General features: G+C 41.7%; 2 protein-coding genes and 1 long non-coding RNA gene across 8 annotated transcripts; 1 reads left to right on the top strand and 2 right to left on the bottom strand.

The window, feature by feature from the left end:
* Positions 1 to 103194: 103194 nt before the first annotated feature.
* Positions 103195 to 111791, bottom strand: si:ch73-60h1.1 (calcium/calmodulin-dependent protein kinase type IV). Of its 4 annotated transcripts, XM_068652140.1 has the most exons (12): positions 110862 to 111791; positions 110114 to 110192; positions 109952 to 110014; positions 109784 to 109866; positions 109559 to 109631; positions 107215 to 107305; positions 107061 to 107135; positions 106874 to 106949; positions 106675 to 106801; positions 106440 to 106592; positions 104897 to 104980; positions 104654 to 104771 (listed from the first exon to the last, which is right to left on the bottom strand). In XM_068652140.1, the coding sequence occupies exons 1-11, from the start codon at positions 110972 to 110974 to the stop codon at positions 104915 to 104917; spliced, it is 999 nt and encodes a 332-aa protein (XP_068508241.1). In that variant the 5' UTR covers positions 110975 to 111791; the 3' UTR covers positions 104654 to 104771; positions 104897 to 104914. The 4 variants fall into 4 exon arrangements, with proteins under 4 accessions (XP_049586917.1, XP_049586945.1, XP_068508241.1 ...); XM_049730960.2 differs by lacking the exons at positions 104654 to 104771; positions 104897 to 104980 and adding an exon at positions 103195 to 104239 and having other exon boundaries at positions 110862 to 111759; XM_049730988.2 differs by lacking the exons at positions 104654 to 104771; positions 104897 to 104980 and adding an exon at positions 104140 to 104281 and having other exon boundaries at positions 110862 to 111759.
* A 174-nt stretch (positions 111792 to 111965) lies between these two features.
* On the top strand, positions 111966 to 113080 carry fam174c (family with sequence similarity 174 member C). Its single transcript, XM_049731727.2, has 2 exons — positions 111966 to 112394; positions 112517 to 113080. The coding sequence occupies exons 1-2, from the start codon at positions 112108 to 112110 to the stop codon at positions 112671 to 112673; spliced, it is 444 nt and encodes a 147-aa protein (XP_049587684.1). The 5' UTR covers positions 111966 to 112107; the 3' UTR covers positions 112674 to 113080.
* Positions 113081 to 116947: 3867 nt separating this feature from the next.
* LOC125975046 (uncharacterized) lies at positions 116948 to 131361 on the bottom strand. 3 transcript variants are annotated; one of them, XR_011087545.1, is made up of 11 exons: positions 126894 to 131361; positions 126532 to 126756; positions 126081 to 126187; positions 125664 to 125832; positions 124933 to 125473; positions 124646 to 124764; positions 124381 to 124503; positions 124073 to 124165; positions 123886 to 123974; positions 123612 to 123717; positions 116948 to 117086 (listed from the first exon to the last, which is right to left on the bottom strand). It is a non-coding gene; the product is annotated as an uncharacterized lncRNA (long non-coding RNA). The 3 variants fall into 3 exon arrangements; XR_011087544.1 differs by having other exon boundaries at positions 116948 to 123717; XR_011087546.1 differs by lacking the exon at positions 126532 to 126756 and having other exon boundaries at positions 116948 to 123717.
* Positions 131362 to 141937: the final 10576 nt, after the last annotated feature.

Below are 141937 nucleotides of genomic sequence, written 5' to 3'. Positions count from 1 at the left end.
CCACAATTCAACCCTTGACCCCCACTTCCAGAGTGGCGGCCATCTTGGATTGACCCTGAAGTGCCCCAATGTACGCGGAATGAACTGGAAGTGCCCCAAATCAAACCGGGATTGACCCCAAATGAACCGGAAGTGACCTCAGGTAAACCGGAAGTGACCCCAAATCAAACCGGAAGTGACCCCAAATCAAACCGGAAGTGCCCTTTTTAAACCCGAAGTGACCTTTTTAAACCGGAAGTGACCTCAAATAAACCGGAAGTGACCTCAGCTAGACCGGAAGTGCCTCTAATCAAACCGGAAGTGACCCAAATCAAACCGGAAATGACCATATTTCAACATTAAGTGCCCTAAATACCTACATTTGCGCTAACTTTTGCAAATTTTGCCCGATTAAACCCATTTCAACATTTTAACCCCAAAAGTGAACCTCCTGAAGCCGTTTTTTTCCTTTTGTTCCAAATTTCAGAAACTTTTGATGCATTTTTTTTTCTTTTAATTCCCATTCATTCTCTATTAGGATTCAAGATTTGACCTAACTTCTACATTTTTTAACCGATTCAACTCGTTCCAACTTTCAACTGTTCCTCTTTTGCCTTCCTATTCCACAACTTCCCACTTACCAAAAATTCTCTACAATTTTGTTTTTCTACTCTAATTTCTACATTTTCAACTTATTCAACCCATTCCACCTTTCAACTGTTCATCATTTTCCTACCTATTCCACAACTTCCCACTTACCCAAAATTCCAAATTTTCAATTTTGAAATTCACACCCAATTTTCCCAAATTTCCTTTTTCCCTTGTAATTTCTACATTTTTCAACCGATTCAACTCTTTTCAACATCATTCTGCAACATTCCCCAAGTATTTATTCAACCTCTTCACCTTCACACGCAATTTCTTCAGGAATTGCAAATTCTAGTTAGTGTGAAGGTGAAGACCTTCACACTATTGTTATTGCTGTCCTTTATTATTAGTGTGAAGGTGAAGACCTTCACACTATTGTTATTGCTGTCCTTTATTATTATTATTATTATTATTAGTGTGAAGGTGAAGACCTTCACACTATTGTTATTGCTGTCCTTTATTATTATTATTATTCTACTTATTCCGCTCACTTTTTTGACGCTTAACTCCTTCCACATACTTCAACCGATTCACTCCGTTCCACTTTTCACTTATTCCAAATATTCATGACACGGCTGCTTACATTTTTTTTGTTCGAAAAATTTTCCGTTTTCGCAAAATTCACGATTTTGTGGCATTTTTTTCCCCATTCATTCTTAATGGCAGATTCAACATTTCACATTTTTGTTGTTCCAGTTTGAAATTCACTTATTTCAACACATTCAAATCACATTGGGGACATTCCCAAACTTGCCAAATTCAAAAATTTCACGTTTTCACTTTTAAAATTTGCACAAAATTTTGCAAAATTTCACAAAATTTAGTTTTTCACTTCTAGTTTCTACATTTTTCCACCGATTCAACTCGTTCCAACTTTCAACTGTTCATCTTTTGCCTACCTATTCCACACCTTCCCACTTAGCAAAATTTCCAAATTTTCAATTTTGAAATTCACACCAAATTATCCCAAAATTTAGTTTTTCCCTTCTAATTTCTACATTTTTCAACCGATTCAACCCATTCCAACTTTATTCACTTTGTTCACCTTATGCTTACCATATTCACCCCCTTCACCCCCACTTCCACAATTCAACCCTTGACCCCCACTTCCAGAGTGGCGGCCATCTTGGATTGACCCTGAAGTGCCCCAATGAACCCGGAATGAACTGGAAGTGCCCCAAATCAAACCGGAATTGACCCCAAATGAACCGGAAGTGACCTCAGGTAAACCGGAAGTGACCCCAAATCAAACCGGAAGTGACCCCAAATCAAACCGGAAGTGACCTTTTTAAACCGGAAGTGACCCCAAATAAACCGGAAGTGACCTCAGCTAGACCGGAAGTGCCTCTAATCAAACCGGAAGTGACCTAAATAGACCGGAAGTGCCTCTAATCAAACCGGAAGTGACCTAAAGAGACCGGAAGTGACCCAAATCAAACCGGAAGTGACCCCAAATGAACCGGAAGTGACCTCAGGTAAACCGGAAGTGACCCCAAATCAAACCGGAAGTGACCTTTTTCAACCGGAAGTGACCTTTTTCAACCGGAAGTGACCCCAAATAAACCGGAAGTGACCTCAGCTGGACCGGAAGTGCCTCTAATCAAACCGGAAGTGACCCAAATCAAACCGGAAATGACCATATTTCAACATTAAGTGCCCTAAATACCTACATTTGCGCTAACTTTTGCAAATTTTGCCCGATTAAACCCATTTCAACATTTTAACCCCAAAAGTGAACCTCCTGAAGCCGTTTCTTTCCTTTTGTTCCAAATTTCAGAAACTTTTGGTGCAATTTTTTTTTCTTTTAATTCCCATTCATTCTCTATTAGGATTCAAGATTTGCTCTAACTTCTACATTTTTTAACCGATTCAACTCGTTCCAACTTTCAACTGTTCCTCTTTTGCCTTCCTATTCCACAACTTCCCACTTACCAAAAATTCTCTACAATTTTGTTTTTCTACTCTAATTTCTACATTTTCAACTTATTCAACCCATTCCACCTTTCAACTGTTCATCATTTTCCTACCTATTCCACAACTTCCCACTTACCCAAAATTCCAAATTTTCAATTTTGAAATTCACACCCAATTTTCCCGAATTTCCTTTTTCCCTTGTAATTTCTACATTTTTCAACCGATTCAACTCTTTTCAACATCATTCTGCAACATTCCCCAAGTATTTATTCAACCTCTTCACCTTCACACGCAATTTCTTCAGGAATTGCAAATTCTAGTTATTATTATTATTCTACTTATTCCGCTCACTTTTTTGACGCTTAACTCCTTCCACATACTTCAACCGATTCACTCCGTTCCACTTTTCACTTATTCCAAATATTCATGACACGGCTGCTTACATTTTTTTTGTTCGAAAAATTTTCCGTTTTCGCAAAATTCACGATTTTGTGGCATTTTTTTCCCCATTCATTCTTAATGGCAGATTCAACATTTCACATTTTTGTTGTTCCAGTTTGAAATTCACTTATTTCAACACATTCAAATCACATTGGGGACATTCCCAAACTTGCCAAATTCAAAAATTTCACGTTTTCACTTTTAAAATTTGCACAAAATTTTGCAAAATTTCACAAAATTTAGTTTTTCACTTCTAGTTTCTACATTTTTCCACCGATTCAACTCGTTCCAACTTTCAACTGTTCATCTTTTGCCTACCTATTCCACACCTTCCCACTTAGCAAAATTTCCAAATTTTCAATTTTGAAATTCACACCAAATTATCCCAAAATTTAGTTTTTCCCTTCTAATTTCTACATTTTTCAACCGATTCAACCCATTCCAACTTTATTCACTTTGTTCACCTTATGCTTACCATATTCACCCCCTTCACCCCCACTTCCACAATTCAACCCTTGACCCCCACTTCCAGAGTGGCGGCCATCTTGGATTGACCCTGAAGTGCCCCAATGAACCCGGAATGAACTGGAAGTGCCCCAAATCAAACCGGAATTGACCCCAAATGAACCGGAAGTGACCTCAGGTAAACCGGAAGTGACCCCAAATCAAACCGGAAGTGACCCCAAATCAAACCGGAAGTGACCTTTTTAAACCGGAAGTGACCCCAAATAAACCGGAAGTGACCTCAGCTAGACCGGAAGTGCCTCTAATCAAACCGGAAGTGACCTAAATAGACCGGAAGTGCCTCTAATCAAACCGGAAGTGACCTAAAGAGACCGGAAGTGACCCAAATCAAACCGGAAGTGACCCCAAATGAACCGGAAGTGACCTCAGGTAAACCGGAAGTGACCCCAAATCAAACCGGAAGTGACCTTTTTCAACCGGAAGTGACCTTTTTCAACCGGAAGTGACCCCAAATAAACCGGAAGTGACCTCAGCTGGACCGGAAGTGCCTCTAATCAAACCGGAAGTGACCCAAATCAAACCGGAAATGACCATATTTCAACATTAAGTGCCCTAAATACCTACATTTGCGCTAACTTTTGCAAATTTTGCCCGATTAAACCCATTTCAACATTTTAACCCCAAAAGTGAACCTCCTGAAGCCGTTTCTTTCCTTTTGTTCCAAATTTCAGAAACTTTTGGTGCAATTTTTTTTTCTTTTAATTCCCATTCATTCTCTATTAGGATTCAAGATTTGCTCTAACTTCTACATTTTTTAACCGATTCAACTCGTTCCAACTTTCAACTGTTCCTCTTTTGCCTTCCTATTCCACAACTTCCCACTTACCAAAAATTCTCTACAATTTTGTTTTTCTACTCTAATTTCTACATTTTCAACTTATTCAACCCATTCCACCTTTCAACTGTTCATCATTTTCCTACCTATTCCACAACTTCCCACTTACCCAAAATTCCAAATTTTCAATTTTGAAATTCACACCCAATTTTCCCGAATTTCCTTTTTCCCTTGTAATTTCTACATTTTTCAACCGATTCAACTCTTTTCAACATCATTCTGCAACATTCCCCAAGTATTTATTCAACCTCTTCACCTTCACACGCAATTTCTTCAGGAATTGCAAATTCTAGTTATTAGTGTGAAGGTGAAGACCTTCACACTATTGTTATTGCTGTCCTTTATTATTATTATTATTATTCTACTTATTCCGCTCACTTTTTTGTCCGTTAACTACTTCCACATACTTCAACCGATTCACTCCATTCCACTTTTCACTGATTCCAAATATTCATGACACGGGTGCTTACATTTTTTTCGTTCAAAAAATTTTCCGTTTTCGCAAAATTCACAAAATTCCGGCAAATTCTTCCCCATTCATTCTTAATGGCAGATTCAACATTTCACATTTACGTTGCTCCAGTTTGAAATTCTTTTAATTCAACACATTCAAATCACATTGGGGACATTCCCAAACTTGCCAAATTAGAAAATTTCACGTTTTCACTTTTAAAATTTGCACAAAATTTTGCAAAATTTCACAAAATTTAGTTTTTCACTTCTAATTTCTAAATTTTTCCACCGATTCAACTCGTTCCAACTTTCAACTGTTCATCTTTTGCCTACCTATTCCACACCTTCCCACTTAGCAAAATTTCCAAATTTTCAATTTTGAAATTCACACCAAATTTTCCAAAAATTTAGTTTTTCCCTTCTAATTTCTATATTTTTCGACCGATTCAACCCATTCCAACTTTATTCACTTTGTTCACCTTATGCTTACCATAGTCACCCCCTTCACCCCCACTTCCACAATTCAACCCTTGACCCCCACTTCCAGAGTGGCGGCCATCTTGGATTGACCCTGAAGTGCCCCAATGTACGCAGAATGAACTGGAAGTGCCCCAAATCAAACCGGAATTGACCCCAAATGAACCGGAAGTGACCTCAGGTAAACCGGAAGTGACCCCAAATCAAACCGGAAGTGACCCCAAATCAAACCGGAAGTGACCTTTTTCAACCGGAAGTGACCTTTTTCAACCGGAAGTGACCCCAAATAAACCGGAAGTGACCTCAGCTAGACCGGAAGTGCCTCTAATCAAACCGGAAGTGACCCAAATCAAACCGGAAATGACCATATTTCAACATTAAGTGCCCTAAATACCTGTATTTGCGCTAACTTTTGCAAATTTTGCCCGATTAAACCCATTTCAACATTTTAACCCCAAAAGTGAACCTCCTGAAGCCGTTTCTTTCCTTTTGTTCCAAATTTCAGAAACTTTTGGTGCAATTTTTTTTTCTTTTAATTCCCATTCATTCTCTATTAGGATTCAAGATTTGCTCTAACTTCTACATTTTTTAACCGATTCAACTCGTTCCAACTTTCAACTGTTCCTCTTTTGCCTTCCTATTCCACAACTTCCCACTTACCAAAAATTCTCTACAATTTTTTTTTCTACTCTAATTTCTACATTTTCAACCTATTCAACCCATTCCACCTTTCAACTGTTCATCATTTTCCTACCTATTCCACAACTTCCCACTTACCCAAAATTCCAAATTTTCAATTTTGAAATTCACACCCAATTTTCCCAAATTTCCTTTTTCCCTTGTAATTTCTACATTTTTCAACCGATTCAACTCTTTTCAACATCATTCTGCAACATTCCCCAAGTATTTATTCAACCTCTTCACCTTCACACGCAATTTCTTCAGGAATTGCAAATTCTAGTTATTATTATTATTATTCTACTTATTCCGCTCACTTTTTTGACGCTTAACTCCTTCCACATACTTCAACCGATTCACTCCGTTCCACTTTTCACTTATTCCAAATATTCATGACACGGCTGCTTACATTTTTTTTGTTCGAAAAATTTTCCGTTTTCACAAAATTCACGATTTTGTGGCATTTTTTTCCCCATTCATTCTTAATGGCAGATTCAACATTTCACATTTTTGTTGTTCCAGTTTGAAATTCACTTATTTCAACACATTCAAATCACATTGGGGACATTCCCAAACTTGCCAAATTCAAAAATTTCACGTTTTCACTTTTAAAATTTGCACAAAATTTTGCAAAATTTCACAAAATTTAGTTTTTCACTTCTAGTTTCTACATTTTTCCACCGATTCAACTCGTTCCAACTTTCAACTGTTCATCTTTTGCCTACCTATTCCACACCTTCCCACTTAGCAAAATTTCCAAATTTTCAATTTTGAAATTCACACCAAATTTTCCCAAAATTTAGTTTTTTCCCTTCTAATTTCTACATTTTTCAACCGATTCAACCCATTCCAACTTTATTCACTTTGTTCACCTTATGCTTACCATATTCACCCCCTTCACCCCCACTTCCACAATTCAACCCTTGACCCCCACTTCCAGAGTGGCGGCCATCTTGGATTGACCCTGAAGTGCCCCAATGAACCCGGAATGAACTGGAAGTGCCCCAAATCAAACCGGAATTGACCCCAAATGAACCGGAAGTGACCTCAGGTAAACCGGAGGTGACCCCAAATCAAACCGGAAGTGACCCCAAATCAAACCGGAAGTGACCTTTTTCAACCGGAAGTGACCCCAAATAAACCGGAAGTGACCTCAGCTAGACCGGAAGTGCCTCTAATCAAACCGGAAGTGACCTAAATAGACCGGAAGTGCCTCTAATCAAACCGGAAGTGACCTAAATAGACCGGAAGTGACCCAAATCAAACCGGAAGTGACCCCAAATGAACCGGAAGTGACCTCAGGTAAACCGGAAGTGACCCCAAATCAAACCGGAAGTGACCTTTTTAAAACGGAAGTGACCTTTTTAAACCGGAAGTGACCCCAAATAAACCGGAAGTGACCTCAACTAGACCGGAAGTGCCTCTAATCAAACCGGAAGTGACCCAAATCAAACCGGAAATGACCATATTTCAACATTAAGTGCCCTAAATACCTACATTTGCGCTAACTTTTGCAAATTTTGCCCGATTAAACCCATTTCAACATTTTAACCCCAAAAGTGAACCTCCTGAAGCCGTTTCTTTCCTTTTGTTCCAAATTTCAGAAACTTTTGGTGCAATTTTTTTTTCTTTTAATTCCCATTCATTGTCTATTAGGATTCAAGATTTGCTCTAACTTCTACATTTTTTAACCGATTCAACTCGTTCCAACTTTCAACTGTTCCTCTTTTGCCTTCCTATTCCACAACTTCCCACTTACCAAAAATTCTCTACAATTTTGTTTTTCTACTCTAATTTCTACATTTTCAACGTATTCAACCCATTCCACCTTTCAACTGTTCATCATTTTCCTACCTATTCCACAACTTCCCACTTACCCAAAATTCCAAATTTTCAATTTCTAAATTCACACCCAATTTTCCCAAATTTCCTTTTTCCCTTGTAATTTCTACATTTTTCAACCGATTCAACCCTTTTCAACATCATTCTGCAACATTCCCCAAGTATTTATTCAACCTCTTCACCTTCACACGCAATTTCTTCAGGAATTGCAAATTCTAGTTAGTGTGAAGGTGAAGACCTTCACACTATTGTTATTGCTGTCCTTTATTATTATTATTATTATTATTCTACTTATTCCGCTCACTTTTTTGACGCTTAACTCCTTCCACATACTTCAACCGATTCACTCCGTTCCACTTTTCACTTATTCCAAATATTCATGACACGGCTGCTTACATTTTTTTTGTTCGAAAAATTTTCCGTTTTCACAAAATTCACGATTTTGTGGCATTTTTTTCCCCATTCATTCTTAATGGCAGATTCAACATTTCACATTTTTGTTGTTCCAGTTTGAAATTCACTTATTTCAACACATTCAAATCACATTGGGGACATTCCCAAACTTGCCAAATTCAAAAATTTCACGTTTTCACTTTTAAAATTTGCACAAAATTTTGCAAAATTTCACAAAATTTAGTTTTTCACTTCTAGTTTCTACATTTTTCCACCGATTCAACTCGTTCCAACTTTCAACTGTTCATCTTTTGCCTACCTATTCCACACCTTCCCACTTAGCAAAATTTCCAAATTTTCAATTTTGAAATTCACACCAAATTTTCCCAAAATTTAGTTTTTCCCTTCTAATTTCTACATTTTTCAACCGATTCAACCCATTCCAACTTTATTCACTTTGTTCACCTTATGCTTACCATATTCACCCCCTTCACCCCCACTTCCACAATTCAACCCTTGACCCCCACTTCCAGAGTGGCGGCCATCTTGGATTGACCCTGAAGTGCCCCAATGAACCCGGAATGAACTGGAAGTGCCCCAAATCAAACCGGAATTGACCCCAAATGAACCGGAAGTGACCTCAGGTAAACCGGAAGTGACCCCAAATCAAACCGGAAGTGACCCCAAATCAAACCGGAAGTGACCTTTTTAAACCGGAAGTGACCCCAAATAAACCGGAAGTGACCTCAGCTAGACCGGAAGTGCCTCTAATCAAACCGGAAGTGACCCAAATAGACCGGAAGTGACCCAAATCAAACCGGAAATGACCATATATCAACATTAAGTGCCCTAAATACCTACATTTGCGCTAACTTTTGCAAATTTTGCCCGATTAAACCCATTTCAACATTTTAACCCCAAAAGTGAACCTCCTGAAGCCGTTTTTTTCCTTTTGTTCCAAATTTCAGAAACTTTTGGTGCAATTTTTTTTTCTTTTAATTCCCATTCATTCTCTATTAGGATTCAAGATTTGCTCTAACTTCTACATTTTTTAACCGATTCAACTCGTTCCAACTTTCAACTGTTCCTCTTTTGCCTTCCTATTCCACAACTTCCCACTTACCAAAAATGCTCTACAATTTTGTTTTTCTACTCTAATTTCTACATTTTCAACTTATTCAACCCATTCCACCTTTCAACTGTTCATCATTTTCCTACCTATTCCACAACTTCCCACTTACCCAAAATTCCAAATTTTCAATTTTGAAATTCACACCCAATTTTCCCAAATTTCCTTTTTCCCTTGTAATTTCTACATTTTTCAACCGATTCAACTCTTTTCAACATCATTCTGCAACATTCCCCAAGTATTTATTCAACCTCTTCACCTTCACACGCAATTTCTTCAGGAATTGCAAATTCTAGTTATTATTATTATTATTCTACTTATTCCGCTCACTTTTTTGACGCTTAACTCCTTCCACATACTTCAACCGATTCACTCCGTTCCACTTTTCACTTATTCCAAATATTCATGACACGGCTGCTTACATTTTTTTTGTTCGAAAAATTTTCCGTTTTCACAAAATTCACGATTTTGTGGCATTTTTTTCCCCATTCATTCTTAATGGCAGATTCAACATTTCACATTTTTGTTGTTCCAGTTTGAAATTCACTTATTTCAACACATTCAAATCACATTGGGGACATTCCCAAACTTGCCAAATTCAAAAATTTCACGTTTTCACTTTTAAAATTTGCACAAAATTTTGCAAAATTTCACAAAATTTAGTTTTTCACTTCTAGTTTCTACATTTTTCCACCGATTCAACTCGTTCCAACTTTCAACTGTTCATCTTTTGCCTACCTATTCCACACCTTCCCACTTAGCAAAATTTCCAAATTTTCAATTTTGAAATTCACACCAAATTTTCCCAAAATTTAGTTTTTCCCTTCTAATTTCTACATTTTTCAACCGATTCAACCCATTCCAACTTTATTCACTTTGTTCACCTTATGCTTACCATATTCACCCCCTTCACCCCCACTTCCACAATTCAACCCTTGACCCCCACTTCCAGAGTGGCGGCCATCTTGGATTGACCCTGAAGTGCCCCAATGAACCCGGAATGAACTGGAAGTGCCCCAAATCAAACCGGAATTGACCCCAAATGACCCGGAAGTGACCTCAGGTAAACCGGAAGTGACCCCAAATCAAACCGGAAGTGACCTTTTTAAACCGGAAGTGACCTTTTTAAACCGGAAGTGACCACAAATAAACCGGAAGTGACCTCAGCTAGACCGGAAGTGCCTCTAATCAAACCGGAAGTGACCCAAATCAAACCGGAAGTGACCATATTTCAACATTAAGTGCCCTAAATACCTACATTTGCGCTAACTTTTGCAAATTTTGCCCGATTAAACCCATTTCAACATTTTAACCCCAAAAGTGAACCTCCTGAAGCCGTTTTTTTACTTTTGTTCCAAATTTCAGAAACTTTTGGTGCAATTTTTTTTTCTTTTAATTCCCATTCATTCTCTATTAGGATTCAAGATTTGCTCTAACTTCTACATTTTTTAACCGATTCAACTCGTTCCAACTTTCAACTGTTCCTCTTTTGCCTTCCTATTCCACAACTTCCCACTTACCAAAAATTCTCTACAATTTTGTTTTTCTACTCTAATTTCTACATTTTCAACTTATTCAACCCATTCCACTGTTTATCATTTTCCTACCTATTCCACAACTTCCCACTTACCCAAAATTCCAAATTTTCAATTTTGAAATTCACACCCAATTTTCCCAAATTTCCTTTTTCCCTTGTAATTTCTACATTTTTCAACCGATTCAACTCTTTTCAACATCATTCTGCAACATTCCCCAAGTATTTATTCAACCTCTTCACCTTCACACGCAATTTCTTCAGGAATTGCAAATTCTAGTTATTATTATTATTCTACTTATTCCGCTCACTTTTTTGTCCGTTAACTACTTCCACATACTTCAACCGATTCACTCCATTCCACTTTTCCCTGATTCCAAATATTCATGACACGGGTGCTTACATTTTTTTCGTTCAAAAAATTTTCCGTTTTCGCAAAATTCACAAAATTCCGGCAAATTCGTCCCCATTCATTCTTAATGGCAGATTCAACATTTCACATTTTTGTTGTTCCAGTTTGAAATTCACTTATTTCAACACATTCAAATCACATTGGGGACATTCCCAAACTTGCCAAATTCAAAAAATTCACGTTTTCACTTTTAAAATTTGCACAAAATTTTGCAAAATTTCACTAAATTTAGTTTTTCACTTCTAATTTCTACATTTTTCCACCGATTCAACTCGTTCCAACTTTCAACTGTTCATCTTTTGCCTACCTATTCCACACCTTCCCACTTAGCAAAATTTCCAAATTTTCAATTTTGAAATTCACACCAAATTTTCCAAAAATTTAGTTTTTCCCTTCTAATTTCTATATTTTTCGACCGATTCAACCCATTCCAACTTTATTCACTTTGTTCACCTTATGCTTACCATATTCACCCCCTTCACCCCCACTTCCACAATTCAACCCTTGACCCCCACTTCCAGAGTGGCGGCCATCTTGGATTGACCCTGAAGTGCCCCAATGTACGCGGAATGAACTGGAAGTGCCCCAAATCAAACCGGGATTGACCCCAAATGAACCGGAAGTGACCTCAGGTAAACCGGAAGTGACCCCAAATCAAACCGGAAGTGACCCCAAATCAAACCGGAAGTGACCTTTTTCAACCGGAAGTGACCTTTTTAAACCGGAAGTGACCCCAAATAAACCGGAAGTGACCTCAGCTAGACCGGAAGTGCCTCTAATCAAACCGGAAGTGACCCAAATCAAACCGGAAATGACCATATTTCAACATTAAGTGCCCTAAATACCTACATTTGCGCTAACTTTTGCAAATTTTGCCCGATTAAACCCATTTCAACATTTTAACCCCAAAAGTGAACCTCCTGAAGCCGTTTTTTTCCTTTTGTTCCAAATTTCAGAAACTTTTGATGCATTTTTTTTTCTTTTAATTCCCATTCATTCTCTATTAGGATTCAAGATTTGACCTAACTTCTACATTTTTTAACCGATTCAACTCGTTCCAACTTTCAACTGTTCCTCTTTTGCCTTCCTATTCCACAACTTCCCACTTACCAAAAATTCTCTACAATTTTGTTTTTCTACTCTAATTTCTACATTTTCAACTTATTCAACCCATTCCACCTTTCAACTGTTCATCATTTTCCTACCCATTCCACAACTTCCCACTTACCCAAAATTCCAAATTTTCAATTTTGAAATTCACACCCAAATTTCCCAAATTTCCTTTTTCCCTTGTAATTTCTACATTTTTTAACCGATTCAACTCTCATCATTCTGCAACATTCCCCAAGTATTTATTCAACCTCTTCACCTTCACACGCAATTTCTTCAGGAATTGCAAATTCTAGTTAGTGTGAAGGTGAAGACCTTCACACTATTGTTATTGCTGTCCTTTATTAGTGTGAAGGTGAAGACCTTCACACTATTGTTATTGCTGTCCTTTATTATTATTGTGTGAAGGCGATGGCCTTCACACATATGTTATTCTACACCATTCTCTATTATTATTGTGTGAAGGCGATGGCCTTCACACATATGTTATTCTACACCATTCTCTATTATTATTATTATTATTATTATATTTTATTCTCCACACTTTTTTGTCCCGCTTCTTCTTCCACATAATTCATCCGATTCACTCCGTTCCACTTTTGACGTGTTCCAAATATTCACGAGATGAGCGCTTCCATTTTTCTCGTTCCGAAAATTTTCCGATTTCGCAAAATTCGCGAACTTACGACAAATTTTTCCCCATTCATTCTTAATGGCAGATTCGACATTTCACATTTACATCATTCCACTTTTTTCTACATTGTTCAACCGATTCAACTCATTCCAACTTTCAACTGTTCATCTTTTGCCTACCTATTCCACAACTTCCCACTTACCAAAAATTCCAAATTTGAAATTCAACCAAATTCTCCAAAATTTCGTTTTTCCACTCTAACTTTTACGTTTTTCAACCGATTCAACCCATTCCAACTTTCAACTGTTCATCTTTTTCTAACTATTCCACAACTTCCAACTTATGAAAAATTCCAAATTTTCAAATTTGGAATTCAACCAAATTCTCAAAAATTTTGTTTTTCTACTCTAATTTCTACATTTTTCAACCGATTCAACTCATTCCAACTTTCAAATGTTCATGTTTTGCCTACCTATTCCACAACTTCCCACTTACCAAAAATTCCATATTTGAAATTCAACCAAATTCTCCAACATTTTGCTTTTCTACTCTAATTTCTACATTTTTTAACCGATTCAACTCATTCCAACTTTCAACTGTTCATGTTTTGCCTACCTATTCCACAACTTCCCGTTTACCAAAAATTCCAAATTTGAAATTCAACCAAATTCTCCAAAATTTCGTTTTTCTAATCTAATTTCTACATTGTTCAACCGATTCAACCCATTCCAACTTTCAACTCTTCATCTTTTGCCTACCTATTCCACAACTTCCCACTTACCAAAAAATTCCATATTTGAAATTCAACCAAATTCTCCAACATTTTGTTTTTCTACTCTAATTTCTACATTGTTCAACCGATTCAACCCATTCCAACTTTCAACTCTTCAACTTTTGCCTACCTATTCCACAACTTCCGACTTACCAAAAATTCCAAATTTGGAATTCAACCAAATTCTCAAAAATGTTGTTTTTCTACTCTAATTTCTACATTTTTTAACCGATTCAACTCATTCCAACTTCCAACTGTTCATGTTTTGCCTACCTATTCCACAACTTCCCGTTTACCAAAAATTCCAAATTTGAAATTCAACCAAATTCTCCAAAATTTCATTTTTCTAATCTAATTTCTACATTGTTCAACCAATTCAACCCATTCCAACTTTCAACTCTTCATCTTTTGCCTACTTATTCCACAACTTCCCACTTACCAAAAATTCCATATTTGAAATTCAACCAAATTCTCCAACATTTTGTTTTTCTACTCTAATTTCTACATTGTTCAACCGATTCAACCCATTCCAACTTTCAACTCTTCATCTTTGGCCTACCTATTCCACAACTTCCGACTTACCAAAAATTCCAAATTTGAAATTCAACCAAAATCTCCAAAATTTCGTTTTTCTACTGTAATTTCTACATTGTTCAACCGATTCAACCCATTCCAACTTTCAACTCTTCATCTTTTGCCTACCTATTCCACAATTTCCCACTTACCAAAAATTAAAAATTAAAAATTTGAAATTCAACCAAATTCTCAAACATTTTGTTTTTCTACTCTAATCTTTACATTGTGCAACCGATTCAATCCATTCCAACTTTCAACTTTTCATCTTTTGCTTACCTATTTCACAACTTCCCACTTACCAAAAATTCCAAATTTGAAATTCAACCAAATTCTGCAAAATTTCGTTTTTCGACTCTAATTTGTACATTTTTCAACCGATTCAACCCATTCCAACTTTCAACTCTTCATCTTTTGCCTACGTATTACACAACTTCCCACTTACCAAAAATCCCAAATTTGAAATTCAACCAAATTCTCCAAAATTTCGTTTTTCTACTCTCATTTCTACATTTCTCTACCGATTCAACCCATTCCAACTTTCAACTCTTCATCTTTTGCTTACCTATTCCACAACTTCCCCTTACAAAAAATTCCAAATTTTGAAATTCAACCAAATTCTCCAAAAATGTGTTTTTCTACTCTAATTTTCACATTGTTCAACCGATTCAACTCATTCCAACTTTCAACTCTTCATCTTTTTCCTACCTATTCCCCAAATTTCCACTTGCCATAAATTCCACATTTTAAGATTTTAAACTCAACCAAATTCTCCAAAATTCTGAAATTCCACCAAATTCTCCAAAATTCCGTTTTTCACCTCTATTTTCTACATTTCTCAAGTAATTCAACTCGTTTCAGCATAATTCGCCAGCATTCGCCAAGAAGTGATTCAAAGTCTTCGCCTTCACACGCAATTTCTCCAGAAATTGCATTTTCTAGTTATTATTATTATTATATTTTATTCTCCACACTTTTTTGTCCCGCTTCTTCTTCCACATAGTTCATCCGATTCACTCCGTTCCACTTTTGACGTGTTCCAAATATTCACGAGATGAGCGCTTCCATTTTTCTCGTTCCGAAAATTTTCCGATTTCGCAAAATTCGCGAACTTACGACAAATTTTTCCCCATTCATTCTTAATGGCAGATTCGACATTTCACATTTACATCATTCCACTTTTTTCTACATTGTTCAACCGATTCAACTCATTCCAACTTTCAACTGTTCATCTTTTGCCTACCTATTCCACAACTTCCCACTTACCAAAAATTCCAAATTTGAAATTCAACCAAATTCTCCAAAATTTCGTTTTTCCACTCTAACTTTTACGTTTTTCAACCGATTCAACCCATTCCAACTTTCAACTGTTCATCTTTTTCTAACTATTCCACAACCTCCAACTTATGAAAAATTCAAAATTTTCAAATTTGGAATTCAACCAAATTCTCAAAAATTTTGTTTTTCTACTCTAATTTCTACATTTTTCAACCGATTCAACTCATTCCAACTTTCAACTGTTCATGTTTTGCCTACCTATTCCACAACTTCCCACTTACCAAAAATTCCATATTTGAAATTCAACCAAATTCTCCAACATTTTGTTTTTCTACTCTAATTTCTACATTTTTTAACCGATTCAACTCATTCCAACTTTCAACTGTTCATGTTTTGCCTACCTATTCCACAACTTCCCGTTTACCAAAAATTCCAAATTTGAAATTCAACCAAATTCTCCAAAATTTCGTTTTTCTAATCTAATTTCTACATTGTTCAACCGATTCAACCCATTCCAACTTTCAACTCTTCATCTTTTGCCTACCTATTCCACAACTTCCGACTTACCAAAAATTCCAAATTTGGAATTCAACCAAATTATCAAAAATTTTGTTTTTCTACTCTAATTTCTACATTTTTTAACCGATTCAACTCATTCCAACTTTCAACTGTTCATGTTTTGCCTACCTATTCCACAACTTCCCGTTTACCAAAAATTCCAAATTTGAAATTCAACCAAATTCTCCAAAATGTCGTTTTTCTAATCTAATTTCTACATTGTTCAACCGATTCAACCCATTCCAACTTTCAACTCTTCATCTTTTGCCTACCTATTCCACAACTTCCCACTTACCAAAAATTAAAAATTAAAAATTTGAAATTCAACCAAATTCTCAAACATTTTGTTTTTCTACTCTAATCTTTACATTGTGAAACCGATTCAATCCATTCCAACTTTCAACTTTTCATCTTTTGCTTACCTATTTCACAACTTCCCACTTACCAAAAATTCCAAATTTGAAATTCAACCAAATTCTGCAAAATTTCGTTTTTCGACTCTAATTTGTACATTTTTCAACCGATTCAACCCATTCCAACTTTCAACTCTTCATCTTTTGCCTACGTATTACACAACTTCCCACTTACCAAAAATCCCAAATTTGAAATTCAACCAAATTCTCCAAAATTTCGTTTTCTACTCTCATTTCTACATTTCTCTACCGATTCAACCCATTCCAACTTTCAACTCTTCATCTTTTGCTTACCTATTCCACAACTTCCCCTTACAAAAAATTCCAAATTTTGAAATTTGAAATTCAACCAAATTCTCCAAAAATGTGTTTTTCTACTCTAATTTTCACATTGTTCAACCGATTCAACCCATTCCAACTTTCAACTCTTCATCTTTTTCCTACCTATTCCCCAAATTTCCACTTGCCATAAATTCCACATTTTAAGATTTTAAACTCAACCAAATTCTCCAAAATTCTGAAATTCCACCAAATTCTCCAAAATTCCGTTTTTCACCTCTATTTTCTACATTTCTCAAGTAATTCAACTCGTTTCAGCATAATTCGCCAGCATTCCCCAAGAAGTGATTCAAAGTCTTCGCCTTCACACGCAATTTCTCCAGAAATTGCATTTTCTAGTTATTATTATTCTACTTATTCCGCTCACTTTTTTGTCCGTTAACTACTTCCACATACTTCAACCGATTCACTCCATTCCACTTTTCCCTGATTCCAAATATTCATGACACGGGTGCTTACATTTTTTTCGTTCAAAAAATTTTCCGTTTTCGCAAAATTCACAAAATTCCGGCAAATTCTTCCCCATTCATTCTTAATGGCAGATTCAACATTTCACATTTTTGTTGTTCCAGTTTGAAATTCACTTATTTCAACACATTCAAATCACATTGGGGACATTCCCAAACTTGCCAAATTAAAAAAATTCACGTTTTCACTTTTAAAATTTGCACAAAATTTTGCAAAATTTCACTAAATTTAGTTTTTCACTTCTAATTTCTACATTTTTCCACCGATTCAACTCGTTCCAACTTTCAACTGTTCATCTTTTGCCTACCTATTCCACCCCTTCCCACTTAGCAAAATTTCCAAATTTTCAATTTTGAAATTCACACCAAATTTTCCAAAAATTTAGTTTTTCCCTTCTAATTTCTATATTTTTCGACCGATTCAACCCATTCCAACTTTATTCACTTTGTTCACCTTATGCTTACCATATTCACCCCCTTCACCCCCACTTCCACAATTCAACCCTTGACCCCCACTTCCAGAGTGGAGGCCATCTTGGATTGACCCTGAAGTGCCCCAATGTACGCGGAATGAACTGGAAGTGCCCCAAATCAAACCGGGATTGACCCCAAATGAACCGGAAGTGACCTCAGGTAAACCGGAAGTGACCCCAAATCAAACCGGAAGTGACCCCAAATCAAACCGGAAGTGACCTTTTTCAACCGGAAGTGACCCCAAATAAACCGGAAGTGACCTCAACTGGACCGGAAGTGCCTCTAATCAAACCGGAAGTGACCCAAATAGACCGGAAGTGACCCAAATCAAACCGGAAGTGACCATATTTCAACATTAAGTGCCCAAAATACCTACATTTGCGCTAACTTTTGCAAATTTTGACCGATTAAACCCGTTTCTACATTTTAACCCCAAAAGTGAACCTCCTGAAGCCGTTTTTTTTCCTTTTGTTCCAAATTTCAAAAGATTTTGGCGCAATTTTTTTTTCTTTTAATTCCCATTCATTCTTTATTAGGATTCAAGATTTGCTCTAACTTCTACATTTTTTAACCGATTCAACTCGTTCCAACTTTCAACTGTTCAATTTTGGTTTTCTACTCTAATTGCTACTTTTTTCAACTTATTCAACCCATTCAACTTATTCAACCCATTCCACCTTTCAACTGTTCATCATTTTCCTACCTATTCCACAACTTCCCACTTACCCAAAATTCCAAATTTTCAATTTTGAAATTCACACCCAATTTTCCCAAATTTCCTTTTTCCCTTGTAATTTCTACATTTTTCAACCGATTCAACTCTTTTCAACATCATTCTGCAACATTCCCCAAGTAGTTATTCAACCTCTTCACCTTCACACGCAATTTCTTCAGGAATTGCAAATTCTAGTTATTATTATTATTATTCTACTTATTCCGCTCACTTTTTTGTCCGTTAACTACTTTCACATACTTCAACCGATTGACTCCGTTCCACTTTTCACTTATTCCAAATATTCATGACATAGGTGCTTACATTTTTTTCGTTCAAAAAATTTTCCGTTTTCACAAAATTCACGATTTTATGGCAATTTTTTCCCCATTCATTCTTAATGGCAGATTCAACATTTCACATTTTTGTTGTTCCAGTTTGAAATTCACTTATTTCAACACATTCAAATCACATTGGGGACATTCCCAAACTTGCCAAATTCAAAAATTTCACGTTTTCACTTTTAAAATTTGCACAAAATTTTGCAAAATTTCGCTAAATTCAGTTTTTCACTTCTAATTTCTACATTTTTCCGCCGATTCAACTCGTTCCAACTTTCAACTGTTCATCTTTTGCCTACCTATTCCACACCTTCCCACTTAGCAAAATTTCCAAATTTTCAATTTTGAAATTGACACCAAATTTTCCAAAAATTTTGTTTTTCCCTTCTAATTTCTACATTTTTCAACCGATTCAACCAATTCCAACTTTATTCACTTTGTTCACCTTATGCTTACCATATTCACCCCCTTCACCCCCACTTCCACAATTCAACCCTTGACCCCCACTTCCAGAGTGGCGGCCATCTTGGATTGACCCTGAAGTGCCCCAATGAACTCGGAATGAACCGGAAGTGCCCCAAATCAAACCGGAATTGACCCCGAATGAACCGGAAGTGACCTCAGGTAAACCGGAAGTGACCCCAAATCAAACCGGAAGTGACCCCAAATCAAACCGGAAGTGACCTTTTAAAACCGAAAGTGACCCCAAATAAACCGGAAGTGACCTCAGCTAGACCGGAAGTGCCTCTAATCAAACCGGAAGTGACCCAAATAGACCGGAAGTGACCCAAATCAAACCGGAAGTGACCATATTTCAACATTAAGTGCCCTAAATACCTACATTTGCGCTAACTTTTGCAAATTTTGCCCGATTAAACCCATTTCAACATTTTAACCCCAAAAGTGAACCTCCTAAAGCTGTTTTTTTTTCCTTTTGTTCCAAATTTCAAAAAATTTTGGTGCAATTTTTTTTCTTTTAATTCCCATTCATTCTCTATTAGGATTCAAGATTTGCTCTAACTTCTACATTTTTTTAACCGATTCAACTTGTTCCAACTTTGAACTGTTCTTCTTTTGCCTTCCTATTCCACAACTACCCACTTACCAAAAATTCTCTACAATTTTGTTTTTCTAATCTAATTTCTACATTTTTCAACTTATTCAACCCATTCGACCTTTCAACTGTTCATCATTTTCCTACCTATTCCACAACTTCCCACTTACCCAAAATTCCAAATTTTCAATTTTGTAACTCACACCCAATTTTCCCAAATTTCCTTTTTCCCTTGTAATTTCTACATTTTTCAACCGATTCAACTCTTTTCAACATCATTCTGCAGCATTCCCCAAGTATTTATTCAACCTCTTCACCTTCACACGCAATTTCTTCAGGAATTGCAATTTCTAGTTATTATTATTATTATTCTACTTATTCCGCTCACTTTTTTGACGCTTAACTCCTTCCACATACTTCAACCGATTCACTCCGTTCCACTTTTCACTTATTCCAAATATTCATGACACGGCTGCTTACATTTTTTTTGTTCGAAAAATTTTCCGTTTTCACAAAATTCACGATTTTGTGGCATTTTTTTCCCCATTCATTCTTAATGGCAGATTCAACATTTCACATTTTTGTTGTTCCAGTTTGAAATTCACTTATTTCAACACATTCAAATCACATTGGGGACATTCCCAAACTTGCCAAATTCAAAAATTTCACGTTTTCACTTTTAAAATTTGCACAAAATTTTGCAAAATTTCACAAAATTTAGTTTTTCACTTCTAGTTTCTACATTTTTCCACCGATTCAACTCGTTCCAACTTTTAACTGTTCATCTTTTGCCTACCTATTCCACACCTTCCCACTAAGTAAAATTTCCAAATTTTCAATTTTGAAATTCACAGCAAATTTTCCCAAAATTTAGTTTTTCCCTTCTAATTTCTACATTTTTCAACCGATTCAACCCATTCCAACTTTATTCACTTTGTTCACCTTATGCTTACCATATTCACCCCCTTCACCCCCACTTCCACAATTCAACCCTTGACCCCCACTTCCAGAGTGGCGGCCATCTTGGATTGACCCTGAAGTGCCCCAATGAACCCGGAATGAACTGGAAGTGCCCCAAATCAAACCGGAATTGACCCCAAATGAACCGGAAGTGACCTCAGGTAAACCGGAAGTGACCCCAAATCAAACCGGAAGTGACCCCAAATCAAACCGGAAGTGACCTTTTTCAACCGGAAGTGACCTTTTTCAACCGGAAGTGACCCCAAATAAACCGGAAGTGACCTCAGCTGGACCGGAAGTGCCTCTAATCAAACCGGAAGTGACCCAAATCAAACCGGAAATGACCATATTTCAACATTAAGTGCCCTAAATACCTACATTTGCGCTAACTTTTGCAAATTTTGCCCGATTAAACCCATTTCAACATTTTAACCCCAAAAGTGAACCTCCTGAAGCCGTTTCTTTCCTTTTGTTCCAAATTTCAGAAACTTTTGGTGCAATTTTTTTTTCTTTTAATTCCCATTCATTCTCTATTAGGATTCAAGATTTGCTGTAACTTCTACATTTTTTAACCGATTCAACTCGTTCCAACTTTCAACTGTTCCTCTTTTGCCTTCCTATTCCACAACTTGCCACTTACCAAAAATTCTCTACAATTTTGTTTTTCTACTCTAATTTCTACATTTTCAACTTATTCAACCCATTCCACCTTTCAACTGTTCATCATTTTCCTACCTATTCCACAACTTCCCACTTACCCAAAATTCCAAATTTTCAATTTTGAAATTCACACTCAATTTTCCCAAATTTCCTTTTTCCCTTGTAATTTCTACATTTTTCAACCGATTCAACTCTTTTCAACATCATTCTGCAACATTCCCCAAGTATTTATTCAACCTCTTCACCTTCACACGCAATTTCTTCAGGAATTGCAAATTCTAGTTATTATTATTATTCTACTTATTCCGCTCACTTTTTTGTCCGTTAACTACTTCCACATACTTCAACCGATTCACTCCATTCCACTTTTCCCTGATTCCAAATATTCATGACACGGGTGCTTACATTTTTTTCGTTCAAAAAATTTTCCGTTTTCGCAAAATTCACAAAATTCCGGCAAATTCTTCCCCATTCATTCTTAATGGCAGATTCAACATTTCACATTTTTGTTGTTCCAGTTTGAAATTCACTTATTTCAACACATTCAAATCACATTGGGGACATTCCCAAACTTGCCAAATTAAAAAAATTCACGTTTTCACTTTTAAAATTTGCACAAAATTTTGCAAAATTTCACTAAATTTAGTTTTTCACTTCTAATTTCTACATTTTTCCACCGATTCAACTCGTTCAAACTTTCAACTGTTCATCTTTTGCCTACCTATTCCACCCCTTCCCACTTAGCAAAATTTCCAAATTTTCAATTTTGAAATTCACACCAAATTTTCCAAAAATTTAGTTTTTCCCTTCTAATTTCTATATTTTTCGACCGATTCAACCCATTCCAACTTTATTCACTTTGTTCACCTTATGCTTACCATATTCACCCCCTTCACCCCCACTTCCACAATTCAACCCTTGACCCCCACTTCCAGAGTGGCGGCCATCTTGGATTGACCCTGAAGTGCCCCAATGTACGCGGAATGAACTGGAAGTGCCCCAAATCAAACCGGGATTGACCCCAAATGAACCGGAAGTGACCTCAGGTAAACCGGAAGTGACCCCAAATCAAACCGGAAGTGACCCCAAATCAAACCGGAAGTGACCCAAAATCAAACCGGAAGTGACCTTTTTAAACCGGAAGTGACCTTTTTAAACCGGAAGTGACCTTTTTAAACCGGAAGTGACCTCAAATAAACCGGAAGTGACCTCAGCTAGACCGGAAGTGCCTCTAATCAAACCGGAAGTGACCCAAATCAAACCGGAAATGACCATATTTCAACATTAAGTGCCCTAAATACCTACATTTGCGCTAACTTTTGCAAATTTTGCCCGATTAAACCCATTTCAACATTTTAACCCCAAAAGTGAACCTCCTGAAGCCGTTTTTTTCCTTTTGTTCCAAATTTCAGAAACTTTTGATGCATTTTTTTTTCTTTTAATTCCCATTCATTCTCTATTAGGATTCAAGATTTGACCTAACTTCTACATTTTTTAACCGATTCAACTCGTTCCAACTTTCAACTGTTCCTCTTTTGCCTTCCTATTCCACAACTTCCCACTTACCAAAAATTCTCTACAATTTTGTTTTTCTACTCTAATTTCTACATTTTCAACTTATTCAACCCATTCCACCTTTCAACTGTTCATCATTTTCCTACCTATTCCACAACTTCCCACTTACCCAAAATTCCAAATTTTCAATTTTGAAATTCACACCCAATTTTCCCAAATTTCCTTTTTCCCTTGTAATTTCTACATTTTTCAACCGATTCAACTCTTTTCAACATCATTCTGCAACATTCCCCAAGTATTTATTCAACCTCTTCACCTTCACACGCAATTTCTTCAGGAATTGCAAATTCTAGTTATTAGTGTGAAGGTGAAGACCTTCACACTATTGTTATTGCTGTCCTTTATTATTATTATTATTATTATTAGTGTGAAGGTGAAGACCTTCACACTATTGTTATTGCTGTCCTTTATTGTGTGAAGGCGATGGCCTTCACACATATGTTATTCTACACCATTCTCTATTATTATTATTATTATTGTGTGAAGGCGATGGCCTTCACACATATGTTATTCTACACCATTCTCTATTATTATTATTATTATTATTGTGTGAAGGCGATGGCCTTCACACATATGTTATTCTACACCATTCTCTATTATTATTATTATTGTGTGAAGGCGATGGCCTTCACACATATGTTATTCTACACCATTCTCTATTATTATTATTATTAGTGTGAAGGTGAAGACCTTCACACTATTGTTATTGCTGTCCTTTATTATTATTATTATTATTCTACTTATTCCGCTCACTTTTTTGTCCGTTAACTACTTCCACATACTTCAACCGATTCACTCCATTCCACTTTTCCCTGATTCCAAATATTCATGACACGGGTGCTTACATTTTTTTCGTTCAAAAAATTTTCCGTTTTCGCAAAATTCACAAAATTCCGGCAAATTCTTCCCCATTCATTCTTAATGGCAGATTCAACATTTCACATTTTTGTTGTTCCAGTTTGAAATTCACTTATTTCAACACATTCAAATCACATTGGGGACATTCCCAAACTTGCCAAATTAAAAAAATTCACGTTTTCACTTTTAAAATTTGCACAAAATTTTGCAAAATTTCACTAAATTTAGTTTTTCACTTCTAATTTCTACATTTTTCCACCGATTCAACTCGTTCCAACTTTCAACTGTTCATCTTTTGCCTACCTATTCCACCCCTTCCCACTTAGCAAAATTTCCAAATTTTCAATTTTGAAATTCACACCAAATTTTCCAAAAATTTAGTTTTTCCCTTCTAATTTCTATATTTTTCGACCGATTCAACCCATTCCAACTTTATTCACTTTGTTCACCTTATGCTTACCATATTCACCCCCTTCACCCCCACTTCCACAATTCAACCCTTGACCCCCACTTCCAGAGTGGCGGCCATCTTGGATTGACCCTGAAGTGCCCCAATGTACGCGGAATGAACTGGAAGTGCCCCAAATCAAACCGGGATTGACCCCAAATGAACCGGAAGTGACCTCAGGTAAACCGGAAGTGACCCCAAATCAAACCGGAAGTGACCCCAAATCAAACCGGAAGTGCCCTTTTTAAACCGGAAGTGACCTTTTTAAACCGGAAGTGACCTCAAATAAACCGGAAGTGACCTCAGCTAGACCGGAAGTGCCTCTAATCAAACCGGAAGTGACCCAAATCAAACCGGAAATGACCATATTTCAACATTAAGTGCCCTAAATACCTACATTTGCGCTAACTTTTGCAAATTTTGCCCGATTAAACCCATTTCAACATTTTAACCCCAAAAGTGAACCTCCTGAAGCCGTTTTTTTCCTTTTGTTCCAAATTTCAGAAACTTTTGATGCATTTTTTTTTCTTTTAATTCCCATTCATTCTCTATTAGGATTCAAGATTTGACCTAACTTCTACATTTTTTAACCGATTCAACTCGTTCCAACTTTCAACTGTTCCTCTTTTGCCTTCCTATTCCACAACTTCCCACTTACCAAAAATTCTCTACAATTTTGTTTTTCTACTCTAATTTCTACATTTTCAACTTATTCAACCCATTCCACCTTTCAACTGTTCATCATTTTCCTACCTATTCCACAACTTCCCACTTACCCAAAATTCCAAATTTTCAATTTTGAAATTCACACCCAATTTTCCCAAATTTCCTTTTTCCCTTGTAATTTCTACATTTTTCAACCGATTCAACTCTTTTCAACATCATTCTGCAACATTCCCCAAGTATTTATTCAACCTCTTCACCTTCACACGCAATTTCTTCAGGAATTGCAAATTCTAGTTATTATTATTATTCTTCTATTTTATTCTCCACACTTTTTTGTCCCGCTTCTTCTTCCACATAGTTCATCCGATTCACTCCGTTCCACTTTTGACGTGTTCCAAATATTCACGAGATGAGCGCTTCCATTTTTCTCGTTCCGAAAATTTTCCGATTTCGCAAAATTCGCGAACTTACGACAAATTTTTCCCCATTCATTCTTAATGGCAGATTCGACATTTCACATTTACATCATTCCACTTTTTTCTACATTGTTCAACCGATTCAACTCATTCCAACTTTCAACTGTTCATCTTTTGCCTACCTATTCCACAACTTCCCACTTACCAAAAATTCCAAATTTGAAATTCAACCAAATTCTCCAAAATTTCGTTTTTCCACTCTAACTTTTACGTTTTTCAACCGATTCAACCCATTTCAACTTTCAACTGTTCATCTTTTTCTAACTATTCCACAACTTCCAACTTATGAAAAATTCCAAATTTTCAAATTTGGAATTCAACCAAATTCTCAAAAAATTTGTTTTTCTACTCTAATTTCTACATTTTTTAACCGATTCAACTCATTCCAACTTTCAACTGTTCATGTTTTGCCTACCTATTCCACAACTTCCCACTTACCAAAAATTCCATATTTGAAATTCAACCAAATTCTCCAACATTTTGTTTTTCTTCTCTAATTTCTACATTTTTTAACCGATTCAACTCATTCCAACTTTCAACTGTTCATGTTTTGCCTACCTATTCCACAACTTCACGTTTACCAAAAATTCCAAATTTGAAATTCAACCAAGTTCTCCAAAATTTCGTTTTTCTAATCTAATTTCTACATTGTTCAACCGATTCAACCCATTCCAACTTTCAACTCTTCATCTTTTGCCTACCTATTCCACAACTTCCCGTTTACCAAAAATTCCAAATTTGAAATTCAACCAAATTCTCCAAAATTTCGTTTTTCTAATCTAATTTCTACATTGTTCAACCGATTCAACCCATTCCAACTTTCAACTCTTCATCTTTTGCCTACCTATTCCACAACTTCCCACTTACCAAAAATTCCATATTTGAAATTCAACCAAATTCTCCAACATTTTGTTTTTCTACTCTAATTTCTACATTGTTCAACCGATTCAACCCATTCCAACTTTCAACTCTTCATCTTTTGCCTACCTATTCCACAACTTCCCACTTACCAAAAATTCCATATTTGAAATTCAACCAAATTCTCCAACATTTTGTTTTTCTACTCTAATTTCTACATTGTTCAACCGATTCAACCCATTCCAACTTTCAACTCTTCATCTTTTGCCTACCTATTCCACAACTTCCCACTTACCAAAAATTCCAAATTTGAAATTCAACCAAAATCTCCAAAATTTCGTTTTTCTACTGTAATTTCTACATTGTTCAACCGATTCAACCCATTCCAACTTTCAACTCTTCATCTTTTGCCTACCTATTCCACAACTTCCCACTTACCAAAAATTAAAAATTAAAAATTTGAAATTCAACCAAATTCTCAAACATTTTTGTTTTTCTACTCTAATCTTTACATTGTGAAACCGATTCAATCCATTCCAACTTTCAACTTTTCATCTTTTGCTTACCTATTTCACAACTTCCCACTTACCAAAAATTCCAAATTTGAAATTCAACCAAATTCTGCAAAATTTCGTTTTTCGACTCTAATTTCTACATTTCTCTACCGATTCAACCCATTCCAACTTTCAACTCTTCATCTTTTGCTTACCTATTCCACAACTTCCCCTTACAAAAAATTCCAAATTTTGAAATTTGAAATTCAACCAAATTCTCCAAAAATGTGTTTTTCTACTCTAATTTTCACATTGTTCAACCGATTCAACCCATTCCAACTTTCAACTCTTCATCTTTTTCCTACCTATTCCCCAAATTTCCACTTGCCATAAATTCCACATTTTAAGATTTTAAACTCAACCAAATTCTCCAAAATTCTGAAATTCCACCAAATTCTCCAAAATTCCGTTTTTCACCTCTATTTTCTACATTTCTCAAGTAATTCAACTCGTTTCAGCATAATTCGCCAGCATTCCCCAAGAAGTGATTCAAAGTCTTCGCCTTCACACGCAATTTCTCCAGAAATTGCATTTTCTAGTTATTATTATTATTCTTCTATTTTATTCTCCACACTTTTTTGTCCCGCTTCTTCTTCCACATAGTTCATCCGATTCACTCCGTTCCACTTTTGACGCGTTCCAAATATTCACGAGATGAGCGCTTCCATTTTTCTCGTTCCGAAAATTTTCCGATTTCGCAAAATTCGCGAACTTACGACAAATTTTTCCCCATTCATTCTTAATGGCAGATTCGACATTTCACATTTACATCATTCCACTTTTTTCTACATTGTTCAACCGATTCAACTCATTCCAACTTTCAACTGTTCATCTTTTGCCTACCTATTCCACAACTTCCCACTTACCAAAAATTCCAAATTTGAAATTCAACCAAATTCTCCAAAATTTCGTTTTTCCACTCTAACTTTTACGTTTTTCAACCGATTCAACCCATTCCAACTTTCAACTGTTCATCTTTTTCTAACTATTCCACAACTTCCAACTTATGAAAAATTCCAAATTTTCAAATTTGGAATTCAACCAAATTCTCAAAAATTTTGTTTTTCTACTCTAATTTCTACATTTTTCAACCGATTCAACTCATTCCAACTTTCAACTGTTCATGTTTTGCCTACCTATTCCACAACTTCCCGTTTACCAAAAATTCCAAATTTGAAATTCAACCAAATCTTTCTAAATTTCGTTTTTCTACTCTAATTTCTACATTGTTCAACCGATTCAACTCATTCCAACTTTCAACTGTTCATCTTTTGCCTATCTATTCCACAACTTCCCACTTACCAAAAATTCCATATTTGAAATTCAACCAAATTCTCCAACATTTTGTTTTTCTACTCTAATTTCTACATTGTTCAACCGATTCAACCCATTCCAACTTTCAACTCTTCATCTTTTGCCTACCTATTCCACAACTTCCGACTTACCAAAAATTCCAAATTTGAAATTCAACCAAAATTTCCAAAATTTCGTTTTTCTACTCTAATTTCTACATTGTTCAACCGATTCAACCCATTCCAACTTTCAACTCTTCATCTTTTGCCTACCTATTCCACAACTTCCGACTTACCAAAAATTCCAAATTTGAAATTCAACCAAAATCTCCAAAATTTCGTTTTTCTACTCTAATTTCTACATTGTTCAACCGATTCAACCCGTTCCAACTTTCAACTCTTCATCTTTTGCCTACCTATTCCACAACTTCCCACTTACCAAAAATTCAAAATTTGAAATTCAACCAAATTCTCAAACATTTTGTTTTTCTTCTCTAATCTTTACATTGTGAAACCGATTCAATCCATTCCAACTTTCAACTTTTCATCTTTTGCTTACCTATTTCACAACTTCCCACTTACAAAAAATTCCAAATTTGGAATTCAACCAAATTCTCAAAAATTTTGTTTTTCTACTCTAATTTCGACATTTTTTAACCGATTTAACTCATTCCAACTTTCAACTGTTCATGTTTTGCCTACCTATTCCACAACTTCCCGTTTACCAAAAATTCCAAATTTGAAATTCAACCAAATTCTCCAAAATTTCGTTTTTCTAATCTAATTTCTACATTGTTCAACCGATTCAACCCATTCCAACTTTCAACTCTTCATCTTTTGCCTACCTATTCGACAACTTCCCACTTACCAAAAATTCCAAATTTGAAATTCAACCAAAATCTCCAAAATTTCGTTTTTCTACTGTAATTTCTACATTGTTCAACCGATTCAACCCATTCCAACTTTCAACTCTTCATCTTTTGCCTACCTATTCCACAACTTCCCATTTACCAAAAATTAAAAATTAAAAATTTGAAATTCAACCAAATTCTCAAACATTTTGTTTTTCTACTCTAATCTTTACATTGTGCAACCGATTCAATCCATTCCAACTTTCAACTTTTCATCTTTTGCTTACCTATTTCACAACTTCCCACTTACCAAAAATTCCAAATTTGAAATTCAACCAAATTCGGAAAAATTTCGTTTTTCGACTCTAATTTGTACATTTTTCAACCGATTCAACCCATTCCAACTTTCAACTCTTCATCTTTTTCCTACCTATTCCCCAAATTTCCACTTGCCATAAATTCCACATTTTAAGATTTTAAACTCAACCAAATTCTCCAAAATTCTGAAATTCCACCAAATTCTCCAAAATTCCGTTTTTCACCTCTATTTTCTACATTTCTCAAGTAATTCAACTCGTTTCAGCATAATTCGCCAGCATTCGCCAAGAAGTGATTCAAAGTCTTCGCCTTCACACGCAATTTCTCCAGAAATTGCATTTTCTAGTTATTATTATTCTTCTATTTTATTCCCGCCACTTTTTTGTCCCGCTTCTTCTTCCACATAATTCATCCGATTCACTCCGTTCCACTTTTGACGTATTCCAAATATTCACGAGATGGGCGCTTCCATTTTTCTCGTTCCGAAAATTTTCCGATTTCGCAAAATTCGCGAATTTACGACAAATTTTTCCCCATTCATTCTCAATGGCAGATTCGACATTTCACATTTACGTCATTCCCCTTTTAAATTCACCTCATTCAGCACATTCAAACCACATTCGGAATGATTCTCGACATTCCCAAAATTCCCAAATTCAAAAATTTCACGTTTTCTCGTTAAAAATTCCGACAAAATTTCACGAAATTTCGTTTTTCACCTCTAATTTCTACATTTTTCGACCGATTCAACCCGTTCCAACTTCCAACTGTTCATCTTTTGCCTACCTATTCCACAACTTCCCACTTACAAAAAAATTCCAAATTTTCAAATTTGAAATTCAACCAAATTCTTCGTAATTTCGTTTTTCTACTCTAACTTCTACATTTTTCAACCGATTCAACCCATTCCAACTTTCAACTGTTCATCTTTTGCCTGCCTATTCCACAACTTCTCACCTACCAAAAATTCCAAAATTTCAAATTTGAAATTCAACCAAATTCTCCACAATTTCGTTTTTCTACTCTAACTTCTACGTTTTTCAACCGATTCAACCCATTCCAACTTTCAACTGTTCATCTTTTGCCTACCTATTCCACACCTTCCCACTTACCAAAATTTCCAAATTTTCAATTTTGAAATTCAACCAAATTCTACAAAATTTGGTTTTTCTACTCTAATTTCTACATTTTTCAACCGATTCAACCCATTCCAACTTTATTCACTTTGCTCACCTCATCCTTACCATATTCACCACCTTCACCCCCACTTCCACTATGCTTACAAAATTCAACCCTTGACCCCCACTTCCAGTGTGGCGGCCATCTTGGATTGACCCTGAAGTGCTCCCAATGAACCTAGAATGAACCGGAAGTGCCCCAAATCGAACCGGAAGTGACCTTAGGTAAACAGGAAGTGACCTCAGGTAAACCGGAAGTGACCCCAAATCAAACCGGAAGTGACCTTTTTAAACCGGAAGTGACCTTTTTAAACCGGAAGTGACCCCAAATTAACCGGAAGTGACCTCAGCTAGACCGGAAGTGCCTCTAGTCAAACCGGAAGTGACCCAAATAGACCGGAAGTGACCCAAATCAAACCGGAAGTGACCCCAAATGAACCGGAAGTGACCTCAAGTAAACCGGAAGTGACCCCAAATCAAACCGGAAGTGACCTTTTTAAACCGGAAGTGACCTTTTTAAACCGGAAGTGACCCCAAATAAACCGGAAGTGACCTCGGCTAGACCGGAAGTGCCTCTACTCAAACCGGAAGTGACCCAAATAGACCGGAAGTGACCCAAATCACCCCGGAAGTGACCTTATTTCAACATTAACTGCCCTAAATAGCTACATTAGTCGCTAACTTTTGCATTTTTTGTCCGATTAAACCCGTTTCAACATTTTAAAGGGAAAAGGGAACCTCCTTAAGCCGTTTTTTGTCCTTTTGTTCCAAATTTCAAAATATTTTGGCGCAATTGCTTTTTCTTTTAATTCCCAGTCATTCTCTATGGGGATTCAAGATTTGCTCTAACTTCTACATTTTTTAACCGTTTCAACCCGTTCCAACTTTCAACTGTTCATCTTTTGCCTACCTATTCCACAACCTCCTACTTACCAAAAATTCCAAAATTCAAATTTGAAATTCAACCACATTCTCCAAAATTTAGTATTACACTTCTATTTTCCACATTTCTCAAGAAATTCAACTCATTTCAACATCATTCCCCAAGAAGTGATTCAAAGTCTTCGCCTTCACACGCAATTTCTCCAGAAATTGCATTTTCTAGTTATTATTATTATTCTTCTATTTTATTCCCGCCACTTTTTTGTCCCGCTTCTTCTTCCACATAATTCATCCGATTCACTCCGTTCCACTTTTGACGTATTCCAAATATTCACGAGATGGGCGCTTCCATTTTTCTCGTTCCGAAAATTTTCCGATTTCGCAAAATTCGCGAATTTACGACAAATTTTTCCCCATTCATTCTCAATGGCAGATTCGACATTTCACATTTACGTCATTCCCCTTTTAAATTCACCTCATTCAGCACATTCAAACCACATTCGGAATGATTCTCGACATTCCCAAAATTCCCAAATTCAAAAATTTCACGTTTTCTCGTTAAAAATTCCGACAAAATTTCACGAAATTTCGTTTTTCACCTCTAATTTCTACATTTTTCGACCGATTCAACCCGTTCCAACTTCCAACTGTTCATCTTTTGCCTACCTATTCCACAACTTCCCACTTACAAAAAAATTCCAAATTTTCAAATTTGAAATTCAACCAAATTCTTCGTAATTTCGTTTTTCTACTCTAACTTCTACATTTTTCAACCGATTCAACCCATTCCAACTTTCAACTGTTCATCTTTTGCCTGCCTATTCCACAACTTCTCACCTACCAAAAATTCCAAAATTTCAAATTTGAAATTCAACCAAATTCTCCACAATTTCGTTTTTCTACTCTAACTTCTACGTTTTTCAACCGATTCAACCCATTCCAACTTTCAACTGTTCATCTTTTGCCTACCTATTCCACACCTTCCCACTTACCAAAATTTCCAAATTTTCAATTTTGAAATTCAACCAAATTCTACAAAATTTGGTTTTTCTACTCTAATTTCTACATTTTTCAACCGATTCAACCCATTCCAACTTTATTCACTTTGCTCACCTCATCCTTACCATATTCACCACCTTCACCCCCACTTCCACTATGCTTACAAAATTCAACCCTTGACCCCCACTTCCAGTGTGGCGGCCATCTTGGATTGACCCTGAAGTGCTCCCAATGAACCTAGAATGAACCGGAAGTGCCCCAAATCGAACCGGAAGTGACCTTAGGTAAACAGGAAGTGACCTCAGGTAAACCGGAAGTGACCCCAAATCAAACCGGAAGTGACCTTTTTAAACCGGAAGTGACCTTTTTAAACCGGAAGTGACCCCAAATTAACCGGAAGTGACCTCAGCTAGACCGGAAGTGCCTCTAGTCAAACCGGAAGTGACCCAAATAGACCGGAAGTGACCCAAATCAAACCGGAAGTGACCCCAAATGAACCGGAAGTGACCTCAAGTAAACCGGAAGTGACCCCAAATCAAACCGGAAGTGACCTTTTTAAACCGGAAGTGACCTTTTTAAACCGGAAGTGACCCCAAATAAACCGGAAGTGACCTCGGCTAGACCGGAAGTGACCCAAATCACCCCGGAAGTGACCTTATTTCAACATTAACTGCCCTAAATAGCTACATTAGTCGCTAACTTTTGCATTTTTTGTCCGATTAAACCCGTTTCAACATTTTAAAGGGAAAAGGGAACCTCCTTAAGCCGTTTTTTGTCCTTTTGTTCCAAATTTCAAAATATTTTGGCGCAATTGCTTTTTCTTTTAATTCCCAGTCATTCTCTATGGGGATTCAAGATTTGCTCTAACTTCTACATTTTTTAACCGTTTCAACCCGTTCCAACTTTCAACTGTTCATCTTTTGCCTACCTCCTACTTACCAAAAATTCCAAAATTCAAATTTGAAATTCAACCACATTCTCCAAAATTTAGTATTACACTTCTATTTTCCACATTTCTCAAGAAATTCAACTCATTTCAACATCATTCCCCAAGAAGTGATTCAAAGTCTTCGCCTTCACACGCAATTTCTCCAGAAATTGCATTTTCTAGTTATTATTATTCTACTTATTCCGCTCACTTTTTTGACGCTTAACTCCTTCCACATACTTCAACCGATTCACTCCGTTCCACTTTTCACTTATTCCAAATATTCATGACACGGCTGCTTACATTTTTTTTGTTCGAAAAATTTTCCGTTTTCACAAAATTCACGATTTTGTGGCATTTTTTTCCCCATTCATTCTTAATGGCAGATTCAACATTTCACATTTTTGTTGTTCCAGTTTGAAATTCACTTATTTCAACACATTCAAATCACATTGGGGACATTCCCAAACTTGCCAAATTCAAAAATTTCACGTTTTCACTTTTAAAATTTGCACAAAATTTTGCAAAATTTCACAAAATTTAGTTTTTCACTTCTAGTTTCTACATTTTTCCACCGATTCAACTCGTTCCAACTTTCAACTGTTCATCTTTTGCCTACCTATTCCACACCTTCCCACTTAGCAAAATTTCCAAATTTTCAATTTTGAAATTCACACCAAATTTTCCCAAAATTTAGTTTTTCCCTTCTAATTTCTACATTTTTCAACCGATTCAACCCATTCCAACTTTATTCACTTTGTTCACCTTATGCTTACCATATTCACCCCCTTCACCCCCACTTCCACAATTCAACCCTTGACCCCCACTTCCAGAGTGGCGGCCATCTTGGATTGACCCTGAAGTGCCCCAATGAACCCGGAATGAACTGGAAGTGCCCCAAATCAAACCGGAATTGACCCCAAATGAACAGGAAGTGACCTCAGGTAAACCGGAAGTGACCCCAAATCAAACCGGAAGTGACCCCAAATCAAACCGGAAGTGACCTTTTTAAACCGGAAGTGACCCCAAATAAACCGGAAGTGACCTCAGCTAGACCGGAAGTGCCTCTAATCAAACCGGAAGTGACCCAAATAGACCGGAAGTGACCAAATCAAACCGGAAGTGACCATATTTCAACATTAAGTGCCCTAAATACCTACATTTGCGCTAACTTTTGCAAATTTTGCCCGATTAAACCCATTTCAACATTTTAACCCCAAAAGTGAACCTCCTGAAGCCGTTTCTTTCCTTTTGTTCCAAATTTCAGAAACTTTTGGTGCAATTTTTTTTTCTTTTAATTCCCATTCATTCTCTATTAGGATTCAAGATTTGCTCTAACTTCTACATTTTTTAACCGATTCAACTCGTTCCAACTTTCAACTGTTCCTCTTTTGCCTTCCTATTCCACAACTTCCCACTTACCAAAAATTCTCTACAATTTTGTTTTTCTACTCTAATTTCTACATTTTAAACTTATTCAACCCATTCCACCTTTCAACTGTTCATCATTTTCCTACCTATTCCACAACTTCCCACTTACCCAAAATTCCAAATTTTCAATTTTGAAATTCACACCCAATTTTCCCAAATTTCCTTTTTCCCTTGTAATTTCTACATTTTTCAACCGATTCAACTCTTTTCAACATCATTCTGCAACATTCCCCAAGTATTTATTCAACCTCTTCACCTTCACACGCAATTTCTTCAGGAATTGCAAATTCTAGTTATTATTATTATTCTACTTATTCCGCTCACTTTTTTGACGCTTAACTCCTTCCACATACTTCAACCGATTCACTCCGTTCCACTTTTCACTTATTCCAAATATTCATGACACGGCTGCTTACATTTTTTTTGTTCGAAAAATTTTCCGTTTTCACAAAATTCACGATTTTGTGGCATTTTTTTCCCCATTCATTCTTAATGGCAGATTCAACATTTCACATTTTTGTTGTTCCAGTTTGAAATTCACTTATTTCAACACATTCAAATCACATTGGGGACATTCCCAAACTTGCCAAATTCAAAAATTTCACGTTTTCACTTTTAAAATTTGCACAAAATTTTGCAAAATTTCACAAAATTTAGTTTTTCACTTCTAGTTTCTACATTTTTCCACCGATTCAACTCGTTCCAACTTTCAACTGTTCATCTTTTGCCTACCTATTCCACACCTTCCCACTTAGCAAAATTTCCAAATTTTCAATTTTGAAATTCACACCAAATTTTCCCAAAATTTAGTTTTTTCCCTTCTAATTTCTACATTTTTCAACCGATTCAACCCATTCCAACTTTATTCACTTTGTTCACCTTATGCTTACCATATTCACCCCCTTCACCCCCACTTCCACAATTCAACCCTTGACCCCCACTTCCAGAGTGGCGGCCATCTTGGATTGACCCTGAAGTGCCCCAATGAACCCGGAATGAACTGGAAGTGCCCCAAATCAAACCGGAATTGACCCCAAATGAACCGGAAGTGACCTCAGGTAAACCGGAGGTGACCCCAAATCAAACCGGAAGTGACCCCAAATCAAACCGGAAGTGACCTTTTTCAACCGGAAGTGACCCCAAATAAACCGGAAGTGACCTCAGCTAGACCGGAAGTGCCTCTAATCAAACCGGAAGTGACCTAAATAGACCGGAAGTGCCTCTAATCAAACCGGAAGTGACCTAAATAGACCGGAAGTGACCCAAATCAAACCGGAAGTGACCCCAAATGAACCGGAAGTGACCTCAGGTAAACCGGAAGTGACCCCAAATCAAACCGGAAGTGACCTTTTTAAAACGGAAGTGACCTTTTTAAACCGGAAGTGACCCCAAATAAACCGGAAGTGACCTCAACTAGACCGGAAGTGCCTCTAATCAAACCGGAAGTGACCCAAATCAAACCGGAAATGACCATATTTCAACATTAAGTGCCCTAAATACCTACATTTGCGCTAACTTTTGCAAATTTTGCCCGATTAAACCCATTTCAACATTTTAACCCCAAAAGTGAACCTCCTGAAGCCGTTTCTTTCCTTTTGTTCCAAATTTCAGAAACTTTTGGTGCAATTTTTTTTTCTTTTAATTCCCATTCATTCTCTATTAGGATTCAAGATTTGCTCTAACTTCTACATTTTTTAACCGATTCAACTCGTTCCAACTTTCAACTGTTCCTCTTTTGCCTTCCTATTCCACAACTTCCCACTTACCAAAAATTCTCTACAATTTTGTTTTTCTACTCTAATTTCTACATTTTCAACTTATTCAACCCATTCCACCTTTCAACTGTTCATCATTTTCCTACCTATTCCACAACTTCCCACTTACCCAAAATTCCAAATTTTCAATTTCTAAATTCACACCCAATTTTCCCAAATTTCCTTTTTCCCTTGTAATTTCTACATTTTTCAACCGATTCAACCCTTTTCAACATCATTCTGCAACATTCCCCAAGTATTTATTCAACCTCTTCACCTTCACACGCAATTTCTTCAGGAATTGCAAATTCTAGTTATTATTATTATTCTACTTATTCCGCTCACTTTTTTGACGCTTAACTCCTTCCACATACTTCAACCGATTCACTCCGTTCCACTTTTCACTTATTCCAAATATTCATGACACGGCTGCTTACATTTTTTTTGTTCGAAAAATTTTCCGTTTTCACAAAATTCACGATTTTGTGGCATTTTTTTCCCCATTCATTCTTAATGGCAGATTCAACATTTCACATTTTTGTTGTTCCAGTTTGAAATTCACTTATTTCAACACATTCAAATCACATTGGGGACATTCCCAAACTTGCCAAATTCAAAAATTTCACGTTTTCACTTTTAAAATTTGCACAAAATTTTGCAAAATTTCACAAAATTTAGTTTTTCACTTATAGTTTCTACATTTTTCCACCGATTCAACTCGTTCCAACTTTCAACTGTTCATCTTTTGCCTACCTATTCCACACCTTCCCACTTAGCAAAATTTCCAAATTTTCAATTTTGAAATTCACACCAAATTTTCCCAAAATTTAGTTTTTCCCTTCTAATTTCTACATTTTTCAACCGATTCAACCCATTCCAACTTTATTCACTTTGTTCACCTTATGCTTACCATATTCACCCCCTTCACCCCCGCTTCCACAATTCAACCCTTGACCCCCACTTCCAGAGTGGCGGCCATCTTGGATTGACCCTGAAGTGCCCCAATGAACCCGGAATGAACTGGAAGTGCCCCAAATCAAACCGGAATTGACCCCAAATGAACCGGAAGTGACCTCAGGTAAACCGGAAGTGACCCCAAATCAAACCGGAAGTGACCCCAAATCAAACCGGAAGTGACCCTTTTCAACCGGATGTGACCTTTTTAAACCGGAAGTGACCCCAAATAAACCGGAAGTGACCTCAGCTAGACCGGAAGTGCCTCTAATCAAACCGGAAGTGACCCAAATCAAACCGGAAATGACCATATTTCAACATTAAGTGCCCTAAATACCTACATTTGCGCTAACTTTTGGAAATTTTGCCCGATTAAACCCATTTCAACATTTTAACCCCAAAAGTGAACCTCCTGAAGCCGTTTTTTCCTTTTGTTCCAAATTTCTGAAACTTTTGGTGCAATTTTTTTTTCTTTTAATTCCCATTCATTCTCTATTAGGATTCAAGATTTGCTCTAACTTCTACATTTTTTAACCGATTCAACTCGTTCCAACTTTCAACTGTTCCTCTTTTGCCTTCCTATTCCACAACTTCCCACTTACCAAAAATTCTCTACAATTTTGTTTTTCTACACTAATTTCTACATTTTCAACTTATTCAACCCATTCTACCTTTCAACTGTTCATCATTTTCCTACCTATTCCACAACTTCCCACTTACCCAAAATTCCAAATTTTCAATTTTGAAATTCACACCCAATTTTCCCAAATTTCCTTTTTCCCTTGTAATTTCTACATTTTTCAACCGATTCAACTCTTTTCAACATCATTCTGCAACATTCCCCAAGTAGTTATTCAACCTCTTCACCTTCACACGCAATTTCTTCAGGAATTGCAAATTCTAGTTATTATTATTATTATTATTATTATTCTACTTATTCCGCTCACTTTTTTGACGCTTAACTCCTTCCACATACTTCAACCGATTCACTCCGTTCCACTTTTCACTTATTCCAAATATTCATGACACGGCTGCTTACATTTTTTTTGTTCGAAAAATTTTCCGTTTTCACAAAATTCACGATTTTGTGGCATTTTTTTCCCCATTCATTCTTAATGGCAGATTCAACATTTCACATTTTTGTTGTTCCAGTTTGAAATTCACTTATTTCAACACATTCAAATCACATTGGGGACATTCCCAAACTTGCCAAATTCAAAAATTTCACGTTTTCACTTTTAAAATTTGCACAAAATTTTGCAAAATTTCACAAAATTTAGTTTTTCACTTCTAGTTTCTACATTTTTCCACCGATTCAACTCGTTCCAACTTTCAACTGTTCATCTTTTGCCTACCTATTCCACACCTTCCCACTTAGCAAAATTTCCAAATTTTCAATTTTGAAATTCACACCAAATTTTCCCAAAATTTAGTTTTTTCCCTTCTAATTTCTACATTTTTCAACCGATTCAACCCATTCCAACTTTATTCACATTGTTCACCTTATGCTTACCCTATTCACCCCCTTCACCCCCACTTCCACAATTCAACCCTTGACCCCCACTTCCAGAGTGGCGGCCATCTTGGATTGACCCTGAAGTGCCCCAATGAACCCGGAATGAACTGGAAGTGCCCCAAATCAAACCGGAATTGACCCCAAATGAACCGGAAGTGACCTCAGGTAAACCGGAAGTGACCCCAAATCAAACCGGAAGTGACCCCAAATCAAACCGGAAGTGACCTTTTTCAACCGGAAGTGACCTTTTTAAACCGGAAGTGACCCCAAATAAACCGGAAGTGACCTCAGCTAGACCGGAAGTGCCTCTAATCAAACCGGAAGTGACCCAAATAGACCGGAAGTGACCCAAATCAAACCGGAAGTGACCCCAAATGAACCGGAAGTGACCTCAAGTAAACCGGAAGTGACCCCAAATCAAACCGGAAGTGACCTTTTTAAACCGGAAGTGACCTTTTTAAACCGGAAGTGACCCCAAATAAACCGGAAGTGACCTCAGCTAGACCGGAAGTGCCTCTATTCAAACCGGAAGTGACTCAAATAGACCGGAAGTGACCCAAATCAAACCGGAAGTGACCCCAAATGAACCGGAAGTGACCCCAGGTAAACCGGAAGTGACCCCAAATCAAACCGGAAGTGACCTTTTTAAACCGGAAGTGACCTTTTTAAACCGGAAGTGACCCCAAATAAACCGGATGTGACCTCGGCTAGACCGGAAGTGCCTCTACTCAAACCGGAAGTGACCCAAATAGACCGGAAGTGACCCAAATCACCCCGGAAGTGACCTTATTTCAACATTAACTGCCCTAAATAGCTACATTAGTCGCTAACTTTTGCATTTTTTTGTCCGATTGAACCCATTTCAACATTTTAACTCCAAAAGTGAACCTCCTGAAGCTATTTATTTTCGTTTTGTTCCAAATTTCAAAATATTTTGGCGCAATTGCTTTTTCTTTTAATTCCCATTCATTCTCTATGGAGATTCAACATTTGCTCTCACGTCTACATTTTTTAACCGATTCAACCCGTTCCAACATTCAACTGTTCATCTTTTGCCTACCTATTCCACAACCTCCCACTTACCACAAATTCCAAACTTCAAATTTGAAATTCAACCAAATTCTCCAAAATTTAGTATTACACTTCTATTTTCCACATTTCTCAAGAAATTCAACTCATTTCAACATCATTCGCCATCATTCCCCAAGAAGTGATTCAAAGTCTTCGCCTTCACACGCAATTTCTCCAGAAATTGCATTTTCTAGTTATTGTGTGAAGGCGATGGCCTTCACACATATGTTATTCTACACCATTCTCTATTATTATTATTATTATTATTATTATTCTATTTTATTCTCCACACTTTTTTGTCCCGCTTCTTCTTCCACATAGTTCATCCGATTCACTCCGTTCCACTTTTGACGCGTTCCAAATATTCACGAGATGAGCGCTTCCATTTTTCTCGTTCCGAAAATTTTCCGATTTCGCAAAATTCGCGAACTTACGACAAATTTTTCCCCATTCATTCTTAATGGCAGATTCGACATTTCACATTTACATCATTCCACTTTTTTCTACATTGTTCAACCGATTCAACTCATTCCAACTTTCAACTGTTCATCTTTTGCCTACCTATTCCACAACTTCCCACTTACCAAAAATTCCAAATTTGAAATTCAACCAAATTCTCCAAAATTTCGTTTTTCCACTCTAACTTTTACGTTTTTCAACCGATTCAACCCATTCCAACTTTCAACTGTTCATCTTTTTCTAACTATTCCACAACTTCCAACTTATGAAAAATTCAAAATTTTCAAATTTGGAATTCAACCAAATTCTCAAAAATTTTGTTTTTCTACTCTAATTTCTACATTTTTCAACCGATTCAACTCATTCCAACTTTCAACTGTTCATGTTTTGCCTACCTATTCCACAACTTCCCACTTACCAAAAATTCCATATTTGAAATTCAACCAAATTCTCCAACATTTTGTTTTTCTACTCTAATTTCTACATTTTTTAACCGATTCAACTCATTCCAACTTTCAACTGTTCATGCTTTGCCTACCTATTCCACAACTTCCCGTTTACCAAAAATTCCAAATTTGAAATTCAACCAAATTCTCCAAAATGTCGTTTTTCTAATCTAATTTCTACATTGTTCAACCGATTCAACCCATTCCAACTTTCAACTCTTCATCTTTTGCCTACCTATTCCACAACTTCCCACTTACCAAAAATTCCATATTTGAAATTCAACCAAATTCTCCAACATTTTGTTTTTCTACTCTAATTTCTACATTGTTCAACCGATTCAACCCATTCCAACTTTCAACTCTTCATCTTTGGCCTACCTATTCCACAACTTCCGACTTACCAAAAATTCCAAATTTGAAATTCAACCAAAATCTCCAAATTTTCGTTTTTCTACTGTAATTTCTACATTGTTCAACCGATTCAACCCATTCCAACTTTCAACTCTTCATCTTTTGCCTACCTATTCCACAATTTCCCACTTACAAAAATTCAAAATTAAAAATTTGAAATTCAACCAAATTCTCAAACATTTTGTTTTTCTACTCTAATCTTTACATTGTGCAACCGATTCAATCCATTCCAACTTTCAACTTTTCATCTTTTGCTTACCTATTTCACAACTTCCCACTTACCAAAAATTCCAAATTTGAAATTCAACCAAATTCTGCAAAATTTCGTTTTTCGACTCTAATTTGTACATTTTTCAACCGATTCAACCCATTCCAACTTTCAACTCTTCATCTTTTGCCTACGTATTACACAACTTCCCACTTACCAAAAATCCCAAATTTGAAATTCAACCAAATTCTCCAAAATTTCGTTTTTCTACTCTCATTTCTACATTTCTCTACCGATTCAACCCATTCCAACTTTCAACTCTTCATCTTTTGCTTACCTATTCCACAACTTCCCCTTACAAAAAATTCCAAATTTTGAAATTTGAAATTCAACCAAATTCTCCAAAAATGTGTTTTTCTACTCTAATTTTCACATTGTTCAACCGATTCAACTCATTCCAACTTTCAACTCTTCATCTTTTTCCTACCTATTCCCCAAATTTCCACTTGCCATAAATTCCACATTTTAAGATTTTAAACTCAACCAAATTCTCCAAAATTCTGAAATTCCACCAAATTCTCCAAAATTCCGTTTTTCACCTCTATTTTCTACATTTCTCAAGTAATTCAACTCGTTTCAGCATAATTCGCCAGCATTCCCCAAGAAGTGATTCAAAGTCTTCGCCTTCACACGCAATTTCTCCAGAAATTGCATTTTCTAGTTGTGTGAAGGCGATGGCCTTCACACATATGTTATTCTACACCATTCTCTATTATTATTATTATTATTGTGTGAAGGCGATGGCCTTCACACATATGTTATTCTACACCATTCTCTATTATTATTATTATTATTGTGTGAAGGCGATGGCCTTCACACATATGTTATTCTACACCATTCTCTATTATTATTATTATTATTCTTCTATTTTATTCCCGCCACTTTTTTGTCCCGCTTCTTCTTCCACATAATTCATCCGATTCACTCCGTTCCACTTTTGACGTATTCCAAATATTCACGAGATGAGTGCTTCCATTTTTCTCGTTCCGAAAATTTTCCGATTTCGCAAAATTCGCGAATTTACGACAAATTTTTCCCCATTCATTCTCAATGGCAGATTCGACATTTCACATTTACGTCATTCCCCTTTTAAATTCACCTCATTCAGCACATTCAAACCACATTCGGAATGATTCTCGACATTCCCAAAATTCCCAAATTCAAAAATTTCACGTTTTCACGTTAAAAATTCCGACAAAATTTCACGAAATTTCGTTTTTCACCTCTAATTTCTACATTTTTCGACCGATTGAACCCGTTCCAACTTCCAACTGTTCATCTTTTGCCTACCTATTCCACAACTTCCCACTTACAAAAAAATTCCAAATTTTCAAATTTGAAATTCAACCAAATTCTTCGTAATTTCGTTTTTCTACTCTAATTTCTACATTTTTCAACCGATTCAACCCATTCCAACTTTCAACTGTTCATCTTTTGCCTGCCTATTCCACAACTTCTCACCTATCAAAAATTCCAAAATTTCAAATTTGAAATTCAACCAAATTCTCCAAAATTTCGTTTTTCTACTCTAACTTCTACGTTTTTCAACCGATTCAACCCATTCCAACTTTCAACTGTTCATCTTTTGCCTACCTATTCCACACCTTCCCACTTACCAAAATTTCCAAATTTTCAATTTTGAAATTCAACCAAATTCTACAAAATTTGGTTTTTCTACTCTAATTTCTACATTTTTCAACCGATTCAACCCATTCCAACTTTATTCACTTTGGTCACCTCATCCTTACCATATTCACCCCCTTCACCCCCACTTCCACTATGCTTACAAAATTCAACCCTTGACCCCCACTTCCAGTGTGGCGGCCATCTTGGATTGACCCTGAAGTGCTCCCAATGAACCTAGAATGAACCGGAAGTGGCCCAAATCAAACCGGAAGTGACCTTAGGTAAACAGGAAGTGACCTCAGGTAAACCGGAAGTGACCCCAAATCAAACCGGAAGTGACCTTTTTAAACCGGAAGTGACCTTTTTAAACCGGAAGTGACCCCAAATAAACCGGAAGTGACCTCAGCTGGACCGGAAGTGCCTCTAATCAGACCGGAAGTGACCCAAATAGACAGGAAGTGACCCAAATCAACCCGGAAGTGAACTTATTTCAACATTAACTGCCATAAATAGCTACATTAGGCGCTAACTTTTGCATTTTTTGTCCGATTGAACCCGTTTCAACATTTTAACCCCAAAAGTGAACCTCCTGAAGCTGTTTTTTTACGTTTTGTTCCAAATTTCAAAATATTTTGGCGCAATTGCTTTTTCTTTTAATTCCCATTCATTCTCTATGGGGATTCAACATTTGCTCTCACTTCTACATTTTTTAACCGATTCAACCCGTTCCAACATTCAACTGTTCATCCTTTGCCTGCCTATTCCACAACTTTCCACTTACCAAAAATTCCAAAAATCAAATTTGAAATTCAACCATATTCTCAAAAATTTAGTATTACACTTCTATTTTCCACATTTCTCAAGAAATTCAACTCATTTCAACATCATTCGGCATCATTCCCCAAGAAGTGATTCAAAGTCTTCGCCTTCACACGCAATTTCTCCAGAAATTGCATTTTCTAGTTATTATTATTATTCTTCTATTTTATTCCCGCCACTTTTTTGTCCCGCTTCTTCTTCCACATAATTCATCCGATTCACTCCGTTCCACTTTTGACGTATTCCAAATATTCACGAGATGAGCGCTTCCATTTTTCTCGTTCCGAAAATTTTCCGATTTCGCAAAATTCGCGAATTTACGACAAATTTTTCCCCATTCATTCTCAATGGCAGATTCGACATTTCACATTTACGTCATTCCCCTTTTAAATTCACCTCATTCAGCACATTCAAACCACATTCGGAATGATTCTCGACATTCCCAAAATTCCCAAATTCAAAAATTTCACGTTTTCTCGTTAAAAATTCCGACAAAATTTCACGAAATTTCGTTTTTCACCTCTAATTTCTACATTTTTCGACCGATTCAACCCGTTCCAACTTCCAACTGTTCATCTTTTGCCTACCTATTCCACAACTTCCCACTTACAAAAAAATTCCAAATTTTCAAATTTGAAATTCAACCAAATTCTTCGTAATTTCGTTTTTCTACTCTAACTTCTACATTTTTCAACCGATTCAACCCATTCCAACTTTCAACTGTTCATCTTTTGCCTGCCTATTCCACAACTTCTCACCTACCAAAAATTCAAAAATTTCAAATTTGAAATTCAACCAAATTCTCCAAAATTTCGTTTTTCTACTCTAACTTCTACGTTTTTCAACCGATTCAACCCATTCCAACTTTCAACTGTTCATCTTTTGCCTACCTATTCCACACCTTCCCACTTACCAAAATTTCCAAATTTTCAATTTTGAAATTCAACCAAATTCTACAAAATTTGGTTTTTCTACTCTAATTTCTACATTTTTCAACCGATTCAACCCATTCCAACTTTATTCACTTTGGTCACCTCATCCTTACCATATTCACCACCTTCACCCCCACTTCCACTATGCTTACAAAATTCAACCCTTGACCCCCACTTCCAGTGTGGCGGCCATCTTGGATTGACCCTGAAGTGCTCCCAATGAACCTAGAATGAACCGGAAGTGCCCCAAATCGAACCGGAAGTGACCTTAGGTAAACAGGAAGTGACCTCAGGTAAACCGGAAGTGACCCCAAATCAAACCGGAAGTGACCTTTTTAAACCGGAAGTGACCTTTTTAAACCGGAAGTGACCCCAAATTAACCGGAAGTGACCTCAGCTAGACCGGAAGTGCCTCTAGTCAAACCGGAAGTGACCCAAATAGACCGGAAGTGACCCAAATCAAACCGGAAGTGACCATATTTCAACATTAAGTGCCCTAAATACCTACATTTGCGCTAACTTTTGCAAATTTTGCCCGATTAAACACATTTCAACATTTTAACCCCAAAAGTGAACCTCCTGAAGCTGTTTTTTTACGTTTTGTTCCAAATTTCAAAATATTTTGGCGCAATTGCTTTTTCTTTTAATTCCCATTCATTCTCTATGGGGATTCAACATTTGCTCTCACTTCTACATTTTTTAACCGATTCAACCCGTTCCAACATTCAACTGTTCATCCTTTGCCTGCCTATTCCACAACTTTCCACTTACCAAAAATTCCAAAAATCAAATTTGAAATTCAACCATATTCTCAAAAATTTAGTATTACACTTCTATTTTCCACATTTCTCAAGAAATTCAACTCATTTCAACATCATTCGGCATCATTCCCCAAGAAGTGATTCAAAGTCTTCGCCTTCACACGCAATTTCTCCAGAAATTGCATTTTCTAGTTATTATTATTATTATTATATTTTATTCTCCACACTTTTTTGTCCCGCTTCTTCTTCCACATAATTCATCCGATTCACTCCGTTCCACTTTTGACGTATTCCAAATATTCACGAGATGAGCGCTTCCATTTTTCTCGTTCCGAAAATTTTCCGATTTCGCAAAATTCGCGAATTTACGACAAATTTTTCCCCATTCATTCTCAATGGCAGATTCTACATTTCACATTTACGTCATTCCCCTTTTAAATTCACCTCATTCAGCACATTCAAACCACATTCGGAATGATTCTCGACATTCCCAAAATTCCCAAATTCAAAAATTTCACGTTTTCACGTTAAAAATTCCGACAAAATTTCACGAAATTTCGTTTTTCACCTCTAGTTTCTACATTTTTCAACCGATTCAACCCATTCCAATTTTCAACTGTTCATCTTTTGCCTGCCTATTCCACAACTTCTCACCTACCAAAAATTCCAAAATTTCAAATTTGAAATTCAACCAAATTCTCCAAAATTTCGTTTTTCTACTCTAACTTCTACGTTTTTCAACCGATTCAACCCATTCCAACTTTCAACTGTTCATCTTTTGCCTACCTATTCCACACCTTCCCACTTACCAAAATTTCAAAATTTTCAATTTTGAAATTCAACCAAATTCTACAAAATTTGGTTTTTCTACTCTAATTTCTACATTTTTCAACCGATTCAACCCATTCCAACTTTATTCACTTTGGTCACCTCATCCTTACCATATTCACCCCCTTCACCCCCACTTCCACTATGCTTACACAATTCAACCCTTGACCCCCACTTCCAGTGTGGCGGCCATCTTGGATTGGCCCTGAAGTGCTCCCAATGACCCTAGAATGAACCGGAAGTGCCCCAAATCGAACCGGAAGTGACCTTAGGTAAACAGGAAGTGACCTTAGGTAAACCGGAAGTGACCCCAAATCAAACCGGAAGTGACCTTTTTAAACCGGAAGTGACCTTATTAAACCGGAAGTGACCCCAAATAAACAGGAAGTGACCTCAGCTAGACCGGAAGTGCCTCTATTCAAACCGGAAGTGACCCCAATAGACCGGAAGTGACCCAAATCAACCCGGAAGTGAACTTATTTCAACATTAACTGCCCTAAATAGCTACATTAGGCGCTAACATTTGCTTTTTTTGTCCGATTGAACCCGTTTCAACATTTTAACCCCAAAAGTGAACCTCCTGAAGCTGTTTTTTTACGTTTTGTTTCAAATTTCAAAATATTTTGGCGCAATTGCTTTTTCTTTTAATTCCCATTCATTCTCTATGGGGATTCAACATTTGCTCTCACTTCTACATTTTTTAACCGATTCAACCCGTTCCAACATTCAACTGTTCATCCTTTGCCTGCCTATTCCACAACTTTCCACTTACCAAAAATTCTCTACAATTTCGTTTTTCTACTCTTTTTTCCACATTTTTCAACCGATTCAACCCATTCCAACTTTATTCACTTTGTTTACCTTATGCTTACCATATTCACCTGCTTCACCCACACTTCCAGTGTGGCGGCCATCTTGGATTGACCCGGACGTGCCCCCAATGAACCCAGAATGTACCGGAAGTGCCCCATATCAAACCGCAAGTGACCTTAGGTAAACAGGAAGTGACCTTAGGTAAACCGGAAGTGACCCCAAATCAAACCGGAAGTGACCTTTTTAAACCGGAAGTGACCTTTTTAAACCGGAAGTGACCCCAAATAAACCGGAAGTGACCTCAGCTGGACCGGAAGTGCCTCTAATCAGACCGGAAGGGACCCAAATAGACCGGAAGTGACCCAAATCAAACCGGAAGTGACCCCAAATGAACCGGAAGTGACCTCAAGTAAACCGGAAGTGACCCCAAATCAAACCGGAAGTGACCTTTTTAAACCGGAAGTGACCTTTTTAAACCGGAAGTGACCCCAAATAAACCGGAAGTGACCTCAGCTAGACCGGAAGTGCCTCTATTCAAACCGGAAGTGACCCAAATAGACCGGAAGTGACCCAAATCACCCCAGAAGTGACCTTATTTCAACATTAACTGCCTTAAATAGCTACAATAGTAGCTAACTTTTGCATTTTTTGTCCGATTGAACCCGTTTCATCATTTTAACCCCAAAAGTGAACCTCCTGAAGCTGTTTTTTTTCGTTTTGTTCCAAATTTCTAAATATTTTGGCGCAATTGCTTTTTCTTTTAATTCCCATTCATTCTCTATGGGGATTCAACATTTGCTCTAACTTCTACATTTTTTAACCAATTATACCCGCTCCAACATTCAACTGTTCATCTTTTGCCTACCTATTCCACAACCTCCCACTTACCAAATATTCCAAACTTCAAATTTGAAATTCAACCGAATTCTCCAAAATTTAGTATTACACTTCTATTTTCCACATTTCTCAAGAAATTTAACTCATTTCAACATCATTCGGCATCATTCCCCAAGAAGTGATTCAAAGTCTTCGCCTTCACACGCAATTTCTCCAGAAATTGCATTTTCTAGTTATTATTATTCTTCTATTTTATTCCCGCCACTTTTTTGTCCCGCTTCTTCTTCCACATAATTCATCCGATTCACTCCGTTCCACTTTTGACGTATTCCAAATATTCACGAGATGAGCGCTTCCATTTTTCTCGTTCCGAAAATTTTCCGATTTCGCAAAATTCGCGAATTTACGACAAATTTTTCCCCATTCATTCTCAATGGCAGATTCGACATTTCACATTTACGTCATTCCCCTTTTAAATTCACCTAATTCAGCACATTCAAACCACATTCGGAATGATTCTCGACATTCCCAAAATTCCCAAATTCAAAAATTTCACGTTTTCTCGTTAAAAATTCCGACAAAATTTCACGAAATTTCGTTTTTCACCTCTAATTTCTACATTTTTCGACCGATTCAACCCGTTCCAACTTCCAACTGTTCATCTTTTGCCTACCTATTCCACAACTTCCCACTTACAAAAAAATTCCAAGTTTTCAAATTTGAAATTCAACCAAATTCTTCGTAATTTCGTTTTTCTACTCTAACTTCTACATTTTTCAACCGATTCAACCCATTCCAACTTTCAACTGTTCATCTTTTGCCTGCCTATTCCACAACTTCTCACCTACCAAAAATTCCAAAATTTCAAATTTGAAATTCAACCAAATTCTCCAAAATTTCGTTTTTCTACTCTAACTTCTACGTTTTTCAACCGATTCAACCCATTCCAACTTTCAACTGTTCATCTTTTGCCTACCTATTCCACACCTTCCCACTTACCAAAATTTCCAAATTTTCAATTTTGAAATTCAACCAAATTCTACAAAATTTGGTTTTTCTACTCTAATTTCTACATTTTTCAACCGATTCAACCCATTCCAACTTTATTCACTTTGGTCACCTCATCCTTACCATATTCACCACCTTCACCCCCACTTCCACTATGCTTACAAAATTCAACCCTTGACCCCCACTTCCAGTGTGGCGGCCATCTTGGATTGACCCTGAAGTGCTCCCAATGAACCTAGAATGAACCGGAAGTGCCCCAAATCGAACCGGAAGTGACCTTAGGTAAACAGGAAGTGACCTCAGGTAAACCGGAAGTGACCCCAAATCAAACCGGAAGTGACCTTTTTAAACCGGAAGTGACCTTTTTAAACCGGAAGTGACCCCAAATAAACCGGAAGTGACCTCAGCTGGACCGGAAGTGCCTCTAATCAGACCGGAAGTGACCCAAATGGACCGGAAGTGACCCAAATCAACCCGGAAGTGAACTTATTTCAACATTAACTGCCATAAATAGCTACATTAGGCGCTAACTTTTGCATTTTTTGTCCGATTGAACCCGTTTCAACATTTTAACCCCAAAAGTGAACCTCCTGAAGCTGTTTTTTTTTGTTTTGTTCCAAATTTCAAAATATTTTGGCGCAATTGCTTTTTCTTTTAATTCCCATTCATTCTCTATGGGGATTCAACATTTGCTCTCACTTCTACATTTTTTAACCGAATCAACCCGTTCCAACATTCAACTGTTCATCCTTTGCCTGCCTATTCCACAACTTTCCACTTACCAAAAATTCCAAAAATCAAATTTGAAATTCAACCATATTCTCAAAAATTTAGTATTACACTTCTATTTTCCACATTTCTCAAGAAATTCAACTCATTTCAACATCATTCGGCATCATTCCCCAAGAAGTGATTCAAAGTCTTCGCCTTCACACGCAATTTCTCCAGAAATTGCATTTTCTAGTTAATAAAGTTATTGCACAGAATGCAACAATATAGTTATATACTAGATCTGTGGAATAAAGACAAGGCTGACGTCAGGGCGCACGCACGGCGATGTTGACAAAGGACGAGGAATTTGATCGATGGATTTAATGGATTTAAAGTGCACGGATGGTTTGATAATATTATTGGCTTATATTAGTTATTGGAAATATAGTTTATCTATCGTTATATGAGCCTGCGAAATATTTTGAAGTACAAGCGCCCTGAGCCGCGCGCACCCATTGTTGACAAAGAACGATCGATGGATTTAATGAATTGGAGTGACACCGATGGTTTTATAAACATGTTATTCATGTAATAGTTGTCCTTAATCACTCTATATGTTACGTCAGGCCCGTTCTCAGCTCTTTGTTTGTGTTTGTCACGTTAGGATACCTATCATTTAGCCTGTTGTTGCTATTTAATGAATTGGAGTGACACCGATGGTTTTATAAACATGTTATTCATGCAATAGTTGTCCTTAATCACTCTATATGTTACGTTAGGCCCGTTCTCAGCTCTTTGTTTGTGTTTGTCACGTTAGCATACCTAGCGTTTAGCCTGTTGTTGCTATTTAATGAATTGGAGTGACACCGATGGTTTTATAAACATGTTATTCATCTAATAGTTGTCCTTAATCACTCTATATGTTACGTCAGGCCCGTTCTCAGCTCTTTGTTTGTGTTTGTCACGTTAGCATACCTATCGTTTAGCCTGTTGTTGCTATCGTTTAGCCTTTTGTTGCTCGTTCATGACTGTTTTTGGTGTGGGATTTTGTCGAATAAATTGCCCCAAAATGCGACTTATACTCCGGAGCGACTTATATATGTTTTTTTCACTTTTTGGGGCATTTTATGGCTGCTGCGACTTATACTCCGGAGCGACTTATAGTCCGGAAAATACGGTAGTATAAATATGATACGTGTGTGTGTGTGTGTGTGCGTGCGTGCGTGAGACATGTACATGAAGCTAAAGTATACATACTGTAAATATGTTTTTAGAACTCTTTTAATATTATAACAACTTTTTTTATAAAAAGGTACATTGAGGAATTATGGCATTATTCCTCAATTTGGAAGGTTTATTTTGAATTTGTGAATTTTTCTTTTGGGGAGGAAAAAAATCTGCGATGTACTGAAGCCGCAATAATTGAACAGCGATGTAGCAAAGGATTACTGTAATGACATTTTGTTTTGTTTTGTTATGTTTTGTTTGGTTTCATTTCGTTTCATTTCATTTTTGAATAATGTTATTTTGGTCTTACCGGTGCCACATTTTCTGAAGTTCTGGCGGTGCGAGGTCGGCCGGTTGATTTTCGTTTCAATGCTGATCCACTGGCTCTGAAGTTAGTAACCCATAACAAGATCGTGTTTCGAGCAGGTACGGGATCCTGTCTACCAAGTCTGAAGCGCAAACGAAACGCTCCTTGTGTTGCAGTTACAGATTCGTTCTTGATAAATGTTTCTACAATGAAAGCGCGATCCTCACCGGTCATGTTAGCAACTGAAACGAAACAAAATAAAATAATTCTAAAATGAAACGAAACGAAAATGAAATGAAATGGAACAAAACAAAATGACATTATATGTACTTTTCGCAAATAAAAAAAAAACTTTTATTTAAATTAAATAAATAAATTTATTTCATTTATTAAACCTACATATGTGTCAGATCATTTTGCCGGACCCTGTACATAATTTTTTTAACTTAAAAAAAAAAAACAATAATGAATTCATGATAATAATGAATATATATATATATATATATATATATATATATATATATATATATACACACACACACACACACATATTGTTTTTAAAAAAAAAAATATATATATATATATATATATATAAAAATTATATATATATATATATATGTATTTTATAAAATATACTATATTTTTTTTAATTAAAAAAATATATATATACCGTATGTTTCTGACTATAAGTCGCGGTTTTTGTCATAGTTTGGGTGGGGGGGCGATATATAATCCGGAGCAATTTATATGTGAAATTATTCACTGACAATGAGTTCCATTCACTGACTTCCGGAGTCAGGAGATTTAATGATTTGGAGTGACTCAGATGGTTCGATAAACTACTTATTCATGTTATAGTTATTTGATATATAGTTTATTTAGAGTAGCAACGTCTATGTTGTTAGACTTCAGTAGTTTCCAATTGTCTAGCGAGGCCGTGAAGGCAGCAGTGGGGGGGACGGGAAGAGCGATCCAGGGCGCTTGCTTCAAGTACACACTCATATGTTGAGCTCTTGTTTTGTAAAATAAAGAGCCGGCTACCAAACCCAAGTCTTGCCTGGTACTTTGGTCACGCTACAATATAGTTACATATAACTATATTGTACTTCCCGGAGTCCCAGCCGTAATCGGCAGCATGCGGGTAGTCCGCGCAGCAATCGGCGGCATTCGGGGAGTCCGCGGTGTAATCGGCGGCATTCGGGGAGTTTGCACCGCAATCGACGGCATTCAGGGAGTCTGCGCCGCAATCGACGGCTATCTGGGAGTCCGCGCCGCAATCGGCGGAATCCCGGGAGTCTGCGCCACAATCGGCAGCATTCGGGGAGTCCTCGCCGCAATCGGCGGCATATGGGGTTTCCCAGCCGCAATTGGCAGCATATGGGGAGTTGGCACCGCAATCGACAGCATTCGGGGAGTCCGCGCCGCAATCAACGGCTATCTGGGAGTCCGCGCCGCAATCGGCGGAATCCCGGGAGTCTGCGCCACAATCGGCAGCATTGCGCTGGAGTTTGTGTGATTGAGTGTGTGACTGGTAGGATAAATTGACTAAAAAGCAGTTCTAGCGTTGATCCACGGCAATAAAACAGGCTAGTAATCTGTTGAAAGGTCAATTTAAACCTGCATTGAGGATCCTCAAAGAAAAAAAAAAATTGAAAAAAAAAATTGTAAAACCTTAAACTACTAAAATTAAGATGGGAAATGAGAACGGTAAATCTCTTGGTCTGCTCTTCTTTGAGATGAGAAGTTCATGGCAAGTAGATTTTTTAATTGTATGCAATATATGCCGAAGTGGAAGAAAAAGTATGGAGTAGAAGGGAAGTTGAGAGTTGAAGTGTGGAAGATAGGAGTTGATGTTTTAGAAGAGAGTGTGGATAGAAAGAAAAATGGACTGAAAAATAAAAGAGAGAGAATTGGATTGTGCTAAAATGTTGTCACGGTCGGGTGGAGCATGGAGCAGGACGACCAAGTGCAGCTTGGACCAGGGTTTATTGAAGCAACTCAAAAGGCAAACTGACATGACTTAACAAACAATAACTTGACTGACTGACCGGGACGTGAAACAAGAAGACAGCAGGACATGACGGCATCAAGACAGTACGACAACCCCGAACGACAGCAACCAATGATCCGACAGGGAGTGAGGGGCAGACAGGACTTTTATACACGACAGGTAACGAGAGGCAGGTGGGAACAATCACACTGATCATGGGCACACAGGAGGGGAGGGGCGAGCACACAGACAGAAACCAAGACAACAGACACATAGTGGAGCAGTTGGGGACGAGACCTGACAAATGTGGTTGAAAGCTTCACAAGAAAGAAGAGAACAAATCCAAAAGACAAAAGATAGAAAGTTGAAAAGTGATGAGGCCGCCATTCAATTGAGATTTGAAAAAGAATTCTGGGTACATAGTGGCATCCCATTCAATGATGCAGATGAGAGTGCTTATCAGCAACATCTTAAAATTGCACTCCTCACTGGTTTCCCCCCTGACTTAGGCAATTGGGCGAGGAAACACTTGGTGGAAGCGGACACTGCTTGGTTTACAAAAAACTTGCAGTGGCCCAGAGACGCTGACAAAGGGATTGAGAAAGGCAGAAGTTCTGATGTATTTCATCTAGATGATGATAATGATCTAAATGAAGATAAAACGATCTTCTACCAAAGTTCCCAAAGGGGCAGAGGAAGAGTTAGATACCAACAACGTCGCAAGCCACCATTCAAATCAAAACCCCCATCAGATTCAGCCAACTGTTGGAACTGTGGGAGACGAGGACACTTTGCACGAGAGTGTCGTTTTGCAAAACAATACCAATCAAAGGGTGGAGGAAGGAGCAGAGGAAAAGCCAAATTTTTAGCATGACAAGCTTCCTCCTCTTTGACCGCTTATGCTCATACAGAGAAAGAAAGAATAGATGCCCATATGACAGCAGCAAAACATGTCATTGTCAGATTATTAGATTTTTTTTTTAGATTATTAGAAGTCCTGTCCATCCAAGAAGTATGACAATGCTGTTTGTATGCCCAAATTACAAATGACTAGAGCTTAAATTGTGTTACACTAAAGTTAAAATATGCAAATCAAGTGGTAAAGAAATGCAACTTGCTTCTAGAAGATAAATAAATAAAATTAGAATGTGCTGTCCTCATGTGCATGGGAGGGACCAGCTCATGATCGACCACAGGAAATGGCCAGCCTGTGACGAATCATTGGTGCTGGGACCTACCTTCCGCACGCGAGAGCTGTGCATGTGTGTGCGTATGTGTTAAAGTTAAAGTCCCAAATTGATGAAGATTGGCTAAACTTTTAGTATAAAGAAATTTGCCAGACTGTTGTCTATTCAATTTACACCGCAGAACAGAAACAATTTGACAGAAAAAAAATGAGAGGAAAAGAGAGAAGTCTGTTTGCGAGCAGAAACTAATCCACACTAGTGCATGTTAAGTGTCGAGCCCACATGAGAAATTCGAAGAAAAAAAACGACAGAACATGCTTTCAGGAATTGGAAGAAGCTAAATTGTGAATTTAAGATTTTGCAATGCTACATTTAATAGGAATAATTAATTGATTGTGTTATAAGATTATACAAAATTCTAATAGCAAGCTAAATCTGAGAGATTGAGTTCTTCAAATTTAAAAACAAAGAAAAAATTCAGATTAATTTGCCAATTGTTTGTTTCAGTTAAGTTTTTTTTGAATTGGTGGATTGTTCTACCAGGAAACCTGAGTTGAAAATGATATATGAATGTTGTGTGGTGAGCTTGGATGAATTGGGACTAATGTGATAGGAAGACTCCTTTTTGGAGACTGTGTGAGATGCATATGATGAGCATTGATGAATGATTGCCTGAATGAAAGGTTGAATGGTTGAAGTCGGCGACTACTATGGAAAATTAGTAGAGCGACTTTGATGAAAGAGTGATTTTGAGCAGGTTGAATGTTAGAAAGAAACACGTAGCTTTTGGATTGATAATTAACAGTAACACATGTAGAAGAAGTGTGAACTGAGAAATTGAGAAGCGTTTTGGAAAGAAAGTCAAATTAAATGATGATGGAATCGTATGTAGTAAAGAACGGATTCTCCCAAAAGGTTTGTCAAGGTGTGAGGCATGGGCGTTGCCAAGCCTCAAAAGGAGGGAGTGAGTAGGACAGATAGTGGAAGATAGTAACAATACAACACTTTATGACAGTGAATTTTCCAATACATTTGGTGTTATACTGTGGTCAATTTTTTGTTCTGGTGTAGATAGGTTAGCAACACGAGAGATTTAGAGGTTCAAAAGAAAGACAGTTAAAAGAAAACATTTTTGATTTGGACAATTGCAGGCTAACAGGAACATGAGAACGATAAGAACTACGAGGTGGGATCCAATTTCATTGGGGAGATTGAGAATTCACAGCACCATACTCTAAGTCACATTTTTGAGCAAGCATGACAATAACGTGAGAGGTCAAGACATACAGATCAGGGCTTGATGTGGAACGCAGACCTCAATGAGTTGATTTTCAATAATGATACTGAAGACAACATACTGTTCGATTAAATTGGAACTATAGATAAAATGTAGCTCAAAAATAGGATGAGTTGCAGGATTTACGATATAAAAACGAGACCGCTGTTATTAGAAGAATTTGAAGTTTGGTAAACAAATGTTACCAGCAAATTGATGGAAGCAGCTACATTTGGAGATAGTCTTACAAGTTTGATGTCCCAGCCTGTCATTCTCAGTGTCAGGGTCCCTGAAACCCAATCCGAGACTTCGCCTGCAGCCGTGAACAACCACAAAATGGTGCTTGGCTCTGAAGCACCTTTGACCTTTGGCGAAGGACAAGAAAAGACTGCTGTTGTGCTTGGAGGGGGACAAGTACACTCCGGAGGAAATACAACATCCTCGGGGACGGAAAAGACAGTGAAAAGCAGAGGAACTCACAATGATGAAAATTGACTCATTTGAACAATGGACTCATTCAAGAGTGATGGATGGGGTCGCTCTGAAGCAACAACAAAAGAACACCAACTTGAGAGGGTGAAGTGCAGCAAAAAGATATGGACTTGGAGTGTCCGACAACCAAATCGCACTCCTTGCTACGGCGTTCCCAAATTTGGTGGAGTTTGGTTCAAAGTGGAAGGGAGGTTCATTGTGCACTGAGTTTGACAGAACTGAGGAGATTTGATTAAAAAAAAAAAAAAAAAAAAAAAAAAAAATTTGAAAAATACGTAGGGCTACAGAGAAAAGCATTATAATCAGAGATTGAACGGATTTGGATAAAACAAATAGGCTAAAACGGTAGGAAACAAGAGCAAGATCTGATATTTTGGCTCATCAAGCTTAAGACGTAGAGGTCAAGTTATATAAATTTTAGAACAGGACATTTGGCAGTCAGGAGGAAGCTAGGTTGCTCAATGTACCTACTCAATACAATAGTAAGGTTTTTTGTACCACAGTGGAGTTTGGATGGTCAGAAAGTTAGGTACGTTCAATTTTTGACATTCACACAATCATGCATAGGAGTCACAAGGCGACGGTTAACAAGACAATGACTGCAATAGGGGCCACCTACGACTGCACCGACATGAAAAAGTAGAAGTGAGAGAGCAGAGTATGGGATTATATGCTAAAACGTCTGCTATACAGTTACCAATACGAGATTCTATCAAAAGAAGCTACATGAGAGATGGATTAGAATCCCTTTGTCTGTGTGTTCTGTGTTTGTGCGTCATCTCTGTAAAATTGTGACAGTCTGTTGTCGTTCGTCTGAACTTTGTATGCCGTTTTGTGTATGTGTGCGTGCAGATGTGTGGGGGTGTGTGTGTGTGTGCGCACACCCTGTGTGGGTGCGAGCGTGTGAGGAGAAAGAAGGCATGGATAAGACAATCTCTTTTACACCAGGAGGCAATAAATGGGAACGCCCCTGTCATAAATAGTCTTTGTTTAAAGGGAATCATTAGGAAGTGTTCAAACTCTTCCCGCAAACACTCCTATTTGCCAGGTAAATGGGCACTACAATTGACTACGAGAGTTGCAAGCAACAGATGAAGAGCAGTCCTTGGCAGATTATATGATCAGGACGCTCAAACTGTGTCAAAGACAAATTTACTGCCGCCTGATCTTTCCTCCTCACAGGTCGACAACCCCATCAATCCAGGAGACTGGGTCTACATCAAGGTCATCAAAAGAAGGAACTGGGCCAGCCACGACGGGAGGGACCATTCCAAGTCTTGCTGACTACACATGTTGCATCCAAGGTTGCAGGACCCACAAATGCATTAACGACGACTGCTCTCCAGGAGGAAACTGGATGGGGGCTTTGGACATCACCGCTGTGTGCCAGGATGAGAGAGCCGTTTTCAAGGTGTAAGGGCTCTACTACCGACATGGCTGCACCATCGGACGGGACCTACTTCATCCAGAGTTTCAGAAGCACTGCCTCACCTGCATCCTATGAGTGCACGTGCCTGTTCAGAATGGATCGTGGTTTTGTGGTCACCAGAGTTGTCCGATGCTGCCTGCCAACTGGACACGAGTGTGTGCGCCAGTGTGTGTGACAGAACACACCTACAGACTAGAACATCATCAGCTGACGAAAACACGAGCACATATACAACTTCTTAGATGTGACAGATGTGATAATGATAATGAGACGTGGATTGCGTAGATGCTGTTCTGTTGAGCATGTTTTACAGAAACTTGATGATTTAACCATCGAAAATGCTTCGCAAGTGATGGATACAATGATGTACTGTTTCTGTGTTTTTCTTTTTGTGTTTTATTGATAGCATTCTGGTCGCCTAAGGCAGAGGGGCCGTGTAAGAATTTTCCTGCTAATAACATCTGGCCGGCAGGTTTTTCGCTTACACAGTAAGTTTGATCTAGGGTGTTGAGGTAATGCCTCATCTTCACTGGAAAGTGTTGCTATCATTGTTTGTTGTTTTTATTTTTGCTGTTCTTCTTTCTTTATTATACATATATATATATATATATATATATATATATATGTTTTTTCTTACTTGTCTTTGTTGTTTGGGGTGACATAATCATATGATAAAACAGGAGGGAGATGTTAGGGTTTTCCAGGTTATCTTTATCGTAGGATTATGTTGGAATGTAGACTATAATGTTTAACCAATCTTTTCTTGCTCTCACAATGCAGTAAAATGAAGTGGTTGCTTCCTCTGCTTGAGTGACCAGCTGCAGAGGAAGCAATCAAAGTTGTTCTGTTTCCCACAACAGTGTAAAACACCCCCTGCTCTGATCTTATCAGAGGCCCGGGGTTCACCAAACCTGTCCACTCTCACCCCGACTCTGTTCCTCCTAATAAATATGCCCTTGCAGGAAGGAGACTTTCAGATTTCATTCCTTGAGGGAGTGAACTCTCCACCTGCAGGTGTCTAAAAGGACTTGCTTGTCTCTCGTGTGGTTCTTGCAAAATAAGTTGGAGTGAGCAAATCTCTAACATTTCCGATGGATTTATTGATTTGGATTGACACGGATAGTTCAATAATTGTTGTTTATATTATTGTTATTTGATATATATTTTATATATTGTTATATGGGCCTGTGGAATAATTTGAACTGCAACTGACGACGAGTCCGACGTCAGCGGCACGCCGCACACGCGGCATTGTTTACAGAAAGGATGAAGGATTCGATCAATGGATTTATTGATTTGGAGTGACACAAATGGTTTGATAATCGTGTTATTTATGTTATAGTTATTTGAATAACTTAATGTTACGTCAGGCCCATTCTCAGCTCCTCGTTTGTGTTTATGTCACGTTAGTATACCGCATCGTTTAGCCCAGTGGTTCTCAAATGGGGGTACACGTACCCCTGGGGGTACGTGGAGGTACTCCAGGGGGTACGTGAGATTTTACAAAAATATATACCGGTATTTAAAAAAAACAAGAAAAATAACAGTAAGCTAGATTGTCTTGAGAATTAGTTATAAAAAGTTTGATGAAATACAAATGTATGTTTTATATTCAGTATTCAATTTTAATCTGTAATAAACGGACTCTCCACAAACCAATAGCAGTCACCTGCGGATGCTTTGATGATGCAATGTAACATGGAGATGTGGCTAAAGTATAGCAGCGATGCTGCTGTTGAAAACACGGAGAAACAACTAAAAATGAAGGCAAAACCAGAGCCGACGAAGTACCGACAGTACATGGAAGACTATTGTTTGATGGGATTTACGTCCACAAGTTCTAACCCACCCAAAGTGCTGTGCTTTTTTTGCGGGGAGAAATTAGCCAACGGAAGCATGAAGCCGGCACATCTCCAGCGGCATCTCACCACAAAACATGCCATGTTGGTAAGCCACCGGAGTTCTTCAGGAGGAAACTTTCTGACTTCAAGTCATCCCAAGACACAATGCGAAAAGCGTCCATTACATGAGCCAAAGCCCTGAAGGCTTCTTATGCGGTTTCTTTGCTCGTAGCTAAAGCCCAAAAAACATTCACCATAGCTGAAGAGCTGCTGCTCCCCACCGCTGTTGTATTGGCCGAAACTATGCTAGACAAAAAAATTTGCGGATACATTAAAAACTGTGCCTTTGTCTAATGACACCGTTTGCCGCAGAATAGACAGAATGGGTGCAGACATTGTCGAACAAGTTGTGAGAAAACTTGGCAACTCTTTTTCACTCCAGCTGGATGAATCCACAGATGTCAGTGGAAATGCACAGCTTGTTGCTTTTGTGAGATACATTGAGACTGATGACATTTGTGAACACATTGTTAGATAAATTGTATATATATGTTATCATGCGTTCCCTAATGAGTACTTATTAATAAAGTTATTGCACAGAATGCTTGCTGTTTCGCCTTGCAGACATCACCCAGTCCACAACAAGTCAAACGATGCTGTCTGGAGCTTCCTGACCTTCTACACCTCTGGGAATCCAAGAAAGTTGTTGATGTCTGCACATGTCATTTTGTCTTTGCACTCTTTTCACATGACTACTTTGTTTCACATAGCATTTTGTCCTTGCACACTTTTCGTTTCTCATGGGAGCCTGTCTGCGACTTCTAGTTTCACATAGAATCTCGTTTCTTCTCTCATGAGACAAAGCCCACGCTTCCCCCCCCACCTATCAGGGGCTAGTCTCACATTGTAGGTAGGGCATTCCTGAATAAAAAGAGAGGGGTGTAAACAGACCTTTAGTGTAGTCGGATTGATGTAAGTCTGGATGCACTCCTCGCGAGAAAAGACTCAACATTCTGCCTCACTGGTTTTGTCTGCTGATCCTTTTGCTGATTCTGAACCTAACAGATTTTTGGGGGCTCGTCCGGGATCTCAATAGACCTATTTCGGGATTCCAGCTGACTTTTCGACCCAGGACAAGTCCTTGGCCAAGGCATATAGAGGAAACCCTTTTCACGGTGCTGACTCGATCAGTCAGCAGGACACCGGAGTGGTTGACGAGATCATCCGAGGAGAAGGCCCAGCAGACTGTGAGTACGAATCTTGATTCTGTTGAAAGTAATGAAAGTGCAGTGACAAGAGGTCACTTAAAACCTTGACAATTCTAGACCCTATCAAGTGCAATTAGAAACAGTAAATTCCGCTGGGATGATGGAGTCCCCTGACTGATAAGTCAGTTAAATTCCATGGGAGAGCGGACCCATCTGTTTTCTAAAGAAGTACAGGTAATTTGGAGCAGTTAAATTCCGCTGAGGTGTCGTGGGCCTCCTAATTAACCTTCCTAATGTGTTAGCTGTCTGCTGCCATCTGTGGTGTTTTCTTAACTCTTGTTTAGCTGGTTTGGCTTCTTTATCCGTGAAAAGAATAGGGTTTTTCTTACACAATAGGAAGGTTAAAGAGTTTAGATTTTGTTAAAATCCACGGGAGGGCGGGCTCCCCTGCTTGCCTGTGAGACGATAAGAATGCGCATCGTGTGTGTGTGTGTGTGTGTATGGTTTGACTGAGAGTGATCTCATTTGAGCTCTCCTTTATGTAAACAGTGGTTTTGTGAGAGCAGAGGAAAGGAGACTTACCACTCATTGAATATTTTACCACTGTCCTGTGAATTAAGTTGGCTTTAGGACACTGTAGGTGCCATTCGAATTGCCAACTCCGAAATTTAGAGAAATAAACCATGGGAAAATCAAATAGCAAACAAAAGCCGCTACCCCGACATGAATTGAAATGCAAGGGGTCGGCACCGACAATATAAAATATCTTGACAAATGCATATTTTGGACAGAGCGGGTTGCATTATGTGACGTGGCGGTGGCGAGGCTCTCCGCACTTCAGTTGCTCCCCCCACCCTTGTTATCAGCTGGGAAGATTGTCATGTCTATGTTGTGGGCCCGTGTGTTCGTTTCTGTGTATATTTGTCTTTGTGTATCAGTTCGTTATAAAGGTTGGAATTGCGTTGAATTAGTGCACGAAAACGGTGTGCTAGACAATGGTTTATCAGATTTGCATTGTTAAATGTAAAAATTTGAAATTATAGAAAAATATGACGGTTGTGGGCAGAAACTCGTCCAACGAGGAGAGTGCCCAGCCCTCATAAAAATGTGAGAGTAAGAGAGAACATAGATTGTAGAATTGGATAAGATTAAATTATGATTGCAGATTTTAAATTTAGGAGGAATTATTGATTGGTTATGACATAAGACTATACAAGGACACATGTAAGGACAAGTCAAAGATTTGAATCACTTAGAGTTAAAAACAACATTGCAAGGGGGGCACTTTTTATCAAAAGAACACCAAGTAGTGGGCATTCGTGATTGGGATTGAATTAAGGATAAAATTAGGTCAATGATTAGAAATCAATGGTGCTCTACACAAAAAGGCTTAAATTTTAATGGGGAAATATTTGGAGTACTGTGTTGGTCTACATAGGTCATGGGCCTAGTTTATTTGGTTTTGATTGTGGTTTGGGTTTATTTTGTTTATTGTTAAGGTGTTCCTCGTTATTCTCTTATCCCCTGCATTGCAAATGTCTTCTTGATGCAGATAGGTTAACAGGCTGGGACTTTAGTGAGGAGATAATTTGTCGATTGATGGGGGTTAGTAATTGTCCAAATTCTAGTCACATGTTTTGAGGGACCACAGCAACAACATTATATTTAATTTCCAGGCCATTATTTGGTATGATATGACAGTGTCTAGCTGTTCTATCAACAAAATGTGAGAGTGAAGGAGGAGGGTTGATTTGTAATCTGACATTTGGGTCCCATTTTGAAGAGTCTCGCGCAGGAGCATAGATTGTTTTTGTTTGTTTATTTTTAAAGATATATTTAACAGTTTATCTCGGTGCAGTAAGGATATAGCAATTTTGCAAGACTTAAAATTAAAAATTAAAAAGCAAAATTACATTCTCATTTTCCCAGATGAGAGGAAAATCGAAAGATAAGGAAGACGAAGAAAAGATAAAAAAGAACTTGCTGTTGCACAGACAGGAAGATGATGACAGTGTCAGCACGAGCTCGCTTAAAAACCGCAGCTGAGAATGTGATGAGTGAAGATGAGAAAAATGATCAAATTACAAAGACAGATGTTGTGGCACGGCAAAGCGAACCATCCTTTCCGTCTTTGTACCCCAAATTAAACAACTCATTGCTTCCTATAATTTGAGAGGTGATGAAGTACAACAGGTTTTCATGGCATCCTTAACCAAACATTGGGCAAGCGTTAAAGGCACCTGGAGTCCTTTCGATCTCCAGGGCCGTCCATTGGAATATAACGGGGTGCCATTACAAATACAAATTGACCAACTATTGCAGGATAGAAATAATATTTCAACGTAGAGCAAATTACACAGACATTGGCCGGACTAAACAAAAACAAGATAAGTTGTTTGAAGACTTTAGGCACAGACCAGAAAGAGTGTTCAACTGATGTCTATGATCAACAACTCAAAAATGCTCTACATGCAAATTTGCGACCAGTATTATGTCAACGAATAAATTCGACAAATTTTTTCCCTATAAAATGGTGCCGTTTGGGTTTGAAGTACATAGTCGCTTCAAAGGAGGAAAAGCATGATTTCAGATACGCGATTGATCTATGAGACGGCTATCCCTTGTGCCAGGGGTGTCAAACTCATTTGTTCGCGGGCCGCGGTTTAGTCATGGCTTCTTTTGGAGGGCCGGTATGACTGTCATGCCTGAATAGATGTGTGAGCGCCTCATATTGTGGGAGCTGCAGAACAAGCTGACGAGTACCTCGCTTTCAAATCAGACAAGTAAAAACTGGTCTAATATTTGAAATTTAACATATTACTAAAAGTGAAGATAATTTGCGATTCGAGTGATGGCACATGAATATGAAGCACAATTTGACACCTGTGCCTTATACAAAGGTAAAGTTGGATTGGGATGAAACGGATATGGACATCCGCATATTCCATTAGAGTTTAAATTGCTTGCGATGTAATTACAAATTAGTTAACACCTGTGTGATTGATTGATTGATTATTGATTGATTGATTGAGTGAGTGAGTGAGTGAGTGAGTGAGTGAGTGAGTGAGTGAGTGAGTGAGTGAGTGAGTGAGTGAGTGAGTGAGTGAGTGACTTTTCTGTCGCCTGCGCGTCATCTTTCTTGCATGGCTACGTTGCTGTCTCAGCCGCATCTGACCATTGAAAGATGCACGACACTCAATCCTGCCACTCTCATTCCCCTTCCTGACGACGGGGAATTCCATGATTGTGTCGATGCCGCCCAACAAATTCCAAAGGCTCGGCCTGATTTGGAAGATACGCCTCTGCCGGATGGTCATGTGGTTTTGTTGATGGGTCTTCTAAGAAAAATGAATCTGGTGTGACCCTTACTGGGTTTGCCATTGTTACTGCCGACGTGGTTTTGGAGGCTGCTAAACTGCCATCCAATATGTCTGCACAGGCCGCTGAGCTCATTGCTTTGACTGGGGCCTGCAAATTGTGTGCAAACAAATCCGTCACTATCTGGACTGATAGTCGGTTTGCTTTTGCTACAGTGCACGTTTTTGCTCAGCAGTGGAGCAACTTCTACGGGGAGGCCCGTCACCCATTCCACACTTCTAGCTCAGCTTTTGGATGCTGTCCAGCTACCTTTAAAGGTAGCGGTTTGCAAATGTGCTGCTCACACTGCGAGCTCTGATCCCGTTTCTCTCGGTAATGCTTTTGCTGACAAATCCGCTAAGGCCGCTGCAGAGGGCCTGCTCCATGTCCTCTCGTCTCTCACAGCTCATGATTCGATGTCACACATCTCCCCTGATGTGTTGCTTGACATGCAGTCTCAGAGCCCCTCCCAGGAACGGCTCTCTTGGGAAAAACGGGGTGCAACTAAAAACACTGTAGGTCTTTTTGTGTGACCTTTGGGCAAACCTGTCTTGCCTCGTAATTTGTTCAAATGGGCTGCTATTTCGAGTCATGGGGTCACCCATGTCTCGACGGGGGGTATGGTGAAACAAGTTGAAGCTATTTATACAACATACGGCTTTGCAGCTTTTTCACAACAATTTTGCAGAGCGTGTTTGATCTGTGCTAAACATAACCCACAAGGCAATTTAAGACCTCAGAGAGGGAAATTCCCGACTCCGTTGTATCCGTTTCAGACAATACATATGGATTATATCCAATTACATAAATGTGAAGGGAAAGAATATTGTTTGGTCATAATAGACGCATTTTCTAAATGGGTAGAAACATTTCCTACCAAACATGCTGATGCACTCACGGTGGCAAAGGCCTTATGCAAAGACATCATTCCACGATACGGTATTCCAGAAAAAATTGACAGCGACAATGGTCCATATTTTGTAAATCAGATAACATTGGGAGAATGTTCCACATAAATCTAAAGAACCATTGTTCCTATCGTTCACAATCAGTTGTTGAGAGATCTAACGCGACTATAAAAAACAGATTAAAGAAATGTATGGAAGAAACCAAATGACCATGGACTCAGTGCTTACACCTGGTCAAAATGTACATAAATATTACAAGTACAACAGGGCTAACTCCCTATGAAACTATGTTTGGAAGACCTTACAGGCTTCCTGAGTTCAAGAACACATGGGAGATCCCCGAGGAAGCCACGTTAGCTGATTACATGAGAAAAATGTTGGAACGTCAAAAGAATCTAACCAATAACACTGATGGTGAACCCATTTCTCGGCAGGAAGACCCCAAAGTGGTACCGGGAGACTGGGTTTTGATCAAGAGTATCAAGAGGAAGAATTGGCATTCACCTAAGTGGGAAGGTCCCTTTTTGGTACTACTCACGACACCTAATGCTTTGAAAATAGCCGAACGCAACACGTGGATTCATTTATCTCATTGTAAAAAGGTGATCTCTGCAGACCCAACCTAAGTACGGAAGGTGAGCAAAGTCTGGTAATAGTGCCTGATCCTGGTGCCAAGATCCAGGGTTGACACGAAAGCTAGCAGAAGCCAATTTCCAAGACACCAAAACATGAGCATTAGAGAGTCATTTGGTGAGTGCTTTAATCGGGCTGTAGCCTGCGCAAAGTCTACCATGTGCTTTTGGTTGCTTTTGCTGGTTTGTGTTACCATTATATTTTTTTCGGGGGTGATTTTATTTGTATGGATAGAGTACCATGAGCCTCGAACATTATTCTCTCAGGCAGCTACCAACGCTAATTCTAATCGATATGGCTCATGGGGAAAAAATTGCTAGACATAAACGCGACACTAAATCCCCTTTTGGTCAGGTTGTTTGTATTCCAGAAACCGTCCGCGTTCCAACTTGCGTACCATGGCTTTTGTCTTGGACTTACAATAACTCATTAATGTTTACTGTGGCTCCTAATACATCTTCTTCTATTATTTTACCTATGAAAAGTTTGAAAGGTTTTGAAATGGTCACCCCGCTCTCTGGTTCCAGTGAAGAGGCTGTGTTCTTTGCTAAACGAGTAACTTTGAAGAATCAGGGCGCAAGCCTCCTTTTGACTTTTACACTCCCTGATGGTCAAATTCGTCCTCCAAATGCCACCTTGTTTAACACTTCTTGTTGGAGTTTTCAACTGTGGGCTTGGTCCTCTGGAATTGATCCTCGCTTTCCTATTGCTATTTGCCTTAATAAAACAATGTCGGTCGCAGACCGTCCCGTTACAAATAATTACACCCTGTCAGCAGGAGCAAAAATCACAAGTATGCTCCTCACTGATGTAGACAGCTATTTTGTAGCCTCCACAGGAATAAGCGGTCAAACCAACAACTGGCTTCTTATGGCTGAGCAGGCCGCGAAGATGGCTAACACCAGTTGCATTGCATGCATGGGTCCAAGACCTCTTTTTGAAAATCATACCTGCAAATATAGTTCCTAAGTGTGCTGTTGTTTTAATGTTAAACTCATCCATTTCACCCACTCATGATTGTTTTAAATGGGATAAGGTTTACCCTGTTGCCTCTATGACAAAATCTAAACCCCTTTTTTCGTCCGATGTAGCTAAGGGTAATTTTACATGCATTAGATTACCTGGTACCGGTGAGAAGCTCGGCGCCCTACCTACTCCATGGTGTGGGTCCATGACCAAGGTCACTGCCCCTTTTTTGCCCATTGCTCGTAGTGATATTTAGTTTTGGTGTAATAGTAACAAACTTTATGATAGGTTGCCTTTAAACAGCTCTGGAATTTGCGCTTTGGTACCCTATTGCTACCTGTTCATTTGACACCAATGTCCTCTTATGATCTGACATCTTTTGCTAAATCCGTAGTGCCCGTATTCTGGCCGAGAACGAAACGAAACGCCGAATGGCGGGGCGCAGCTAATCCAATTTACATAGACGCCATTGGTGTTCCTAGAGGAGTACCGGATGAGTATAAGCTGGTGAATCAGATAGCAGCTGGTTTTGAATCCGCCCTGTGTTGGTGGTGTACTACTAACAAAAATGTTGACGGGATTAACTACGTCCATTACAACGTGCAGAGGCTTGGAAACTGGTCCGAGGCGGGTTTCAAGGCGGTCCACTCCCAACTGGCCGCTACTTCCCTCATGGCTTTCCAGAATCGAATGGTCCTTGACATGCTACTCTCAAAGGAGGGCGGTGTCTGCGCCATGTTCGGTGAGCAATGTTGCACGTTTATTCCGAATAATACTGCAGCCGGCGGAAGCCTGTCCCAGGCCCTTGAGGGCCTGCGGACCTTGAACGGGAGGATGAAGGAACACAGTGGGGTGAACACAGAGGTTTGGACCGACTGGTTGAACGTGTTCGGAAAGTACCGCACCCTGGTTTCCTCTGCCCTGGTCTCCATTGCCGTTTTCTCTGCCATTTTGACCTTGTGTGGATGTTGTTGCATCCCTTGTCTCCGATCCCTAATTAACAGGCTAATTACGACTGCTATCTCTCCACCAGCTGAGACTTTCCTGTTGCTTCAAAGGGATGACCTTTCGATCGACGCGGGTTCCTTCTCTAGTGACGACCCGGTCGGCGACTCTATTGTGGTAAACCTGTCCGGTTTGTTTCCTGAACCTAGCTTTGCCGATTATGACTCGGTTTCCTCCTGAGTGTAAGTTAGTTCTTGCGAAATGTGATCCCTTGGCTGAAAATCTTTTTGAAGTGGCCATATGGGTGATGAGTTGTTCTCCGGGAACTTATGATAAAACAGGGGGGAATTGTTAGATAAATTGTATATATATGTTATCATGCGTACCCTAATGAGTACTTATTAATAAAGTTATTGCACAGAATGCTTGCTGTTTCGCCTTGCAGACATCACCCAGTCCACAACAAGTCAAACGATGCTGTCTGGAGCTTCCTGACCTTCTACACCTCTGGGAATCCAAGAAAGTTGTTGACGTCTGCACATGTCATTTTGTCTTTGCACTCTTTTGTTTCACATAGCATTTTGTCCTTGCACACTTTTCGTTTCTCATGGGATCCTGTCTGCGACTTCTAGTTTCACATAGAATCTCGTTTCTTCTCTCATGAGACAAAGCCCACGCTTCCCCCCCGCCCCCCCCCCACCTATCAGGGGCTAGTCTCACATTGTAGGTAGGGCATTCCTGAATAAAAAGAGAGGGGTGTAAACAGACCTTTAGTGTAGTCGGATTGATGTAAGTCTGGATACACTCCTCGCGAGAAAAGACTCAACATTCTGCCTCACTGGTTTTGTCTGCTGATCCTTTTGCTGATTCTGAACCTAACACACATACTTTTCTGCAAAAGTCTGGAGGAGAGAACAACCGGAGAGGACATTTTTAATGTTGTTAACATTTTTCTCTGAAAATGGTATCAGCTGGAAATCCTGCAGCAGCGTCTGTACAGATGCGGCTGCATCAAAGACGTGCAATGCGAAAGGGCTCATTGAGCGGATTAAAAAGGAAAGTCCCGACATTAAGTGGACTGACTGTGTGATTCACAGGGAAGCGTTAGCGTCCAAGAAAATGAGCCCCATGTTGCATGATGTTTTGAACGACAGCATCAAAGTGATCAACTTCATCAAGTCAAGGCCACTTAATGCACGTTTGTTCCGCCGCCTCTGTGAAAACATGGGAGCTGAACACACGCAACTCATCCTGCATACAAAAGTGCGCAGGCTCTCTCGAGGGAAGATACTCAACAGGCATTTGGAGTTACGAGCTGAAGTGCACACCTTTCTGACAGAGCATGGATCTCCCCATGGCACCTTGTTCGAGAACACGGACTGGCTTGCAAAGCTTTGCTGTCTGGCAGATATATTCAGCAAACTGAACGAACTGAATGTGTCTCTGCAGGGCAAAGACACCAGCATCCTGAATCTGTATGACAAGGTGGGTGGTTTCCTGAAGAAAACAGAGCTGTGGAAAAAGGCATGTGGTCAGGAGGATTTTACCTGCTTTCCTCAGGTGGACTCTTTTCTCTCCAATGAAGATGTGGAGACAGCTCCAGTGAAGTTAGTCATAGTGGGGCATTTGGCTAACTTGATAAAGGGCTTTCATTGCGACTTTGCTTACATGGAGGAGAAATCTGCACAGCTGGATTGGGTGAGAAACCCATTTTTCTTATCTGAAGCAAAGAGTCACTCACCAGGAAAAACTGATGGAAGTGGCATCTGACCGTGGCCTGCAGATGACGTTTGGTGCATCCACTCTCACACAGTTTTGGGTGTGTGTGAGGCAGGAGCACCCTGAGCTGGGACAGAAAGCTTTGGAGCAGCTGCTGCCCTTTGCCTCCACATATTTATGTGAGACCTCCTTCTCTGCAATGACTGTGATCAAAACAAAGCAAAGAAACAGACTGAGCCTGGAGAAGAACTTGATCACAGCAGTTGCCTCCCTGCCACCAAGGATGACAAAGTGAGGTACAAGCCCATGTTTCTCACTAAAATGTAGTATGAGTGCAAAAGACTCATTCAAGCTTCAAGACTGTTCAATGCTTGTTCAATGCTTGTCAAATCAAAATCAAATGTTAAATGCAACAATTCAATTTTAAGAGAAAAAAAGTTTCTTTTTTTATCCCAAAAGAGGTAGTTGATTATTTTTTATGAGCAAATCATTATTTATTACTAAGTTATCAATTTATTTTGTAAACAAGATATTATTTATTTATAATTAAGTTAATTTATTTTTGTAAACACATTTTTAGTTATGTATATTTGTATTTCCTTGCAAGAGATTATTACAAGAAAGATTCATATAAATTAGCAGTGTTCTGCATACAGTATTTGAGTTTTGAAAGGGTTTATGCATTCTTGGTGGTCACTGTTTACTGTTTATCGTTTTTGTTTCTATATGCAATGTTTGAAACATAAATGTGTCTGTCAGGTACATTGCTACAAGTTGTTTAACTTTAATAAATCAAACACTGATGGGACAATCCTGTACCTCTTTTTTTTCGACCAGAAATGTGTTGCGCTGGTCAGGGGGTACTTGGCTGAAAAAATATTTCAAAGGGGGAACATCACTGAAAAAAGTTTGAGAACCACTGGTTTAGCCTGTTGTTGCTGATTCATATCTGTTCTTGGTGTTGGATTTTGTCAAATATATATATACAGTGCCGTGAAAAAGTTTGTGAACCCTTAGGATTTTACAATATATTTGCATTTTTTTAAAGAAATAACGGAGACAAGTTCACAATAGTGTTACAGAATGGTGACACATTGCCATTATGGCTGAATACAAATTAATAGGACTATATTTTAACTATAAACACACAAGAATAACAAAATAATGAAAACGCAGTTGTGAATAAGTTTGTGAACCCTTGCCAACAGTCAGAGTTAATAGCTTGTTGCACCTCCTTTAGCAGCAATGACTTCTTGCAATCTTTTCTTGTAAGTACTGACGAGTCTCTCACATCGAGCTGGGGAGATTTTGGGCCACTCCTCCCTGCAGAACTGCTTCAGTTGTCCAAGGTTTGATGGTTTTCTTTGGTGCACTGCTTTTTTCAGGTCCGACCACAACATTTCTATCGGATTTAAGTCTGGACTTTGACTGGGCCACTCCAGAACATTGAATTTTTTCTTTTTGAGCCATTCCGATGTTGATTTACTTGCATGCTTTGGATCATTGTCCTGTTGCAGCATCCAGTTTCTTCCTAACTTGAGCTTCTTTACAGACGGTTTAACGTTTTCTTCCAGAATATTTTGGTAAACCTCGGAATTCATGATTCCTTCTATGATGGTAAGTTGCCCTGGTCCTGCTGCTGCAAAGCAGCCCCATACGAGTACTCGTCCTCCTCCATGTTTTACAGTAGGGATGAGGTGCTTTTGTTGATAAGCTGTGTTTGGTCGTCTCCAAACAAATCTGTTTTGATTTTGGCCAAAAAGTTCTATTTTAGATTCATCAGTCCATAAAATGTTGTTCCAAAATTCTTGAGGCTTTCCTATGTGCTCTTGAGCAAATTTTAACCGAGCTGCAATATTCTTTTTTGATAGTAATGGCTTCTTCCTTGCTACCCTTCCATGAAGGTTATTCTGAGCCAGTCTTTTTCTGATGGTGCTGTCATGAACTTCAATTCCTTTGCTTGAGAGAGATTTCTGAAGGTCTCTAGAGGTAAGTCTGGGGTTATCAGTGACTTCTCTCACCATCTCTCTTTCTGCTCTGCCTGTTATCTTCCTTGGACGACCAGATCTTCGAAGTGAAGTAGTTACTCCATGTTCTTGGTACTTGTAAATCACTTGTCTTACAGTTGAAACATGTAGCTGCAGATCTTTGGCTATGGTTTTGTAACCTTTTCCAGATTTGTGAGCTGCAATTATTGCTCCTCTGTGGTCTGGAGACAGCTCTTTAGATCTTCCCATTGCTAGATTTGTAATGTTTGTGTCCACGCAGGTATAGCTCTACTAAATGACAAGTACATTCAGGTGAGTATACAACAAGTGTGGCTTTAAGGTCTGTCAAGTCACATGAAATTACCCGAAGTCATCTAGTATTGAAAGACATGTCACACAGTCAGTTTTAACTTCTATAGGTGGAAAGGTTCACAAACTTATTCACACCTGTGTTTTGATTTTTTTGCTATTTTCTTATGCTTCCTGTTAAAACAGGGTTTTGCAGATTTGTGTCAATGCTAACTAGCCTTGTGTCAATATCCTGTAACACTTTTGTAAACTTGTCACCGTCATTTCTTTAAAAAAAGTGCAAATATATTGTAAAATCCTAAGGGTTCACAAACTTTTTCACGGCACTGTATATAGGCGGCTCGGTGGCGCACTGGGTAGCACGTCCGCCTCACAGTTAGGAGGGTGCGGGTTCGATTCCACCTCCGGCCCTCCCTGTGCGGAGTTTGCATGTTCTCCCCGAGCCCGCGTGGGTTTTCTCCGGGCACTCCGGTTTCCTCCCACATCCCAAAAATATGCTTGATTGATCACTCCAAATTGTCCCTAGGTGTGAGTGCGAGTGCGAATGGTTGTTTGTCTCTGTGTGCCCTGCGATTGGCTGGCAACCGGTTCAGGGTGTCCCCCCGCCTACTGCCCGATGATGGCTGGGATAGGCTCCAGCACGCCCGCGACCCCCGTGGGGACTAAGCGGTTCAGAAAATGGATGGATATGTCAGGCAGGGGACAAGGCGAAGGACTCGGATGCAGAGTCGTATCTATCTGGGATTTATTCCAGCAAGCACTCAGAGCAAAAGTACAAAACAAAGCGCCTCTTGCGAGGGAAAACACGGGGCAAAAAGTACAAACAAAAGGCGTCGCACTGTGGCGCGTCAAAAGGCTAAAAGTACAAATCAAAACGCCTCTTTCGAGGGAAAACGTGTAGCAAAAAGTACCAACAAAAGGAGTCGCACTGGAACGAGACAAAAAGGCGCTGGAGACCCAGGCACAACCAAAAGCGTCGCTCGGCGGCGAGACAAAAAGGAGAGTTCTTTCAGAGAGTTCGGACATCAAGGAATCGCTGGTGGTCGGGACGAGGCTAGACACACTGGCACAAGACAAGGGGAAGACACGGACTAAATACACACAAACGGGCGGGGACCCAGGTGATGACAATTAGTATCGATTACGCGGGTGCACACAATCGGGATCAGGGAAGACAAGACAACCAACACCGAGGAAGGAAACACGAACTGAAACGGAAGGAATGACAAAATAAAACCGGAAGTAAAGTTACGACAATTGACGAGACAAAAAACTGAAGAAATAAACGCGACCGCATGACAGAACCCCCCCCCTAGGGCCGGATCCCAGACGGCCCAGGAGCCCCAGGGTGAGCCGCATAGAAGTCCTCAAAAAGTCCCGGGTCCAAAATATAACTAGGCGGCACCCATTGCCGCTCCTCCGGTCCATAACCCTCCCAGTCCACCAGGTACTGCCAGCCCCGGCCTCTTCTGCGCACATCCAATAGTTCTTTGACGGTGTAGGCCGTCCCACCGTCCACAGTCCGCGGAGGCGGAGGGGGCGCCGGATCTGGCACCAACGGGCTGTCCACCACCGGCTTGACCTTCCCAACGTGAAAGGTGGGGTGGACTGCAAGGGACCTGGGCAAGCGTAGACGCACCGCGGCCGGGTGCACGACCTTGGCGATGGGGAACGGACCCACGAAGCGAGGCGCCAGTTTCCGGGAGTCCCCCCGGTGGGGAAGATCCTTGGTGGATAGCCAGACACGTTGACCTCTCTGGTACACGGGCGCCGGACGTCTCCTCCGGTCAGCCATCCGCTTTACCCGGTCCCCCTGTCGGACCAGCGTGGCCCGAGCCGCCGACCAGACGCGATGACAGCGGCGCACCAAGGCGTGGGCCGAAGACACCGTCACCTCCGGCTCACTGTCAGGGAAGACAGGGGGCTGATAGCCAAACACACACTTGAAGGGGGACATACCTGTAGCCGTGGTGGGCAGGGAGTTGTGGGCATACTCCACCCAGGAGAGGTTCTTGCTCCACGAGGAGGGGTTCTGGGAGACCAGGCAGCGGAGACTTGTCTCCAACTGTTGATTAATACGTTCAGTCTGTCCGTTTGCCTCCGGGTGATAGCCTGACGTGAGACTCACGGTTGCCCCTATGAGCTTGCAAAACTCCCGCCAAAACCTGGATACGAATTGGGACCCTCTATCGGAAACTATGTCTTTCGGGAACCCATGAACCCGGAATATGTGGTCCATCATCACGGTGGCCGTTCGTTTAGCGGACGGGAGCTTGGGCAAGGCGATAAAATGAGCCATCTTTGAAAATCTATCCACCACTGTGAGTATGGTGGTTCGCCCATGCGAGGTCGGAAGCCCGGTGACGAAGTCCATAGATATCTCCGCCCACGGGCGCGAAGGAATGGGTAGGGGATGCAGCAACCCCATGCGGGCGCCGTGGGCGTTCTTATTCCGGGCGCAGACGGGACAGGCGGCCACGTATTCCTTGACGTCTGCCCTCATGGAGGGCCACCAGAATCGCTGCTGGATTACGAACAGCGTTCGGCGCATGCCCGGATGGCAGGAGAGTCTGGAGGTGTGAGCCCAATGGATGACCTGGGATCGTAATTGAGCAGGGACAAATAGTCGGTTCTCAGGGCAACCACTAGGGGGTGGTTCGTTACCATTGGCCTGCTGTACCCGGCCTTCGATAGGCCAGGTCACGGCTCTAACCAGGCAATGAGAAGGCAGGATAGTCTCAGGCTTCTTAATTTCTGGGTCCGAGTTGAAAACACGGGAGAGGGCGTCAGGCTTGGTGTTCTTGGTTCCCGGTCTGTAGGACAAAGTGAAGTTAAAACGATTGAAAAAAAGTGACCAGCGGGCTTGGCGTGAATTCAGTCTCTTAGCTGACTTAATGTATTCTAAATTTTTATGGTCTGTCCAGACCAAAAAAGGCTGCTGTGCTCCCTCTAACCAATGTCTCCATTCTTCTAATGCCAGCTTGACTGCCAACAGTTCGCGATCCCCCACGTCATAATTCTGTTCGGCGGGCGTCAGCCGTCGAGACAGGAACGCGCACGGATGGAGCTTGTTGTCGCTCTTGGCCCTCTGCGAAAGGATGGCACCTACTCCTTGATTGGAGGCGTCCACCTCCACCACAAACTGCCGCGACGGATCAGGGAGCGTGAGGATGGGAGCGGTGCTGAAACGGTTCTTTAGCTCCTGGAAGGCCGCCTCCGCCTCTGCTGACCAGCGGAAGGGGACTTTAGGCGACGTGAGCGCGTGCAAGGGAGCCGCTGTGGCACTGAAGCCCTTAATGAATCGCCGATAAAAATTGGCAAAGCCCAGGAATTGTTGCACCTTCTTACGTGAGTCAGGGGTAGGCCATTCCGTTACCGCGCTTACTTTCGCCGGGTCCATCTCTACTTTGCCCGGGGCTACGATGAAGCCGAGAAAAGAAACGGTGCTCTTGTGAAATTCACTTTTCTCGGCCTTTACGTATAGTTGGTGTTCCAGGAGTCGTTGCAACACCGTCTCGACGTGAACCCTATGGGTCTTCAGATCTGGGGAGTAAATCAAAATATCGTCCAAATATACGTACACAAACCGGTCCAAACAGTCTCTCAAAACATCGTTTATCATGGCCTGAAACACAGCGGGAGCATTGGTGAGGCCAAATGGCATGACGCGGTATTCAAAATGTCCTCGATGCGTGTTGAACCCTGTCTTCCATTCGTCCCCTTCCCGGATGCGCACCAGATGGTAGGCGTTGCGCAGATCTAACTTGGTGAACACCCGGGCTTGCTGTAATTGGTCGAACACGGTCGACATCAGTGGGAGCGGATACCGATTCTTGATGGTGATCTGATTGAGGGGACTATAATCAATGCAGGGACGTAGGGTGCCGTCCTTCTTGCCCACGAAAAAGAACCCCGCCCCCGCAGGCGACGACGACGGTCGAATCAGCCCTGCTTGCAAGGAGGAGTCTATATATTCATTCAAGGCTTGCTTCTCAGGTCCCGAGAGAGAATACAGCCTCCCCTTGGGTATCGTTGATCCCGGCAGCAGGTCAATGGCGCAATCATACGGACGGTGGGGAGGCAGAGAGGTAGCCTTGGCCTTGCTGAATACCTCGGCCCATTGGTGGTAACACGCAGGGACCCCGGTTAAGTCTGGGGTTGGCGCGTCTGGAGCGGAAGGCACAGGGCGCGGGTTAGACTTGATACAGGAATCATGACAGTCGGACCCCCATCCCGTTATTTCCCCTGATTCCCAGTCTATAGCGGGGTTGTGGCGTTGAAGCCATGGATACCCGAGAACGAGAGGGTTCATTGGTGAGGTCACGACATGTAGACGTATGTTCTCCTGGTGGAGGCCAATTGACAACGAGACTGGTTCGGTTATGTGAGTTATCTCAAAGAGTGCCTGTCCATTGAGTGCCTTAGCTTTCACGGGAGTGTTCAGTAGCTCAGTCTTTACCCCGCACCGGCGAGCAAATGCCCAGTCTATCAAGCTTTCGTCTGCTCCTGAGTCTATTAATACTTCGAGTTCTATCTCTCTTCCCGACTGGGTGATCCTGCCCTTGGGAAGCACTCGCCCCGGGGACAGAGCCGCCGAGAAGGCGCTTACCTTCAGGGTCCTCCTCACTGGACAGGAGAGAAGGAGGTGTCCGAGCTCGCCGCAGTAGTAGCATCTTCCCTCTCGGCGCCGCCGTAACTTCTCCTCCTCTGTTAACTTGGCTCTGCCCAACTGCATCGGTTCTGGCTCCTGGCGCTGCCGATCCCCGTACGGCCTGGAGTGGTGAGCGTCAGGGCCGGCTACTGGAACGAAGGCGGGAGCGTTGCTGCGTCGGTGCTTTCTCCACTCTTGCAGCCGGTTGTCAGTGCGGATAGCCAGAGCGATGAGGGCGTCGAGGTCGGTGGGAAGATCTAAGGGGATTAGCTGATCTTGGATGGGTCCTGACAGGCCCCGGAGGAAGATGTCATATAGTGCCGCCGCATTCCACCCGCTCGCCGCGGCCAGCGTGCGGAACCGGATGGCGTAGTCTCCGACGGTGTCTTGTCCCTGGTCTATCTGACAGAGTTGGCGAGCCTTGTCTCGGTCAGCGGAAATGGGATCGAACACCGTTCGCAGGGCCTGGATGAAAGCGGGAAGAGAGTGACAGGAGATGGAATCCCTGGCCCATTCCGCGGTGGCCCATGCGCGGGCCCTTCCCGTCAGGTAGGATACCATGTAGGCCACCTTGGAGCGCTCGGTGGGGAATTCTGCTGGGGAACTCTCAAAGTTCATCTCGCATTCTGTAATAAAAGCCCGGCTAAGGCCGGGTTCTCCGGAGTAGCGCTCTGGAGGAGCCAGTCTGGCACTGCCAGTCATGGGACCTCTTGCAAGGGAAGGAACGGGGGAAGCGACGGGTGTACTGGAGGTCGCTGCTGGTCCCGCGTTCAAGAGCGAGAGCACTTCCTGCATTTGCTGACCCAGCTTTGCTACTTGGGTGGCGACCGCTCCTCTGAAATTTTCTTGATTCCTAGCGAGTCCTCGGATCTCTTCTCCCAAGTCGCCCACCTCCCTCTGGTGCTGGGCGAGCAGTGAGGCATGGGAGCGCACTGTGGCGCACAGGTGCTCCGACTCTGCCGAGTCCATGTCTGGCCAGTGTGTACTGTCAGGCAGGGGACAAGGCGAAGGACTCGGATGCAGAGTCGTATCTATCTGGGATTTATTCCAGCAAGCACTCAGAGCAAAAGTACAAAACAAAGCGCCTCTTGCGAGGGAAAACACGGGGCAAAAAGTACAAACAAAAGGCGTCGCACTGTGGCGCGTCAAAAGGCTAAAAGTACAAATCAAAACGCCTCTTTCGAGGGAAAACGTGTAGCAAAAAGTACCAACAAAAGGAGTCGCACTGGAACGAGACAAAAAGGCGCTGGAGACCCAGGCACAACCAAAAGCGTCGCTCGGCGGCGAGACAAAAAGGAGAGTTCTTTCAGAGAGTTCGGACATCAAGGAATCGCTGGTGGTCGGGACGAGGCTAGACACACTGGCACAAGACAAGGGGAAGACACGGACTAAATACACACAAACGGGCGGGGACCCAGGTGATGACAATTAGTATCGATTACGCGGGTGCACACAATCGGGATCAGGGAAGACAAGACAACCAACACCGAGGAAGGAAACACGAACTGAAACGGAAGGAATGACAAAATAAAACCGGAAGTAAAGTTACGACAATTGACGAGACAAAAAACTGAAGAAATAAACGCGACCGCATGACAGGATATATATATATATATATATATATATATATATATATATATATATATATATATATATATATATATATATATATATATATTGTTGGATTCTGTCCACAATTTAGGGAGCGCGTTATCTGCGCCTCACGGCAAAAGCCTTTGCCAATCACCTGTTATCCAATTTACTCACTGCGTGCTCGTTTGATTTCTTCAGATTTAGGAAAATGCAAAGACACTGAAGCAGAAATTAGACTTAGACAGATTGGTTGAGTTCAATCACAATTCTTGTTCAAAAAGCTCTGTTTTCAGGAAAGTACAATACAGCGCTGGGCCCTTCAAGAGCGGAAAGTCTCCATTCAGAAAAGGCAAAGTCCAAGGTTGTTAGATCAGTTTTATATTCAGTAGCACATTGTGGGCCGGGATTGATGGGCGATGAGTCTTCGGGGTGGGGCAAGTTCGAAGGAGAGTCTGCTTCCATGGGAGTGGTGCTGGTTATGGGCGATTCGGTGTGTAGGTGGGGGGCTGTTGGTGTGTGTGTGTGTGGAGGGGGCTGTTGTCTTCCATCCCGTCTCTCGGCCTTGGCGATCATCTTTGGCCGAGTTCTCGGGTGGCTCCTTCTGGCACCTGCTGGTTTTATCTCCACGTGACCTTCCTGTCAACATTCTCCTCCAATCTTGGACATAGACTATCGTACCTCATTCTTCCAATTGTGTCATCTTGTGCGAATTTATGTTAGCTTTTGGCTGTGACATCATTAATCTATTGCTCTTACCTGACTATGTAAAGTTTGTGCTTTTGATACTTCATGTCTTTGCTTACGTCATTATATTCATAGTTTAATCATGTTTCCAACCGTATCTTTTCTTTGTTAGGCCAAAATATTTCCCTCTGTTCAGTAGTAATCAAAAACTGGCGTCTAGCATTAGTCAAAACATAAGATACAATCAAGTACGGAACGGTCAAGATGACTTTGGCTGTGTCCATGATTCACAGAAAAAACATCAGGCATGCATTCCACAGTTTCTTAAGGGTCATTAAGGCAATATATATTTAGGCAATATATCAAAAGTAATTTGTTATTTCAAAGTCCTCAGAAATATATCAGATCATAAAGTTATAAAAACCTTTCTCATCACCACTTATCAAAAATGTCTAGTTATGTCTTCTTTATTGATTTGGTGTGTAGGTATAATTATATGCTTAAAATGTTTCTTTTATTTATTTATTTAATATGTGAATATACTTGTCTGCTTATGTACTTTATTCAATGAGGTTTGAGCATATCTGTTTTTGTAGCGAGGCAGGACTTTTTGTATTTCGACCTCATTCCTTCACTCCCTCTGTTGACCTCAGTTTAACTGAGGTCACCAAAATCGTTGATGCCACGAGGGTCCCTCTGTTGGCACACCACGTCCCTCTGTGGAGCCGCCAACGAGTGAGAAAAATAAATATAGATAAAATTCATACCCAGACATTTGTAAAAGATGGAGAGTGGAAAGGCAATTGGCCTAGACGACATTCCAGTGACAGCATGGAACTATCAAGGAGAGATGGCAGGGGAGATTTTTTAAAAAGCGTGAAGTTCCCCGGAAAGGTGTTGACTTCTATTCCTTATTTCAGACCACGGCGATGTGCAGAACTATAGTAGCTACAGAGGCGTTGTTATGTTGATTAAGCAAAGCATGAAGTTATCGGAAAGAATGTTAGAAGCGAGGCTTGGAAATCTAGTGGCCAAAATTATGGAGAGTGTGGCAGAGACAAAGATAGGACATGCAGATGGTTGGTGGTACAGAAAGATATGGAAACGATCGCTCTGCAGTCGCGGCCCCTAACAGGAGCAGCCGAAAGAAGTGGAAGATGAGAAAGAAAATGTGAAAGAGAAATACATAAACAAACAACGAAATACATACATACATATATAGTACATACATGTAGACAGACAGACATCGAACGATTGCCCATTCGGTCACTCAGCCCTTCAGTCAGTCACTCAATGAATCACTCAATCAATCAATAAACCAACCAATCAATCAATCAACCAATCAATAAACCAACCAATCAATCAATCAACCAATCAATCAATCAACCACTCAATCAATCAATCAATCACACAGGTGTTAACTAATTTGTAATTGTATTGCAAGCAATTTGAACTCTAATGGAATATGATGATGTCCATATCTGTTTTATCAAATTCTAATCCTACTTTACCTTTGTATAAGGCACAGGTGTCAAACTCAAGGCCTGGGGGCCAGATGCAGCCCGCCACATGATTTTATGCGGCCCGCGAAGACAAATTGTGCTTTTTATTCACGTGTCATTACTCGAATTGCAAATTGTCTTCACTTTTAATAATATTTGATTTTTAAATATTAGACCAGTTTTTGTCTGATTTGAAAGCGAGTTACTTGTCAGTTTGTTTTGTAGCTTTTACTCTATATAATATGAGGTGCTCACACATTTATTTGGGTATGACAGTCATACCGGTCCTCTGAAAGAAGCTATGACTACACTGCGGCCCGTGAACAAATGAGTTTGACCCCCCTGGTACAAGGGATAGCCTTCTCATTGATCAATCACGTATCTTAAATCATGCTTTTCCTCCTTTGAAGCGACTATGTACTTCAAACCCAAACGGCACCATTTTATAGGGAAAAAACTTGTCGAATCTATTTGTTTCCGACATAATACTTCCGCAATCATCTTAAATTTGTTCAGTTTATCAATCCCTTCCATTGTTTATCCTGCAAATGAATCACGTGAATAATGTGTTATTCAAACTTTAACGTTCATAATCCACCTGTTCCCAATTTGTTTGGAGTCTGTATGTTATTGTTCTAATTTTTTACATTTAATACTCTCCCACCTATTTGATCCTATCTTGTGAAGGTCTACAGTTTATTATAAGCTATTTTGAAACTCTTCACACTTGTTACCAGGCTTTGGCTTCATCTCATGATGTTGTCTCCCATTCACTTCATTTCTGCCGAGCTGCTTCTTCTCCTCCGTCCAGCATGTTGAAGACTTAAAAACCATCAAATCTGAAAACACTTAAAATCTCACAATTCCCCCCTTTGTTTTTTTTTGTTTTGTTTTTCTACCTCCCCTTTTGACACATTGTTAAAAAGTAAAAAATAACAATGTCCATGGTGACATACCCATCGCCAGCTGGACTTCGGTGTACCTCCAGATGCCACCCTAGCCTGGAATCACCAATCCTCAGTCCCTGAAACTCGACTGGCAGCATCTCACATGGCTGTATGAACAAAAGCCACCACCCACCTGTAGCTGTGCATGCAGCTCTCCGTACAATAAACATCCATAATACCAAAAAATAAAATTCATAATGATAAAAATAATAATCCACACACGGGCGCATGTCAAACGCATGAAATAGAAAATTGGAGCCTGCCGAGCCTGTCATGAAACCGATCACATTTACAAACTCCTTATGAAAAGTAAGGGGTTAGTTGTTAATGCATGTTCACAGACATGACACAAAATTCTCCAAGACTGCAGTTGACAACCTGCAAAGTAAAGCAAGTTTAACAAATAAAGCACAATCTGCTCCCTGGGTTGCTGTTTGAGGCTGCAATACAATTAGGTAAAACATCAAAACAAAGCAAGTCATCACAAATTCCGTCACATACATTTCGTCACACTGTCAGGTAAGTCCAGAGTTGTTGTCATACACTGTCTTGGCTCAGAGTCTTGACTGTCAATGCTGGTATAGTCATGTCTGGTCACAATCTTAAAATGGGCCTTCTCCATTGAAGTCTTTTGTTGTCAATGGTGCCCCAGAGTAATCCTAAACCCATATTTAGTCCAAAATGAGCCCTGATCAATCTTGCTTTTTCAAATCTGTAGTATCTCTATATTTTTCAGGTGAGAGGAATGTTATCCTCTGCTGTGATCACATCACCCCAACCTTGAATCATGTTAACCATTCACAATACACAAACCCCATCCCAAGTACAGACTTGACATTCATACAGCATTACAGACAAACTGTCATCCCACAACACACACATAAAACATACAATATTAAATTGTAAAAAGAACACTCCCTACGCAAAATTTTCTCCTCAATTAAAATTTCCCTTTTTTATTTTAAATCCAAAATTAATATCTAATATTCTGGTCTCCTGTCCTCACATCGTTTGCCAATATGCATAATACTGGAACATGATTTAACTCCCCATTTAGTTTGCTCACATCTCACACAGATTATTTGACACTTTGTGTTGAGCTGTAACTTCAATATTTCCACCTTCCCATATTTCTTCCACTAAACAGTTCCATTTTGCTTTCAGTTTAAATTCATCCCTCCAAATAACTACCTCTGGCAAAGAACCAAAAATTTTTAGAGCACTCCCTTTTACTGTTACCTTGTTCCTTCATTCATCTTCTCACAAGCATTACTGACCCTCCTAAGAAATAATGATACTGAAAAATGATACTCCTGCCACTTACACTATAACCTTGGATTATCGTTCTCATTTTTTGTTGATGCCAATTCTTAGAATTAAAAAAAATACTTACTCTTGATAATTGAGTCACGCTATATCAAAAATTTTGAAAACCTTCTTCCATGTTCCCCCTTTGTACCTATCAAAACCAATTAGAAATATTTTTGCTGTCATGATCATCATTGTGGCCCTCACACTTATTGTTCTTGTATTTTAAATTGGCAATTTTTGTACATTTGGAGCCCTTTGAGACTTGCTTGTGGGCTATATAAATAAATTTGAATTGCCTTGACTTTATTATTATTCAACTTCTTCTGCATTCTTCTTCCTTTTATTTTATTTTTATCTTAACTACTTCCACATAATTCATCTGATTTATTCCATTACACTTTTAACCTCCTAGATTCAAATTCAAATTTCACATCCTCACTTCCAACATTGCGGTAAAATTTTATTTTTTCCCTTCAAATTTCTTCTAGTTTTCCTTTTTTCTTTTTTTTTTTTTTTCACTGACTCAACGCATTTCAATTTTTTAACTGTTCATCTTATGCCTACCTATTCCAAAACTTCTCACTTGTGGAAAATTTCAAATTTTCAACTTTAAAATTCACGGCCAATTTTACAAAATTCTTTTTATATTTTTATCAATTTTCTAGCCAATTCAACACGTTCGAAATTTAAACAATCTTGTAGCTTTCCCCGAATTTTTATTCAGCCTCTTCGCTTTCACACCCAATTTTCTACAGAAATGAATAATTCTAGTTATTATTGTTAATCATCCGTGGCCCTCGTAAGGACAAGCTGCACCAGTAATGGATGGATGGATGGATTGTTAATCCTAACCCCAAGTGCCTATCATAAATTGCCATTTAAATCAATTGTCGCAAGGGTCATGTCATTGTATTGGTTATTTAAAGCCCTACTGTATTACTATTTTGCTGACTATCCAGAATTCCAACTTTCTTATGGCCCCTCACCCCTTCAAGCTGAAATATGCATCCTATAAATCAGTCGCAGTTGATGCGCAATTAAATTCTGTTGTTTTGATAAAGGTCAATTAAGTTTAGCAATTCAGCCTTTTGTTGCCCGAATCCAAATTTTCACTGGTCCAATTATAAAATTTCATTATTTCAGTTAGATTAATTATGTCTTCGAAATGCTAAGTTACATATAAAGATTTATGATTCAAATGATTTAATTTCTATTGATCAATGTCCACTTTACAAAGTTTCTGATCACGCTGTCGTATAATTTGTCAGTGCATCTTCACTGTCCATATCTATGTATTTTGTTTTTTATCCCCGTTTCAGTGTCAATAAGCAGCCTTATTATTCCCTCTTTTATCAAAACTCCTCAGTTATGTCTGCCCCAGCACCCAAACACACTTCCATCCCTTTTGTCCCACACTCCACCAACTTTGTAATGCTTCAGCAGTCTTTAGCAATGTGTCCAGTTTGACTTCATGTGACTCGTGCAAGTCTTTAGCAGCCTCTCCTCTTAGATTCTCATGATGATGATTCAGGGCTGGACCGTCCGCCATTCTCAAATGCGTCCATCTTGTCTTTGTTCTTTCAGTCCATTTTCTTTTTGACCTGCAACTGTGTGTATTCCACCAACTGTATGGTTCTTGTCCTGTGAAGAGCTGTGCTTGCCCCCTTCAAGCATGATAATAATGTTCTCCCAAAGGTCAAAGGTGTCTCATGACCAGGGACAGTCCTCTGTTGATTTTGAGGTAGCCAGTGGAGTACAAGGACTCAGTTCAGGACTTGTGCCACGTGCTAGGGCAGAACACACTGGGACACAAATTTCACAAAACTATCTTCGTGTTATCAGTCTTCATGTGTAGTATTTGTTCCTTACACCCCAAATCTTCCCATTAACATATTGTATCCTATCAGTTGCGCACACTCATCATCTTACTATCAAGCCGCCCTTATCAAAAGCTGTTTTTTTTTTTTTTGAGTAATCCATCCACCCTACCCATTAACACGGCTAAAATCCTCGTTCCAGTGTTTATCATCAAATAAAGTTCCGAAATCCTTTGTAATAAACTGTAATGTAATTTAACAATCTACCAACATGGTTGTATATGCGGTGAATGTTATTGTTCAATCTATAGGTCATACAGCGCCGGTGTTCCAAATATGACACTCCTCCTTTATTTAACATCTCATAAGTTATTATTGTCAGCAGCGCTAAAGGATAGTGCTTGGAAGTGAATGTCTTATCGCCAAATTTAAAACACATGCCACATTTGAGCTAGTATTCATTCCTTTATTTATTTCCCATCCTCATGTTAGCTGGCATGTGTCAGAATTAAAATGGAATTTTGCTTTTAATTTTAAGTCTTTCAAAATTGCTATATCCTTACTGCACCGAGATAAACTGTTAAATATATCTTTAAAAACAAACAAAAACAATCTATGCTCCTGCACAGACTCTTAAAAGTGGCACCCAAATGCCAGATTACAAATCAAACCTCCTCCTTCACTCTCACATTTTTGATAAAACAGTCTACTTATCTAGAGACTGTCATCACATACGAAATAATGGCCTGCAAATTAAATATAATGTTGTTGCTGTGGTCCCTCAAAACATGTGACTAGAATTTGGACAATTATTAACCCCCATCAATTGATCAATTATCTCCTCACTAAATTCCCAGCCTGTTAACCTATCTGCATAAAGAAGACATTTACAATGCAGGGGATAAGAGAATAACAAGGAACACCTTAACAATAAACAAAATAAACCCAAACCATAATCAAAACCAAATAAACTAGGCCCATGACCTATGTAGACCAACACAGTACTCCAAATATTTCCCCATTAAAATTTAAGCCCTTTTTGTGTAGAGCACCATTGATTTCTAATCATTGACCTAATTTTATCCTTAATTTAATCCCAATCACGAATGCCCACCACTTAATACTTTACTTGGTGTTCTTTTGATAAAAAGTGCCCCCCTTGCAATGTCGTTTTTATTTGTTGTTTTTAACTCTAAATGATTCAAATCTTTGACTTATCCTTACATGTGTCCTTGTATAGTCTTATGTCATAACCAATCAATAATTCCTCCTAAATTTAAAATCTGCAATCATAATTTAATTTTATCCAATTCTACAATGTATGTTCTCTCTTACTCTCACATTTTTATGAGGGCTGGGCACTCTCCTCGTTGGACGAGTTTCTGACCACAACCCTCAGATTATTCTATCATTTCTAATTTTTACATTTAACAATGCAAATCTGATAAACCATTGTCTAGCACACCATTTCCGTCAACCAATTTAACGCAATTCCATCCTTTATAACGAACTGATACACAAAGACAAACATACACATAAACAAACACACGGGCCCATAACATAGACATCACAATCTTCCCAGCTGATAATAAGGGCGGGGGGGGGGGGAGGCAATTGAAGTGCGGAGAGCCTCGCCACCAATGTAACCCCCCACCTCTGTCCAAAATATGCATTTGTGCCCACCTGACCGTTTGGCCCAAACTTTAGAGCCGCACCCTTTTGAAAACAAAAATGGTTACAGTTTAACCCCACCACACAATGGGATATAACCTTCATGCTAATTAAATATACATTCTTTATCAAATTCTTGTTAAGCCATTTTTCTGACTCCAACTCTCATGCAAAATCAAAATAAAATCAACAATTTTATACAAATCAACTTATTGTTCTTCATGAACCACAAATCATCACTTCCATCCCATGAACAGCACCACAACTAATCACTCACTTCTTCAGCTGCGCCGCTGTCCCATCTGACAGCCAAGCCTGCTTTCCACACAATATCATCATAGACACACTTCAACAATTATGTAGCGACCTGGTTAACCCAGTTACCCTTCGCTCTAGACAACAATATAAGTCTCTAAGGTCGCACTATTGAGGTCGCCAGGCATCCGTCCTGCTATATCAGCGATGCCTTCACCATTTTTTTTTTCTTTCTTTTTTTTTTTTCACGAGTCCCCGACTCGTATTGGTGGCCTGGCCGATCCAATCGACCCCGACCTTAGGCAACAGTATAAGTTCCTAAGTGTCTACTATTGAGGCCACTCAGGTGCCCATATGCTAGTCACTGGCATCCCACAAGTTCCAGCGGTGTGAGCGCCCTTTGCTGATCAGACAATGTCCTCACTACCTTTCTTAATTCACCACGACTCGGACATCCCAGATGTCCCTCGCCTTAGACAGCCCTATAATGTTCTAAGGTCACACTATTGGAGTCGCTCGGCATCCGTCCTGCTATATCAGAGACGCCTTCACCTGTTTTTGCATTTTTAATTTTTTCCCCAAATCACTTTTACCAAGTTCCACACAAACACACACTTCTATACAACCACCATTCCTGAACACAGAGCTGAAATTATTAATTTTTGTATTCCGCTTTCACTCCACAATATTGCTGAACTGGGAGAGAGAAAAAAAGTTTCCCCCTTACCTTTTGTGCCGATCGGACTGCAATATTGTTGAGCAAGAGCGGAGAACGAAAAATCCTTTGTGGAGCATGCACTTTCCCTTCTGAAGAAATCACGTCGGGGTCACCATTTGTTGGATTCTGTCCACAATTTAGGGAGCGCGTTATCTGCGCCTCACGGCAAAAGCCTTTGCTAATCACCTGTTATCCAATTTACTCACTGCGTGCTCGTTTGATTTCTTCAGATTTAGGAAAATGCAAAGACACTGAAGCAGAAATTAGACTTAGACAGATTGGTTGAGTTCAATCACAATTCTTGTTCAAAAAGCTCTGTTTTCAGGAAAGTACAATACAGCGCTGGGCCCTTCAAGAGCGGAAAGTCTCCATTCAGAAAAGGCAAAGTCCAAGGTTGTTAGATCAGTTTTATATTCAGTAGCACATTGTGGGCCGGGATTGATGGGCGATGAGTCTTCGGGGTGGGGCAAGTTCGAAGGAGAGTCTGCTTCCATGGGAGTGGTGCTGGTTATGGGCGATTCGGTGTGTAGGTGGGGGGCTGTTGGTGTGTGTGTGTGTGGAGGGGGCTGTTGTCTTCCATCCCGTCTCTCGGCCTTGGCGATCATCTTTGGCCGAGTTCTCGGGTGGCTCCTTCTGGCACCTGCTGGTTTTATCTCCACGTGACCTTCCTGTGAACATTCTCCTCCAATCTTGGACATACACTATCGTACCTCATTCTTCCAATTGTGTCATCTTGTGCGAATTTATGTTAGCTTTTGGCTGTGACATCATTAATCTATTGCTCTTACCTGACTATGTCAAGACGACTCTGGCTGTGTCCATGATTCAGAGAAAAAACATCAGGCATGCATTCCACAGTTCCTTAAGGGTCATTAAGCTATTTAGGCAATATATCAAAAGTAATTTGTTATTTCAAAGTCCTCAGAAATATATCAGATCATAAAGTTATAAAAACCTTTCTCATCACCACTTATCAAAAATGTCTAGTTATGTCTTCTTTATTGATTTGGTGTGTAGGTATAATTATATGCTTAAAATGTTTCTTTTATTTATTTATTTAATATGTGAATATACTTGTCTGCTTATGTACTTTATTCAATGAGGTTTGAGCATATCTGTTTTTGTAGCGAGGCAGGACTTTTTGTATTTCGACCTCATTCCTTCACTATATATACGTGTGTGTGTGTGTGTGTGTGTGTGTGTGTGTGTGTGTGTGTGTGTGTGTGTGTGTGTGTGTGTGTATATATATATATATATACATATATATATAAGTCGCTCCGGAGTATAAGTCGCACCAGCCATAAAATGCCCCAAAAAGTGAAAAAAAGTGGGGCAATTTATTCGACAAAATCCCACACCAAAAACTGTCATGAACGAGCAACAACAGGCTAAACGATAGCAACAACAGGCTAAACGATAGGTATGCTAATGTGACAAACACAAACAAAGAGCTGAGAACGGGCCTGACGTAACATATAGAGTGATTAAGGACAACTATTACATGAATAACATGTTTATAAAACCATCGGTGTCACTCCAATTCATTAAATAGCAACAACAGGCTAAACGATAGGTATGCTAACGTGACAAACACAAACAAAGAGCTGAGAACAGGCCTGACATAACATATAGAGTGATTAAGGACAACTATTACATGAATAACATGTTTATAAAACCATCGGTGTCACTCCAATTCATTAAATAGCAACAACAGGCTAAACGATAGGTATGCTAACGTGACAAACACAAACAAAGAGCTGAGGATGGGCCTGACGTAACATATAGAGTGATTAAGGACAACTATTACATGAATAACATGTTTATAAAACCATCAGTGTCACTCCAATTCATTAAATCCATCGATCGTTCTTTGTCAACAATGGGTGCGCGCGGCTGAGGGTGCTTGCACTTCAAAATATTCCACAGGCTCATATAACGATAGATAAACTATATTTCAAATAACTATAATATAAGCCAATAATATTATCAAACCATCCGTGCACTTTAAATCCATTAAATCCATCGATCAAATTCCTCGTCCTTTGTCAACATCGCCGCGCGTGCGCCATGACGTCAGCCTCGTCTTTATTCCACAGATCTAGTATATAACTATATTGTAGCGTTAACAAAGTACAAGAATAGACGTGGGTTTGGTAAACGGCTCTTTATTAAACAAAACAAACTTCCAAGCGCGTGGCGGCGTGGACTTCCAGACACGAGAGCTCCATGGCATAGGACCGGACCGGTGTTGTGCGTAATGGCCATGTCCGAGCCCCATGCACCGTTTGCGGACAGCCACTCGCCCGAGCGCCGGCCCCCGACTCAGTAGAGTAGGACCGGGCGTGCGTAAAAGCCATAATAGTTTTTCAAACCTTCTATGTCACTCCAAATCCTTAATTCCTTCAAACTCTTAGTCCTCCGTGTCACTTAGAAATGATCACCGCTAATGATGCCGGTAGTCCTTATGTGGGCACGTTTGTATGTAAACAACCGCCGCGCCGCGCTACTGACGTCACTTGAAATAGTAATCCATTGGTACATCACGGTTCTCCAAACTTTCTTTCTGCTGCTCGATTACTGTTTTCAGCTGCATATTTTACAACTTGAAGTTTGTAACCTGCAAAATATGAGTTTCTTTTTGGTGCCATTTTTCTTAAGCCCACCCAGTTGATGAGTCACGGCCAACGGTGAAATTTAGAGCGCCCTCATCCAGTTTCGTCTGAAAATAGAATTTTTTTGGGTTGTTTTATCAAAGTCAAAGTCTGCTTTATCGTTGATTTTTTTTATATACTAAGACACGCAAAGAGATTGAAATTACGTTTCCACTATCCCTTGGTGAGATAGTACACATATGCATACAAGCAACACAAAAAACAACCAAGAAGGCACAAACAATGAATAAATAAGAGTGTTAAATAAATGATAAATATACAAATAATAATAAATAATAATAATAAATATAAGAGGAGCAAAAATGGAGCAAGTGTACATACAGCAGACAGTGGACTTGGATATGGTGCTTTAAAGTGTTAATTGCTTTATTTGATGTTTTCTCTATTTTTTATGTTTTGAATATGTTCAAGATAAAGATATAAAAGCATGTGAAGTGATCAACTATACTAAAAATAACATGGGAAGTGGTCAACTATACTTGTAAGTGATGTCTTAATGATCAAGTAAAAATTTGTGAAAAAAAACCCATATATAAGTCGCTCCTGAGTATAAGTCACCCCCCCACCCAAACTATGAAAAAAAACGCGACTTATAGTCCGGAAATTACGGTATGTGTCAGACAAGTTGAGACAGTTCACACTCCGACGCAGAATGAATTTGCACCAATTAGCACGTACGTGTGTGTGCTTGTGTGTGTGAGTGCGCGCGTGAGTTTGTGTGAAAGAGTGTATTATGTGTGTGAGTGTGTGTGTGTGTGTGTGCGCGTGTTTGTGTGTGTGCGTACGGGTAGCGAGTGAAAATATTTGGCAGAGGTTTGATGTTCCTGCCTTGAAGACAGCAGGGAAAGAAATGAAAACAAAAATTTCTGCTCTTCCAAAGCTTCCAAACGACGTCATTTTGCTGCTATTTTGTCTCTATTGTATTTTACGAGTTGTTATAGGAGCGTACCAAAAAAAAGTGTCGAAACAGCCAAAGAAGCAGCAAAACGGCTTATTCAGACCACTGATGACAGACGATCGATGCTGATCAATCTCGATCTGCTTAAAAGCAACGGAACTCAAGTGAACGTCCACGATGAGCCCAGGATTGGGTTCGAACGGTGGTGGTGTGACTCTGGCGCCCCTGGCAAACCACAAAGCATCTTTGCGTCTTTCACTTTGAAGAGGGAGCAACAGCAATGTGTACATACTCTTATTAGTTTATACAAACTTTACACAAAATGAGAGGAAGGGAGGGATCAGATAAGAGCCACAGCTGTGGCTGGGAGTTGAAAGAATTCTCTGGAGCTAGACAATGAGCTGAGTTGGAGCAAGGGGGGTCTGCTTGTGAATTATGAGGGCCCTGCCAGGGGCGGGTTGCGCCCCACTTTGATCTCTGTCAATATTAGACAATCAAGAGTTGAAAACAACAAATAAGGAGAAGGAGTCACTCGTCAAATTGTAAGGGAACGGACAGTACAGCCAAGTGCGTAGCGACGGACTTTATTGGAGAAGGGGATGATGGGAACAGCGGGCGCTGGAGCGGCGATCGGGCTGGAGAGGACAAACGATTCTGCGGGGGTTCCAAGTAGTCAAGCGGGTCCGTAGCTTCGGGACTGATGAGCAAGGCAGCATCAAGGGACAGACTGACACTCAGGTCTGCGCTGGCGGCGCTGATATAGTGCTGTCCATGAGCCCGTGGCAGGTGACGGCGATTCCATTGACAGGGGGGCGTGGTCCTGTCGCCGGTGGCAACCAGCACGTGACAGAACCCCCCCCACAAGGGACGGCTCCCGACGTCCCCAGGAACCAAAAACAAAACAAAAAAAACAAAAAAGGAAGGCAATTCCCCGGGCGACCAGGTGGGGGGGTCAGCACACCGCCGAAACGTCCGACACCTCGCCAGACGCAGGATCGACGGACGCGGGAGCAGAAGACCCCGGTACCGGCGGGCAAGACCTCCCCTCGTCCCTCCTCGGGCGCCCGCGCCGAGGACCCGGTTGGTCCGGATGGCAGCGATGGAACTCCGTGATGAGCGAACGGTCGAGGATCCAGCGGCTCGGAACCCAGGAGCGGTGCGCGTCGTCATAACCCTCCCAGTCCACGAGGTATTGGAGACCACGACCGCGCCGCCGCGATCGGAGCAGGGAGCGGACAGCGTAAGCCGGGCCCCCCTCAACGAGCTGGGGCGGCGGCGGCGGAACGGGCGCCGGCGCCAACGCGCTCTCATGGATGGGCCGCACACGGGACACGTGGAACGTGGGGTGAACCTTCATGGACTCTGGAAGGAGAAGACGGACTGCGGCCGGGCCAATCACCTTCTGAATAGGGAACGGTCCAACAAAGCGGGGCGCCAGTTTGCGGGATCCTGCTCGCAGCGGCAAATCCCGCGTCGAGAGCCACACACGCTGCCCCACTCTGTACTCCGGAGCCGGTGTCCGGTGCTTGTTCGCCTGGCGGGCGTAGCCTGAAACAGAGCGGAGAAGAGTGACCCGGGCCCTCGCCCAGGCGCGATGACAACGGCGGACACAAGCCTGGGCCGACGGGCACGCCGCACCACGCTCCTGGTGGGCGAACAAGGGTGGCTGGTACCCGAAGACGCAGTGGAAAGGCGAAAGTCCAGTAGCCGAGCTGGGGAGGGAATTGTGAGCGTACTCTACCCAGGGAAGCTGTTGGACCCACCCGCGCTGGTCCCCGGCGGCCATGCATCGGAGAGACCTGCCCAGTTCCTGGTTCAGGCGCTCCGCTTGACCGTTGGACTGAGGGTGAAACCCCGAGGAGAGGCTGGCCGTGGCGCCGAGGAGTCGGCAGAACTCCGTCCAGAAGGTGGAAGCGAATTGAGGTCCTCGGTCTGACACGATGTCCTGTGGGAGACCGTGGTGGCGAAACACCTCCCGCACCATGATGGACGCCGTCTGCTTCGCAGATGGGAGCTTAGGCAGAGGGATGAAATGCGTCATTTTGCTAAAACGGTCCACCACCGTGAGGACCACCGTGTTTCCCTCAGAGGGGGGGAGGCCCGTGACAAAGTCGATCGACAGGTGAGACCAGGGACGCTGGGGGACCGGCAAGGGTTGAAGCAGCCCGGCCGGAGGACGAGTAGACGTCTTGTAGCGGTTACAAATTGAGCAGGCTCTGACGTAATCGCTGGTGTCCACTTGCCAGGTGGGCCACCAGAAACGCTGTGCCACCACGTACCTCGTGCGTGCCGCGCCGGGATGACAGGCCAGGCGTGAGTCGTGCGCCCATTGCAGCACGGACGACCGCAGACCTTCAGGGACGAACAGGCGACCCTCCGGGCAGTTGCTGGGGCCGGGTTGATCGCGTGATGCGGCTTCCACTTGGCGTTCGATCTCCCATGTAAGAGCCGCCACCCGAACTGAGCTCGGGAGGATAGTGGGAGGCGGACCCTGTCCCTCCTCCCCCCCAGGAAACAAACGCGACAGGGCGTCCGCCTTCGCGTTACGGGAACCCGGTCTATAGGAAAGAGAGAACTCAAACCGGTCAAAGAACAGAGCCCACCGTGCTTGTCTTGCGTTCAGCCTCTTGGCCGATCGCAGATACTCCAAGTTGCGGTGGTCGGTCCAGACGATGAACGGAGTGGTGGCGCCCTCCAGCCAATGCCGCCACTCCTCCAAGGCCAACTTGACGGCGAGGAGCTCCCGATTCCCGATGTCATAGTTTCGTTCCGAGGCCGACAGACGGCGAGAAAAGAAGGCGCACGGGTGGAGGCGATCGTCTTGGTGGCTACGTTGAGACAGCACCGCCCCGACACCCACGTTCGAGGCGTCCACCTCTACCACGAACTGTCTGTCGGGATCGGGAACCCTGAGGATGGGAGCGGATGTGAACCTCCTCTTAAGCTCCTGAAATGCCCGTTCTGCCCGTTCCGTCCATTTGTACGGGGAGGCGGGGCTGGTAAGGGAGGTGAGGGGCGCGGCCACTGTGCTGTATCCACGGATAAAACGGCGATAAAAGTTCGCGAACCCTAAGAACTGTTGCAGTCGCTTGCGTGTTTCGGGAACAGGCCATGATGTGACCGCTTGCACCTTCCCAGGGTCCATCTCGATGGATCCCTCACGCACCACATAGCCGAGGAATTTGACAGAGGAGGCGTGGAACTCGCACTTCTCCGCCTTCACGTAGAGCGAATTCTCAAGGAGACGGTGCAGCACCGCCCGTACATGCTTGATGTGCTCAGGGAGCGAGCGTGAGAAAATGAGGATGTCGTCTAAATAAACGAACACAAATTTGTCCAGCATGTCTCGTAGCACGTCATTAATCAGTGACTGGAAAACCGCTGGGGCGTTGGTGAGCCCAAACGGAACCACCAAGTACTCGTAGTGTCCGCTCGGGGTGTTGAAAGCCGTCTTCCACTCGTCTCCCTCCCGGATGCGGATTAGGTGGTAGGCGTTGCGAAGATCCAGCTTGGTGAAAATGGTGGCTCCCTGAAGGCTCTCGAAGGCGGAAGACAGAAGAGGCAGAGGGTATCGGTTCTTCACAGTGATCTCGTTTAGTCCCCGGTAGTCGATACACGGGCGTAGCGTGCCCTCCTTCTTCTTCACGAAGAAGAACCCCGCTCCCGCAGGTGAAGAGGACGGTCGTATGATACCGGCTGCCAGGGACTCCCGGATGTATTCCTCCATAGCCCGGCGCTCAGGAGCGGACAGGGAGTAGACGCGTCCTTTGGGAGGGAAGGTGCCGGGTAACAGCTCGATAGCGCAGTCGTAGGACCGGTGTGGAGGAAGAGAAGTGGCCCTGGCTTTACTAAAAACCTCCTTGAGCTCGTGATAAAACGCTGGGACATTGGGGATGTCGGGACTGTACCTCGGCGGGGATCTGCTGAGTGGGCTGGTGGCCGCCCTCAGGCACGCCTGATGGCAGCGTTCGCTCCACTGCCGAACAACCCCCACCTCCCAGTCCAGCACCGGGTTGTGCTGCCGCAACCAAGGGTGCCCCAGTATGAGCTGCTGTCCTGGGAGGGAGAGAAGAAAAAACTGGATGGTCTCGTGGTGATTGCCCGAGAGCAGTAACTTAATTGGTTCCGTCACGAAAGCCACCTCGCCGATCAGACGGCCATCAATGGCACGTGCGGGAATAGACGGGCTCAGAGGGAGGAAGCCGACACCCCACTTGCGTGCCAGGCTAATGTCCATGATGTTCCCCTCCGCGCCGGAATCCACCAAGGCCGCCACGTTCTGGTCGCCCGCCGCGAGCTGGACGCGTGCCTGTAGCGTGAGCGTGCTGGGGCTGGGAGAGCCGGTGCTGGTCGAGCTCACGCGGATCCCCCGACGCCGCGTGAGCTCCGGCCTCTTTAACGGGCACCCCGCTACCCGATGGCCCCCCTCCCCATAGTAAAAACACAAGCCCAGTGAGGGGCGTCGACGGTGCTCCTCCGAGGGAACCCGAGCCCCTCCCAGATCCATGGGCTCGGCGGGTGGTGTGGTTGGCGGGTCCCCAGCAGACGGAGGAATGTGACCACACGGGTTTCGCGGGGACCTCCTCTCCCGATCGCGCCGCCGCGTCTGGATCCGCCGGTCTACTCGGGCCGCCAAGTCCATCGCGCACCTCAGGGTTCGCGGGCGATCGTACGCAACCAGTCCATCTTTCATGTACTCAGCGAGTCCGTTTAGGAAGGTGCTAACGAGCGCCGGCGTGTTCCATCCGCTGCTGCCGGCCAACGTCTGGAACTTAAGGGCGTACTCTGCGACCGATCGGCTACCTTGACGCAGCGTCGCCAGTTCCTCGGCGGCGTCCTCGGCGGCGGATCCCAGGTCGAACAGGCGGAGCAATTCCTCCTCGAAGGCGTCGAAGGAATCGCAAGCCGGGGCCATCCTTTCATATTCGGCCAGGCCCCACAGCCGCGCCTCGCCCGTGAGGTGGGTTAGGACGAACCCGACCTTGGCTGATTCCGACGAAAACGTGATTGGCTGGAGGCTGAACATTATGCGGCAGTTCGTCACGAATGCCCTCACGTGCTTGGGATCGCCGTTAAACTTCTCGATGTTGCCAAGGCGGGGCTCCGGGACGTCCACGAGCGTCCTGGCCTCGGCAGACGAGCGGTGCGGGGGTACCGTGACAGCCGGGGACGCAGCCACCGACAGTCTCTGGAGGGCTTGGGCCATCTCCTGCTGCTGTAGCTGTTGCTGCTGACCAACCTTGATCAGGTGCCGGATGTCGGCAGACAGGCTGCTGACGGCGGTCTCGGCTCGCTCCAGTCGACTCAATGCCGTCTCGTCGTTCGCTGGCTGCATAGCGTTGGTCAGTCTGTACTGTAAGGGAACGGACAGTACAGCCAAGTGCGTAGCGACGGACTTTATTGGAGAAGGGGATGATGGGAACAGCGGGCGCTGGAGCGGCGATCGGGCTGGAGAGGACAAACGATTCTGCGGGGGTTCCAAGTAGTCAAGCGGGTCCGTAGCTTCGGGACTGATGAGCAAGGCAGCATCAAGGGACAGACTGACACTCAGGTCTGCGCTGGCGGCGCTGATATAGTGCTGTCCATGAGCCCGTGGCAGGTGACGGCGATTCCATTGACAGGGGGGCGTGGTCCTGTCGCCGGTGGCAACCAGCACGTGACACAAATGGCATTAGGAGAATTTGGAATTTGATAAACAAAAGTTACTCGGGAATTGATGGCAACTACATTTTTTAAGTTTTTATTTTTATTTTATTTTATAAGTTTGGTGTCCCAGCCTGTCTCTCCCAGTGACTGGCAGGGACCCCGAAGCTCGATCCCAAGACTCCACCTGCAGCCTTCAACAACAAGAAAATGCTGCCTGGCTTTGAGACACTTTTGACCTTTTGCAAGAACAAATGCTTGGGGAGAGGCAAGCACGACTCTCCAGAGGAAAAACAACATCCTTGGAGACGAATACAGACATTGAGAAGTGGAAGAACTCGCATGATGAAAATTGAGTCATTTGAAAAATTGACTCATTTGGAAAATTGACTCATTTGAGAGTGTTGGACGGGTTGGCTCTGAGGCAACAACAAAAGAACAACAACTTAAGAAAATGAGGTCCTGCGAAAGACACATGAAGCACGAAGTGTCCAACACCCGAACTGGTCTCCTTACCGAACTTGGTGGAGCTTGGGTCAAAGTGGATGGAAGCTTGCTTGGGCACTGAGTTTGACATAACTGAAGAGTTTTGATAAAAACGGAATAAATGTGTAGAGTTAAAGTAAAAGGGCGTTGAAACCAGGAAATGAATAGATTTGGATCATACAGTTTTACTACTACAACAATAGGAAACAAGCAGTGGGATCAAATATTTTGGCTCGTCAAGCTTAAGAAATTTAAATTTAGTCATGTAAAATTTGGAATTTGGACTAGGACATTTGGACCCAATTGAATTCAGTCAAAAGGAGGCTCAATGTACCTAATCAATACAAGTTAATTACACCTCAGTGGAAATTATGTTAAAGTCAAAGTCTGCGTTATTGTCAATTTCTTCACATGTCAAGACATACAAAGAGATCGAAATTGCGGTTCCCACTATCCCACGGTGGAGACAAGACATATTACACCCAATTGGTCCACAGACAAACAAAATAGTCAAGTAAACAATACAAAAAGTAAAAATAAGAAGGCACTTACAATGAATAAAAAAGAGCAACTTGCCTGAAATGGTGCAATAGTGCATACAGCAGACAGTCAGTATAATAGTGCAAAAGTGGAGTAGTGCAAGTTGAGTAGTGCAAGGCAGCCATCGTGGCCCAAAAGGCCAAGATGTTATGCAGCCGAGGGTGGAGGGGGGGGAGAGGGGGCAGAGAGTTCAGGATCCTAACAGCCTGGTATATGAAGCTGTTGGTGAGTCTGGTGGTGCGGGAGCGCAGGCTTTCGTACCTCTTCCCAGAGGGCAGTAGATCAAACAAATTGTGACCGGGGTGACTCACATCACTCACAATTGTGGTCGCCTTGCGGGTGAGGTGGGAGGTGTAAATGTCCTTCAGGGAGGGGAGTGAAGCACCAATAACCTGTCCAGCTGTGCTCACGATGCGCTGCAGGGCTTTCCTGTTGTATTCAGTGCAGCTTCCACCCCACACAGCGATATAGCTGGTGAGGATGCTCTCAATGGTGCCTCGGTAGAATGTGGTCATGATGGCTGGTGGAGCACTTGCTCGCCTGAGTTTCCGCAAGAAGTACAGGTGGCGATGAGCTTTCTTCGCAAGTGATGCAGTGTTGGCGGTCCAGGAGAGGTCATCACTGATGTGCATCCCCAGGAATCTGGTGCTACTCATTCTCTCCACCACAGCACCGTCGATGGTCAGAGCAGGGGTTGGGTGTGACCCTTCCGGAAGTCAACAACAATCTCCTGCTAACGTTCAGCAAGAGGTTGTTGTCCCTGCACCACGTGGTCAGTAGGTTGACCTCCAACCTGTATTGAGTCTCGTCGCCCTTGGTGATGAGACCCACTAGAGTCGTGTCGTCAGCAAATTTCACTATGCAGGTGTTGCTGTAGGTCGCAGTGCAGTCATGCGTCAGCAGGATGAAGAGCAGCAGACTGAGCCTTGGGGGGCCCCTGTGCTCAGTGTGATGCTGCTTGATTGTCGCCAACACATACTACTTGAGGTCTCTGACAGAGGAAGTCCAGTAGCCAGTTGCAGAGGTAGGTACTGAGTCCCAGTTTGTCGAGTTTGCAGATGAGTCGTTGTGGTACAATGGTGTTGAATGCAGAACTGAAGTCTACAAACAGCAATCTCACATACGAGTCGCTTTTTTCCAGGTGGGTGAGGGCTGAGTGGAGGGCAGAGCAGAGTGCATCCTCTGAGGACCGTTTGGGGCGGTATGCAAACTGGAAGGGTTCTAGGGTGGGGGGGAGAATGGATCTGATGTGTGTCACGACAAGCCGCTCAAAGCACTTCATGATGATGGGTGTCAGTGCCACGGGGCGGTAGTCATTGAAGGAGGATGGAGCAGTTTTCTTCGGCACAGGTATGATGGTGGCAGCCTTGAAACATGATGGGACGATGGCTTGCTTCAGGGAAGTGTTAAAGATATCTGTGAAGACACCCTTAAGCTCCTCAGCGCAGTCCTTCAGCGCTCGACCTGGGATGTGGTCTGGGCCTGCTGCCTTACGGGTGTTGATAGCAGCAACTGTCCTCCTCACGCTACCGGCAGAGAGGCACAGGGGCTGCTCGTGTGGAGGGGGAGGAGTCTTCAGCGGGCAAGTGCTGTTTTGAGCGTCAAAGCGAGCAATGAAGCGGTTCAGATCGTTGAGCAGAGGGATGTTGCTCTCACAGCTCTGCAGCGCGGGCTTGTAGTCCGTGATGGCCTGAATGCCCTGCCACAGGCTTCGTGCGTTCCAGCTGTCTTTGAAGTGGGTGGTTATTGTTGGATTTTTGGTCCACAATTTGGGAAGCGCGCTACCCGCACCTCACAGCAAAAGCCATAGCCAATCACCTATTATCCAATTTACTCACCGCGTGCTCGTTTTATTTCTTCAGTTTTAGGAAACGGCTAAGACACCGAAACAAAATTTAGACTTACACAGGTTGGTTGAGTTCAATCACAATTCTTGTTAAGAAAGCTCTGTTTTCAGGAAAGTACAATACAGCGCTGGGCCTTTCGTGCGACCATGCTCAAGAGCAGAAAGTCTCCATTCAGAAAAGGCAACGTTCAAGCTTATATTCAGTTGCACATGCCAGTGTGGGCCGTGTTTGATGAGTGATGAGTCAGGGTGTGTGGCAAGTTCGCAGGAGAGTTTGATTCCATGGGAGTGGGTGCTGGTTCCGTGAGAGCTGGTTCCGTGGGGGTGGGTGCTGATTATGGGCGATTCGGTGTGTGTGTGTGGGGGCTGTTGTCTTCCATCCCGTCTTTCGGCCTTGGCAATCACCTTTGGCCGGGTTCTTGGTTGTTTTCCTCCTGCCGCTCTTCCTCTGGCACCTCTACCAGTTTTATCTCCAAGTGCCCTTCCTGTGAACCATTCTTGCACATACATCCACTTCGCCCACTGTCGCACATTCATCATTCTTTCAATTTTGGCATTTTGTACAGAATTATGTGAGCTTTTGGCTGTGACATCATCAATTTATTAATGTTCCCTGACTATGCAAAGTTTGTACTCACCACTTACCATGTTTTTGTTGTTTGTTATTTTGATACTCCATGTACTTGCTTACGTCATCATGTTCTTAGTTTAATCATGCTTCCAACCATATCTTTTCTTTGTTAGGCAAAATATTACCCTCTGTCCAGAACGTTCAGTAGTAATTGAAAACTGGCGTCTAGCATTAGTCAAAACATAAGATATAATCAAGTACTGAACATTTTTAGATGACTTTGGCAGTGTCCGTGATTTAGAAAATCATCCGGCATGCATTAAACAGTTCCTTAAGGGTCATTAAGCTATTCAGGCAATATATCAAAAAACATTTGTTATTTCAAAGTGCTCAGAAATACATATCAGATCATAAAGTTATAAAAACCTTTCTCATCACACCCTATCAAAAATGTCTAGTTATGTCTCCTTTATTGATTTGGTGTGTAGGTATAATTATATGCTTAAAATTTTTCTTTTATTGATTTAATATGTGAATATACTTGTCTGCTTATGTACTTTATTCAATGAGGTTTGAGCATATCTGTTTTTGTAGCTAGGCAGGACTTTTTGTATTTCTACCCCATTCCTTCATTATCTTGCAAGTGAATTCCTTTTTCGCTTCCTTGATGCCACGGGACAGGTTGGCCCTCGCTGTTCTCATGCCAGCTTCATCCCCAGCTCTGTAGGCTTAGCCTCTGGCCCTCAGCAGCCTGAGGACATCCCCCGTCAGCCATGGGTACCAGTTAGCCCAAGTGATGATGTATTTTGTGTGGGTCACATCATCAATGCACTTTGTGATGTAAGAGGTTACGGTGTCTGTATACTCCTCTATGTCTGTCTGATTGTTGTAAGTAGCTGCCTGCTTCAACATTTCCCAGTCTGTTGTGTCAAAGCAGTCTCGAAGAGCATCAGAGTCTCCCTCAGGCTACACTTTTACCTGCTTGCGAACCGGCTTGTATGCTTTCACTCTTTGTCTGTATGAGGGCATTAGCATAACAGTGATATGGTCAGAAAGTCCAATGTGGGGGGTGGCTTTGTAAGCTCCTTTATGTGTAGTGTAGACCAGGTCCAGGATCCTGTCTCCTCTTGTTGGAAAATCAACATGCTGGTGTAGTTTTGGAATAACAGTCTTTAGGTCTGCATGGTTAAAATCCCCAGCGAAGACGTCAGGGTGCGCCGTCTGTTGTTCACTGACAGCCTGGTACAGTTCGCTAAGAGCCGTGTTCCTGTCACTGTTAATGTTGGAAGGCAGGATGTATACCGCGACTAGCAGAATCGCAGTAATTTCCCTTGGCAGGTAAAAAGGACGGCACTTTATGATCATAAACTCCGCCATGTTTGCATACTACTACAGTGTCCCGACACCATTCGTCATGGATGTAAACACAGATTCCTCCCCTCGTGATTTCCCACCCTGTTGTATGTTGTCAGAGAGTTGTGTCAACACCCGTAAGGCGACAGGCCCAGACCACATCCCAGGTCAAGCGCTGAAGGACTGCGCTGAGGAGCTTAAGGGTGTCTTCACAGATATCTTTAACACTTCCCTGAAGCAAGCCATCGTCCCATCATGTTTCAAGGCTGCCACCATCATACCTGTGCCGAAGAAAACTGCTCCATCCTCCTTCAATGACTACCGCCCCGTGGCACTGACACCCATTATCATGAAGTGCTTTGAGCGGCTTGTCATGACATACATCAGATCCATTGTCCCCCCCAACCGAGACCCCTTCCAGTTTGCATACCGAGCCAAACGGTCCTCTGAAGATGCACTCTGCTCTGCCCTCCACTCAGCCCTCCCCCACCTGGAAAAAAGAGACCCGTATGTGAGATTGCTGTTTGTGGACATCAGTTCTGCATTCAACACCATTGTACCACAGCGACTCATCTGCAAACTCGACAAACTGGGACTCAGTACCTACCTCTGCAACTGGCTACTGGACTTCCTCTGTCAGAGACCTCAAGTAGTATGTGTTGGCGACAATATCTCAAACTCAATTTACCTGAGGGCCGCTGGAGGCGGAGTCTGGGTGAGGCCGGGCCGCATCAGGATTTCCACAAGAAAACCGCTGATAAAAGATTCCAATGTTCTCAAATATTTTCATTTTTAACACAAAATAATGAATTAAATAAATATAAAAACTGAACAGAAAAATAAATCAATCTGTAATAATTAAATAAATAAAATAATAAGAATTATCATACAGCAGATACAGACGACTGAATTAACCACTGACTGACTGACTGACTAGAAAAGCGCTGATAAAACATTCCAATGTTCTCAAATATCTTTTAACAGAAAATAATTAAATAAATAAATTTAAAAAATGAATAAAATAATAATGATGGATTTAATTTTGGTCTATGCCAGTGGTTCTTAACCTGAGTTTGATCAAACCCTAGGGATTCGGTGAGTCGGTTTCAGGGGTTCGGCAGAGCCTCCACTGCGGAGGTCCAAACACACCGGATTTATCGTGTAAATTCATGATGACGCATGTCTGAACTGGTCTCACAAAGGCAACAGCAGAAGCCACACTGATTCGCAGGTATGTAGTTAAAGTTAAAGTCCCAATGGTCGTCACACACACATCTGGGTGTGGTGAAATTTGTCCTCTGCATTTAACCCATCCCCATGTGATTTTGATCCATCCCCTGGGGGAGAGGGGAGCAGTGAGCAGCAGCGGTGCCGCGCTGGGGAATCATTTGGTGATCTAACCCCCCCAATTCCAACCCTTAATGCTGAGTGCCAAGAAGGGAGGCAATGGGTCCCATTTTTACAGTCTTTGGTATGACCCGGCCGGGGTTTGAACACACAACCTTCCAGTCTCAGGGCGGACACTCTACCACTCGGCAACTGAGCTGATGTAATTTGTTGCGACTTCATGCACTGTGTTGGTTTTGTTCTTTAAACAAGGTGATGTACATGCACGGCGCATTTTGTGCACCAGTAAAAATAATTCATGTCTTGAATTTGAAAATAAAATTATATTTCACTAAAGAGGGGTTCGGTGAATGCGCGTATGAAACTGGTGGGATTCGGTACCTCCAACAAGGTTAAGAACCACTGGTCAATGCAAAGACCAATTATAGACGCGTCTAAATCTGGTTACAATAGGGTGACCAGACGTCCTCTTTTTCCCGTACATGTCCTACTTTTGAGACCTAAAAAAATGTCCGGGGGGATTTCAAAATCGTCCAGGATTTCTGTTCTACTGCCTCAAACATAATACATGTACTCAGTGGCAGCGCGCCCAATACGCACACTACGCTGAAAGCGTTAGTCATTATTGATTCTGTCACGTGTGTTGTAGACTAGTAGCGCTGCATGGCTTGCCAGCGTTTGTCAAAAAAAAAAAAACATGTGAAGCTGTTGGAGACTTTTCAGGGCTTGGCGGCAGAAATACATTTGAAATGCAATAAAAAGACAATTTAACACTTGGAGTGACAAAACTTTACTGAAGTCTGATGATGTCATTTTCTGTCTGCATCAACACGACAAACACAAGGACACTAATTATTCTAAGCCCCGCCCACCCAAAAGCAAACAGGAAGCTGTCATCTGAACATCTCCGCCATTCACATGGCTTAGCTTATACATGGACTGTTAAGCTAAATCAATGACAAAGGTGGAAGTCATCACCAAGTGATGCAGTCGCACATCTCGCTTTTATTTGAACGTGACGACACAAACGGAGCATTACTCAATTGTGGCCTTCCGGTTGGAATGCTCCTGTTGCCGTTGATGCCGAGCTAAGCTAACATGAGGGTGTTTCCTAGGTGGCGCAAACACAAGCAAAAAAAGGTAGTCGGCATAAACGTGCAACCTTGCCGCATGAGAACAAGAATCTTTCAAGCATAAAATATCTTAATTATTAAAAAAGTCATCTTAGCTTTACTTGAAAAACAGAGAGTGTAAACAGATTGACAACTTCACATTTCAGACCTTAGCATATTAGCTGGCATGCGAGCCGCAGGGTTTCATGCACTTGTCAGTAAAAGTCAGTTTGGAATTATTTGTCAATATTCACAAGCTAACACCATTCCGCACCGTTAGCGTCTCTGGAAAGAGTTCATTGGCCGTGGTCGGTCTTTGCAGCGGGCGCCACCCCTGTCGTTAAGCCGTTGCTGAGGCTGTCGGGGCCAGGGGGCTCGGCCCGATTCCCGGTGGCTGTTTGGCCTGCCGAGTAGCTCTTCTTGGACGGCCTGGGCGGGGCCACTGCCGATCTGGCCTGCCGCTGGGCCTCGGCCCGGAGCGGCGGCCTAGTCGGGGCGGGCGCGGCGTCCTGCTTGCGAGAAAGGACGGGGCTACTTTGTTCCCTTTGTTTCTCCAAGAGCGTGGCCTCTTCGGGGTCGGGGGCGGCCGACTCGTGGGGCGGGTCCTGCCCCACATTGCTCTGTGTGGCGGGAATCTCGCAGCTGTCGGTGCGGCGGCGAGATGACTCGTGCATCCGACCGGTCGCCACCACCGCCTTCATGGCCGCCTGCCGCGTTACAGTCACATGACGGGCGCATTACGCCATATGCTGTAGCACAGGGGTGTCAAACTCATTTTTGTCGCGGGCCGCATTCTAGTCATACAGTGGGGGAAATAAGTATTTGACCCCTTGCTGATTTTGCAGGTTTGCCCACTTACAAAGAATGCATCGATCTACTATTTTAATCATATGTACATTCTAACAGTGAGGGACAGAATCCCAAAGAAAATTCCAGAAATTCACATCATATGAATTTATAAAAATTGATAACTGTCTGATGAGAAAAAACAAGTATTTGAACCCCTGGACAAACAGCAAGTATTCTGGCTCCTACAAGCCAGTTAGTCTTTCCTTAAGACAGCCCCAATCCCAACAAATTATCTACATCAAATAGACCTGCCTCACCTCCTTACCTGTAAAAAAGACACCTGTCAATACCCAACCAACCAGCATCCAACATCACCACCATGGGCAAGACCAAAGAGCTTTCTACGGACATCAGGGACAAGATTGTTGCTCTGCACAAGGCTGGGATGGGCTACAAGAGAATCGGAAAGCAACATGGAGAGAAAAGATCAACTGTCGGTGCAGTTATCAGGAAATGGAAGAAGCACCACACCACCGCCAACCTCCCTCGGTCTGGGCCTCCACACAAGATCTCACCTCGTGGGGTCTCCCTGATCATGCGAATGGTGAGGAATCATCCCAAAACCACAAGGGGGGAACTGATGAATCAACTGAAGGCAGCTGGGACCACAGTTACAAAAGAAACGGTTGGTAACACACTACGCCGTCATGGATTGAAATCCTGCCACGCACGCAAGGTCCCCCTGCTCAAGAAGAAACATGTACAGGCCTGCATGAAGTTCGCCATTCAGCACCTGGACGACTCAGAAGAGGCCTGGAATAAGGTGATGTGGTCGGATGAGACCAAAATAGAACTTTTTGGCCTCAACTCAACTCGTCGTGTTTGGAGGGCAAACCCAAAGAACCCAAAGAACACCATCCCCACCGTCAAGCATGGTGGTGGCAACATTTGGGGGTGCTTTTCAGCCAAGGGGACGGGACAACTCCATCGTATTGAGGGGAGGATGGACGGGGCCATGTATCGTAGAATTCTGGACCAACATCTCCTTCCCTCAGTGAGAGAGCTGAAGATGGGTCGAGGATGGGTGTTTCAGCACGACAACGATCCTAAGCACACCGCCAAAGCAACAAAAGAGTGGCTGAAGAAGAAGCACATCAAGGTTCCGGAGTGGCCTAGCCAGTCTCCAGACCTGAATCCAATTGAAAATCTTTGGAGGGAGCTTAAAATTCGAGTTGCCAGGCGACAACCTCGGAACCTGAATGATTTGGAGGCTGTCTGCAGGGAAGGAGTGGGCCAACATCCCTGCCGAAATGTGCACAAAGCTTGTCACCAACTAAAAAAACTGTTTGACATCTGTGCTGGCCAATAATGGCTTTTCTACAAAATATTAACATGCTGTTTGTCCTGGGGTTCAAATACTTGTTTTTCCTCATCAGACGGTTATCAATTTTTATAAATTCATATGATGTGATTTTCTGGAATTTTCTTTGGGATTCCGTCTTTCACTGTTAGAATGTACATATGATTAAAATTATAGATCGTTGCATTCTTTGCAAGTGGGCAAACCTGCAATGTCAGCAAGGGGTCAAATACTTATTTCCCCCACTGTAGTTTCCCTCGAAGGGCCATTATGACTGTCAACCCAAATAAATGAACGCCTTATATTATATACAGTATAAGCTACAAAACAAACTGCCAAATATTTTTTTTTCAAATCAGACTAGTAGAATCTTTTCAAATATTTTAAAAAGATGATTTTTAATAGTTAAGAAAATTTGCAATTTTAGTATGACAAATTTAATGCACAATTTGTTTTCGTGGGCCACAGAAAATGATGCTGTGGGCCATATCTGGCCCCCGGGCCTTGAGTTTGACACCAGTGCTGTAGCATGTCGGCGCATTACGGTCACGCAACCGTCGCTTGACACACGGGAGTCGCAGGATGTCACGTGAGGCCACGGGTGACTGGGCCGTGGAAAGACTCACCACGTAACGTGATGTATGAGACGGTCGCTTGAGCGGCGCGACAGTGTCTCATGACACCGACTGGTCGGGCTACAGGCAACGATGTCATATGACGTACTCTGATGCGACTCGCTGCGTTTTGGACCGGCTCACCTTCAGCTTGCGTCTGGCGTTGAACTCTTGCAGCTTCCTGTGCGCCGTGTCCATGTGTGAGAAGCGCGCCGCCTTGCCCAGTACCCACGGGTGCTGCAGGGCCTGGTGCACGCTCAGGCGCTTGCCCGGGTCCAACACAATCAGCTTGCTCACCTGCGCGTGACATTAGCTTTACTCTTAGCAAACGGACGACCAGATAAACTGAGAGACGGTCGGATCGGCGGCGGCCACCCACCAGGTCCTTGGCGTTGAGCGAGACGTCGTCCCACCAAGGGGAGACAAACTCGTAGTCGCAGTTGAGAATGCGCGTGTACATGTACTGGTCCCCTCGTGCGTCGAAGAAGGGCTCGAACCCGCACAGCCTGCGACCGTCCCCACACAGGTCAGCGCCCTGTCGCCACTCGTGCCTGGCGCAGCGCATGTGCGTAACTCACAGGATGTAGAGAATGACGCCTACTGACCACATGTCCACTTCTGGTCCGTAAGCGTTTCCTCGAAGAATCTCAGGAGCTCAAAAGACAAACAAAGCGAGAAAAGGGTGAGGCGGCCACGACACGGCACCGCATGGTCTTCCCCTCGTCCGTCTGAAGGTGAGGAGGCACGTTGCGGAGGCACAGTCACCACAGTATCCGGGCGTGCCGCACACAGTCTTCATGGTCACCCTCTCATCGATTATTTTGGAAAGACCAAAGTCCGCTGAAAGATAATGGCAGCACGCACACATGGTTGATGCAGAGTGTGCGCTCATCACGGTAACGCCAAAGGCGGCACTCACCGATCTTGAGCGGCGCGTGGAGCGAGAGGTCGGCATAGAGCAAGTTCTCCGGTTTGAGGTCACGATGCACCACGCCATTCTCATGCAGGTACTGACAGACGGAAACACCAGTTATTATTCACGATAAAAAAGGCATGACAACAACATTGAAGACAAAGAAAAAAATCTAACAAAAACAAGTGTTTCATTCACAAAATACTTTTTACATTGAAAAAAGCAAGGATACATCCAACTAGAATTAGCAATTTCTGGAGAAATTGCGTGTGAAGGCGAAGAAGCTGAATAAATATTCGGAGAATGCTACAGGATGATAATTAACCAGCTCAGTGGCCTAGTAGTAGAGTGTTCGCCCTGAGACTGGAAGGTTGTGGGTTCAAACCCCGGCCGGGTCATACCAAAGACTATAAAAATGGGACCCGTTGCCTCCCTGCTTGGCACTCAGCATTAAGGGTTGGAATTGGGGGGTTAGATCACCAAATGATTCCCGAGCGCGGCACCGCTGCTGCTCACTGCTCCCCTCTCCCCCAGGGGATGGATTAAAATCACATGGGGATGGGTTAAATGCAGAGGACAAATTTCACCACACCCAGATGTGTGTGTGACGATGATCATTGGGACTTTAACTTTAACTTTAATGATGTCTCAAATTCTGATGTACTGTGTACAGCGACAATGAAGGCGATTCTGATTCAAGTTGGAACGGGTTGAATTGGTCAAATAATGTAGGAATAAGAAGGGAAAAACATTTTTTTTTTAAATTTAGGGTGAATTTTAAAGTTGAACATTTTTCATAAGTCGGAAGTTGTGGAATAGGTAAGCATAAGATGCACAGTTGAAAGTTGGAACGGGTTGAATTGGTCAAAAAATTTAGAAATTAGATGGGGAAAAATGAAATTTTGTTAAATTTGACGCGGTAAGTAGGAAGTTGTGGAATAGGTAGAAATTAGAAGGGAAAAATTCAATTTTGGAAAATTTGGTGTGAATTTCAAAATTGAATGTGTGGAATTTTTGGCGAGTGGAAAGTTCTGGTATAGGTAGGCAAAAGACGAACAGTTTAAGGTTGGAATGGGTTGAATCGGTTGAAAAATTTAGAAATTAGAAGTGAAAAACGAAATTTTGTGTGAATTTCAAAATTTAAAATGATGACTTTTTGGTAAGTGGGAAGTTTTGGAATAGGTAGGCAAAAGATGAACATTTCAAAGTTGGAATCTGTTGAATCGGATGAAAAATGTAGAAATTAGAAGTGAAAAAAATTCTGCGCAAATACGTATGGAATGTGGTCCCCGAAGACAAATTTTGGATCAACTTTATCAGTCAATAGTTACAAATTGTCTTCACTTTTGAAAAATACCGATATAGCTAATAATTTTTGTTACCATTGATCTTTTAAAAATATTTGAGCAGTTTTTACTAGTCTCCGGTTTCAAACTTAGTTATTAATCAGTTTGTTGACGGTCGTAATGGCCCTCCGAAGGAAACTATGACTATGAATTGGCCCGCGACAAAAATTAGTTTGACACCCCTGGTGTAGAATAACATAAGTCTGAAGGCCTTCGCCTTCACACTAATTAAGATTGTCTTTGTTTTCATCTTTGAAAATTTATTCGAAACATTTGTATTGGCAAGACAGTTGGCGACGCGACGCCAATGCTAACAAGGCGCCCGACCGGGGAAGGACGTCGACTCGCACTCATCGCAACACGCGGGATCGAGGTCATCTATGGCCCACGTGCACGCGTGCACTTTCAATCCCATGTGATCGTGTTAATCTGTAGAGCAGCTGGATGTTACATAAGAAGACGCTATGCGATGGCACGACAGCATGCAAGCTGGAAGCTAAACGCTAACAGCGCTAAAGCGACAGATGAAAGACAACGGCCGGCCGATGGAGGCGGCTCGTGCGCCATCGGCTAGGCTAGCCTAACCTAGTGTAAATCAGGCCGTTTTCTGGTCACCTCTCGAGTCCACAAAGTTGCAGATGCTGAATCGTTTTGCAATCACGCACCGGGAGTTTTTAAATCCGCAGAGTTCAGTGCGGGAGAGGTGATGGACGTTGGATCATGGACGTGGATACTGTAGCTAGGTTAATGGTGAAATCGAGATTGGGAGGTGGAAACAGACAAGTTGAAGCTTTCTTCCTCCTTATGTTTGCGTCAGCGGACAACTCAGAAACCATGTCAATGTTAATTCTTTGGATTCTGTTTGTTTTCAGATGTATTGCTGATATGTTTGTATGTTTTTTTTCATAAGCTCCTCCATTGTAAGTATTGGACTTTGATATCTTAAGACTTGATATATTTTACTTTGATACTTTAAGACAGAAAATGCAACGCAAACAGCCTACCGCCACGGCCTCCAGGATCTGTTTGATGACGTGGGCGGCGTCTCGCTCGCTGTAGTAGCCGCGCTCCACAATCCTGAAAGGCAAAAGTCACGTGTGGGCAGGTGAAACGTCACGCCACGTGTGACCAATTACGCTGCGCGTCACGATCTGCCACGTAACGTGTCGCGACGCTCGTCGGGGACACCTGGAGTGACGCATCACGGCAAATGTCAGCTAGAAGGACACCTGTCAAAAAGCTCGCCTCCCGTCACCAGCTCCAGAATCAGAGCGATGTCCGTGTCCGTCTCGAAGATCTCCTTCAGCTGGATCTGAGGAGCAAAGAGCAAATAGACAAAAGAGCATAGTCATCGGCCGGACCCGTGATGCGGTGGCGGGAAGCGACGCCACACTTACGATGTTGGGGTGCGAAAGACGCAGCAGGACACCGATCTCCGTACGGACGATCTTCTTGTCGATCTGCGGCTCAGGAAAACGAGCAAAGTTGCGCAAGTTAGCCGGCGGACTGGGCCCGTTGGTAAACTGAGGTGACAACGTCGTCGTCGTGAGACCACTGACCGTCTTCTTGAGTACTTTGATGGCATACGACTTCTTCGTCTCTTTCTCTTCGCAGCGATACACCACAGATGTGGCGCCTCTGAAAACACAACGCAACACATCCTGCAAGTGCCTGGGCGTGTGTGGGTGCACTTTTTGTGTCATGTGTGTTTTGTATGTAAGTGTGTGCGCCAGATGGTAGAAGACGATCATGTCCATACAGGCCTGCCTGTTCTCCATGGCAACAGCACACCTGCTAACAGGCCTCACGACGGCGCACGAACACATTTGTGCGTGTGCCACTGGGTGATGTCACACTTCAGTGCAAAAAAACACAAACTCAACTCCATGATTAGCCATTATGCTCTGCTCCTTCATCCAGGAGGACACCTAGCTGTTGCCGTGACAGCAATGCAGCGTCAATTTGTTCTTCCTTCAGGATTGTTGAGCTCAACTTTAACTGCCAAAAATCATGATCACGTGACCAGACCCCGTTTGTAACAATAAAAATAATCACGACAAAACGTATTTAGTCATTGACATTTTCAGCGGAAAGCAGAGCTCCATGCGCTTGTGTGACGAGTTGGGGCTGTGGTTGTGAATTTGGACGTTTGTGTGATCGCTGAATGTCTTGTGATTAGGTGTTGGGTTGTGGTTGTCTTGCTCTTGTCGCAAATTTGCCCTGTGAACCCGAACCCCCCCCCCCCCCCCCCCCCCATTCGAAACAACGCTTCATTGGTGTCGTGCGCGTGCGTCCGTCCGGACTGACCTGCCCAATTCGGAGCCGAGTATGTAGAACTCCTCCACCGTCCCGTCCCTGCGCGAGCCGTCCACCCAGAAGTCCGCTGGCACTGCTTCTGAACCGGGCCGGGACGTCGGCATCTTGACGCTGCGTCTGGCTCCGATCACGCGCGCCCTCACAAATCCAAATGGCTCAGAACCGGATTAGAGGGAGTCAATAGTGGGTCTTTAATTCCGCCTCCTGCTCCGTTTAAGACCCAAAACGTACAACAGACACGACCTTTTCCCCCTCCTCCTTCGTGTTTTTTTTTTTTTTTTTTTTTACTCCAGTCCGACACCTGAATCCGAAACCTGCTCGGTCTCCATCGGGTTTATAAATGCTCGAACGCTGGTTCCGTTCGAACCATGATCGTGACCGTCGCAGCCCCAGAAACGAGTCCGACCGGGTCCCAGTTTTAGAAGGGGATCGCAACAAGAATCGATGGTCCAAATGGTTCTGATGGCTTGTGACGTGTTGTGATGTGATCTGCGGCGGCTGTAATCTACTGGGCACGCCCCTGACAGGACTAGGACCAATCTGAGCCTCGCCATTGGGCGCTCGAGCTGTCACTTAAAGCTGCGTGCGCGCCCACATCTTCACGATGTAATTTCGTTACAGACACATCTTAATTCAACTGCTCTTATTCTGTTCAGTAAATGACTATCCATTGGATGAACGTTCTGTTAGAAACTGTCCCAGTTCTTTATCTTTAATGCTATGCTAACAGTAATTACCCGGCGGCAGCCTTCTCAGTTTAACCTTTTATAATGTATGCCAGAAAGATTGATACACAGCTGTGGAGCCTTCCCTGCTAGATTGCGGAAAAACCTCCAAGGTTCTTCAATTATTATACTACTCTGGGCCGCCCTCCAGCAAGGGGGCGACTGCCTGGCCTGTGTGACCTTGTAGTCTTAACTAAGATCAACTTCTACATATGTGTAAAGAGTGTCATAGAGACGGGAAAGCGAGATAGGTTACAGCGATATGACGGCATAGCTCAAGCTACCATGCTAATCACAAGTGCCAAAGGGGCCTATTCTAACATATTATGAAAAGTCGCTGTGCTGCTGGACATGGCCACCAGGGGCCGCGCCGTTCAAGTGCAGTCGACGTGAGGACATGATGTCGTCATACGCAGTGTCACTTCACTTCCTGGTCGGTGTGTACATTGACAACAACGCAGACTGCCGAGTCGAGTTGTTTCAGCGAAGGGCTCAAATTTACTTTCGTTTCAATGGCGGCGCCGACGCGCTCGGCGCTATTTCTTCCCCTGGTGCTGTGTCTTCTTCCAGTCTGCCGACGGACATTTGTCGTTCTGGCGGCGCCGCAAACCGATGAAGTGAGCAGACCTACTGAGGCGAGTTCGAGCAACAGCAGCAGCAGCGCAGCAGGAAATGCGGGAAGAGAAGGCCATACGCTAAGCGGCTTCAACGCGGATTCGTCGATGGTTCAGCGGGCCTTGTATGTGCTCGTCGCCATCACCGCCTTGGGCATGCTTTACTTCCTTGTCAGGGCCGTGCGGTGAGCATCGTGACGTCACCGTTGACGACCCGCAACGCCGAAAACTCGGCGAATATTTGCTGTGCTGAATTACTAAATTTCTACGCATGCGCGCATTTTCTGCACTGTGTTTTTTGGAGTAGTGTGAAGAAGGCGCCCTCGAGGAAGACTTACGGCCTGCTGGCCCACTCGGAGGACACGTTGGCGCTGACAGCGGCGAGTGACGACGACGATAACACGCTCTATGACGCTCGCATTCTCCACAGGTCGGAGTCACGGGGTACCCACTCCGACCTTTGACCTGAGATGAGCGGCGACCGACATCCTCTGAAGTAAAATTGGCCAAAGACTTGTTTTTATTTTTGGGTGGTATATTTGATTTTTGTTGTTTCTTTGATCGATATTAATTAGTTTTACTTTCACTTAGAAATATTTATATACACATAATGTAATTTTTGTTTTTGCTGCTGGTGTTTGCCAAAGAGGAGGCGGAGCCAGCTGACTGCCAAGCACATTTGCTCATCCTGGTGATGAGCATCATGGGTTAATGGATGTTTTTTTTTTTTTTTTTTTTTTTTTTTTTTTTAAACTGTTGATGGGGTGACAGGCGTATTGCTGGCGTTTGATCGGCAGGTCTCGTCCGGACCAAAGCATGCAATTTCTTCTCTAATTCAAATTAAAATGGCTACTTTTCTATTATTGAACAATCTTTTTGTCTGTGCCATCATTTGTATATTTGTGTTTATCAATGCGACTGGACAAAACCCTAATTTCTGAAGGAGCGCTCCAATCTGATTTTCCTAGATGATTGGTTCTCATACTTTTTTTCAGTTTGTGTGTTAGATCCTTTATCTTACGTTGCGCCTGGACTACTATAATGCATTATTCTCTGGTCTTCCCAAGTCCAGCATCGAAAGTCTACAGTTAGTACAAAATGCTGCTGCGAGGCTGCTCTCACGGACAAGAAAACTTGATCACATTACCCCAATATTAGCCAACTTACATTGGCTCCCGGTCCATTTAAGATGTGACTTCAAGGTTCTTCTATTAACCTATAAATCACTGTATGGCTTAGCGCCTTCATATCTCGTCGACCTAGTTGTTCCTTATGTTCCGTCTCGTAACCTTCGTTCGCAAAACGCTAGTCTTAGTGACACCGAGGGCCAAGAAAATGTCTGCAGGGTCTAGATTCAGGTATGGGCAAACTACGGCCCGCGGCCCACATCCGGCCCACGGGACCGTTTAATCCGGCCCGCCAACCCTAAATAAATTGTATTATTAAACTTTTTTTTTTTTTTTCGGTCATTTTGCCTGCAATGACTGCGTTTCCCCAGTAGATGGGGAACCACTCGCCTGCGCATTTACTACCGGAAGCCGTGTCAGAAAGCTCGGTGCACACTCACAAGTGCGTGTACGTACTCAGTAGTACGGAAATGGCGCACTCGCGCTCTATTTGTCTCAGGGCCGAATTTAGAGCGTGGGCTGTGACGACAGCATTCTTGTAATTTGCGCGCCGAGCTTTCCGATACAGTTTTACGCTAAAGCCACGCACGCACAAACCTTCCCCTGCCCTGGAATCCTTCCATTAAAATGAGTCGCCCAAGGAAAAGCAAGGTGGACACTGAGTGCCGAGTGTTTAAAAAGAGTGGCCAATTTGGCTCGACGTACGCGACGTGACGTTCAGCCACATGAACATCAACATCAACCCGTCACAGATATAGGTAAACGGACCAACACCTCGGATCTCTCCTAAGAATTGCCACAACAAATTTTACTCCAGACTATGACACACTAGCAAAAAAAGGGAGACCAACAACACTGTTCCCACTGAAAATGAAGGGGAGGCTTTCAAGTTTGTTGTAAAAAAATGCATTTTGAATATGAGCTGTACAAATACCAGTGATTGAAACTAGCGACCATTCTCATTTTCAAACAATGCAGGATGCTCAAGGAGATTGATGCACCACCTGTTTGTGACTAATCTTAACCTGTAAAGTTCTTAAGGTTTACTTTAAGGAAGTGTTTCCCGTTTCCTCACCTCTGTTACCAGGTGTTTGTGAGTTAAAACTCTGCTCTGATTTTGAGATACCCCTCACCGTGTTGCCGTTTTGATTACTTTATTTGGATGTATGCTTTCACCGATTCTTCAAGATTATATATTTGGTCAGAATGTTTGCCGTTTGATGTGATCTCATAAGATAAACATACATCTTTCATTAATCTGACCTGCAGGCACTGAAGTGATGGAGACTGTTATTCATAATAACAGTGTCATATTTTATGAGAATCACTGATAGCAGTTTTTTAGGGATGTTTTTTTTTTAATGTTGTTAATAAATGCATTTGTTTTCCAAAAACTTTTTTTGAATATCCATGCGTTACTACCTACTAAAGGCCCAAATCTTTTATGCAATGACCTTTACAGGTCGTTTATATTACTTCACACAAACACTACATCCAACTGCTCCTGGTTCGACCCCCGGTCAAAATTTAGAACCCAATTCGGCCCGCAAGTCAAAAAGTTTGCCCACCCCTGGTCTAGACTCTAGACCCTGCAGACTCTAGAGCATTTTCTATTCGTGCTCCAGAGCTTTGGAATGCCCTACCAATAGATATTAGAACTGCTACCTCACTAGAAACATTTAAGACACGTTTAAAGACACATTTCTATGATATGGCCTTTAATTAACCTGTAGTGGCCGATTCGGCTGGAGTTTGTTTTCGCTCCCTCTCCCGCCCCTCCCCCCCACCCCTCCCCAGCTGGGGAGGTGGTTAGGTGGCACCAAAGCTGCGGCTATCGGGATTCTCGTGGACCAATTCAGGATGAGGGAACTGCAGCTCACCCTCCTCGAAGACACTGCCAGGACAATCGAGGGCACCTCCGGCAGCTCTTCGCTTTGACTTGGACATCCATTTTTCATTGATTTTCATAATATGTATTATTTATGCCCTCTCTGCATCCATTGCAGCCTGGTGATCCTGAAAGGGGGATCCTTCCATCTGTGGTCCCTTCTCAAGGTTTCTCATTTTCCTCTGGTAGAGTTTTTTTGAGTTTTTCCTTGCCCTTTTAGGAGCTTAAAATCAGGGGATGCTTTGAGAATAATTGTCAATTTTTATCTATGTGAAGCCCTTTGAGACTGCTTGTGATTTAGGGCTATACAAATAAACTTGACTTGACTTGACTAATGCTCGCTATGCTAATAGTAATTACCAGGAGACTGCCTTCTCAGTTTAACTATTTAATGTATGCTAGAAAGATTGGTACACAGCTGTGGAGCCTTCTCTGCGAGATTGCGGAAGAAGGTCTAACCCCTATTCCTATACTACGGTTGGCCACCCTCCTGCTCGGGGGCGACTCTGCCTCGCCGCATACTTGTGATGACAAAAATAATGAACTATATTTCACTTTCGTATTATTCTATGATGCCCTCGTTTTCATAGGCTTAGCGTCAGTCTCTCTGCTGATTTTAGAGCTGCGTGCTCTGTTTTCACTTGCGGGTGTATTTTGAGCAGTTATTTCTGATGAGGGCGGCTCGGTGGCGCACTGGGTAGCACGTTCGCCTCACAGTTAGGAGTGTGGGGGTTCGATTCCACCTCCGGCCCTCCCTGTGCGGAGTTTGCATGTTCTCCACGAGCCCGCGTGGGTTTTCTCCGGGCACTCCGGTTTCCTCCCACATCCCAAAAACATGCTTGGTAGGCCGATTGATCTCTCCAAATTGTCCCTAGGTGTGAGTGCGAGTGCGAATGGTTGTTTGTCTCTGTGTGCCCTGCGATTGGCTGGCAACCGGTTCAGGGTGTCCCCCGCCTACTGCCCAATGACGGCTGGGATAGGCTCCAGCACGCCCGCGATCCCCGTGGGGACTAAGCGGTTCAGAAAATGGATGGATGGATATTTCTGATGAATTGCATCGAAGGTACTGTATTATTATTGGGGAACGCAATGATATGTTGAATGCATTCGTTAGCGTTCGCTAGCGTTATCAAGGGATAACGCTAGCATTAGCCTACTGGTTAACTTGACTGCAGTGCTTGTTCATAAATATTATGAGGGGATTTATTTTGTTACGTGTTATGTATGGTTCTATGGATAAGTCTAATGCCATTTGCATATTTGAGTAAACGTTTGCGGCGCAAGTAAAGTCTACCTCAGTTAAAAAACTTGAAATATGTCCAACTGGAAAGGGAGGTGCGCATGTTGCGGCGTGGAGGGAATGAATGTGAAATATCTGAAAACAAGGAATTCAAAGAAAAGCATCGTTGTTGTATATAGACCACAACTGAATGAGTAAAACGGAAGAATTTATAAACGTGATATGTAAGCTCTAAAGGAGACATATCATGGAAAATCCACTTTTTTTGTGCTTTTATATTCATTTTCTTGTGTATTTAGCATCTCCAAGAGAAAGGTGTGATCTATCCCTCCATGTGCTGCAGAGATACTTTTATGATCTGTTTGGGGGCTATTTTTTTACTCCGTTCAGTTTTCTCCGTTTTCTATTATGTATTTCTATCTATTACATCACATCCGTTGGGTGCAGGACAAACCAAACAACATAATGGATGTTGCCAAACGGTTTCGCAAATTTGCCATCTTTATTATTCGGAGAGACTTTTGTAGTCCAAAGAACTCAAGGATGGATCAAGGATCAAAATGTTCTGTTGTTGGCTGCATTGATCTACACCAGTGGTTCTCAAATGGGGGTACGCGTACCCCTGGGGGTACGTGGAGGTACACAAAAAAAAAAAAACAGTAAGCCTGATTGTCTTGAGAATTAGTTATAAAAAGTTTTATGAAATACAAATGTATGTTTTATATTCAGTGAAGGAATGAGGTCGAAATACAAAAAGTCCTGCCTCGCTACAAAAACAGATATGCTCAAACCTCATTGAATAAAGTACATAAGCAGACAAGTATATTCACATATTAAATTAATAAAAGAAACATTTTAAGCATATAATTATACCTACATACCAAATCAATAAAGAAGACATAACTAGACATTTTTGATAAGTGGTGATGAGAAAAGTTTTTATAACTTGAATGGAAATACCTTAGATCTGGTATTATCCCGGGGACTAGCAACCTCAAATATAGCAGTACTGCCATACACTACTGTTCTGTCTGATCATTTTTTAATAAAATTTGAAATTTTAGTTCCTTGTCAAAGATAAGAGAGCAATCAGAATTATAGCAGCCGTAATTTTAACTCCATGACTGCAACTGCGCTATCTGAGTTACTGTCGCCGGCAACCGCCATGTTTCCCGCGTGCAGCGGCTCTATCGATAATCTTACAAATGAATTCAATGCGACATTATTAAAAGCCATCGACTCTGTGGCACCGCTACGTCTGAAAACTCGCCGTAGATGACCAACTCCGTGGTTCACAGATGAAACACGTACGTTTAAACAATTATGTAGAAAGCATGAGCGCAGATGGCGTTTAACCAAACTTGAGGTTTTCCATCAGGCATGGAAGGACAGCCTCCTGAAATATAAAGATGCGCTTATTTTAGCAAAAACTCGTTATTTTTCGCAAGTCATTAATCTTAATAAAAACAATCCTAAATACCTATTTGATACAGTGGCAAAGCTAACTCTGCGCCAGCCGACCCCCGATAGCTCCTTCCACTCAGCTGACGAGTTTATGAAATTTTTTGCTCAAAAGATTGAGTCCATTAGGGACGAGATCAAGAATACCATGCCAATCGCTCCGCCGGTTACTAGCGCTGGGGATCATGCAATAACCCTCTCAAATTTTAAAAGCGTGTCCCTTGAAATGCTTACAAAATTGGTTAGTACGGCTAAACAAACAACATGTTTACTCGACCCGCTTCCAGCCAAACTACTTAAAGAATTATTTCCAATTTTAGGACCGTCCGTCTTAAATATAATCAATCTGTCTGTTTCCTCTGGGATAGTGCCAATAGCCTTTAAAACCGCTATTATTAAACCACTACTTAAGCGAGCAAATCTTGACCCGGACTGTCTCAGTAATTATAGGCCAGTTTCAAACCTCCCATTCATAGCAAAACTTCTCGAAAAAGTAGTAGCGCAGCAGCTTATTGATTATATGGTCGCTAATAATCGATATGACTCTTTTCAGTCTGGTTTTAGAGCTAATCATTCTACAGAGACAGCACTTGCTAAAGTGACTAATGATCTTCTCATAGCTATGGATTCAAATACGTCGTCTGTATTGTTGCTACTTGATCTTAGTGCTGCCTTTGACACTGTAGACTTCGATATTTTATAAGGGCGTCTTAAAAGTTGTGTTGGTATCTCAGGGTCAGCACTAAGCTGGTTCAATTCCTATCTATCAGGCAGGATGCACCGAGTGGTCCATGGTAATACGTCCTCTGAGCTTTATAATGTTACGTGTGGTGTCCCACAGGGATCGGTACTCGGACCGATTTTATTTAATATTTATATGATTCCGCTTGGGGACATAATACGTAAATATAATATTAGTTTTCAATGCTACGCGGATGACACCCAATTATATATGCCGTTATCGATGACAGATCCACAGGACTGCTGTAATCTCGAGGCGTGCCTTGCGGAGATTAAGCAATGGATGTCTCTCAACTTCCTTCGTCTTAACCCGGATAAAACTGAGATGTTGATAATTGGTCCTACTCGTTATCAACACTTATTTAAGGAAACCACTATAACTATAGATAATCGTACTATCACTCAGAGTGATACGGTAACTAATTCGGGGTAATATTTGACCAAACGCTCTCCTTTCAAAAACACATTAAGAATATAACCAGGATTGCGTTTATTCACCTTCGTAATATTGCTAAGATTCGTCCTATCCTCTCGACCGGGGATGCGGAAACTATTATACATGCGTTCGTCACATCGCGCCTGGACTACTGTAATGTATTATTCTCTGGTCTTCCTAAGTCCAGTATCAAAAGTCTACAGTTAGTGCAAAATGCCGCTGCGAGGCTGCTCTCACGGTCAAGAAAATTTGATCACATTACCCCAATATTAGCCAAATTACATTGGCTCCCGGTCCATTTAAGATGTGACTTCAAGGTTCTTCTACTAACCTATAAATCACTGCATGGCTTAGCGCCTTCATATCTCGTCAACCTAGTCGTTCCTTATGTTCCGTCTCGTAACCTTCGTTTGCAAAACGCTAGTCTTTTAGTTATACCGAGGGCCAAGAAAATGTCTGCAGGGTCTAGAGCATTCTCTATTCGGGCTCCAGAGCTTTGGAATGCCCTACCAATGGATATTAGAACTACTACCTCAGTAGAAACATTTAAGACACGTTTAAAGACACATTTCTATGAGATGGCCTTTAACTAACTTGTGATGGCCGATTTGGCCGGAGTTTGTTCTGTTCTCTCTGCCCACCTCCTCCCCGGCTGGGGAGGGGGTTAGGTGACTCAAAAGCTGATAGCGGCTAGCTGGATTCTCGGGGACCAATTCAAGATGGGGGAACTGCGGCTCAACCCCCTTGAAGACCTTGCCAGGACAATCGAGGGCACCTCCGACATCCATTTTTTTTCATTGATTTTCATATTATGTATTACTTGTGCACTCTCTGCATCCATTACAACCTGGTGATCCTGAAAGGGGGATCCTTCCATCTGTGGTCCCTTCTCAAGGTTTCTCATTTTCCCCTGGCAGGGTTTTTTTGAGTTTTTCCTTGCCCTTTTGGGAGCTTATGATCAGGGGATGCCTTGAGAATAATTGTCAATTTTGGCTATGTGAAGCCCTTTGAGACTGTTTGTGATTTAGGGCTATACAAATAAACTTGACTTGACTTAACTTTATGATCTGATATATTTCTGAGGACTTTGAAATAACAAATGACTTTTGATATATTGCCTAAATAGCTTAATGACCCTTAAGGAACTGTGGAATGCATGCCTGATGTTTTTTCTCTGAATCATGGACACGGCCAGAGTCGTCTTGACCGTTCAGTACTTGATTGTATCTTATGTTTTGACTAATGCTAGACGCCAGTTTTTGATTACGCTCTGCACAGAGGGAAATAGTTTGCCTAGAAATAGTTTAGCAATGTGTCCAGTTTGACTTCATGTGACTCGTGCAAGTCTTTAGCAGCCTCTCCTCTTAGATTCTCATGATGATGATTCAGGGCTGGACCGTCCGCCATTCTCAAATGCGTCCATCTTGTCTTTGTTCTTTCAGTCCATTTTCTTTTTGACCTGCAACTGTGTGTATTCCACCAACTGTATGGTTCTTGTCCTGTGAAGAGCTGTGCTTGCCCCCTTCAAGCATGATAATAATGTTCTCCCAAAAGTCAAAGGTGTCTCATGACCAGGGACAGTCCTCTGTTGATTTTGAGGTAGCCAGTGGAGTACAAGGACTCAGTTCAGGACTTGTGCCACGTGCTAGGGCAGAACACACTGGGACACAAATTTCACAAAACTATCTTCGTGTTATCAGTCTTCCTGTGGAGTATTTGTTCCTTACACCCCAAATCTTCCCATTAACCTATTGTATCCTATCAGTTGCGCACACTCATCATCTTACTATCAAGCCACACTTATCAAATGCTTTTTTTTTTTTTTTTGAGTAATCCATCCACCCTACCCATTAACACGGCTAAAATCCTCGTTCCAGTGTTTATCATCAAATAAAGTTCCGAAATCCTTTGTAATAAACTGTAATGTAATTTAACAATCTACCAACATGGTTGTATATGCGGTGAATGTTATTGTTCAATCTATAGGTCATACAGCACCGGTGTTCCAAATATGACACTCCTTCTTGATTTAACATCTCATAAGTTATTATTGTCAGCAGCGCTAAAGGATAGTGCTTGGAAGTGAATGTCTTATCGCCCAATTTAAAACACATGCCACATTTGAGCTAGTATTTATTCCTTTATTTATTTCCAATCCTCATGTTAGCTGGCATGTGTCAGAATTAAAATGGAATTTTGCTTTTAATTTTAAGTCTTTCAAAATTGCTATATCCTTACTGCATCGAGATAAACTGTTAAATATATCTTTAAAAACAAACAAAAACAATCTATGCTCCTGCACAGACTCTTAAAAGTGGCACCCAAATGCCAGATTACAAATCAAACCTCCTCCTTCACTCTCACATTTTTGATAAAACAGTCTACTTATCTAGACACTGTCATCACATACGAAATAATGGCCTGCAAATTAAATATAATGTCGTTGCTCTGGTCCCTCAAAACATGTAACTAGGATTTGGACAATTATTAACCCCCATCAATTGATCAATTATCTCCTCACTAAATTCCTAGTCTGTTAACCTATCTGCATAAAGAAGACATTTACAATGCAGGGGATAAGCGAATAACAAGGAACACCTTAACAATAAACAAAATAAACCCAACCCACAATCAAAACCAAATAAACTAAAACCATGACATATGTGGACCCACACAGTACTCCAAATATTTCCTCATTAAAATGTTAGCCTTTTTGTGTAGAGCACCATTGAATTCTAATCATTAACCTAATTTTATCCTTAATTTAATCCCAATCACGAATGCCCACTACTTAATACTTTACTTGGTGTTCTTTTGATAAAAAGTGCACCCTTTCAATGTCATTTTAATTTTATCCAATTCTACAATGTATGTTCTCTCTTACTCTCACATTTTTATGAGGGCTGGGCACTCTCCTCGTTGGACGAGTTTCTGCCCACAACCCTCAGATTATTCTATAATTTCTAATTTTTACATTTAACAATGCAAATCTGATAAACCATTGTCTAGCACACCGTTTCCGTGCACCAATTTAACGCAATTCCATCCTTTATAACGAACTGATACACAAAAACAAACATACACATAAACAAACACACGGGCCCACAACATAGACATGACAATCTTCCCAGCTGATAACAAGGGTGGGGGGGAGGCAACTGAAGTGCGGAGAGCCTCGCCACCACCACATCGCACAATGTAACCCCCCACCTCTGTCCAAAATATGCATTTGTGCCCACCTGACCGTTTGGCCCAAACTTTAGAGCCGCACCCTTTTGAAAACAAAAATGGTTACAGTTTAACCCCACCACACAATGGGATATAACCTTCATGCTAATTAAATATACATTCTTTATCAAATTCTTGGTAAGCCATCTTTCTGACTCCAACTCTCATGCAAAATCAAAATAAAATCAACAATTTTATACAAATCAACTTATTGTTCTTCATGAACCACAAATCATCACTTCCATCCCATGAACAGCACCACAACTAATCACTCACTTCATCAGCTGCGCCGCTGTCCCATCTGACAGCCAAGCCTGCTTTCCACACTATATCATCAAAGACACACTTCAACAATTATGTAGCGATCTGGTTACCCCGTTACCCTTCGCCCTAGACAACAATATAAGTCTCTAAGGTCGCACTATTGAGGTCGCCAGGCATCCGTCCTGCTATATCAGTGTGCAGAGCATTCAGTAGTAATCAAAAACTGGCGTCTAGCATTAGTCAAAACATAAGACATTCAAGTACTGAACGGTCAAGACGACTCTGGCCGTGTCCATGATTTAGAGAAAAACATCAGGCATGCATTACACAGTTCCTTAAGGGTCATTAAGCTATTTAGGCAATATATCAAAAGACATTTGTTATTTCAAAGTGCTCAGAAATACATATCAGATCATAAAGTTATAAAACCTTTGTCATTACCACCTATCAAAAATGTCTAGTTATGTCTTCTTTATTGATTTGGTGTGTAGGTATAATTATATGCTTAATTTTTTTCTTTTATTGATTTAATATGTGAATATACTTGTCTGCTTAAATACTTTATTCAATGAGGTTTGAGCACATCTGTTTTTGTAGCTAGGCAGGACTTTTTGTATTTCGACCCCATTCCTTCAGTGTCTGTTCAGGTATTGTGGCAAATTTGAACAGGTTCCCTCATTCCTAGGCCAAATTACAGGGGGGAACACATCCTCACGGCGGCTCCGTGAGGATATGTTCCCCCCCCCCCCCCCCCTTTATTTTGAGAATGGTGAGTCCTAGACTCCAACTGTTTTTTTTTTTCTGTCTTCCTGGGGGTCTGCTCAGGTAGTATGGCAAATTTGAACAGGTTCCCTCATTCCTAGGCCAAATTAGAGGGGGGGAACATATCCTCACGGCGGCCCCGTCCTTTGTTGTATGAACTCTAAATTAGTTTTTTTTTTTTGTTTTGAGTAATGTTTGATTAAGTTTTTGCCTAATTCAGTGATGGTAAATATAGTCTGTAAATCAAATGCATACTTTCAAAGCAAAGACACCACAAGAGGTTGAATCTTGTTGCCTGGGATGGGGGACAGTGCCACAAGTCCACCTGGAAACATTGCATCGTTTGTTGCGCATGAACGCCCTGAAATATAAGAGCCAGCACATAAACAAAAATTTCAAGTTTTATCCGTCAATTACATAATTTGTATTGATAAAAACAAAAACCTAGTCCACTTTCAAAAGAAAGCGCAAATCTTCAGTTAAATGTTGATATCACAATAGTACTCTGACTTTTAGAAGCTGTGCTTACCGGGTTGATTCCAGGCATTTTTTAATGTCCATTTGAGACTCACCAAGAGGATCAAGCAGTAAGGACCTTTTTTCTCCTGGCATGATTGCCTGTATTTTAAACACAAAATATGAGGTTTTATTATTCATATGCATGAATTATCAAACATTGCACATAACTATATATTTTTTGCTGTAATGTTACTCACTCTTGTGGCATTAAAACATTTCTTTACCGCCAGCTTCCAATGATTATGCTCATTGACAATGGCAACAATAAGTTTGTATTCCACCGGGTTGATCTAAAAATAAACAGAAGAAAAAAATACGTCTGTCAATAATTTCAATAAAATGTGTAAAGAACAAAATTAATGCCAATTGAGTTTTTTTAATAAAATTGTTATGTCTTAATAACGTTGTTGGGCCACTAATTGGCCCGACAACAATATTAAGACATTTAACTTCTTAACTTCATTGATAATTTTGCAAGATATAATTCAATAAACAGTACTAAGACCTTGAGTCTCTGGCTCTTTCCATTCCATAAATTTGTCATTGCAAATGAGTCAATATAGGAAACCTTTTCCACGCTGATTTGGTTGCGTTTGTTCACCAACAATAGGAGGTACGCGTTTATAACCTGTAATTGAAACGGCAAACAAATTGAAACAGAAAATATTCCCTCCCCCCCCTAAAAAAAAATACAGTGCTGCCAATTAAGACTTAAAACAAAACAGTCAAACCGAGAAACCCAAGTTTCAGATATGAAAACATAATTTTACCTCCGATTCCAGCTCAGAATTGGGTCCAACGTTCATAATGTCCAAAAAGAACAATTTGTACGCCCCGATTTTTGATAGGAGAACATGGACGTGCTTTCCCTTCCAGGCATCTTGAACGTCTGCCAAAAATAAGTCAGAACAATACCTCAAAATGCAATTGGAAATGTGGTTCATTCCATAGCAGCAAGTGGCATTTATAAAACACTTTGTGAGTACAAGACCTATGTGCCACATATCCATAATGTATGTTTTAATATGTTTACAGTTTTATCATGAATACATCTTACATTTGTCCACATTTTCCCTTGTTTGTCTAAAAGTCAAAGACAGTCGTGGTGGTGTTGCGGTATTAAGAGCAGGGGAAAAGGGAGCCGTGGCTGGAGGAGCTGTGGCTGAAGGAGCAGTGGCAGAGGGGGTGGTGACTGGAGGAGCTGAGGCTGGAGGAGCAGTGGCAGTGGGAGCGGTGCTTGGAGGAGCTGCGGCTGGTGGAGCAGTGGGAGAGGGAGCGGTGGTTGGAGGAGCTGCAGCGGGAGGAGCAGTGGCATCCTGGAGGTCAGCTGTCTTGCCCTCAATCACCACAATTTTGTATGGCCCCAAAAAATTGGGGTTCAATTTTCCTCCCTTTCTTTGTTGAGACCTGATAATTAGTCTTAGAACAAGATCTCCGATGTGTACAGTTGGTGTGGTCCCTGAGATTGTTTTTGGGTGCCTGGTTTTTTCCTGCGCTTTTCTAATGTGCTCTCTAACTTGCTCAAATAGTTAGTCTTGTTCGTTATGGTTTTGTGCCATAACTTCCATCCCCACCACATCCTCCACAGTGACATCAACCTTCAGAAAAAGCAAACATTTGCTGTCATGATTAAAGTGTCAACAAGTTTTAGTTTTATATTTGTGTTTTACAGTTAAGATGTACCTAAACAAATTCAACAAGCAAATTGTCCTTGATCGTATAAAAACTTCTTTATGATACTGTATATCCTTGTAATGGATCATGGATCTTGATGTGCCAAAATCTTACCTCGTAGTGTTCTGGCACTTGAACGGGGTAGCGTGCCTCTCTGCCGAACATTAGAAAGTAAGGCGAGTACTTTGTCGTCATTTGTTTTTTGGTCCGCAGACCAAACATAACTGCATCCAAATATTCATCCCAGCTTTCTGGATGCTGACAAACCACTTTGCTCAGAGCTCTAAAAAACAAAATCAGTTTTAAAATTGCACTGGTGACAGTGTTGTTGTTGTTTTATTAATTTTGGAGAATTGTATATAAATGACTCCAATAACAATTTTTAAACCAAAATGTGTTTTTTCTGACCTAACAGTTTTTATAGTGCATGTTATTTACTTTGAAAGTGCCTTGAAAACAAAAACAAACTCATGAGCAACATCATAACAAGAAATTGTCAAAGATTAATGTGGGTAAGTGAAGTATACTCACCTTTGAATTGTCCCATTTAATTTTTCCACCAACCCATTAGTCTGGGGGTGGTATGGTGAGCAAAGGCTTCTTTTTATGTTAAGCATTTCACATACTCTCTTGTTGATCTGCAGTTGCCAGGAGAACGAATAAGTAATTGAGTTGGGCAATTTTGCAGTGAAGTAGTGTTTGAGAATGTGAGCTTAACATCATCACTATACTGGCTTTGCATCACAAATACACAGAAGGAAAATACAACACCCACAACTGCAACCACAAAACACGGACAAAATACAATGAGCAGTAAGAAACGTTTTATTTTTATTTTACTCCAGCTATTTTATGAAGTTCGACATCCTTTCGTTGCTTTCATTGGCCACACAAAATAAAGTTGCAGGCCAGATATGACCTCAGGGACTTGTATTTGACAGCTATGATGAAGATAATTTCTGCCAAACACTGTAGTACTTACTGCATTGACAAATATTTGCCTTGATCTGTCAAGATCCTTTTTGGTGACTCAAATTGGTAGACGAATTTTAGGATACAGGCGGTAACATCAGCAGCAAACTTCGACTTTGAAATGAGGCCATTTCGTGAAATAATCGACCATCACGCAAATATATTGGTATCCATCTTTTGTCTGAGCCAGTTTGCCAATGAGGTCCATCCCCAAGAGTTCGAATGGCTGAGACACCTAATAAATAAATATTTATAAAAACAAATTGTGTTAAACTGATGTTGCTGAGAAAAATAGTTATATAAAGTATGCCACATACAAAATACTATATAGACCTTGGGTCAAAATAGAGAACATTATTTGGATTAACTGACCTGTATAGGCATGACCTCTGTTGGGCTTTTTATTGATATGCCGGCTGTTGGGTTATCTATTAATTTATAATTAATAGTAATACGTTGAAGAACCAGACGTGAGACGGTAGTATGATTAAACAGTCAAAAGGGTCCCCCCTCGTTTATTCACCCCTCAGGAATACCGCGCTAATCAAAGGTTCCTACTACCGTAGCTCACCTAATACTACATCCTCCTTTCTGAGTAGGAATCCTTTTATTTTCAACATCACTATAATAACCAAACTTTTCATGAAAGTGTTGAGAATATTATAACTGTTACTATATCTTCCGTAATACACACTCTTTTCAACTACTGAACCATTATCAGTTTCAACTGAAATATATGACTAACTACTGAGTAATGTAGTCCTTCAATCCGCTTGGAGGTCGTCTTTCCCTGGTAGGGTAGCGTCTCTCGTTTCCTTGGCTTCGCTGACTCGCATCAACCAGCGTGCCGTGTGTTCTGGTCGGTTCATCAACAACACTGTTGTGCCCGCCCTCAGTCTCTGATTGGACGATTTCAGTCGATGGTGCAATTGGAGTAGTAGACAGATGGACTCTGTTTCTCCGCAGGATACCTCCTTGCATCTCGACATGGTATGATCTGGGTGTGTCTGCTGTGGAAACTATTGTCCCTCTTTCGTTCATGTCCTTCACCCAGACATGGTCACCTGGATGCAGAGATCATGTGCTCTGTGTCGAGTGTTGAAATGTCTCTGCTGTTTCTGTCGAGAACTTTGCTCGGTGTTTCTCAATGTCTCCATGTCTGCCCATCTTGGGTCCAGTTGTGAAGGGATAGTTGGAAGTTGCGTTCTTATTCTTCTCCCCATCAGCAACTCAGCTGGACTGTATCCATTTGCCAATGGAGTCGCTCTGTATGCCATTAGAGCTAAATATGGGTCACTGGATTTGCTTAGCAGACTCTTCGCAGTTCTGACAGCTCTTTCTGCTTCCCCGTTGCTTTGTGGAAACTTTGGACTAGACGTCGCATGTTCGAAACACCAGTCCCGTGAAAACTTTTTGAAACTGTCTGATGCAAATTGTGGCCCATTATCTGTGCGCATTTCCTGTGGTATTCCATGTCGCGCGAATATGAACTTACAATGCTCCACTACTGCTTCAGATGTTGTGGAGCAACTTAAAAAAATCTGGAGAAGTAGTCGACAATGAGTAAATATACTTTACTCCCTTTTTGGATTAGATCTGCTCCCACCTTCGACCAAGGCCTCTCTGGGAACTCGGTTGGAATCAATGTCTCTTTATTGACCACTCTTTCTCGAGCACAAACTCTATGTCATGTTGTATTTGTTTGCTCAATCCCGGCCACCACACTGACTGTTTCGCCCTCTCCCTGCATTTTTGTATTCCCAGATGTCCGTCGTGCAACCTACTCATGATGTCGGAGCGTAGAGCTTCTGGAATCACAATCCGAGTGCCTTTCAACAACAATCCGTCTTGCACACTGAACTCTCCTGAGAATGGCAAGTATTTCTGAACGATAGATGGCGCCGTGAACCTTTCTGGCCACCCTTCAGAACAATATTTTTTTACTTGACTAATCACGACATCGTTGTCTTGATGTTTCTTGATGTCTGCAATTCGGCTGTCAGTTGCTGGCAAACTAGCCATGACAGTGTGCACATACAAGTCAATTTCCTCCTCCTTTAGCTGATCTTCTGAGCTGTTCATCGGTGATCTTGACAACACATCCGCGGTTGCAATACTTTTGCCTGGTACGTGCGAAATGTCATATGAAAACCGCATGAGCCGCATCCTCAGCCGCTGTATGCGTGGTGGAAGATCGTCTAGGTGTCGTGAACCCAGGAGTGGGACCAATGGTTTATGATCCGTTTCCACGTGGAAAGTAGACCCAATGAGAAACTCCGCAAAGCGTTCACATGCCCATGTTGTGGCCAATGCCTCTTTTTTAATTTGCGTATAGCGCTGCTCTATAGTAGTAAGGGCGCGTGACGCGTACGCAACCGGTCTTACTTTTCCATCCTGTCTCTGCAGAAGCACTGCTCCTAACCCATATGAGGAGGCATCAGCCGATACCACTGTCTCTGCGTTCGGGTTGTACAATGCAAGTATTGGTGGTGTCGTAAGTTCTTTTTTGATTTCTTCAAAAGCTTTTTGTTGCTGCAATCCCCATGTCCACATGTTAGTCTTCTTGAGTAGATCTCTCAATGGCTTTGTTTTGTCTGCTAAATGTGGTAGGAATTTCCCCAGGTGATTAACCATGCCGATTAAGCTTCTGGTTTCAGTGATGTTTCGCGGCTCCCGCATGGTGGACACCGCTTTCACCTTGTCTGGATCAGCACTCACTCCTGAGGCTACCACAATCTGCCCCAGAAACTTTATTGTTGACTTAGAAAACTCACATTTGTCATTGAGTGTGACGCCTGCATCCTGGAGCCGTGTTAGTGCTGCATGAAGTCGCCTGTCATGTTCCTCCTGCGTAGCTCCTAGGATAAGCACGTCATCCATCTGGCACAAAACACCATCCAATCCATCTAGAATTTGTGACATTCTCTTCTGGAAGTGCTCAGGTGCGGACGATATTCCAAAGCACAATCTGTTATAACAGAATCTCCCGAAAGGCGTAATGAATGTCGTCAACAGAGACGAGCCTTTCGACAGCGGCACTTGCCAAAATCCAGAATTTGCATCCAATTTGGAAAACACTTTGGCTCCGGCAAGTTGTCCTAGTGTCTGTTCCACTGCTGGAAGTGGATGTCGCTCCCTCTGCACAGATTTATTTAGTTCAGTGAGGTCAGAGCATATCCGTACTTTTCCGTTGGGCTTGGGCACCACTACCATTCCGGCACACCATTCGGTTGATTCCTCCAACTTACTGATGACGCCTTGTGACTCCATTCTCGCCAACTCCTCCTTCACCTTTGGAAGTAGTGGCAGCGCAACACGTCTTGGCGTAGAGATTGAGAATGGCACTGCATTGGGTTTCAACACAATGCTGTATTCTCCTTCCAATTTCCCTAATCCATTGAACAGGTTGGGAAACTGTTGTTTTACTCTAGCTTTTGAGTCGAGAGTCACTGTAGCTACTAACTTCAGTGCATTTAGTGCTGGCCGTCCCAATAGTGGGAATCCTAGTTCTTTCACGACATAAATGTCTTGCATTGTTTCCTTGCCATTTTTGTGGAGTTTAGTGTTGAATTTTCCTTCCACCGTTAAAGGTACATTTCCTGGCCCACGCACAACTCTGCTGACGTGCTCCAGGTTTGCCAACTGTACGTTGTAGGGTTTTGCTGGTATCGCCGTGACATCGGCGCCAGTGTTCATTTTGAATTTTGTGTCTGTGCCACCCATTGATATTGTTACAATCCATGGGTCATCATTTTGGCCATTGCTAAGTGCCCCTAAAAATAAATCATCACTCTCTTCTGTGACATTCATTTCATGCACCATTTTCGTGCGGCACACCTTGGCATAATGTCCTCTTTTCGTGCACAAATTGCATGCTGCTTCTCTTGCTGGACATTGTTGTGGATTGTGTCCTTTCAAATCGCCACATTTCCCACATTTTGTCTGTTTTGGGGTCCCTGAGAACGTCTTTTTAACCATTGTCCTCTTTTGTTGCCCTCCCGTACTTTTCCAGCAGGTGGCAGTGTCGGTTCGCTGACGCTGTTAAGTTCAGCGCTTGCTGCTTCCATGTTAAAATTACTTTTCAACATTTCTTGTTGTTTCTTTACTTGCTCACTCTGACGGCACTTTGTCATGGCCCGCTCTAGAGTCAAGTCCGGGTCTAGCTGCAATTGTTCTGAGAGTTTTTGTCTTTTAATCTGACCACCAATCTGTCTCGGATCATTTCTTCATGCAACGCACCGTAGCCACAATGCTCCGATAGACAGTGAAGTGCAGTAATAAAACTGTCCACAGTTTCTCCCGCCTCTTGCTGTCGCATATTGAATTTGGCTCGTTCAAAAATGACATTTCTTCTTGAAATAAAGTGTGCATTTAGCCTTTCCCTCACCGTTCCATAGGCGGTCATCTCTCTGTCAGTCAATCTTAATGACGTGAGGATATTCTCGGCCTCTTCTCCCATTGTGTAGATTAAGGCATTTACCTGGTTTCCCTCAGGTTGAGTTTCCAGTCCGGATGCTACTCTGAACCTTTCAAAGCGCTTTATCCACTTCGGCCATTCCTCTGGCTTGAACGTGAATTTCTCCGGTGGCGGCACATGGAACCTCTCCATGCTTGCGTCTCCTCACCGTCACGCACACGGACTGCACCTGCTCTCCCTGTTGTGAGGCTTTCAATGTCCGGGACCTCTAACTCCGTGGTATCTTCCTTTTAGCACCACTTCTGACACCATGTTGGGTCATCTATTAATTTATAATTAATAGTAATACGTTGAAGAACCAGACGTGAGATGGTTGTATGATTGAACAGTCAAAAGGGTCTCCCCTCGTTTATTCACCCCTCAGGAATACCGCGCTAATCAAAGGTTCCTACTACCATAGTTCACCTAATACTACACCGGCTGCCTGACATTCGGTGCACTGGGACACCTGACAATGGCAAGTTTTGTGGAAAAGTAGTCATTGTTAATAAATGCATGCAAAAAGAAGGGGAAAATCTTAGATAATCATTTTGAATTGTTTGCAAAAGATACAAAGGAATAGTTTCATTCATTATGCTTGCAGGCTTAAAAAAATGAACAAACAAGTATACTCTTTTTGTATTGTTTACATACCCACTCATTAATGTCAACAGACATCGCTGGCCAGTAATATCTCAGAGAGATGCTGTGTCTTGTTTCATTTTGCCCGGCGTGTGCCCCTGCCGGGCTGGCATGAAAACTCTTAAAAATGTAATTTGCCTCTTCAGCACCACAGACAACCTTCACTTGGACTGCCTGGTCTGTGCCTTTTTGGCGGCAATAATACAGCTCCCCTCCTGAGTCAAAGTAAAAATAAAACGTTGAATTAGCACCATACTTGTGGTAATTCATGAAGTACTCACTCAATACACCTAATTGCAAATTTGCTACTTGGACAAAAAAAAACATTAGTTTCATAATATATCAAATGTTCACTCAATGGGTCTACAACCAAATATGTTACTTTAGTTTGATAATTTATCAAATATTTACTCAATAGATCTACAAATATTTACTTGAAAAAAACATTAGCTTGAGTTGCACTCAACAAATTCAACAATTTCTTTCATAGTGAGGTGTGTTATATATATTGCGTTCAACATTTTATAAGTCAATTATTTGTGTTATAGAGTAATTACTCTAAAACTTAAGTTCCTGACGTTAGTGTAGAAATTAGCAGGTTCTGCAATGTGAATTTTTGGTGCGTCTCTGGATCTAATTTGCTTGATTTATGTACGTTGTGTATCTTACCCTCAACGTCGTAAAAATAAGCTTTTCTTCTCAATACGTACTTCTCCTTCGTAATACCATTTGAGTATTCACGTTTTGTTTTGTGGGCAATAATTTGTTGGTAAATAGTTGGGTCCATTGTGCGGCAGCGTATTGTTGTCAGAAAACAAATGGCGAAATGACATGAAGTGCGCACTTACAAAGTGGGGTAAAATGGGTGCTTCGGTGACAAGTTTGAATTCAAGACAATATTGTTTGACCAACAAAGAAAAGAAAACATTATTATCTATTTGTTTATTTATTTATTTAACATCCAATATTGTAAAGTTATCAGTGCACAAATCATTTATTTACATATACACCGTTTTAAATGGGTGCCCGTGAGGATGTGTTCCCCCCTGTAATTTGGCCAAAGAATGAGGGAACCTGTTCAAATTTGCCACACTAGAGAGAATATTTCAATGCACTAGGCTTTGATGTCTATTCATATGCAAATGAGTAAAATTTTATGACCTTTTTATGACTTGTTATGGTATCATAAATCACCCTCTTTTGAATTGTGGCGGGGTTGGGGGCATCAAGATGGCGCCAGTCGTGACGGCGCCATCTTTGACTGTCGCCATTTTGGTTTGCTGGCGCCATGTGGATATGTATGGGCATGTATTTTTATGAATCAAGACAGGTGTAGCATCTGAGCTAGCTTTGCTACCAGCCCTCTGAGCTACCTTTGCTTCCGGCCCGTACGTGTGAGATTGAAGGGACCCTTTTTGTTGAGAAGCCGAAGGGGAGGGGGTGTTTGTGACAGAGTGGGGGGTCACGAGAGTCGTCAGCATGGTGCCAAAGTTGTCTGGAAGAGAGTCGCATATAATTTGAGAAATAATAGCTCAGCCAAAGTTATCTGAAAGCGAGACGCATGTAATTTGACAAACATTACTTTAGAGGATCAAGGGGGTTTTGTTGAGAAAATCATTGAAGTGTCGTCAGCATGGTGCCATAGGTATCTGAAAGATAAAAAAAAAAAAGCAAGGTGTTGATGCATAATTTGAGAAACAATACTGACTGGGGCCAAGGATATGAGGTAGACCCTTTGATACGGCCAGAGTTATCTGATTTCCCGCGACACGTGAGCCCATAGGCGTGGTCTTATCCCCGCCGAATTTAAAGTTTGGTGTGGACGAGCATCATTTTGGAGAAGGCAAGACAAGCCATAGCTCTGAGCAACGGAGTCGAAGCGCGTCAAAAAGCTGTTTCGAGAATGGTTAAAGGTAAGTCATTTTAATACCTTTCTCGCGATAATAATAATAATAATAATACACTGTGGTTATTTTATAAAACAAAATGTAATGTTTATATAATATTTGCAGACAACATCGTTTTTGCCGATGTCCACGCATCTTTTGACGACGATTTTAGCGACGTTTACCTAACGCAATCAGACTACGGTGAGTCAATCGCGCATCTAAGATAGTTAATATAGAGGGTATTAGTTGCTGATTTTATTTTATGTATGCAACAGATCTCGTGGCCGCGGCCACTAGGAAAAGCGTTCGGCCGACACAACCTGCCTTCGACCGCCATATTGGAGCAGTCGAAACGTCAGAGCCAGCGCGACCAGCAACATCAGAGTCACGTGTTACTGTTGAAACCAATCCACTCTCAACCCGCACCGCTCAGCCGGAATCAGCGACGGACTCAGAACTAGTTGAGGCACTGTCTACTTACGAGGGTTTAAACCATCACCATCAAGAGTCGACAAACAAAGTTGGAGGTATTCCTTATATTTTTTCCCTCTTTGTATGCTATAGTCCGACATGCTATTTTCGGTATTATAAAGGATTAACTTACAGGTGAGCGTCGTGACACAGGGGCTCAGAGAGAGAGAGAGAGGAAGAGGAGGAGGAGGAGGGGGCACCCCTTCTACAACACGCACCACTCAACCAGCAGGGGGCCTGTAAAGTGCCGTGGTAACTGTATCTACAAAAGACGGTTACAAAAATGTTTTAAGATTATACGTGCTCTTACAGATTTAGCCGAATCAAAATAGGTTTGTGTTGTTTCTGTTGTGTTTTGTAAAAGAAAATATAATGGAGCATTCAAACCTTACGTTAACGGAGTCAGATTTCTTAGCAAACATTGATGAAATAGATTTGCCGTCATTTAGCGGGACAAGCCAAAGAAGTGACACACCAGAGCTAGATTTATCAAACGTTAACAATACGTGTACGAGTCAAATAACAGATTTGCTCAACAATGTGAGCACAGCTTTGTCAGAGGGGGAGAGACCAGACAGCCCTGCTATTCTTACCCATTTACAAGCTGTCATAGATGAATTGAACAATCAAAGTATGAATGAAGGTGGACAGAGTCCGACACAAATCCCGTCACAATTGCTAAACATGATAGCAGAATTAAACAACCAAGCTAATGGCAACAACGGGCGTATCAGTCCTGAGATTCCTGTCCAGTTGCTAAACATCATCCAAAATCTAAATACACAGCCTCTGGTTGACCCGTTGACCGCTAACGCTCCCGATTCATCACCGGTTGCTATTGACGACGTTCCGCCGATATTTCAGCCTAACAACTGCTCTGTTATAATTGATCATGAAATAGACGTTATTGATGACAATACACCAGCATTTCAACACACGCCCCAGCAATCTAACAGCGGTTTTGTATTAGCTGACCAACGCGGCGGTTCTGTTGTAATCAATAGGCCGCATTTCAATAATGTAGAGGTAAGGCGACAACTAAATATACCATCGCAACAGAACATTAATGATTTTGCAACCTTTTACCTCCAGATTGAAGATAAAATAGATGATGTCATGCAAGAGGTAGCTAGCAGGGCGCAAACAGGTGATGTAATTCAGATAGAGCTAGTGGGTGGTAACGATAGAGCTCACATCTACCAGCAAACTAGTGATATAAACTCTAGTTTAAGATAATGTATCAAACATGCTTGAACGTTTAGCCCAATCAAATACAGAGCTTCTGGCTGATGAGGGCTTAGAGCTCATTGTACAAATAGTCACTCCATTGCGTGGTGGAATGCGTCGCAGGCTGTTGAACACTATCAACAGAGAGATTTTGAGGTTGAAAAAACGACACCTACACATACCTCGTAATAAAGACAATAATTTGTGTTTCGCTCTCTCACTAACCTATCTGCTAAATGACACACTTACAACAAAACAGGCCACAAGACAGGCACGGACGGCTCTTACATGAGAGTGTAGGATTGGATTGTCAAACACCTGTGAGTCTGGGCGATGTCCATAAATTTGAGAAAGTCCTCAAACGGAAAATAACTGTAATGTATCGAAAAGAGGACTGCCGCCCCATGACCTTTTTCGACACGCGTTACCCCAAAACAGATAACGATACCTTATTTGTCTTACACCTCGAGGGTCATTATTACGGCGTGAAAGCGATTGACGCATTCGTTGGCCATGCATTCTTTTGCAGGCATTGTTACAAAGGGCATGAGAATTGGCAACAGCACCAGTGTGAAGGACACTGTGGCGTTTGTCTTGATCCATGCTGTAAACAGCGACGGTTTAAACCTGTCATCTGCCCCGACTGTAACAAATCTTGTCGTAATGAGGAATGCTTTACCAAACATAAAGAGTCTCGATCAATGAATCGTGTGAGCAACTGCACTTCATACAAAAAATGCTTGCAGTGTGGTCTTCACTATTATGTGAAAGCTGATGGTACCGGTGCTAAACATCGTTGCCCCGTTAAAAAATGCACAGTGTGTGATGAGATCTTAAATCAAGATGACGCCTTGTCGAACCCCCACATGTGCTACATTCAGCCCATCAAACCTCAACCACCGTGCAAAAATGTAGTCTACTACGATTTCGAAACTTATGTAGATACAGACGGTTTACACAAACCTTTTCTCATCTGTTGCAAATCAAATAGACTGGCGAAGCATTGGTATGGCACAGATTGTGTTGATAAATTTCTCAGATTTTTCCGAAGGCCACGGTTTAAACAAACTACGTTTGTTGCACATAATGCGAGAGGTTTTGATTCATACATACTGATAAGGAGAATGCTTGAATTAGGTCTCAAACTTGACATTCTGATGCAAGGGAGTAAAGTTCTATCATTTGTCGATTTAGACACAAAATCTCTATTCATAGACTCTCTCTCATTCTTGACGATGCCTCTAAGTGCAATGCCTAAGGCCCTGGGGTTTGAAGACAAATCAAAGGGATTACTTCCCACACAAATTCAGCTCTTTAGAGCATCTAAACTACGTAGGGTCTCACCCTGACCCCACGTACTACGGCACCGAGCGAATGTCACCCTCCCAACGATCAAAGTTTGACGAGTAGTATGCCAAAGAAGCTAGCAATGTGTTTGATTTTGCTAAACAGGCAATAGCCTACTGCGAGAATGATGTTGATCTCCTAATGGCCACCGGAACAGATCCATTCAATGCGGTAACAATAGCGTCGGCGTGCATGAAAGTTTTTCGAGCTAATTTTCTAACCCCTCAAACACTAGCCATTACACCATGAGACAACTATATGCGTCAGCACAAAGCTTTCTCGCACAGTTCTATTCAGTACATGCAATGGATCATGCACAGCCAAAATATCCAAATTAGACATGCATTGAACGGTGGTAAAGTTAGGATAGACAACTACTTTGTAGATGGTTATTGCGAAATCGGGGGCGTAAAAATAGTGTTTGAGTATTTTGGTTGTTATCACCACGGCTGCGCAGAATGCTTCGACCTCTCTAAAATATGCCCGACAACCAAACGCCCTTTTCAGGAGAGGTTTGATAAAACACAAAAGAAAATTCAGGATCTACAGCTTAGACAGGATGTGTACCTTGTAATTATGTGGGAGCATGAATGGTTGCAAATGAAAAAGACGGACATAGAGGTGAAGGAATTCCTTAAAAAAAACAAATTTCCTACACTGCTCAAACCGAGGCAGGCTCTTTTTGGGGGCCGAACAAACGCATTCGTTTTAAGATACACGGCAGAGCCAGACGAGCGTGTGTTGTATGTTGATGTGACATCATTATACCCTTTCATCAACAGTACAGGCACCTACCCTATCGGTCATCCAACGATTATCCACGGTGATTTTAAAGCCCCTAGGCCGTATTTCGGTTTCATCAGCGCCACAGTCAACCCACCCCGTGGTTTGTATTTTCCTGTTCTACCGTTCAAAACAGCTAAAGGTAAACTCGTCTTCACACTGTGCCGCACATGCGCCGAGTGTAACAACCAGCAGACGGCTTGTACACATAGTGATGAGCAAAGATCGTTAACAGGTGTTTGGACAACCCCTGAATTTGTTAAGGCACTTGATCTCACATACACGGTTGCAGATATTACCGAGGTATGGCATTACACAAGAACGAGCGACACAATTTTCCGCGATTATATGCGTACATTTCTAAAAGGTAAACAGGAATCTTCAGGTTATCCGGCTCACGTGGTCAACCAGGCTGATAGACAAAGATACATAGAAGGGTATGCCATTCACCAGGGTATCCAACTCGACCCTTCCAAAATTGCTGTAAACCCTGGCAAAAGGCAAGTGTCAAAACTCTGTCTTAACAATCTGTGGGGAAAACTCGCGCAACGTGACAACATGACAAACACAAAAATTGTGACAAAATCAGAGGATTTTTTTGAACTTCTGTTTTCAGGTCTGTACAATGTGAAATTCTTCCATTTTATCAATGAGAAGCTCTCAATTGTGCAGTATTGTATCAACATAAACAATGAGATCCCCGCCTCAAAAACATCAAACGTGGCTGCAGCGTGTTTCACAACAGCCTATGCACGCCTAAAAATGTACAGCTATTTAGAAATTTTACAGAGGCGTGTCCTTTACACCGATACAGACAGCATCGTGTACACTGTGAAGCCAGGTGAAAGTGTTCTCCCTCTAGGTGATTATCTGGGTGATTTGACAGATGAGCTTTCGAACGACAGCATTTTAGAATTTGTCTCAGCCGGCCCCAAAACATACGCTTATAAAACACGAGGATCATCTCAGACGGTCATGAAGGTAAAGGGTATCACACAAAGTCACAAAAGCGGTCAGAGCATCAATCTCGATAGCATGCTCAGTTTGGTTCAAGGGTACATCTATACAGCAGGTGCAACCTCAGATGTGCTATACGCTCCCCAACATAATATCGTTCGCGATAAGAAAGGGTTTCATCTCAGAAACATGTCATTTTCCAAGCGGCTTCGTGTGGTGTACGATAAAAGAAGGCTGCTAGAGCGAGGCACCACTGAACCGTTTGGCTACTGATATTTCTATCTATCTACCCATACGTGTGTGTGTGTGTGTGTGTGTGTGTGTGTGTGTGTGTGTGTGTGTGTGTGTGTGTGTGTGTGTGTGTGTGTGTGTGTGTGTGTGTGTGTGTGTGTGTGTGTGTGTGTGGAAATGGCTTTTAACCAGATTGAATTTGACCCTAGATTAGAACTTCCTTTTTCATCTCTAGTAGCAGGGCCTTCAGGTTGTGGCAAGACTTTCTTTGTAAAAAATGTATTGGAAAATCCTGAACATGTTCTAAGAAAAAAACCTGATAATATTGTCTGGGTTTATACTTCATATCAGCCAATGTACGATGAGCTCAAAAACCTGAATAAAGACATTGTTTTTATCAAGGGGCTGCCTGAATCTTTTGATGACGAGAAGCTGTTCCCGCCAGAGCAGCAGCATCTACTGATTTTGGATGACGTCATCTTCCAAGCTTCGGATAACCCTGAAGTGGTCCGAATATTCACCCAATATAGGCATCGTAAAAATTTAAGCGTTATAATGCTAACGCAGAATGTATTCCATCAGGGCAAATTCAGCCGTACTATTAGTTTAAACAGTAATTATTTGATTTTGTTCAAAAACCCCCGCGATAAACTGCAGGTGAGTGTCCTGGCGAATCAAATTTCTCCCAGCAACCGGAAGTTTTTCCTGGAATGCTTTGAAGATGCTACAAGAGAGCCGCATGGGTATTTACTGGTAGATTTGACACCTTCATGCCCAGAACAATATAGACTACGTACAGGTGTACTACATAACCAGTGGCCTGTCGTTTATATACCCAAACAATAAAACGATGACGAAGCTTTTAAAAACAAACGCACCGTTACTCAAATCTCTGTTTACATCCAAACCGGCCAAACGTAACCATTTGCTACTCAGAGGCCCCAGTAGTTTGGTGAAAGCATTGTGTGAGATTGCTCTAAATCTTCTTAAAGGACATGTACCCTTAAAATCAAAACTTTACAAGAGACTTAAAAAGCAAAAGAAAAATATCCGCTTTTTGGCTGATAAGAAAAATACTTTGAAGAAGAAAAGAGCTGTGTTAGTTCAGAAAGATGGTTTTATATTGCCGTTACTGGCCGCTTTCGCACCTGTTCTCGGAAGTGTCATTAGCGGCTTTATGAACAAAGCATAAAATGAGTTTGAAAACGGCTCAGAAAATGTTCCTGATTTCACCTTATCAGCTCGAGAGGCTGAATCGACCCGCTCCGACCATCCGTGATACAGCAGAGCATTCTTTGGTTGAAGAGATGAAACAGGTTTTGGATAATAAAAATTTAAATCAATATGAAAAGATCAAAATTTATCAGACCTTAATGCAGCGTTACTTGGGGTTGGTCAAACAAAAAGACTCCGAGCCAATTCCTATTACGATTCGCAACGAAGCCAATGAGAGGGGTGAAATAAAGACCGCTGATGAGACCACAATTGATGTGACAGGTAGACGCTATGAGGATATTTTGGACGCCATAGGTCCACGTTTCCGACGCAATGCCAACTATGTGCTGAAAAGACTGTCGGCAGAAGATGTAAGCTGGACGCCGTTAAGTGAATTTGTTTTTAGAGGAAAAACTATCAAAGGCTCCCATATGAGTGATTTGTTGAGACATTTGTGTGTGAGTGGGAAAAAAATCAACGAGAAACCGGTAGGATGGAGTGAATTTCTTTGGACATTAGCCCGGTTAAACTTACCGGAAACAAGCATCTCCAACCCCTTGGCTCGCGCAGATTTTAAACGTTTAAAATACGCTACAGGTGAAGATGAGGATGTTTCTTATGTAGAAGATGTAAGCATGATGAATAAAAAAAAAAGAAAGAGGACATCGCCGGTAGTAAAATGGGTTAGTTATTAGATGATACTCTATTGTTGTTAGTGAAAAAAACAAAAACAAAAAAACGCATGACTCTGTAACTCTCTTTAACAATGTTTATTAAATAAAAGAGATTTTATAAAACATTAACACAGTTTCAGACAATGACATTTTTTAAATTTATGCAATGAACATGATGTTTGCCTGCCGCACATCCGGTCTGGTCTTCGACATTTTTTGACAAACTCACTAACCATGGCGTCGTTATGGAGAGGATCGGAATTGTAATGAGTCAGCACTTCACGATAGGTGAGCCCCCATCCACGTTGGCTTAAATAATACACACAGTGTTGGCCACAGGTGTCTGTCAGCTCGTGTTGCAGCTGCCCGTTCTGATATTCGACCCGTTTAGAATGCTTCTTCAAAAATCTGTATATACTCGACCGGTAGTAAGGGCTGTCCGGTGGCAGACCAAAAGGATCAAAGAATGTGGCCGAACCGTTCGCTTCTAAAGTCAAAGCGAGCCAGTGCTCTCCGGGTAAATGTCTTGGATGCGTGTTGACGATGTAATATTTTGGAGGCGTGTCTCTGACGTCAGCTAACTCATCCGATGCGAAAACGCCTCCAAATAAGGTTCTCTGCATCCGGGTCATAATCATGTCCAATTCACGACCGTTCATAGCGTTAATAATAGTCCATCAATACTTCCCTCTTAGCATTAATCTCTATAAGCGAATCATAAGCCGCGTATACAATGAGGGTCGCTGTGTGTGGTAACGGCATTCTGAAACGTAAATCGAGTCTCAGGACCCCGCTATTGATCGGCGTTAACGCGCCTGAGTCATCTACCTGACTTAAATTGAAAACAAAAAGCGAGTAGCCCTGACTAAAATCCTGTTGATCGATACAGAGAGGTAGATCTCTTAAAAAACGCCCTGTTGCTGTGTATAAATTATGAAATTCACGTGTACATATCCCAGCTTCGAAATTGGGCTGAAAAGCTTTGGCAGGTATTTGTCGACCTTCGTGGCTGAGAGCTAAATACTCTATGTTATAATGCAAAAAATTAAACGGGTTTAAATCTCTCCGTCCCATGAAACTGTTGTGGTTTAGGAGCGCTATTACAATTTGCTTGGGGATACGTCCGAGGAAGAGATTATCCTGATGACAAATTCTTGAGTTTTGTGGGACCGAGTAGGTCTTCATGTTGACGCGAGTTAACGGATAAAGTGTGTTACCTTTCTGTAATGCGGCGGCGTGACCTATTGCTACAGCCGGTGAGATTGATACTTTTTTCACAAATAAGGACGTTCCTAGTATTTTGAGACACGAATCGCTGTCTGGAGCGCTCATGAGACAGAAATCATCAGAAGCTCTAGCTAACTTTAGACGCAGATCCACATTATTCAATAGATGGCGTTCGGAAAAGAAAATATCGCCATGAAGCGGTCCCATGAGATGAAATTCACGTGAGCCTGCAATCTGTTGTGCGCGCCGCACAAAACCATCGTTGGCGCCCGCCCCTTCGAGCGTGATGGCGTCCAT

Source organism: Syngnathus scovelli, chromosome 10 (assembly GCF_024217435.2).
Source record: "Syngnathus scovelli strain Florida chromosome 10, RoL_Ssco_1.2, whole genome shotgun sequence".
Lineage (NCBI taxonomy): Eukaryota > Metazoa > Chordata > Actinopteri > Syngnathiformes > Syngnathidae > Syngnathus > Syngnathus scovelli.
Note: the sequence above shows the minus strand (reverse complement) of the source record. Positions and strands in the feature narration are given on the sequence as shown.

Excerpts from the sequence above, each read along its gene's own strand:
- si:ch73-60h1.1 (XM_049730960.2), bottom strand. The coding sequence starts at position 110,974 with ATGCCGACGTCCCGGCCCGGTTCAGAAGCAGTGCCAGCGGACTTCTGG. Across the intron at positions 110,193-110,861 it reads CTCGGCTCCGAATTGGGCAG|AGGCGCCACATCTGTGGTGT; the intron begins GTCAGTCCGGAC and ends TTGTGTTTTCAG. Across the intron at positions 104,240-106,439 it reads ACGCCAGACGCAAGCTGAAG|GCGGCCATGAAGGCGGTGGT; the intron begins GTGAGCCGGTCC and ends GTAACGCGGCAG.
- fam174c (XM_049731727.2), top strand. The coding sequence starts at position 112,108 with ATGGCGGCGCCGACGCGCTCGGCGCTATTTCTTCCCCTGGTGCTGTGT. Across the intron at positions 112,395-112,516 it reads TTCCTTGTCAGGGCCGTGCG|TGTGAAGAAGGCGCCCTCGA; the intron begins GTGAGCATCGTG and ends TTTTTGGAGTAG.